Source organism: Aedes aegypti, chromosome 3 (genome assembly GCF_002204515.2).
Source record: "Aedes aegypti strain LVP_AGWG chromosome 3, AaegL5.0 Primary Assembly, whole genome shotgun sequence".
Classification (NCBI taxonomy): domain Eukaryota; kingdom Metazoa; phylum Arthropoda; class Insecta; order Diptera; family Culicidae; genus Aedes; species Aedes aegypti.
Window position 1 is genome coordinate 374,071,943 of NC_035109.1, and position 138,401 is coordinate 374,210,343.

Genomic DNA, 138,401 nt, shown 5'->3' on the forward strand with positions numbered 1-138,401 from the left:
CTTCTGGTCAAAGATGTTGCGTTGCCTACTTCCCAAACTCCAAAACCCTCGGTGTATTATGGAAGGTGTGAGTTTTTAAACTTATGCTGGAGACTTGGCCCCTGACCCCCTTGTACATCAATAAAATAAAAAAAAAAAAATAAATAAAAACTTGTTGCTACAATTTCGTAAAATAAAATTCGTCATATTATCAGTTATTAGTTATAGAAACACCAGGTAGAGTATTACTTTTGTATATTAAATCTATCCCATGTTTTAAGTCACGATTTCGAACCTTCATCAAGCATCAGTTTCAAGTAATTTTAATGAATCATGTTTAATGTATAAAAATATTTATGATAACAGCTTTAATCGTGACTCTTACTTGAATTGTAAGTCAAACGTATTGAAGCACGGATTTGAAACGAATTTTCTTTTGAAATTTGTGTTTTATAGCGAAATTTAGTTGTAAGTTACAATGTGTTGCAAGTCACCCCGCCGTTGCAAGTCACCCCGTTTGACGGTAGTTTTTTTTAGAATGTGTTAAAATTACATGATGTGTTGATCCAGAAAAACTCAATTCTGTACGAATCGTACTGAATTTTGTGTATCTTCGTTTAGATGTAAGTGTGTTCGTACATGGCACTGTTTTCACAGGCGGTAAAAAAAACTATAGGGTAAGTGTTCCCTTAGTTGTGGGTGTTCCTATAATTGCGGTAGTGCCGTTTTCACTGATTTTATTCCATTAGCCACAGAACCGACACTGCCAATCGACGCCAATTGGCTTGTTTATACACGGAATAGTTGAAAAGAGCGTCCAAATTGCTTGAAAACTGATGAAAAATCACTAAATTTGCTAAAACTGTTCTTGCTTGTACCAATAGTTGCGGTAAAGTGTTCCTATAGTGGAGGATCCCATAAGAAAACAACGGATACCACAACTATAGGAACACAAATTAAAAAAATACCGCAACTAAAGGAACAGCGTACCAATGGACCGATGCACGAGTTCACTATCTGACGTTTAAGCGGTGCTGTGTTATTTACGTGACCATGGCAACGAGTGAATTCGGCACCGCTCAAACGTCAAATTAGTGAACTCGTGCATCGGTCCATGGACCAATGCACGAGTTCACTCGTTGACGTTTTAGCGGTGCCGTGTTATTTATGTGACCATGGCAACAAGTGAATTCGGCACCGCTCAAACGTCAAATAAGTGAACTCGTGCATAGGTCCATGGACCGATGCACGAGTTCACTAATTTGACGTTCAAGCGGTGCCGAATTCACTCGTTGCCATGGTCACGTAAAAAACACGGCACCGCTGAAACGTCAAAGTATGAACTTGTGCATCGGTCCATAGTGGAGGTATTATTTTTCACTGACATGCCGTGGATTACTGCGATGAAGTCATTTTTCTCATTAAGTCAATGGTCGTTGCTTCCCGTTCCAACATCAACATGTGCATTAATTGCGCTTCTTGAATTAAGGTGGTTAAATGAAGTTCAATCGCGCTTAGTACCTCCACTATTGGTACATCTACCCTAAACCAAATTGATTTGAAAACAGTGCCATGTATGAAAATGTAATTGAGTCACTGTACCTCCTCGCTGCTGACGGAATGTCCGAATCTTTCGTATTTGGTTGTCGCTGTCCTTACAGCGACGCCGGAACGAATCGAACTCATCCAGCTGTTTGACACAGCGGGAACAAATGCGGGCGTCCAGCTCTTCCGATGGAACCATCTGCAATGAGTAAAAACTTATCATATCCTGCTTCCGCATCTGTCACACTTTCTTACAATGATTTCCGCCAGCAGACTGATCTTGTTGAGCAGCACCACATTGGATTCTTTTGCCTCGCGGGAGAACAGCGGGCGCAGTTCGTAGATGCTCGAGAGGCACAAGCGGCAGAAGTCCTCCGCCACGAAGCGCGACGACAGCTCGAAATCCATGTTGTTCAACTAATGTTCGAAGAAAATAAAGCAATTTATCACAGGCACGTTGTCGTCACGTTTCCAGAATCGTTTGAAAGTTTGGTTTCTTACTTGATTTTCCGAGAAAATTAGGGTGAACGACTTCTACACAGCAAACGGTGTCGCGTGTTTTGACTTTTGAAAAGAGCTTTGGTAGGGATGATCAAAATGACTGCGCGCTGGTTACAAGTCGACCAAACCAAAAGCGTAACGATTCTGAAGGACTAATGATCAAATAGTGAAACATATCAGCTGATTTAATAGAGGTAATAAACTATAGAGGAAGAATGTCGCTGGCGTCGCTGCAGGAACATCTTTTGCTGGCGGAGATAGGCGGGGCTATAAATGTCAACGCGAAAAAGTACGCAGTTTGACACTTATATATCCGACATGTTTCTGAGCGAGAACAAAGGGAACAGCAGCGACATTAGTCCTCTATAGTTTTCTATCTCTATTGCTGATTTCGATATCATTTGGGCCAAGGCGCACTAACAAATTTCAAGTTGGCCCAAGGACCCATTCACAAATTTCATAACACTGATGGGGGTGGGTGGCTATGGTAGATCTTACAGTAAAGGCAAATTCGAAAAATGTTCATTAAAATGCGTTACAAGGGGATCCGCGGCTACAAAGCAAGGGTTCATTCATAAATTTCATAACGCTAAAAATGGCCATTTTCGACACCCACCCACCCCCTCGTAACGCTTATTTGTATTACAAATTTTGTATGAGCCGTAACATCACAAGGACACCCACCCACCTCTTCAGCGTTATGAAATTTGTGAATGAGCCCAAAGCTATAGTTGGCGCGTTAACCGTGGCCAACTCCGGTCGTGTCGGGGTGTTTTTCATGCTACTGCGGCAGTGATTGAGGACACTCGTTCCGTACGGAACAGCCATGCTGAAGCTGTGTGGGTTCGATTCCCGGGCGGTTCAGGATCTTTTCGTAATGGACATTTTCTGAACTTTCTCAGGTAAATGGACTATGTATCGATAAACATAGGAACCCCTTATGAAAATTCGTCACAAGAAATCGGGTTGAAATTCATAAACTTGTCTTATGAAACCAGAACTTGAAAACAAAAAACGTTTACGCGGCAACCTGGAATCGAACTAGAAACCTTGCGATTGATAGGCCCGAGCGTACATCACGCGCCTATCGACGCCTTGATGTGGAGTGATGCTAAAACAATACACAAAGCGTTCGTATTGCAATAATCCTTCCACCTTTCATAAGGCAAAATGTAAGAAATTTGATAGTCCAGTTCGCTGCGTGTAGAGTATCATCGTGCCATTCAAAATTATTATTAAATCAAAAATATGTGTAGACACACATGGCAAAAATTTATGTAGTTTCACATATAACACCTATATGGAGAATGAACTTGTGAATATCAACAACCAAAACAAGTCAGACACGAGGCAACCATTTTGCAGAAACAACAAAACGCTAACTTTTCGCAGGTTTTTCGGTAAGTTTACTTAATTTTCGATTTAAAAAAAACTATTTGATCAACATTTTTAGTTTGCAGATGGAATATGGAACAATGAGAATGTGCGTCGAAAGCATATTTCAAGCTACATGTCGAGTTACATGTACTCCTTCAATCGATACCGTTCCTGGAGGAATCTAAAACACATGGAAGAAGAAAAGTTGAAAAACGTGCGGTAAGTTGGACAATTGCTAAACTGGTGTTCTAATAAGGCTATCCATGAGGACTTTCCGTGATAGGACTGACAGCTAAAAGTGTGCATACAACCGAAGCGAAGGGGTAAACAAAACATGCGAGTGTTATCAGAGCTTTACTTTTTCTTTTGTAATCGAACGATCACTCCAATCGCGAAACGTCAAAAACTCATGGTAAACAAAAAACCAGCTGATCGCAGCTGTCTCATGGATTGCCTTATTAACGGATCATTGAAGATAGTTTTTGCAAGTGCTCACCGCATCAAAACAAAGGCGCCACTGTATATGGGATTTAACATTGTGACAGCATTGCTGTTCTGTCAAACACACAAGGCTACGGTGGCGCTATCTATGCTTTCCATAGCGGCCGTTTTGGTTATTTTAATGATCCACTGATGATTAACTGATGATGAGAAAAGTTCCCGTTTCGAAATTTGGCACATTGCGCAATTTAGAAGAAATTCTGGTTGCAGCTTCCGGACTCGAAATTTTGAGACTTGTTCGAATTGTCGATTCTCGCGTTAATTATTGATTTAATTGAATACTGCAGTGAATGAATAATAAACTATGTTAAAATATATTTTTATCCCATAACAGAGCCCATGACAATATTATTTATATTATCAAATAATCTTTATTTGAACGGCATTCAAGATTTTTCAAATACATTGTACCGTGCACCCCCGCTAAGGGATGATATACAAATTATGTCACGCTAAATTTCAACTTTTTTGACCCTCCCCCCCCCCTTTGTCACGTTTTTTGTATGAGTTCTCCGAAAATTTTGTAAGGCTGTGCATGACCCCTAATTTGAACGGTACCTCATGCAAACCATCGGGGTTCATTTTTAATTTGAACATCTAGTCACCCTTGAAACGTGTTTCTGGTTACCTCCTTCACTGTTTTGTTTTGATTCTGCGTTCCATTCCACAGCGTTCCATCTCACTTCACTCCGTTCCATGAGCTAAATGACTTTTGAACCATTTTTAATCTGAACGCTGTGCAAATTAGCGGAGTACAGATTAAAAAGTGTTCAGATTAAATGTGGTCTGTTACCTCCATAAAATGATTTCAACAACGAATTTAATCTCGGATCAAAAGACACGTTTACTTTCCTTGACCATTTTTATTCTTCTACTTTCTTTTTCTTCTTTCTTACATTCCCCGTTTCTACTCCCGTGTTGCCAGTATTACATTTGTCAATATAACATTTCCCCCTTTCCGTCGATTAATTGTTCCCTGTGACTGCTAAATACACTTTCAATCACTCATCCATCGCGTAGTCCTCAAAACGAAGCGGACGCTTTACTTCTCTTCTTGGCCTTGCAAACGCACCGGATTGTACACCAGGATTTGCAGATGCTGGAGTGCTGGACGAAATTTGAATGTTCGATGAGGGTGTAATCCATTCCTCACCAGAAGTTTCTTGCAGTTGAGAACTTTCTGAGCCATCGTAGTTAACAAGTTTCTTCAGGTGCGAAGAGTTCCTTCTGTACTGCTTCCCCTCACTAGTCTCCACGATTACACTGTTACCCACTTTCTCACGCACTGTGGCTGGTTCTGGGTCAAACAACGGCGATAATTTATTTTGGGGCACCAAATTGCGCATCAGTACACGATCGTTGGGTTGTAATTCAGCACTTGCAGTTCGGTGGTTGATGTCATACGAGGTCTTCGCAGAGTGCTTGTGAATCCAGTCTCTATCCCTGATTTCAGAATCGTTAGCAGTTTCATTCCAAGTGAGCTGAGGTATCCAATCGCGAAACTTCCTCCCAAACAGAACTTCAGCAGGGGAGCGTCCCGTAGCCGGATGTTGAACCAATGAGTACACGTAGTTTGCCTCTTCAAGGTCACTTTTCCAATCAGACTTATTTATCTCAGCAATCCTCAGAATCTTCAGAATCGACCTATTCTGACGCTCAACATCACCGTTGGCCTGTGGCCAATAAGGAGTGGTGTGTTTAAGTTGGATACCAAGACGCTTACAAAAGTCTTCCATTTTTACACTCGAAAAATTCTTCGCATTATCAGAAACAAGGATCGCAGGAATTCCCAGTCTGAAGAAAATCATTCGCAGCTTCGCAATGATGTCATCAGAAGTAGTAGTTTGCATTATCTCCGTTACGCGATAGCGACTGTACAAGTCGATCACTACCAGTATGGAATCATTAGACGGCAGAGGTCCCAACATATCCATTGCCAAAGTATGCCATGGTTGGCTTGGCAACTCCCTTATTGACATCGGTTCTTTTCGCGTAGAGCCGCACACTAGCTGACAGTCCAAGCAAGATTTCACCATTCGTTCTGCATCGTTATCAATTTGTGGCCACCAGACTTTGCCACGGAGCCGCTGTTTTGTTCGTTCTATCCCTGGATGTCCGATGTGGGAGAGCTTCATTACACGGTCTCGAAGAGCAGCAGGAATCACGATTCGAGTACCTCGCATCACGATGTCATTAATACAGCTTAGCTCTTCTCTAAACGGCTCATATCTTTTCAGCGGTGCTCCCCATTGACCGGTATTCAGCGCTTCTTTGACTGATGAAAGCTCTACATCCTTCACTGTATTAGTGAGTATATCATCGATAGTTAAGGCAGTCGGTTTTGCCGTGTCCAAGATCGCCAGCAACATGGATTCTCCAATTTGATCGTATGTTGAACATTTGTGGAACTCTGGCAACCTAGACAGAGGATCAGCAATGTTTGCTTTTCCGGATACATGTACGATCGTATAGCGGTAGGACTGCAACCGCAAAGCCCACCGTTCGATGCGGTGACATGGCTTGCTCCTGCTTCCAAATATTACCTTCAGCGGTTCGTGGTCGGTAACCAATTTGAACTCCAATCCTCGCAAGTATGGTTCAAGCCTTTCCGTCGCCCAAACTAACGCCAGCGCCTCCCGTTCATTCTGAGCATTAGCCCTCTCGGCCGTAGAAAGACCTTTGCTGATATAGCAAATCACTCGCTTTTTCCCATCTCTTACCTGGAGCAGAACCGCCCCCAAGCCAACTGGACTGGCGTCGGCTATCAGAATGGTTTCATCGTGTGGGGAGTAGTAACCTAAGTTCCTAGGGTTCGAAACTTCGCGCTTAATGAGTTCAAATGCTTCAGCATGTCTCGATTCCCATTTAAACTTTAAATCCTTTTTCAAGAGTTCTCTAAGGGGAGCTGTCATGGTTGAGAGATTTGGTATAAACTTACCCAGGTAGTTGATTAAACCTAAGAAACTTCTCAGCTCCTCAACCGTTGCAGGATTTCTGAGTCGACGAATCGCATCGACTTTTTCATCGGAGGGGTTAATACCTTGATTAGTCAGCCGGTGGCCCATGAAAGTCACTTCATCCTTCCGAAATTCGCATTTGGCTCTATTCACAGTGATTCCGCATTCCTTTAGCCTATCCAAGACAGCCGCCAGCGCTGCGTCGTGTTCCTCCATGTCTTGCCCAAACACCAGGATGTCGTCGATGAACGGTTTCACATTTTTGATTCCAGCCAACACTCTCTCGATGACACTCTGGAACACTTCCGAGGCACAATTCATCCCGAAAGTCAGACGTTTGTAGCGATAGTAGCCGTCATGAGCTGCGAAAGTCGTTATTGGTCGAGATTCATCCGCCAATTCAACTTGATGGAATGCCTTGTTCAGATCGATTTTAGAAAATACTTTACAGTTGTGTAGATGTGGAATAATGTCGTCGAAAGTAGGCAGGGGATGATGTTGTGGTACTATCGCTTTATTGGCATCTCGCATGTCGACGCATAGACGAACTTCATTTCCAGCCTTCGGTCGCACAACCAACCTGGATATCCACGGCGAATCACGTGGTGCTCGTTCAATGATATCCTCTTTAAGTAGCTTTCTCAATTCGTCCTCGACCTTCGGTTGAAGAGGTATTGGAATCCGACATTGAGAATGTTGGACGGGCTTCACATCTGGATTGATTTGAATGGATACAGTGACTCCTCTAACCTTTCCAATTTTCTCATCACACGTAATGGTGCAGATCGACGTATCTATTTTTAGAATGCCGAGGTCCTTCGCTGCTTTCCGTCCCAGAAGATTCATTCCACTCTCCTTAACAACGAAAACTTTGTCGCGTACGCAGGATTTCTTGGTTTCGATTTTAGCCACGAACATTCCTTGGACCGACAGTCGATGATTTCCATACGCCAGCAAGGTTTTCGTGACGTTGTTAGTTTGATGCTCGATTTCAACTTTCTGTTGTTTCAGGAACGACCATGTTTCTTGGCTGATCACATTGACCCCGGCGCCGGAATCAATCATCCAGTCGAGCTTCACTCCTCCTACCTTACATGTAACGCGGTCGTCGTCAGCTGGGTTGATGGCAAATACATAGTTGACGCTTTCTTCATCGCTGCACGATTCTTCGGAACCTTCTTCGCTGTCGTTGTCGTCTTCGTCGGCTACCTGGTTCACTTTGCTTCGGTGGCGAGTTTTACTTTTTCGAGCGGCTTTCTTCTCCTTCAGTTTGGTTTTGCAGCATCTCTTAAAGTGGCCAACAAGATTGCACTTTTCGCACCTTCTTTCACGAGCGGGGCACTCGTCATCGTTGGCATAATGACCACTGTATCCACATCGAAAACATTCTCCTTTTGAACTGGCAATCCGGTTAATTTCTTCACACTTCACCAGGTTCTTCCGATGTTTGGCAATCGTCTCTAGAGACCTTCCAAGTTCCACAGTCTGGGCAAGGGTCATATTCGGCTTCGTTAATATTTTGGCCCTAAGTTCGTCGGAATTCCCTTTTTCAAAAAGCTGTTCCTTGATGTTTTCGTCCAACCAATCGGCATAATCACAAAGATTTCCCTGCTCGCGAAGTCGAAGCACAAATTTCTCAATGGATTCGTCTGGAGCTTGCTCGAGATTCCGAAAAATATGGCGCTCTCGGGGCAAGCATTTGAGCGGGAGGAAATAATCGTCCAGCAGCTTTAGGGACTCTGCATACACATCGGATCCTTCTGGGATGTTTACTTCAGCATCTCCTCTAAGGTTGAAAAATATGTCTTGGACATCGTTTCCAGCGTAGTACAGCAAATACGAACGCTTCCTTTCCGGCCGTGTCACGTTGTTTACGTCCAAAAATATTTCGAAGCACCGCTTCCACTTTTTCCAGCGATTCGAAACTGTTGACGTATCGCTGGGGTCAAATTTTGGCAAGTTGGAGCTTGCTGGGTTTTCCATTTTCTTCCGACGGATTAAACCGTTTCGCGCACTGTTCCCTTTGAGGGTGTTTGTTTACATAACCGCAAAAGTCCGAATTATCTTTTGATTTCACCGAATCGAATCTATTTTCGTATCCAAACATACACCGAATTTAATCATTTAACGTATCAAAACAGAACCACTAGTAACTGGCCATCCTCGTCGCCAAATGTTACCTCCATAAAATGATTTCAACAACGAATTTAATCTCGGATCAAAAGACACGTTTACTTTCCTTGACCATTTTTATTCTTCTACTTTCTTTTTCTTCTTTCTTACATTCCCCGTTTCTACTCCCGTGTTGCCAGTATTACATTTGTCAATATAACATGGTCAAACCAACGGGGGTACTCGGTATTTGTTAGCACCCATGAGTTTAAAGGCCACAAAATGAACACTTGGGGTTCATTCATTTATTTCATAACGCTAAAATTTGTTATTTTGGACACCCACCCACCCCTTCGTAAAGCTTTTTGTATGGATGTTATTCAATTTTTGTATGAGCCGTAACATCGTTAGGACACCCACCCACCCCCTCTAGCGTTATAAAATTTGTGAATGGGCCCTTGGCATGTGTACTACAAATAAGCATCATGTTCTTGGACACGTAATGCAATGAGTGTACCCGCATAGAGAATCACAGTTCGCCTTACATTCAAAACAATTAATCACTTTTATCTGTTAAGGTTAATGTACTCCGAACAGTTGATTTTATGTTGAACTGTATTCAGTCTAAGGCTTAAGACGTTTAAAAATGCCCGCATAATTATGAACCATACATCTACTGTTTCCCATTCAATCCACAACAATTAACAACAGTATTCGCATAATTCGGTGTAAAATTGAAAATAACAATAAACCAACAGTACCATAAACGGGTTTTACAGTTCGGGGAATGGTAATTGCACAAATTACAATGTGGGGAATAGGCGGTTAAGTTATGTAACCATTTAAAAAGGCCGATTTCGTAGAACAAAATTTTTTCATTACAATCTGCCAAACGGTTCACATACCTTCCATTTTTTGATCAATCTACTGTAATCCAAACAGGTAGAGAATGGTTGAACTTTATAATTTGAATCAAAACAAATACTGTATTATGTAATTATCGTTTAATTGTGAGGTATAGTATTTAACTCAAGAATTATCCCTGTTGTGATTATTCAATGAAAGATGAATGGATTTGATCTTTTATACATTTTTATTCATATTAGAGCAATCACACTGTAAAACAGATTGCTTTTCTTATTTCACCACTTTTTTCTGCTTTTTTCGCCGTTCCAAACTCGGGAGGTTCTTGCTCACACAATCCTGGGCCTTGGAAGCAAGATTTCTCAGCTAGAAGATTACGGGAAGATCGGGTTGGTTTCATTTCTAGGTCACTGCAACAACACATCCTGGAAACAACAAATTGGTGCCCGTTAGAACTTGGATCTAAGTTACACGGAATAAATTCTTTTTACCTGAGAGATCTAGATATGAAACGGGTCACTTGGGTACTAGCTCACAAGCCTTAAAACAGAGGGAAGAAGCTTGAATCCTTCTCAAATAAAGATCCGTCACTTGAAAATTTATTTCCGCACGAGTTATTTCCACTTCTAAACCAAACAAAACAAATGGCGAAACGATGAAAATATTGTAGGTACTTCGCTCACAAACACTAAAGCGAGCCACTGTTTGCCAAACTGTTGAAAATAGGTTGTATACGGTAAAATGTAAATGTGTTAGTGTTTTGCGATAATGACCGTTTCGCAGAATGTCAAGTAATAATTTTACCATTTCTTGGAGATTTGAAACTCCGTATAATTTTACAATATCTGGACAGTATCTTTTATTGTTACTGTTTGGCATGCATCACACAAACCATTTTTAAACGTCTTAAGCCTTAGACTGAATACAGTTCAACATAAAATCAACTGTTCGGAGTACATTAACCTTAACAGATAAAAGTGATTAATTGTTTTGAATGTAAGGCGAACTGTGATTCTCTATGCGGGTGGTTTGTGTGATGCATGCCAAACAGTAACAATAAAAGATACTGTCCAGATATTGTAAAATTATACGGAGTTTCAAATCTCCAAGAAATTGTAAAATTATTACTTGACATTCTGCGAAACGGTCATTATCGCAAAACACTAACACATTTACATTTTACCGTATACAACCTATTTTCAACAGTTTGGCAAACAGTGGCTCGCTTTAGTGTTTGTGAGCGAAGTACCTACAATATTTTCATCGTTTCGCCATTTGTTTTGTTTGGTTTAGAAGTGGAAATAACTCGTGCGGAAATAAATTTTCAAGTGACGGATCTTTATTTGAGAAGGATTCAAGCTTCTTCCCTCTGTTTTAAGGCTTGTGAGCTAGTACCCAAGTGACCCGTTTCATATCTAGATCTCTCAGGTAAAAAGAATTTATTCCGTGTAACTTAGATCCAAGTTCTAACGGGCACCAATTTGTTGTTTCCAGGATGTGTTGTTGCAGTGACCTAGAAATGAAACCAACCCGATCTTCCCGTAATCTTCTAGCTGAGAAATCTTGCTTCCAAGGCCCAGGATTGTGTGAGCAAGAACCTCCCGAGTTTGGAACGGCGAAAAAAGCAGAAAAAAGTGGTGAAATAAGAAAAGCAATCTGTTTTACAGTGTGATTGCTCTAATATGAATAAAAATGTATAAAAGATCAAATCCATTCATCTTTCATTGAATAATCACAACAGGGATAATTCTTGAGTTAAATACTTGTTGACCAGTGTAACTGTCGAATTTATTTAACCCATTTACTCTGTATTTACCCAAGCGACAATAAACGTGTATCTTTGTCAGTTCATTAAATCAAACCAAAACAAACGCACGCGTTTTTCATGTATGCTCTGCAAATTCCCATAGGTTATGGGCCGCAGTAAAACGAAAAGTTAATTGCGCGATAAAATAGTTGTTCCGATTAAGTTTTTCGCGAGTGTCGTGCCGGGAGAATGTCGACAGATTCGAATGCAGACAGTACAGGATCGGTTGCTGCTGGAGGACGCACAGCCGGCGGAGTGGCAGATGCGAGAATCGGCGCAGTTGGAGGAAGCATTTCGCTTCCGGCAGTGGATAAGTTGCGTGGCCGGGAGAATTATTCTACGTGGGCGTTCGCCACCAAGATGCTGATGATCCGGGAAGGCACTTGGGACGCAGTCACACGGCAGGAACAGGATCCGGAAGATGCACTTTCGCTGCGGGCATTGGCGACGATTTGCCTCAGCATAGAGCCGATAAATTACAGCCTGGTGCAGAATGCGAAAACGGCGAAGCAAGCGTGGAAGAATCTGCAGGATGCTTTCCGCGACGATGGAATGACACGACGAATAGGATTGCTCCGGAAATTGACAAGTATCCGATTGTCGGAGTGTTCGTCGGTGGAGGAATATGTGAACGAACTCATGTCGACCAGCCATAAGTTGACTGAAGTTGGTTTTGTGGTCGATGATACCTGGCTAGCGTGTCTGTTGTTGATGGGTTTGCCGGAGACCTACGAACCCATGATCATGGGTCTGGAAGCATCGGGAATTCGTATTACAGCGGACGCAGTGAAGGCTAAAATCCTCCAGGACGTGAAAATCAGTGGCGTTTCGATGGGAGACAGCAAACAAGAAGCGTTCTACAGCAAGAAGAAGACTGTCAACAGGAAGAAGACCGACAAATCGAAGATTCAGTGCTACAGGTGCAAGCAATTCGGTCATTTTGCTTCGGAGTGCCAGCAGAAAGGACCGAATGAACCGAAGGATAAGAAGGAGAAATCAGGCAAAAGGAATGCAGCGATGACCACTTTCGAGAAACCGAAGAAAAGCGAAATGGATTGGTTCTTCGATTCAGGAGCTACATCGCATATGTGCAGCAGTAAGGCGTTTTTGCAAGATGTGCAGGAAGCGTCACAGCATGTGAGTGTGGCCAACGATGCTGAACTATCTGTGGTTGCTACCGGGAATGCGGCGATGGAAGCAGACATTAATGGAGAGTCATGCGACTTGACGATTTCCGATGTTTTGTGCGTTCCGGAGATAGCAATCAACCTTCTTTCGGTCAGTAGGATATGCAGTAAGGGCTACAGCGTTCAGTTCACCAGGGATGCATGTGAGGTGCGGTCTGATAGTGGCGAGTTGGTGGCCGTTGGTCAGGAAACGAGCGGACTGTACAAGCTGTGTTTGACCAACAAGCAAGTCTCGTGCGCTGCTAAGTCAACTGGTGACATCATACTTTGGCATCGCAGGATGGGGCATCTGAACGAACAAAGTTTAATGAAGCTCCGAAACTTGGCAGATGGAGTTGATTTCGGTAATGCCAAGATTCCTACTTGCGTCACATGTCTGGAAGGGAAACATTTTCGACAGCCGTTCAACAACGAAGGAACACGAGCGACCGAGGTACTAGAGCTAGTCCACTCGGACCTGTGTGGCCCGATGGAGCAGGAGTCAATCGCCGGTAGCAGATACTTTCTGTCACTAATCGACGATGCCAGTCGCAAGTTGGTCGTGTACTTTCTGAAGTCGAAAACAGAGGTACTGGACTGCTTCAAGGAGTACAAAGCTCTGATGGAAAACCAGACCGGTAAGAGGATTAAAGCACTTCGCACTGATAACGGCACCGAGTATGTAAATAAGGAGATGAAACGGTTCTTGCGCAGCTGTGGTATTCGCCATGAAACGACGGTACCATATAACCCCGAGCAAAATGGGCTGGCGGAGCGCATGAACAGGACGGTCGTTGAGAGGGCTCGATGTTTACTTTTGGATGCAGGCCTAGACAAGCACTTCTGGGCAGAAGCTACAGCGATGGCGACATTTTTGATAAACCGATCACCGACCAAGGGTGTTCCGGTGACGCCAGAGGAGCGTTTCACGGGAAAGCGACCGGACTTGTCGGGACTGAAGGTTTTTGGAGCAAAAGTGATGTGCTACATTCCCAAGCAGCGTAGGCGGAAGTGGGACGCCAAGTCTGAGCCGGGCATCTTCGTTGGCTTTGCGTATCAGTCGAAAGGATATCGAGTGTACCTACCGAGGACAAAAACGGTTCAGATTGTTCGAGATGCAGTTTTTATCAGCGAAGAAGAGCAGTTTTCGGCAGAAGTTCCAGAGGATGTATTTCCGGAAAGCCGAACAACGATGAACCAGATGCTGATTAGTGACGAATCGAATGCAGGGGGAGTAGAACGACCAGCCAAAATTCTCGAAGACGGTCATGAAGCCTGCGGCGGAGCTGGAGAAGAACTGGAAGATGTTGCAGAAGCCGGGAGCAACGATGGCTACGGGCCGTTGTACATAAGCGCAACCGAATCTCTGGAATCATCGTCAGCAGAATCCGTCGCGCTCCCTTCACAACCAGTAGATCCTCTCGCGATCAGGCGCAGTGAACGGGAGCGCAATATACCAGGCAAGTACCAAAATTATGATATGACGTTCAGTGTTGTCCCTAAAAGATTATCCGTGTCTCAGGAACCGCCACCGGACAGCGACGTTGGTGAGCCGCAGTCTTTTCATGAAGCGATGAAATCCGGCGAAAAGCAGTTGTGGCAGCGTGCTATGGAGGAGGAGTTCCACGCATTACAAGCGAATTATACCTGGGAGTTGACGGACCTACCACCAGGACGGAAGGCCCTAAAGTGCAAATGGGTGCTGAAGAAGAAGATGAACTCGGATGGATCATTGGACCGGCACAAGGCCCGTCTCGTGATTAAAGGATTTTCTCAAGTAAAGGGCATTGACTATAACGAGACATACTCTCCAGTGGTCAGATATGCCAGTATCCGGTATCTGATGGCTATGGCAGCTCAGTTGGACTTGCAAGTTCATCAGATGGATGCAGTCACAGCTTTTTTGCAAGGGGACCTGTCAGGTGAGGAAATTTTCATGGAACAACCCGAAGGTTTCGTTCACAAGGATCCACGAAAGGTTTGTCGACTAAAAAATATTAGGCAATCGGGTTTTCTCTACCGGAATAAAACGTAACACCGCGATTAATGCAAAGAAAAGATAAACGTTTTATTTCACTCAAGTACAGTTGTGTAAAGAAAAAGTAAAACAACACATGGTTAATGTCAGGAGCGTATCAAGGGGGGTTGCCAGTGTGGTATTAAGGAGAGGGGTAGGAAATTGTATTCTAACACCCCCGCTCAATTTCCGGAAACTCGCATCCCCAGAGCCGTGCGATGTTGCAGGAACAGTTTCGCTGGTAACCCCTTAGTCATGATATCTGCCGGTTGCAGATTCGTTGGCACATATCGCATCACGATCAGCCCCCGCTGAATGAGATCTCGTACGAAGCAGAACTTGATGTCAATGTGCTTTAGCCGGCCACTATCTCTTTCTTCTTCCACCACACGTATGGCCGATTGATTGTCCTCATGGTACACTACTGGACCATCCGGTTTGATACCAAGATCTTCTAACAAACGCATTACCCAAGTACCATGACACACTGCCACACACAACGCAATTAGCTCTGCCTCGGTTGATGAGAGCGAAACGGTCGATTGCTTCCGTGTTAACCAGCTTGTTGTACATCCGTAGACTCGAAAAACATAGCCGGTCAACGATCGCCTGTCCGTGGTATCATTGCCCCAGTCAGCATCGGAGTATGCTTCAATCATCGGAGCATTGTCGTCGCCTTCGAATTGTAGTCCCAAATCCAAAGTACCACGAATGTATCGTAATACGCGTTTCAGATGCCGCCAATGTTCCTCTGTCGGGCAGCTCTGAAATTGGCTGTAAAAATTCACAGCCGCACTCAAGTCCGGTCGGGTTGTCAAAGTCACATAAACCAAACATCCCACTAACTCACGATATGGCTTATCTGTGCGCTTTGACTCTTCGCCACGCTGCAGGCGTAAACGGTTTTCGATTGGTGTTGATACGGGCTTGCAGTCACTCATGTTGAACCGCTGCAGTAGTCTCTCCAGGAATGCACGTTGACTGATCCGCAGAACTCTTTGCTCAACCTTTCTCTCAATCTTCATGCCCAGGAAACAGTTCACTTCGCCGATGTCCTTCATTTCAAATTCCTTCGATAAGCACTGTTTCACTACCTGGATTGCTTTCAGCTGATGTCCAACCAATAGCACGTCATCAACGTATATGATCAGGAACAGCTTATGTCCACCAGATTCTCGTATGTATAAGCACTTGTCACTCGAACTTCTCCTAAACCCCAACTTCTCAGCGAAAACATGAAACCTCTCGTTCCACGCCCTCGACGCCTGCTTGAGGCCGTACAACGATCTGTTCAGCCGACACACGAGCCCGTTCCCTGCATTGAATCCTTCTGGCTGGGTCATGAAAATTTCCTCCTTTATTGATCCGTTCAGGAACGCACTTTTAACATCCATTTGATGGATTACCATTCGCTCGTGATTCGCAACAGCCAGCACCGTGCGCAACGTATCTAGCTTCGCAGTCGGCGAATACGTTTCGGAATAGTCGAATCCATGTCGCTGGGTGAACCCTCTGGCCACCAGCCTCGCCTTGTAGTGATCTCCACGACCGTCGTCAGCACGCTTCACCTTAAAAATCCACTTGCAGGAAATGGGCACACGTCCCTCCGGAAGCTTCACCAAATCCCATGTATGATTCCGGCTCAAAGCGTCCATTTCTTCGCGAACCGCAACTTCCCACTTCGGCCAGTCTTTGCGTTTCCGCATTTCCGCTATGGAACACGGCAAATCCTCGACGAAGCTCGCCGCATTCAGGGCGAATCCAGTCATATCGAATTCGTAATCACCATGCCACGCTGGCGCTGAACGATTTCGCACTGGACGCGAATGTCCCACCGGCTCCGGTTCACCCTCTTCACGGATCGTGTCGTCAACGCAACTGTCAAACGAATCTTCCTCAGCCACGCCATTATGATCACTGCCTCCATCGTCGCTTTCCGTGTCACTTTCATCGCACTGTGTCGTGTCCGTACCAACTGGTACACGAACCACATCACCATCAGAACAACCGCCAGTGCGCTGACCGGGCGGCTTGGCTCCGACTACCTTCTCTTCGATGAAAATCACGTCTCGAGCCACAACGATGCGCTTCCTCTTTGGATCCCAGATCCTGTACCCGTTGGGGGAATAGCCCACGAACACTCCTTTCCACGACTTGGCATCAAGTTTCTGTCGATGTTCCTTCGGAATATGAACGTGCACATCAACTCCGAAAGCACGAAACTTCTCCACATTCGGTTTGCGTCCTTCCCAAATCTCGAACGGTGTCACTTTTGGATCGAGCGCCCGCGAAGGGCTACGGTTGGTCAAATAAGCTGCTGTCTGGATTGCTGCACCCCAAAATCTTCGGTCGGCCTCGGAATCCTCTAACATGGCACGCGCCATCTCGACCAGCGTTCGGTTTTTGCGCTCACTGACCCCGTTCTGTTCCGGCGTGTATGGAACCGTGCACTCGACCTGTATACCTTTCTGCTTACAGAAGTTCAAGAAAGCGCCGTTCTTAAATTCTCCACCGTTGTCGCATCGCAAACGAGAAATCTTGCTGCCAAACTTTGCAGACACCGCCGCAACATAGTTTCGGAACGCACCGAGAACTTGGTCCTTTGAGCTAATCAGAAACACAACTGTGAATCGACTCCAGTCGTCGATAAAAGTAACGAAATACTTCTCGCCGCCGACGCCCACCGGAGTAACGGGACCACATACATCAGAGTGGATAAGCTCCAATACTCTCCTTGACTGCCTACCCTCACCAGAAATGAACGGCCGCCGGGTCTGCTTCCCAGCAACACAAGACTCACAGATAATCTCTTCGCTACCCTTCCGAACATTTGCTTTTAGCCCAACCACCATCTCGTTTCGCACAAGCTGCTCCAATCCACTCGCACTCAGATGGCCAAAACGCCTGTGCCATGTTTCCAGTTCTTTTGGCACCCGGCCACACGAATAGAAGGACGAATCATTTGCGCAGTCACTTTTGGAAAAGTTCAGTTCATATAGTTTGCCCCGTCGTTCACCAACCGCAACTACCTCTGATCCGCGCAAAACTACCACTTTCCCATCCGCAAATGTCACTTGTAACCCTGCCATTTCCATTTTCCGCACCGAAAGCAGATTCACTCGAGCGTCAGGTATGTAAAGTACATTCTTAAGGCAAACTGGGATTGACTTACCATGAACGACGGAGAACAGTCTCACCTCACCTTGATGTTTCGCAACAATAGATTCGCCTTCTTTGGCCACAGCAATCGTCATTGGGTCCTGCATCGGAGTAAGCTGGTGGAACAGCGCACGATCGTTTGTCAAATGCTCCGACGATCCGGAGTCAACGACCCATGCCACCTGCTGCTTGTTTGGCAAAGATTGCCCACTCAAAAAGCACACACCACCCCCATCTTCTCCGAAATACGCACTGCTTTTCTTCGAATCTTTGTTCTTCTTCTTATTCTTCTCCGGACACTCACTTATTTTGTGGCCCTCTTGTTGGCATCCAAAACACTTCCACTTTTTCTTCTGCTGCTGCTTCCGCTGCCGTAGCTTTCCACTTGAACCAGCAAACGCTGCCGGCTCCGAGCTGGCCTTCACACCTCCACCTTGCTGCTTGATTTCCTCGTCAAGCAATCTGCACTTGACAAATTCCAGCGTCAAGGTATCCTCCGGCATGGTTTCCAAAGCTGTTACGACTGTCGCAAAAGACGACCCCAACGTCAAGAGGAGATGGCAAACCACATCGAGATCATCCAGCTGCGCACCGGTACTTTTGTATTCCCGGACAATCTTATCAAAGATCAGGAAATGCTCACTTAGGGATCCACCTTCGTGGCGCAACGTAAGCATCTTCCGTTTTAAATGCAGCCGGCTGGCCACACTCTTCCGCTCGAACACCCGTTGGAGAGCCAACCAAATTGCTTTCGGTGTCTGGTGATCTTGCACGTATTCCAGCTGGCTGTCGTGAATCCTGGAGATCAACAAAGATTTGCAGCGCCTCTCCTGCTTCTTCCGCTTTTCAGCCTCTTTTGCCTTCGCCCGCTGAGCAGCATCGTTGTCTTCCGGTTTGACTTCCAGCTCGTCCATCTCGGCCATTTCCCGCTCGATGCAGTCGATTAAATCGTGCTCTTCTAGCACCACCTGCATCCGGTACTTCCATGCCGGATAGTTGCTGCCGTCAAACAAAGGCACCCGCACAAAATCTTCTTTCTCCATCGTTTTCACAACAATTCACACCCGGATTTCACGTTCCGCGTAGCACTGGGCCTATAACCTATTAGGCAATCGGGTTTTCTCTACCGGAATAAAACGTAACACCGCGATTAATGCAAAGAAAAGATAAACGTTTTATTTCACTCAAGTACAGTTGTGTAAAGAAAAAGTAAAACAACACATGGTTAATGTCAGGAGCGTATCAAGGGGGGTTGCCAGTGTGGTATTAAGGAGAGGGGTAGGAAATTGTATTCTAACAAAAAAGGCGCTGTATGGCCTGAAACAAGCCAGCCGTGTGTGGAACGTGAAGTTAGACACAGAACTGAAGAGAATTGGCTTGAAGCGATCCAGTTATGATCCTTGTGTATATTACATGACGGACGGAAAGTGGATCATCATCATTGCAGTTTACGTCGACGATTTGTTATTGTTCTCAAACGATCCAGAGTGGCTTGATTCAGTGAAACGTCAACTGTCAGCGAAGTTCCGTATGAAGGATTTGGGCGAAGCCAGACAGGTGCTTGGAATGCGGATTACAAGGACAGGTGACACTATTGCGTTGGATCAGCAACGGTACATTGAGGAGTTACTTCGGAAGTTCAACATGGTGGACTGTAATCCGACGTCGACACCAGCTGAAGTGAATCAGCGGCTTGTGAAAGCGATGAGTCCGAAAACACAGCAGGATAAGGAGAGGATGCAGAACATCCCATACCGTGAGCTAGTAGGTGGACTGCAGTTTTTAGCTCAGTGCACTCGTCCCGACATTGCATATGCGGTGAATGCAGTCAGCAGCTTCTGTAGTAACCCAGGTGAGGCTCACTGGACAGCCGCAAAGCGCATTCTTCGGTACCTGCAGGGTACCAAATCGCTGGGATTGGTCTTTCGGAAGACGTCTAGTGCGGCATTTGAAGGATACAGCGATGCGGACTGGGGAAACGACCCAGATTCACGACGGTCAGTCACAGGATATCTGTTCCAGTTCGGAAGCGGATCAGTGTCGTGGAGCAGCAGAAAGCAGCCGACCGTTGCGCTCTCTACGATGGAGGCCGAGTATATGGCGATGTCAGCGGCTTCGCAGGAAGCGTTATGGTGGCGTGGCTTCCGTGCAGAGTTGCTCGGAAGGAAAGAACCGATCATCATCCACTGTGACAACCGCAGTGCATTATGCTTAGCGGAAAAGGAGATTGGCTATTCGCCGAGAAGTAAGCACATTGATGTGCGACATCACTTTGTCCGAGAACAGTTGGAGAACCGTACAATTCAGTTGAAGTACATCAGTTCAGGTGACCAGAAGGCAGACGCCCTAACTAAACCGGTCTCTGGACAGTTGAAGTCAGTTTTCGGAATCTCACAAATTCGCAGTTAAGGGGGAGTGTTGACCAGTGTAACTGTCGAATTTATTTAACCCATTTACTCTGTATTTACCCAAGCGACAATAAACGTGTATCTTTGTCAGTTCATTAAATCAAACCAAAACAAACGCACGCGTTTTTCATGTATGCTCTGCAAATTCCCATAATACTATACCTCACAATTAAACGATAATTACATAATACAGTATTTGTTTTGATTCAAATTATAAAGTTCAACCATTCTCTACCTGTTTGGATTACAGTAGATTGATCAAAAAATGGAAGGTATGTGAACCGTTTGGCAGATTGTAATGAAAAAATTTTGTTCTACGAAATCGGCCTTTTTAAATGGTTACATAACTTAACCGCCTATTCCCCACATTGTAATTTGTGCAATTACCATTCCCCGAACTGTAAAACCCGTTTATGGTACTGTTGGTTTATTGTTATTTTCAATTTTACACCGAATTATGCGAATACTGTTGTTAATTGTTGTGGATTGAATGGGAAACAGTAGATGTATGGTTCATAATTATGCGGGTAGTGAGAGCGTAATGCTAATGAGAAGATCTGCTGCAAATTGGGTCCTAAAATTTTTAATGAAATCTTGTTTTTATTTAACAACACGAAAGAACATGTTACTGCAACTACTTTAGCAATTTTTCCCGTTCAAATAACTGCTATATCATGTTTAAGCTTTAATTTAAAAATTGGGTCCATAAATGAACCTTGACACTTTTGTTCATATTTGACGTTCGCTTAGTCGACAAAAACACCACAGGGGTTTTAGTTTTAACACTAGGGTGGTTCCTAACTGACATTTCGGAAGGGACACGGAAAACAAAATATACCCAAATTTTGAGTTTAAGCCAAGGGGTGTGACAAAATCTAAAGAAACTTAAAAAAAAATATATTTTTCAGACAAACCAACGAAAAAAATTAAAAAATTGAGTAAACATATGTTTTTGGCATAAACTTAAGCGTTTGGCACTAGAATAGGGTCCTAAAGCTCTGTCCCAATTTTAGTGCCCAACGCTTAAGTTTAGGCCAAAAACACATGTTTACTCAATTTTCTAATGTTTTCCGTTGATTTAAGCCCAAAAAACATTTTTTTAGATTTTGTCACATCCTTTGGCTTAAACTCAAATTTTGGGTGTATTTTGTTTTCCGTGTCCCTTACGAAATGTCAGATAGGAACAATCCCAGTGGTCGAACTAAAACCCCTGTGGTGTTTTTGTCGACTAAGCGAACGTCAAACATGATCAAAAGTGTCAAGGTTCATTTATTAACCAAATTTTTAAATTAAAGTTTAAACACGATATAGGCATTATTTGAGCGGGAAAAATTGCTAAAGTAGTTACAGTAACATGCTTTTTCGTGTTATTAAATAAAAACAAGATTTCATTAAAAATTTTAGGACCCAATTGGGACAGGGCTTTAGGACCAAGGGGTGGATCACTTCTGATGCATCTGATAAATTTGAATTATTTCATGTATTCAAATGCATTTAAATGCACACTCAACAAATTCATGGCATGCTCCAATGTTTATTTGCTATCCTAGTCTGAACGTCAAACTCATTTTCCACAAGCTGAAGAAAAGTTGCTGCTCACCCAAAAAATCACTACATGTAATACTTCATGTCGTAAACGATTATGATAATCCTTCGATCTGATTGACAAAGGACTGACCCGCATAGGACCCGTAGTGAGGGAAACTACAAAAACCTCACACTTTACCGGCTGCGAAATGGACGCTTTTGACCAGCTGCTGGCAATCCTCGGTTTCAATGGAGCATCGGATATTAGCATTCTCACTCTCCTATGTGGAATAAATATAATCCTAATCCTCTATCCGTCAATGACCTTAGAGTTTAATATTCAGTACCGCTATCTCCCATCTTACAGACTAAGTTAAACTGCGCAGTGCCAGAGTACCCAGAAGCGAATTTTATAGTGAGAGTTGTGATTTTGAAGACAGGTCTGTTATTACGACCCATACACTATTTAACCCCTTTACCTACACTCGTGTCCCTTAATTTAAACGTTGCAGTGATTCAATGCTCCGATGAAGAAATATTCATTCTGCAAATGATACTTGAAGGAGGAGAATAACAAACTTAAGAGGTTATAGTTCCTTTCCTAATCCCAGGATCCTTGATCTACATTGAAGGAAATAATACAAGTCATTAGGACTAAGAAGCTATATTTGTTTTATTCTGTTATCCTTGATTAAGGAATATATGCGGATTTCTATTTGCCCCCAGTAAGCCAAAGACTTTAGGTTTATCGGGAAGGAAATGTACTCCAGCAGCCAATCATCATTTTCCCACTGTGCATCTAACATATCTTTGGATCGTTATTGAAGTCCTTAGAAAACCAGATGCCTTATGATTGAAAGGTCTACAAACAGCACTAATCAGGCTTCTTAATTTAATATATTTTCTTGCTTTAAAGCTACATCTTGATCTTGATCTGAAACAAATAAAATTTGTGATTAATTGAAGACAACGAGTGTAGAGTAAAACATTGAAACTTCCAAAACAAACAATGACGCGTTGCTATAGTACGATACAATTGTATGGTTCAGGGCTAAGTCGATGAATTTATCGAAAAAATGCATTTAATGCAAATCGATGTACATTAGATGTGCACCGAACAAGTGATCCACCCCTTGTTTAGGACCCTATTGCCGGTGCAATACCATGTTCACCCCTAATGTTTTTGCGTGTAGCGTTATTCTTATACACTCATAATCCGATCAAAACATCGATAGTTTAAATCATAATCATTTTTGTCATTCATCAAGTTCAAACCCAGTCTAGTTTTGAAAGTATACATGTTTGGCATAATAAGTAAAACTAAACAAGTTTAACGGGTGACAAATTTGACCAGTGTGTAACTCCAGCCCTTGCCCACCATCATTGTTTTTTTTCCACGCCGTCAGTTTTGTCGAGGTGATATTTTAATTGAATATTTGCTGCTGGAAACGCGTGTGTCTCGAGCAAGGAATTAAATTTGAAACGCCATTTATTCCTGGACGCTATGAAAAGGTAAGCCATTTTCAATAATTGTGGCCTTACAGGCATCGACATTGTAGAAGTTGTTTCTCATCGGAAAAACTCAGTGTATTCCTTCAATTTCTATCGTTTCTAAACACATCGGCAATGTTGATCAGGAAGGAAACGATCCGGAATAGATTTAGAGGCTGTTCCGAACAAGATTCCAACAAAATTGTGCCAAATACAGCGTAGCATTTTATATTCATTTTATTCATACCACCCAATATCCCGCAACTTCATCCTCAGGGGTTCGACTATCACGAGAACGTCATCAGTGGCATTTGACACAAAAGTGCATTTTCGTTTCGTTGTGTGCCTTTCATTCGTTACGTTCGCTCGCTGCATCCATCTTCATTTGTACTCCATTCTTCGTCGCGAGCAGCTCGTTTTGGGGCAGCACAGTCTGTGAAGCAATTTGTTAATTTATTTAAGTTTAATTTCGAAATCATTTCGTTTCAACGTGTGAAGCCGATTTACCATGGCGTACCAGCTGACGAAAATTGGATCCGCCCTGTCGGGGAACCTGACCAAAACCGGTAAGCTTGTTGTTCCCATAATGGGATTCGGAAGGTGATATCTCTTCTCGACGTCACCTCTAACTGGACTTTGGATCCGCTTGAATTAGTCACATAATTGTGTTGGATTTTAAGTAGGTTTTTCAGGTTGATAAAAACCTTGTGTCTTAGAGGATTTTGGCTCTGCGAATCAAATCCTAATCAGGGAAGCTTTCGTAATGGAAAATATTTATCAAAGTCATCTTTAGAGCGTCAGACATAACAGGGCAGCGATGGGTTCAAAGTCCAATCTCCGTTTGTCGTTTTGTTAGCTTGTTTTGAACAGACGTTCGTACTTTTTTACATGTACCGTGAAACGGGGCATCTTTGATATTGCGGGTAATTTTGATAGTGCGGGACATACCAAACGAAATACAGTCAAATCTTCATGAGTCGATATCTCAAAGGACCATCGACTCATGGAACAGAAATGCTTTCGTAAGCGTTTTGAAGGGACCATCATAGTAACCATGAAATTTTGAGTATGGTGCATGGGACATCGACATTTTTTTTTTCAAATATGAACAGGTCTAATGCAGCCCAGATAGCCGTAGCGGTAAACGCGCAGCTATTCAGCAAGACCAAGCTGAGGGTCGTGGGTTCGAATCCCACCGGTCGAGGATCTTTTCGGGTTGGAAATTTTCTCGACTTCCCAGGGCATAGAGTATCTTCGTACCTGCCACACGATATACGCATGCAAAAATGGTCATTGGCATAGTAACCCGGATAAAAACGTATCATTCAGTGAATGGAATAAACCATTAATGTACAATATAACGTATTGGATACAATACAGCGTATTGTAATTGAATGTCGAAGCAATATTATTCATGTTTGGATATACAATTCAAAAACAATATAATATGTTGTAACAGAACATTGTATTGTTTTTAATTGGTTTTATACCTTACAATTTTGGTCAAATTCCTATTTTCGCGTAAAACAACTGTTGCTTTTTTCTATGTAGCTTTGCTGAAAGAAATAAACAAAACAAGTTCAAAAAGCAAGAAATGTTGGGTGGAAAATATTCAAAAAGTCAAAATAAGTAGTTTTTTAGAAGTCACTTGACATTAGCTGACATGCAACCATGATACAGTTTGTTGAATTGTTTTTGTATTGTACAACAATACACGAATTGCTTATCAAGACAATACATGAACAATATATCATATTGTGTTTTCAAAATATTTGTATGAGAAAATATCTATATTTGTATTGTTACGATACTTAACCACCCATACATTATATTGCAAAAATCTCATATACCATACAGTGAACTGTTGAAAACAATATATTGTACTGTAATTGTATTGTCATTTCACAAAATACTGTATTGTATTTCCAATATATTGAATGGTACTGTTTCAATACGTTATATTGTTTTTGTATTGTATTTTTTATCCGGGAAGCTCTCAGTTAATAACTGTGGAAGTGCTCATAAGAACACTAAGCTGAGAAGCAGGCTCTGTCTCGGTAGGGACGTAACGCCAGAAAGAAGAAGGTCTAATGCACAAAAGTTATGCTTCGTTGTTGCGAGGTACTTCTAGATTTTTCTTCCGTATGGAATTTGATTGTGGACTCCAAGCAATAAATAAATATTATTCTACAATAAACCTTTCATTTGTTTGGCCAGAATGTATTTATTAACATATTCATACAATAATCACTATGAAATGGGTCATATTTGTAAAAATCGTGAACGCGAAAACTGATCATTTTTTTAAGGTTCAACAATAAACCACTTCTTTTTTTATTTTGTTCCCGCTCATCCTACTTCTTCTTCTTGACGGCGGACATCCCAACTGCAAAAGAGCCTCCTTCTCAGCTTAGCGTTCTGATACAAACTTCAGTCGTTAACTGAGAGCTTTCTTTGCCAATAAACATTTATTTTTGCCTTTGTATCTCCAAGAAAATATCATCGGATGACCGCCTCTCAACGAAAAAATATATCATGTACGACAATTTTTTGAATAGAAGATAATAAGAGTGTTTTGTCCAAAATATGACGGAGTTGATATTCTTATCGAAGCAAAAACAAAACTTGATCATGTTGGCTGGAGTGCAGAGAAAAATTAACTGTTATCTGTCTAGCTTGGGGAACGAAACTAGTAGTAGAACAGATACCCAGACTTGGTCTTATGCAAGTCTCTAAAAATTCTCTATCTTTCATGGAAGGTCTCTAAGGTCTTTGTGTTTTAATCAAAATGGTCTATAAAGTATCTTAATTACATATCTTGCTTGCAGTGAATTCTGATGCAAAATTATACAGGCTCCAGAAAGACTTCAGAGACGTTACGAGACTTTGCAACTAATTTTTCATAAATTTGCTCTCAATTTTCTTCATCGAAGAACTGCAGTTCTTCCAAACATCTCTCAAAAATCCCATGGAGTAAAAAAAAAATAATAAGGTTCCATACTAATTATGCAGTGTTAATTTTTCCAGAGAATCCTCCTATACATATTTTAGGGGAATTTCCTCAATGGTCCTGGGGATGGGATTCGATCCCAGGACCTCGACCAGGACCCTCATCAAGGGTGAGTTGAAACTTACTCAAGTTTCATCAGAGGTTACTTTAGAATTTGCTTTAGAAATATCTTACGATTTTTTTTAACATTTAATCAAATTTCTGAAAAATTTCCATGAAGAAATGCCTAGAAAAAATCTTGGAAGAATACATGGACAAAGCTTAAAAAACTTCCTCCAGAAATCATAAAGGAATAAGCTAAGTATGCTGTTTCGCTCAACAAAAGTAAAAATGTTTGCGAAGGAAATGGTCAAGAAATTTTCCATTTCTTGCACGCAGGCGATTACTTTTCTTTTCAGGAGCTTAGTCCCCATCACTGAAAGAATTCCTAAAGAAATCTTTGAGTAATTCTTGGAGATATCCTTGAAGAAACTTCTAGTTAAAATCCTTAAGAAATTATGAAAGACAATTTTTAAGAAATCCCTGGAGGTATATTTGGAGAACTTCTGATTGAATTTTTGAAGCAGTTCTAAATGAAAGTCTTGGAGGATGTCCTAGGCAAATCGATTGAAGAATTACCGGATAAAATCCTGGAGGAATAAGGGGCTTTCTTGAAAACATCTTAAAGAATCTTATTAAACCTTTGATAAAACTCCGTTAAACCCCAAAAGGCCTACACTACAAGAGGTTGTTAAGACTATATCTTAAACCCGTTTCTAAACTTCTTAGTTTTGTATCGTATGAATACATCTACTCTTGAAGTGAACTTTAAAACATACATAAGAGCTATTGTATAGTGCTATTGAGCTCAACTAGAAGTATTAAATCTTTTGCGATATCCTAGAACACGTAATAAAACCAATGTTAAGAGCTTATGATTGCACTAACATCAGCCAACAAGTTGTTTATGAATCATAACCTTTTTAATAATATTGAAACCATCATGATGTCTGCCGACTTTGACGTAGTGGTAAATTTCCTTACAATCGCGTGAAAGAAAATTTACTGATGGAATGACACAGAATTTTTCGATTTACAACAACGCGCCACACTAACGATATCATAATTGCCTATTTAATATTTTGTTCCATTCCATTTTTAGAATGATTTCATGTTAATCTTTATTATAAAATGGAATTTTCCACGCATCTTGTAATTATGAGCCCGAAACGGCGACAATGAAAATGGATTCCATCCAGTTAAATCTTGCTGGACTTATCTGGGATGGTTTAAGATCAATTGGTGATCATTCCGTACAATATAATCATTCATGGAAGCTTTTGATATTAAGAATCCTTCCCCAAAATCCTTCACTGGCTAAAATATACTTAAATCAGATTATTTGTTTTGCACTAAGACAAACAGGTTTTTTTGGGAGCATTGGTTTAAACTTAATGCACTGAGGAAAGCTGTCAAAAAGGTACACAAATCGGAAGATTTGATTTTGTGATTCTATTTAATAAACCAAATGCGTTCCGTTATGGTCTAATTATATTTTACTGGAATAAATTGTTATGATAAGGCCCGTGGTTGATCGGTTGTACTGATGCAGAAAACGGTAAGTTACAGGTGTCTGAAAATGAAAGCTTTTTTCGTGTAGCGCAGCTGTTGTGTGCAGCAACGTTGTCCCTCCAAGTCCAGAATGGGAAGTTCAGGCAAGCATGTGAAAAATATGCTACAAGTAGTCAGATAATTCTACGAGAGGAATATTTCCTGCACTGCATCCCAATAACATCAGACAATTGAGTTTTAAGAAGACTCTTACATGGCTTTGTGCAGTCTTAGGAGTTTTATCGACGGCTTTGTAAGACAAGTAAGATGAGTTTTTAAGTATAAGTTTTAATAGACACTACACAACTCCTTCAAAGTACAATTTATCTTCAACAAATTTGACCGGCAAATGAGTTTTAACGAAAGCACTTATAGGTATCTACAAAGCATTGAAAAGTGTTTTTACTGCAAAGACCTTTGAGCACTTTTCAATGCATTATTAAATCTGTTAGGATTTAATGCATCTAATAAAACCTCCATAAATAACATCCAAGATCAAAAAGCATTTAAATTGTTACTTGGGTTGTTTGTTTTGGAAAAGGTGTCTGAAGATCATATTTGCAAGTCACTCAGTCGCTACTAGCCCTACAATTACAAAATTTGAACGTTTTCGAATGAAATGCAAACAATTCATCCGGACAAAATTAACAAAGTAAATTACGCTTGTAACATTAACACGATTCAAGTGATTAGACATATTTTGAAGATCTTGTTTTTTTGTAGCTCAGATGATTACAATTTTATGAATACAATTTAGAAAGCAGCGGTGAAAGCTAATTTGATTGTAAAATATTGGTACAAACGTAATTCATTTTTTTCTTTCTTCGCACATTGAGCTATCTTAAGTATCCGAACGGCCCATAGATACAATTTTAAGTTTCTTCACTAAACGCGGGCTAAAAATTAGTAGTGCATGATCTGTTTTCGCACTAGTACGCAGTACCCAAGTAACCATGGAGCATTATATCATTGCTTATATAAAGCAGCTGCATCGCCGTAAGCCTACAATTGGGTCCTAAAATGTTCAATGAAATCTTGTTTCTATTTAATGACACGAAAGATAATGTTACTGCAACTACTTTAGCAATTTTTCCAGCTCAAATAACGGCTACATCATATTTAAACTTTAATTTAAAAATTGGGTCCATAAATGAACCTTGACACTTTTGATCATGTTTGACGTTCGTTTAGTCGACAAAAACACAACAGGGCTTTTAGTTTTAACATAGGCCAGAGGAAGTGGTTCACCTAGAGTGAATTTATAGTAGAGAAAAAGTAGATTTTCTATGACAATTGACAGGAAAATGAATGACAAGTTCATCCACTTCTCCTGGCCTATTGGGGTTGTTCCTATCTGACATTTCGGAAGGAAATTTGAGTTCAAGTCAAGAGGTGTGGCAAAATCTACAAAAACTTGGAAAAAAAAATGTTTGACTTATATATACGAAAAACATTTAAAAATTGAGTAAACATGTGTTTTTGGCCTAAACTTAAGCGTTTGGAACTAAAATTGGGACAGGCCTTTAGGACTCTATTGAAGTAGTTTAAGAGTGGAAAAAGGCCCTGATATAGTCGAACTAATGCAAGAATGTTTATAAAGCAACCAAGCTACCGAGTACCCCCGTTGGTTTGACCACATTAATCTGTACCCCGCTAATTTGCACATCGTTCAGATTAGAAATGGTTCAAACGTCATTTAGCTCATGAAACGGAGTGAAGTGAGATGGAACGCCGTAGAATGGAACGCAGAATCAAAACAAAACAGTGAAAGAGGTAACCAGAAACACGTTTCTAGGGTGACTAGATGTTCAAATTAAAAATGAACCCCGATGGTTTGCATGAGGTACCGTTCAAATTAGCGGGGGTGCACGGTATTCATAAAGTAATATTAGTTCATTGATACATTTGTAATGTAGCGTTAATGCTCTTTTGCTTGACAGCTCTTGTAATTTGTCGATTAAAAGCAATGTCGCATCATTATTGTTGATATGTAGTAGAATACGTGCAATGTTATAATGCTTTGTGTTACTTGGGAAATCTATAAACTTTAAGGATGAAGCATACTGATGCACTTGATAGTTCCGTTCACCTTATCGAATACAATTCAAGCTTTGATATTATTTCACCCTGAAAAAGCTTCAACATGTAGGGTAACAGTCGTATTTTGGACCCCCTAAAGAAGTGACACAGACAAATAGACGTAACACTTAGAACAAATTTCGATGAAAATCATAGTCGCGAGAACGTATACGCCCAATGCTAAAATTGGTGTGTTTGGCCGATGGGCCAACAGATGGCGGTAGTGTGTAAACGTCAAACACGAACAAAAATGACGCGAGCGCTGCGGGTGGTGGATTGGCCACCCACCGTATATTCGAATCGACCGTTAAAAAGGTGGTCGATGGACATCGATCAGAGTGTGACGTCTGTTTCTCTGTGGAAGTGATTTTAGTTTTGTGTCCTAATTAATTAATTGCACAGCGTAACAATGTCAAAATGTAGAGAAAAACTTCCTCTACGAGATAAAAATGCCCAAACGGTCATGTAGGGTCCAAAAAACGTCGAAAATAATTGAATTGTGAAGCACTGTTTTTCATTATTTTGGACACACCAATACATTTTGGACCCTCAAAGTATATATTTTGGACCCCCGGCATTTTTTTATCGTTTGGCGACAAAGTCCATGACACTGGATGTATAAGATGCTTGCCCATAGTCTAATCAATCGATCGACAATGGAAAACCGAAGAAATTCTACGCTTTTTGTCCTGAAATTTGAAAAAAGTTTTTGTTTATATTTGAACAATTTTTGACGGCTCTAATTTCTGTGTGTAACGTGTTGTAACGGTTGCATGGATGCACCGATTAAATTAAATTAATTTCAGATAAAATAAACACATTTTCTTTGTACAAACGATTGATACAAGTACGGAATAGTCCATGCAAATTGAGTTGGTCTTTCGATTTAAACTGGGAAATTTGCAGGAAAATGGCCAAGGGGGTACAAAATATATAGGGGTCCAAAATATATTGGTTACCCTATTTAAGAAAAATATGGAAACATGAAACACTATTGAATCAAAATTATTTTGACAAGATTTTTTTGTCTGTCTAGAATTAGAGTATTTCTTGAACGTTGAATTATTTTGTAAAACCTGAAAAAAAACCTGGAAATATCAGGGAATTTCTGTGTATGAGTAGACACCCTGCTTAATCCGTATAGGCCTGAGTGAAAGCAAATTCAGAGAATTCTTTACGGATTCAAATGGTTTTTTGTCAATTCACTGGCCCACATATCTAGTTTCAAGAATTGGCCAGAGGAACTTGGACATATTTCTGTGGCCGGAGTTATTCCGGTGGGTCACTGGGTCGAAGTCGGGTAAAAAAGGCTATTTTTTGGGACATGCCAAGTTACCATCATTTATTTGCAATGACAATCATTTTAATTTGCAAAAAATCATCAAGATCTGATATTCAACATTATAAATGAAGAGTTTTGCACTGTTTAAAATATACCGGATGTTGCCATTCGGACGTAATGCCCGGAAGAACCGGCTATAGATTTGATGGATACTAAACCGTTTCAATTCTCGAAAAGTAGAAAACAAACATAATTGTGCACTAAAATGCGTTATTTCCGCATTCCTCTGTCCACTTCTAGAAACTAGATATGTGTGCCAGTACACTGACAAAAAATCATTTGAATCCATTAAGAATTCGCTGAGTGGTGAGGGTTTTAGAATTTTTGCTTTCACTCAGGCCTGTACGGGTTAAACATTCCATTAGGTATGATTCAAGGAAAGAGATAATTGAGATATTTTTTTTATATGACTATAAGATTGTTTTCAATATGTCCTCAATAAGTTAGACCAGGGATTTCTCATAAAGACATTTTCGCAGAGAATTTTCCCAGCATTTCATGCATAAATTACTCCTGCCAGGGTGGCCACCGAACCGGGAAAAACGGGAAAAGCGGGAAAAAGACGGGAATTTGAATCCACCGGGAAAAAGACGGGAAAAAACGGGAATTCGAGAAGATCACCGGGAAAATCGTTTTGAACGAACATCTTCAAGCTGTAATCTACAAAATTACCTCCAAAAAAAAATTATAGAAAGTAGTTATGTTTAATGACATTCTCATAGCATCCACACTTTCGAAATAATTTCAAACATTAATTCTTTAATTTCTACTATGCTACATCATATTTCTTAAAACTGCTTCACTTTTTTCTAAGCAACGTTTCAAAATATGTTTTTGAATTTTTGTTTTCGCACTGTCAGTGCTAATATTTTTTGAACTTTTCTCTATTTTTTTACTTGACGTTTTGAATCAAAGTTTAATTACTTATTGCAGATTGGTTAGCACTCTTCTGTAATTTTTGGATACCACAACTAATCTTGAAAACAAGCCTTTATTTATAAAAGTTATTATGTCACTTGTTATCTAGTCGACAAAAGTTTTGAATAAGGGCGCATTTACGATTTTAATAATTATCAAGCTATTACAGCGCATATAAAATGTGTAGAATATCCATACAAAAAGGATTACGAGAGGGTGGATGGATGTCAAAAATGATAATTTTCGGTGTTATTAAAATTGCGTGTGAGCCCTATGTAAGTGCTTCTACATGTGCGGATTTGTTTCATCCATACCTTGAACTTATTTTCTTCAGAGAAGAAAATTCAAAGCTTTAAGAATTTAAATAATTTACATTACGTTAAAGAACTACTTGGGCATCTTGATGATTTACTTAGACACCTGAGGCTTATGTCGGCCATATTATCTGAAATTCAGCATTAAGATGCGCTTAAGGTGATTATATACCAAAGCCAAACCATGAAATTTCAAGAGCACGAGTCTATTTGGTTCTCAACAGAGCTCTGAGCTGAAATTTTGATCGTTAAATTTGGCTTAAAGGGCTGTTGGTAAATATGGTTCAAATAGCATTCAAATTAAACTCCTTTCGTGTCAAGAGTAGGATCTGTTTTATTAGCACGATTGACCATCTCTTTCCCATGATAGATAGCTCCAGGGCTTCATTGATTTTCGACGAACACGAGACAAATCGATTCAGATTAATACTATACCATGTCATAGTTTTCAGGATAAGATTCTATATAGATTAGAACAATCTAATAGTTAACTTATTGTTCCAATAGTGAAACTATTGATAAACAATCAAATTACTAGGAAAAAAATAAGTAAACATTTTTGAACCGTTTAAAAAAATATTGCAGTACTTTTCAAAGAAACGATATAGAAAAAGTCTATTAAAGTCGTTGGAAAGAATGGATTAAAAACCGGGAAAATTAAGTAAAATATACCGGGAAAACCGGGAAAAAAGCGGGAATTTCAAAATCTAAATGCGGTGGCCACCCTGTCCTGCAATCCTTCCAAACATTTCGCTAGTAATAGCATCCTAAAAACCTGCTCCAATTTCAGTATCAAACGCTTAAGGTTATAATGATGTCGAACAGTACCATTACCAAAGGCAGCGTCCATTTATTACGTAACGCTAAAATTGGAAATTTTTGACCCCCTCCCTCCCCCCTCCGTAACGCTTTTTGTATGGACATTTTTTAAATTTTTGTATTAGCCGTAACGCTTGAGTCTACTCTCCCCCTCCCCTAAGAGCGTTACGTAATTTGTGGATGCCGCCAAAGTTACTACAAAAATCGAAAAGCGATTCTCGATTATATAAAAATTATAGGTGCATCCAAAATGACACATTACGCAATTTTTTTCTTCTTTTAACTATTACTCAGATATTATTACTTGTTTTAGAAATATAGGTAATATAATAATATTTGAGACAGAATGCATTAATATTCAGATTTATTTAAAAAAAAAAAAACTATCAATGCTACCCCGTTCTACAGTAGCTTCATTATCAGTCATACCTCTCGTGATGAGTCCTACTAAAGGCTAGCCTTCCTTCTAGACTTGAGTTGGTTCCTGTAACCAACAATTGCCTCCGAAACACATCGAAAGTCAATCTCTCAGGTTAAAAATTTCAAATTCAGAACAGTTTTGAACATTATCAGCCGGTTGATTACGATCGTCACGTTTTCCTCCTGATAACAAATGTGATAACAGTGACTGTTGTTCTATTTTCAGCTCTGCGAAGCATCAGCACCACTGGAGCTGTGTACGAACCCAGGAAGCTCCCCGATAAGACCGGTAAGAATGTAGTGCTGGTGGACGGAGTTCGAACGCCATTCCTCATGTCCGGTACCGACTACTCAAAGCTGATGCCACACGAACTGGCTCGTCACTCTTTGCTGTAAGTTGTCATTGGATTTTGATTGTATAACGCTCCCAAGAAAGCCAATTCCCAGAATGCACCATACCCCAGAAAACTAGGGTTTTAATGCTAGTAATGCACCCCTTAGTACTTACTTACTTACTTATGGGTCCTGGGCACCCATTCTGGTGCATAGGGCCGACGTGAAAGATTTCCATCCTGGGCGATTACCAGCTATCGCCTTGACCTGCGGCCAGGTCAAATTGCCGTCGACTTCTTTTATTTCTTTGTTGAGGCTGCGCCGCCATGATCCTCTGGGTCTGCCTCTGCTGCGATGTCCTGCTGGATTCCATTCCAGCGCTTGTTTGCAGATTTCGTTTCCGCCCCGACGTAGAGTGTGGCCGACCCACCCCCACTTTCGTTGTCGAATTTCGGTTTGTATCGGTTTCTGGTGGCACCGACGATGGAGGTCAGCATTAGAAATCCAGTTGTGTGGCCACCATGCCCGAATTATATACCGCAGGCATCTGTTGATGAACACCTGCAGCCGTTGAGTGTTCTCCGCTGATACACACCACGTTTCACTGGCGTATAACAGCACAGATTTGACATTGGAATTGAATATTCGAATTTTGGTGCGTTGACTAATCTGACTGTTCTTCCAAATATTTCTTAAGCTCGCAAAAGCAGCCCTCGCCTTCTTGATCCGTGCACCTATGTCGATCTTGGTACCGCCGTCAGACGCCAGTTAGCTACCAACATATTGGATGTTTTCGACGTTCTCCACTGTTTGCCCGGCTACTGTGAAGCTGGAAGGGCCGGCCGTGTTTACATCCAACGATTTGGTCTTGTTGACATTGATGTTGAGACCTGCCGCTGGGGAGCGTTCGGCAAGATCGTCTAGCTTACTCTGCATATCAGAGCGCCGTTGAGCTAGTATAGCAATATCATCAGCCAAATCGAGATCATTTAAGTGCTCCATAGTAATAGGCTGCCACAGCAGCCCACGGTTTTGTTCACGGTCAATGGCGCCTATCAGGATCTCGTCAATTACGATGAGGAACAGTAGTGGTGATAGTATACATCCTTGCCTCACTCCAGCTACAACCCGGATGGGTTCAGACAAGACCCCGTTGTGCAATACTCTGCACGTAAAGGCCTCGTACTGCGCTTGGATGAGGCCGATGATTTTCTCAGGAACACCCTTGCGTCTCAGGGTACCCCACATATTTTCGTGATTGAGTCGGTCGAAAGCTTTTTCGTAGTCAATGAATACCATATACAGGGACTCTTGGAATTCATTGACTTGCTCCAAGATGATACGGAGCGTGACAATATGGTCCACACAGGATCGTCCGGCACGGAATCCCGCTTGCTGTCGACGGAGAGTCGCATCGATCTTCTCCTGGATCCGGTTTAGGATCACTTTGCATAGAACTTTGAGAACAATACATAGCAACATGATGCCCCGCCAATTATCGCATACAGTGAGGTCACCCTTTTTGGGTACCTTCACTAACACGCCTTGCATCCAGTCGGCCGGAAAACTCGCGGTGTCCCAGATATTGCGGAATAGTTGATGCAACAGTTGAGCGGATATTGCGGGGTCTGCTTTGAGCATCTCGGCTGATATGCGATCGACCCCAGGGGCTTTGTTGGATTTCATACTTTGGATGGCTGTTTCTATCTCATGCAGTGATGGAGCTTCGGTGTTAACGCGACTAATACGCCGAACCCTAGGCGGATCATGCTGAGGTGTTGGTGGCCGGGTTGACACTTGGAAAAGTTGTTCGAAGTGCTCAAACCAGCGTTTTAGCTGGTCAGTGGGGTCGGTTAACAGTTGTCCAGTCGTGTCTTTCACGGGCATCGTCGTATTCATCTTTGCCCCGCTAAGGCGTCGTGAGATATCGTAGAGAAGACGAATGTCGCCGGTTGCTGCGGCTTTCTCACCTTCGTCAGCAAGGGAGTCCGCCCACGCTCGTTTGTCCCGCCTACATGAGCGCTTAACTTCCCTTTCTAGAGCCGAGTATCGTTGACGGGAAAGTGCCTTGGCTCCTCTGGTTTTCGCCCGCTCTATCGCGGCTTTGGCTTCTCTCCGCTCCTCTATCTTCCTCCAGGTTTCATCGGTAATCCACTGTTTTCTCCGAGTGCGTAGCTCACCCAGATTATTTTCGCTGGTAGTGATGAAGGCATTCTTGATGGCGGTCCATTGCTCTTCTACGCTGCCACCTTCCGAAATATTAGCAGCACGAGTCTCCAGTTCTTCGATGAAGGACCTTTTCACTGTGGCATCTTCCAGTCGGCGTGTGTTAAATCGACGTCCGACTCTTTCCTCCTGTCGACGAATCCGCGCAATGCGCAGACGCACCTCGCCGATGAGGAGGTGATGGTCGGATGCGATGTCAGCGCTACGTTTATTCCGCACATCAAGAAGGCTCCGTTTCCACTTTCGGCTGATACAGATGTGGTCAATTTGATTTTCGGTATAGCCGTCACGGGAGACCCACGTGACCTTGTGAACCGGACGATGGGGGAAGAGCGATCCCCCGATCACCATGTCGTTATTGCCACAAAACTCTGCCAACAGTTCTCCGTTTTCGCTCATTTCTCCGAGACCATGGCGTCCCATGACAGGCTCATAGCTCGAGTTGTCGGATCCGATCTTCGCATTGAAGTCGCCCATGTAGATCTTGATATCACCCTTCGGAATCTTATCCACGACAGCATTGAGTTGACTGTAAAAGTTCTCTTTGTCCTGCAATTCGGCAGCATCGGTCGGCGCATAACATTGGACTATGGTAAGGTTTCGGACCCGTGTTCTAAATCTGGCGACGATTATTCTCTCATTTATAGGCTCCCACTTCATAAGCGCGGCGTAAGCTTGGGCGCTGAGCAAAAAGCCAACCCCACGGTGCCGAGGAGCGTGTTCACCTCGCAGGCCAGAATATAGCAGAATCTGTCCCGATGGTATTCTGTGTTCTCCAATGTTTGGCCAACGGACTTCGCTCAGTCCTAGGATCTCTAGCTTCATGCGACACGCCTCGTTGGCGAGTTGTGCCAGTTTACCCTGCTGGGCTAGGGTTAGTACGTTCCATGTTCCAATTCGTGTCCGTTGTTTCGCGCTAAAAGTCGTTGCCGTTAAATCAGTTCGTAATCTTTCTCTATCGGTTTCTTGAACATTTTTTGATGTTTCGGGGACAGTAGGTTGTTAGCCTAAGGTTCCCTATCCGCCGTGATGGGGCTGCCATCTTAGGTGTAGCTTCCGGGGAAGAGCATTTCTTATTCAGCCGCTGGATGCCAGACAGACGCTGTTTGAGCCGCACCTCCTTGGTGAACAGACGCTCGGTGGACGTACCTCCTCAATCTAGCTGAAGTCAGAAGGACTACAGGACCCAGGCTGCACTACCAGCTAAGCACGCAACTCTTAGCTGGCGGTCATTTGTCATCCGTCGACCCGTGGAAGCATGAGGTAGGAACTTGTGAGGACTCCGTCGACTCACCATTTTGCAGCCCACCACCCCTTAGTAGCTGAAATTAATTCTCGACGCTTTTCCGCAATGATATCTCAGACGGATATACGTTGTGTGCAGTCTAACAACAAGTTCAATATCTTTACTTCATAGTACGCCTATAGAACATACAAAATCATCCGATTTTTCCAGCAAAATATACATTTGGAAAACTGTTGTCCGAATGCCTATTATGGACCGGGGTACATTATAGGAATGTTTACAAATTTGACGTTTTCTATCATGGACCCTTCATTTGATTCACATGTAATACGAGACACTGCCGACGTGCCTCTAATGGACTGAAAAATGAGAATTGTTGGAGATTCTGCTTGGGGAATTCCGGCTACGAAAATTGTTGCCGTTCATCTGCCTGGTATGAGCCTCATAGATTCGTTAGCGCGAAGGGCCATTTCAAAAGTTAGAATTATGGTTGCTTCAGCAATTTGCGCATACAAACTTTTTGATATCTTAGACCAATCGGGTTAGTGATGTAAAATCGTCTCCTCAATAGATGTCTCAATACGAAGATGAATATTCATCATTCGCTTATGGAACTTCAAATAAGAACTTTTGGATATGTAGTGGGGCCCAGATAGCCGTAGCGGTAAACGCGCAGCTATTCAGCATGACCATGCTGAGGGTCGTGGGTTCGAATCCCGCTGGTCGAGGATCTTTCGTAAAGGAAATTTTCTCGATTCCCAGGGCATAAAGTATCTTCGTACCTGCCACACGATATACACATGCAAAAATGGTCAATCGGCAAAGAAAGCTCTCAGTTAATAACTGTGGAAGTGCTCATAAGAACACTAATCTGAGAAGCAGGCTTTGTCCCAGTTGGGACGTAACGCCAGAAAGAAGAAGAAGGATATGTAGCTTTCTAAGGAATGGTGTATTATAATGAATGATTTTTTGGCGCATGTTATAGAATCCCCAGATTATAATCACTTTGTACAATTGGTAATATTAATGTTCACCAATAGGAGCCTGTTGCGCAAAACCAAGCTCGACAAGGAACTGGTCGACTACATTGTCTACGGAACCGTCATTCAGGAGGTCAAAACGTCGAACATTGCCCGCGAAGCTGCCCTGGCTGCAGGATTCAGTGACAAAACTCCCGCTCACACTGTTACCATGGCATGCATCAGCTCCAACCAGGCCATCACCACCGGAATGGGTCTGATTGCCACCGGAACCTACGACGTAATTGTGGCCGGAGGCGTAGAATTCATGTCCGATGTGCCAATCCGTCACAGCCGAAAGATGCGTGCTCTGATGTTGAAAGCCAACAAGGCCAAAACCCCCCTTCAGCGTCTTCAGCTATTGTCGTCCATCCGACCGGACTTCTTCATTCCAGAACTGCCAGCAGTGGCAGAGTTCTCGTCCGGTGAAACCATGGGCCACTCAGCAGATCGCTTGGCCGCTTCATTCAACGCTTCCCGCCAAGAGCAAGACGATTACGCTCTCCGGTCGCACACCCTAGCCAAGGAAGCCCAGGAAAAAGGTTACTTCACCGATCTGGTCCCATTCAAGGTGTCCGGAGTAGACAAAACCGTTGAGAAGGACAACGGCATTCGCGTCTCGAGCAAGGAAGCTCTGGCCAAGCTACGTCCCGCTTTCGTGAAACCATACGGAACCGTCACGGCTGCCAACGCTTCCTTCCTAACGGACGGAGCTTCCGCGTGTTTAATCATGACCGAAGAAAAGGCAAAGGCCCTTGGACTGCGTCCAAAGGCTTATCTGCGAGATTTCCTGTACGTGTCGCAAGACCCGATCGACCAGCTGTTGTTGGGACCCGCCTACGGTATCCCAAAGCTGCTGAAGAAGGCCGGCCTTACGCTGAAGGACATCGACTCGTGGGAAATCCATGAAGCCTTCGCCGTAAGTAGCTACCATTTATTTCTTCCATTCTAACGCAACTCATCACGTTTTCGTTTTCCAACTAAATCATAGGGTCAAATTATTGCCAACCTGAAAGCCCTCGACTCGGACTACTTCTGCAAGAACTATCTCGGTCTCAGCGAGAAGGTCGGAACCCCAGATCTGAACAAGTGGAACAACTGGGGTGGATCGCTCTCGATTGGCCATCCGTTTGCGGCCACTGGCGTTCGGCTCTGCATGCACACTGCCAACCGGTTGGTGCGCGAAAATGGTCAGCTGGGTCTGGTGGCGGCTTGCGCTGCCGGAGGACAGGGCGTGGCCATGCTGCTCGAACGGCACCCGGATGCCAACGCCGAATAGTGGGTAAGAGTTGTGTTTTGATTTCCCGTTGGGGCTTGCATTTCGGTGTTGCAAGGGGATCGTCACTTGCAGGAGGATCCGTTAAAAAAAATGTTTTCAATAAGACTAGAAGATCGGACATCCCTTCCCTCTTCGACAATCCTGATGTTGTTTGTTTAGGTTTCACCCCAATGTCATAAGTAATATAGTTAAAGTCGAGTATCATGTTTATTTTTTACACGTTTTTGGTAGCATATTATATCTATACCTATATTTAATGAAATATTGTATTGTGTCATTCGATCCGAAAATTCTAGAAGGCTTAAGATATTGATTTTACCTCCCGGGATTAATGAGGACTGATAACTTTAGCAACACGATTGATCCAGCCCGCATCACCCGCCCCCGCAGGAGCAAGCAACGCGACCAAAGGATCAAACACTACTAACCAGAAAATAGTCATTATTTACTAAAATGTAGTCATTCTGTGACTACCCGTGTTTCTGCGTGCACATGCCTGAAAAAACAGGATGATTGAGTCGTCGTATGCCTAGCTTTGGTACAAAAACTAATGTACCCCACGATACGGGTTTCTTCGGTGGACATTCCTGGTTTATTCCAGTGACAGTAAAGGACCAGACTGGCCATCCATTCATTATTATGTGAGATGGATCACGTGCTCAGAAAATTAGGAAAATTGAGCCGTCACATGTCTAGTTTTGGAACTAAATCTAAAATGTCCCACAACAGAGATAACACCGGTGGTCATTCCTGGGATTTTTCGGTGGTAACAATTATCCAGAGTGAATGACCACAGTATTATAAATCATGAAAAACGAGCCATCGCATGCCTAGTTTCGGAACAACAACTTAAATATCACACAGTACGGGTATCTAAGGTGTAGGTAAGGTGGGTTATTTTGGTAGTAAAGAAGAAGCAAAGCGGTAATTTATCTATAATTGAACTAGAAAAGTCACAGGTGTTCAAAATCATGCTTAGTATATACCTAGTTTTGGTAAAAAACTGAAATGTCCCAATAATACGGATATGTCCATTGGCCATTCCTGTTTTACTTAGATGGTCCCGAAGAACCAGTGCACAATGGTCCGAATCGACAATCAAGCCGGAAAAATGGTTTCTCTATCATCATCGATTTTAGCCGTTCGATGTCTTCAGAGAAGTTATTCGTAATTGAGTTTTGCATCTTCTAAGAAAAAAATGAATAGGGCGGCCCCTATTTAAGTTTAAAATTACAAACTTGCGATGTTCAGCAAAAATGTGTACAATTTCTTCCTCTGCAATTCTTCTGAAGACCACATTCACGTAGAACTGAAAATAAAAAAAGACCAAAATAACTGATTTTTCGGGTTCACCCTATATTAAAATTTTCAAAATAAATTTACTTAGCTAAAATGAAGAGTTAGAAAAATTAAATATCCCACAATACGGGTATCTCCAGTGGTCATTCCTGGGTTATTTTGGTGATCCAGAAGAACCAAAGTGGCCATTCATCAATAATTGTACTAGCAAAGTCACAGGTATTGAAAATTATGAAAATTGAGCCGTCGAATGTCTAGTTTTGGTACAAAAACTGAAATGACTCACAATATGGCCATCTTCGGTGGCCATTCCAGGGTTATTTCGGTAGGCTAGAAGAACCAAAGTGGTCATTCATCAATAATTAAATTAGCAAAGTCACAGGTATTCAAAACCATGAAAATTGGGCCGTCGCATGCCTAGTTTTGGTACAAAAGCTGAAATGTCCCACAATACGGGTATCTCCGGTGGTCACTCCTGGGTTATTTCGTGGTAACAATGAGTCTGAGTGGTCATTCATCTAAAATTGAACTAAAATAGTCACATGTATCCAGAATCATAAAGAATGAGCCGTCGCATGTCTAGTTTTTGTACAAAAGACGGATTTCACGCCAACTCGACAAAGGGATTGGCAGCACCCCTTCAGAATTCAATGAAACTTTCTTGGTGTGAAGACTATGTGAAACTAAGATACTTTACATACTTTGTTTTTTCAAAATCGATCTAGACTAACATTTGGAAAGGGTCAAAGTTTTTTTTTTTTACTTTTTTTATAAACCCGTATAACTTGAAAACGGTAAGACCAGGTCCGTCCCACTCGGGCTCAGATTGAGTACCACTTCTAGTACTGCATTCAGTCCCTCGGTAGTGCAAAAGGTACCCAAGTTTGACATATCGCAGTACACTTTTCACGGCATTCTAGATTACCTTATTAGCCATAAAATTTTGGGCAACTTCAAAGGACATGGAGGTCTTTAATTTGTCTTTGGTAAGACCTACAAAAAGTGTTGTCGTGAAATTTCCTGACGTTTTAGAAAAAAATATTAAAAAAATAAAAACACATTTTCTACACTGAAAAAAAAATATTCAAAACTTTATAGTCGATTTAAAAAAAACGGCCATTTTGATCATCCTTAAGCAAAAAGTTTCGTAATTAAATTTACTAAAAGTCGTCCATACATTGCAAATTGGGCATATTTTAGAGACTAAAGTTTTTCTAACATCGAATTTTTTAAGTCCAAAATGATTTTTTTATTTAATTTTCATTTCGCTTTAAATAGTCTAGTCTGATCATATTTTCAAGTGATAAATGAGTTTTAATCACAAAATAGATTATATTTGTTTTATTGGGAGTAATTAAAAGAAATAAAACGAAATTATACAGTTTTTTGATTAAATTCAATTGATCTCGCACCATACCGCTTATGATAAAATCAACTCCTTCTAAAAATCCGATGTTTTTTTTGTGGCTGGAAAATATCACAATAATATTTAATTTCTTATTTGGTCAAAGCCGATCTTAACAGGTGTCTGAAAATATTATGCTTATGAAAAAAGTCGTGGTTTGTTTTTATTTTTATTATTGCTATATATCTTAAAACTTAGTATCTGCACATGAATATTTACATTATTTTTGGGCTTTACTGAATAAATTGAATATTTTTGGTTCATCCTCTGAATTTGTATACCGTTTGGCTGCAATTTGTGTATCACTAATAGGCATAAAACAATGATATTTTTGGGTACCAGGGACAGTTTTAACCTTATCAAACAATTCCACCAATTCCTCTGACATTTTAACATATTATTCATTAGATTTATAACAGAAATTTAATTTGGTGATACATGTATCAGTTTGTTTCACTGCCCAGTCGAATAGTTCTCGCGGAGTTGCGATTGTGTTTCCATAGTATTTTGCAAGACTTGCTCTTTTTGCCATTCGCTTGAGAGTGCCACCAATAGGGGCCTTTGCCGTGGGATGTGGCAAAAAGTGCCACTCTGCTTCCAATCCATGTATTTTCTTGAAATTACATAAGCTGGCATTTTTTTTTTTTTATTTTTATAATGAGCTGCAGCTCCATCTGACTTAAAAATAACTTTTGATTTGTTTAACAAAATTTATCAATTTTGAAATAAATAGCTGAACTGCTACTGTGTCATGGGTCTGATATTATAATAAAACTAACATTTTCCAATTTATTATCTTTTTATGGTAAATCTAGAATTGGTGTATCACTGCTTGGGAAGTATTCCAGTGATATCCTTGAGCAGCGTTATAATTTTCAGAAAAGTTGCTAATTACCAGTATTTAACCTTCGTCCTTGACGCTTTTTTGTCTTTTTTGTTTCGTAGAAAAGAAGACTGTTATTTGCAAATAAAATCATGAGTTATGAGCTTATCAACTTTTTTTAGGTAGATAACATATTCATTATTTCTTATTCATCTGGCGTTTAAGGCAGGTACGTTTAGTAAGTTTTTTTTCACAACACTTTTTCTAGAAGAGAATTTAATGGGATATGGATAAGGTTGTTACTTTTCAATGTTTGCAATACTGTTGTGATACCTTTCGAACCATAAAAATCCGTCGGATTGTTAGACGGAGTTGATTTCCTCATAGGCAGAGGCGAAGTCCATTGATTGCCTTCATTTATAAAACATAATCACTGTATAAATCCGTTTTTTAACTATTCTCAATAAAACATACAATTTATTTTCGGATTCAAACTCATTTATCACTTGAAAACACGATCATATTTGACAGTTTAAAACAAAAAAAAAATCAGTTTTGGACTTAAAAAATTCGAAGTTAGAAAAACTTTTTTCTCTAAAATGTGCCCAGTTTGCAATGTATGGACGACTTTTAGTAAATTTAATTACGAAACTTTTTGCTTAAGGACGATCAAAATCTGAAATGGCGGTTTTTATTAATTCGACTTTAAAGTTTTGAATATTTTTTTTTTCAGTGTAGAAAATGTGTTTTTATTTTTTTCAATATTTTTTTCTCAAACTTCAGGAAATTTCACGACATTCCCCCATACAACACTTGTTTGTAGGTCTTGCCGTTTTCGAGTTATACGGGTTTATAAAAAAAACTTAGGGACTTAAAAAATTCGATGTTAGAAAAACTTTTTTCTTTAAAATATGCCCAATTTGCAATGTATGGACGACTTTTAGTAAATTTAATTGCGAAACTTTTTGCTTAAGGATGATCAAAATCTGAAGTGGCCGTTTTTTTAAATCGACTTTAAAGTTTTGAATATATTTTTTTTTTTCAGTGTAGAAAATGTGTTTTTATTTTTTCAATATTTTTCTCTAAAACGTCAGGAAATTTCACGACAGTCCCCCATAAAACACTTTTTTGTAGGTCTTACCGTTTTTGAGTTATACGGGTTTATAAAAAAAAAAGTTTAAAAAAATTTTTGACCCTTTCCAAATGTTAGTCTAGATCGATTTTGAAAAAACAAAGTAGGGAGCCGGACCCTATTCTTGGCACTTTTGATTCACTTCGGCAGTGGGGTTTTTTGAAACTACAAAGCTCATATTTGGCCACAATATGCGTCAGATTGAAGTGCTTCTTATTGCAAAGTTTCAGACGATTCGACCGAGAAAAACCCGCCATGCCAAAGTGAATCATGGAAGTGCCCAAGTAGCTCTGCACCCTACGCAAAGTATCTTAGTTTCACATACTTTTGCCATCCAGAAAGTTTCATTGAATTCTGAAGGGGTGCTGCCAATCGCGTGTCGAGTTGGCGTGAAATCCGTCAAAAACCGAAATGTCCCACAATACGGCTATTTCCGGTGGCCATTCCTGGGTTATTTCGGTGGGCCAGAAGAACCAAAGTGGTCATTCATAAATAATTGAACTAGCAGAGTCACAGGGATGCAAAATCATGAAGATTGAGCCGTCGCATGCTTACTTTTGGTGCTAAAACTTTGTGGTCCCATATTACGGGTTTCCCGGTTGCCATTCCGGTGCTCCAAAAGGACCAGAATAACCATCCATTCATTCCTTTGGCAAAATATATCCAAACATAAAAAAATCGTAAAGAATTGGGCACAATTAATTTGGTTTTGTTGGGGTTCAAATCTGAGTAATTTCATCGAATGGTCCAGATTGGCCACCTCCCGGGACTCCAGGAACCGGTTCCGCATGGACCATACTGGACCGCATTTTTCAGGGAATGTGCGCCGGTATTTGTTTCCTAATTACAGAAAAAAAATTATGCCAAAGTAACCATCAACCGAATAGTGCCGATGTGAATTACATATATAGAACTGCGATGGAAACTTACTTGTCGGATGTTCCGGGTTTCCGGAACCGGGTATAAATAACTAAGTGATTTGAGAATCTCTATTCACAGTGCACGTGAATACCTGTTCAACAATATGAGGACGGTTCAGATTAATAATTAACAATTATTGTTTATTTACGAAACTACAGGTCGTCAAAGTAAGGGTCTCTAAAGGGACTTTTTTCGTATGTAGCAGGTTCCTGGTGGCCACAGTGACCAAATCCGGATCTCCGGGAGGGTTTCCTAAACTAGACATGTGTGCCCTTCATTTAAGCCCAACAGAACTAAATTCGGTCAACACATTGATTTTTGCGAGCTGTTTGAATTTTCGGGTCGAAAACGACCCTAAATCAAAATTTGTAACTTTTTATGGAAGCTTCCCTAGGGGTCTTCAAATTTTTTTTTCTACAAAAACAAAACTTCCCACAAAAAAAAAAGCCTGATTTGCTACTGAAAAGGAGTCGCTAAAGAAATTTCTCGCCGATTCCTTGCAGAAATTTTCTACAGCGGCTCCCATTTGAACTGACAGTTCTTTTCAATAGCGTACTGCGATCAGAAAAAAAAAACCCGCATTCTTGATCGATTCCTTGCAGAAATTTCCCATGCATCAAGATAGGCCGAGAAATTACTTGTCAGCAGCAATTTATAACTTTTTGTTACGGACTAAGGAAGGTTAAATTAATAAAAGTTTAAAATTGATGACATTTTGATTAAAGATTGAATTGGGAATAAAGTTTAAAAATTCACAAATCGCTTCTAAAATGTCTATCGATACAAAAACACTGTTTGCATTGTTTGGAATTCGACTGATAAAAAAGTTCTCGATGTCGACTGGTAATGTTTGCCCCTCAATATTTTTATGAAGTAGGAGCCTCTGACGACATACAATATCCCGACTTTCCAGACAATCTTTCCAAAATCATCCAGATATTTGAAAACATACAGCTTGGCATCCCTGCCTACAGGCGTCTTCAGCAGCTTAACAAAACGTATGACGAGTTGTATAACTTTCTTACCTGCCATACCATTTGTTGCTCTGCTGAATATTTCTTACTCTATTCAATCCTTTGCAAAAAAATCTCTAGTAGAAAATTCTTTCCTGATTTTATAGATATCTATATCAAAAGTATGATAATATGTTCAGCAAAAAAAAAAAAATGTTAAATTGTGTTATAATTTAAGTCCGATGTTTTATTAACAACATATATCAAGCCAAACTTTTCAATCCGACGTATCTGCAAAAATAAACAAATCGAGATTTGCTTTGCATGGGCTTGACAAACGCATAATCTACCTATTGTGTCTATAAAAGTATTCCTACATCCATTTTTTGATTTTTAGAAATAAATTAAAATTATGCCCTATGTGCACTTTACTCAGTGTTTTTAATTTGGCTACATACACCCTTCGTTTGCAAAGCGACTCAACTGTCAACATTTTTCATGCTAGCACATACACCGTACATATGCTCATAGTAAAGCGACCTATATGTAGAATCAAAACATAAAATTTCGAACACCAGATACGTCATACTGTTTCCAAATCACTAAACATGTTGGAAATCGAGAGAATTGGATTTCCACAGTTGAGCGAGCTGACGGGTCGGCAAACTGATGTGGAACATCATCAGTATTCGGTTTAAGACAATATTTCTCACCAAATTTCGCACAAGAACTGTTCTTCTCCTGCTTTTGTTATTTACGGCTCCGCTTATGGTTTATTCTTATCAACCCCCCGCGAAGTGACAGATAACGCAATTTTCACGTACTTACTTTCAACGTAAACAATGGGGCCATCCACCACTGCCGGCACAATTTTTCACTATGGCAAATCGGAATTTTGTTTCGTTGTTGACGGGTGCAAAACAACGAATGGAATGAAATGAAATAAGGGCGAGTCTGATATTTTCGTCTGCCAATGGAAATAAATTTAATAAAATCACCAAGTTTAAGCACCAAATGAACTTAAGAGCGTACCAATTCGTTCGGTGAAAAGATTAAATGACGTGTTAGTGCTTTGTTTTGTGGAAAAGTAATCTATAAGAAATTACTTACAGTACAGCCTAACTGATTTGTGGATCGCTTTTATGCCCTCAAAAGAAAGCGCTGGCCGTAACATAAAATAAAATAAAATATTGTGGGCCTCGTGGCCGTGCGGTTAGTGTCGTTAGGCATTTAAGCGCATCGTGTCATTGGGTGTGGGTTCGATTTCCGCTTCAGCCATTGAAACTTTTCGTCAGGAATGTTTCTCAACTGTGCCACTGGAGCATCTTTATCCATTGTCTAGTGTTAAGTTACATTCCGTACAACTAAATGGCTGAAGACGGTGTCCTTATCTTTTTATTTGAGATCGAATCAAGTCGAAAAGCGATTTTTTTTTTATATTTGCAGTTTTTTTCTATGCGGATTAGAACACTTTTTCTCATACTCACCACCAGAGGTCTAAGTTTCAATTAAATAAGCCTATGAACTGAAAATGAAAAATACGATGACGTCACGCTGCAACTTTCAGCGTGAAGAAAACCTTTACTGCGGGCGATGTATACAGAAAAATAAACGATTTCGTTGCACATTCATCCACGCATTGTTCATACGGTGAACATTCGTGTTGGCGTGGATGTCATTTTATGTAAACATATTTAGATCGGAAAAAATCAACAAGAAAAGGAGACCGTGGATAAGTCCATTGGATGAACTATCCAGCTTTTTAAAAGCGGCAATGGCCGCCAAAAGTTAGCTTACTTTCTGGTAGGGATCCAACATATTGACGTTTGGCTTTGGTCCGGTCAATTGACTTGTCCACCGGTGTGATACATTCACTCGGTTAAAGAATTTTGACACTTTAACGGGTCACGTAGATGCTTTCCACGTGTTTCGGTCAAGTGTCAAAATTCTTGGACTGAGTAAATTTAGTGCACCGGTGGATAAGTCCATATCAAGCGACCCAAGTCAAACGTCAGATGACTAGATCCCTTTTTGTAAAAGTGGGCTAATTTTTGGTGATATTAGCGTTCGTAAAAGCGGGATACTTCATCCAATAAGCTTATCTGATTGAAACTTAGACATCTGGTGGTGAGGATGAGAAAAAAAGTGTTCAAATCCGCAAAAGAAAATGTACTGCGAGTTGATATGATCTCAGATTGATTTCAAGCTTATAACTACAGTCAATTTCCCATAAATTAATGATTATCGTAAATATCTAAGGGATGATTCAAATATTACGTAACGAAGAAATTTGCCAATTTAAACCCCCTCCCTCCCTGAAGTAACAGGTTTTATATGGAAATTTTCAATTTATTGTATGGACCGAAACACTACAAAATATCCCTTACCTCCCATTGTTGTGTTACGTAATATTTGAACGATTCCTTACAAATTTGTCTTGGCTTGAATTGCCAAGGGGTCAAAAAATAATTTCGTAAACAAAGGAACGGTTACTCTAAGCAACTTACAGCATGCGGACCACATCACACCACTATTCCAAACTCGCTCGTGGGCCATACAAAATCTTCCCGATGACCATACAAATCCTTTTAGAGAATCGCTTTTTAGTGATCACTCGTTTATAATGATGTTACAAATGCCAAACAAAAAATGTAAAACTTTTTTTATGTCCATCAAGCATAATTCAAGTTTACGCCCTATTTTGAGCACACTCCATGATTTCATTGAGTTTGACAGTACCACGGACCAAATTTTTTCGGTACATTGACGTTGTACTGCAGCTGTCATGATGCTCCCGAGTTGATTCTTATCAATCCTAATAATAGCCATTGTTTGTTAGTTTCGCCAAGAAGCACCATTTCACTGGCATTCGGATTGGATACCAAGGGCTAATTAAAGTCATAAGCTTACAAGGCCATGGGCATTAATTACTTATTTATCTTCTCTTGGCTTAAAGGGATCACTCCACACCCTCATATCTGTGAAAGACGTCGTTGAGAATTAATTTATGTGCTTCATGATTTCGAAAAAAAAACTTACTTCCAGGCTGGATTTCTTCCTGTCGAATATTTGCTCGGTTGATTTGCTGAATTTTCTCTAAAATTGGACAGTGAATATTAAAATGGTGCCTTAACATTCGGATCATTCAGAGCTTACTGTATTCCTCTGGGTGCAACATTGGTTGGATGATGATCGGGTAGCATGCCAATCCAATCAGTCCCACGATGCTTCCAATAAACAGCGCGTAATTCTTTCCTCGCAGTCTAACCGGTGCCATTCTTGATGTGATTTATTATTTCACCTTCCTGTATTAAAAATAGACGAAAATATACTCAATTTCGTTGCAAAATTCAAAGGATTTCTTCACCTTGCACCGAAATATTGTGAAATGTTATGCAAATCGCGCCGAACACCCAGAGAGCAACACACATGACTTTGACAGTTCTCTTTGGAGTTTGGGCACATCATCGATGGGTGGGTGAAGGAATGAAAATGCATTTTTATGCAATCATCGCCCCTGAGACTGAGATCAGGGAGTCTCCCCGTCATGAATAAATCTTCTTTACCGACCGTTCGTGTAAACAGTCAGAAAAAGCATCCTATACTCGGTCAGACGGTCAGTGTCAGTGAAGCAAAGTTTTTCTCCTTGCTCCAAACAATCGAAAATTTCCTTGGAAAAATCTGCAATTTTCCCATGAAAAGTGAACCATGACCAACGTGACGGTGGTGTTCGAGTACGAAGAACCGGAATATTGTCGACTGTGCCTGGCGGAGCCCACCAAACACAATGAACTGACGACCATTGGACGAGCTTCTGGCAGCGAAGTCCACAAAGACATCATCCCAATCATACGGGAGCTTTTGATGATACAGGTTTTTATATTTCAGTTTCTTGCGTAGATTTACCAGGGTTAAAACGTGATTGAATTCCAGCTTGATCCGGAAAAGGACTCGGCTTCGTTCATCTGTTCGACATGTCTGGAGAGTCTGGTGGAATTTCACCAGTACAAATCCCGCTGCCAGACGAATAACGATGCCCTGCAGAAGAAAGCCACCGACCGGAAGAAAAAGCAGATCGAGCTGGCTAAGAGTGCCATCCAGAGCACGGATGTCCTGGACCAGGTCAGGGACGGCGACCCGATAAAGGTGATTATACGGATGAACGCCGAAGGGAAGGCTTCCGTAAGCTTACAGGTCCAGTCGAAGCAGCCAGTAGTTGAGATACCCAAAAGCGTTGAGGCGCCGTCCCCAGCGGTCACTCGGCCAATTGTTGCTGCATCTAAAGCAGTTTCAGCCCCCGCAAAACCGAAGAAGCTCCCCAAGCAGGAGTTCTACTTCTATAAGACGCTTAACTCCAATTGCGGGCTCATCTACGGCGGATTCCGGTACTGCGCATCGATTCCCCGCTGGAACGGAACGCACTGGATCTGTGAACAGCGCAGGAGCCACAACTGCAAGGCGTTGATCTACGTGGACGTGACGTACAGCGCATTCTATCTACATTCCGAACATGATCACGATCCACCGCTGGTGAGGCCGAACTTCAGCATCTACAAAGCGGCGGATGTGCTGAGCAAGGTGATCGAGAAGGAGAAGCAAATCCGAATAGCTCGGCAGGCCACAAAGGTAATTGAGCAACCGTTTCTATGTATGTAGGTTCAGAACAGGTATTAGGTCTCTTATTCGACTTTGGGTATCTATATTGAGTCTAGTCTTTAATTTTGATGGCTGGTCTCTCAAGTCTATTTTACCAAAATGGTTATTATTATTATCTTTATTAAAGAGACTTTCAGCTTAGATCGTGGCTGGTTCGTCCTGGAACCAAAATGGTCTATAAAGTCATTTTTTCCTTATTCTGCTTGCAGTTATTTCTGATGCAAAAACCTACAGGTTTCAAATAAACTTTTCAGAGACTATAATTCTTCTCAGATTCCTCGAGGAGAAGCTTCAAGCATAATTCTTTTAGAGATTCCTCTACTCTACCCATTCTTCCTGAAATTATTTCAGCGGTTTTTCTAAGGATGCTTAGAAGAATTTCTCTATAATTTGCTCCAGAAAATCGTTGAGTACTCATCAAAACACATCAAATACTATCTTAGGATTTCTGGCACTTTTTTCCACTGGCTAATCATTTGACATATTACTCCAGTTGTTACCCTAAGGGATCTTCCAATGATCAGGGCTGGTATCGGGTCACTTTAGTGATTTGATCACTAAAGCCATTTTGTCCACAAAAATTGTCACTACACACTTAAATTATTTTACGGATTCCTGTAAAATTTCAACAGCTTAACAGTTCGGTGAAATAAATTAACGGAGTACGGTAAATTTTTACAGTATTCGGTGAAAAATCACCGGAATCCGTAAAATTTCGATGGAATTATGGTGATTTATTTCACCGAACTGTTCAGCTGTTGAGATTACGGTGAAATTTATTGTAAGAGCTTAGTGTATAATATAGACCTGTGCTCCGAATTATTTTTAATCGGCAGCGGCGTCAGAGCATTTTTGCATCGGCGGCGGTGGCGTAATCGGCGCCACGCATTTTGCATGTTTCGGGGCGTATGTCGGCGTGGACAAAATCTATATAAATAAAAATGTTCAAAAAATATCTGAATAAACAATTTTTGAACAATAGGATTCTCAATTGAAATATATTTGAAACAATACGGCGATTTAATTGGCTGTCTTACATTTCTTGGATATTTTTGAGGATTCGTTGAGTATCCTTGTAAGATCCTCAAACATGCTTCTTAGGATTTTTGAAAAAAAATCTCTGGGATGATACACAAATTATGTCACGCTAAATTTCACGATTGTCACGATTTTTGTATTAATGCTCCGAACATTTTGTAAGGCTTGTCACCCTTGATTTGGCTCACCCCCCTTGGAGCGAGACATAATTTGTACATGACCAGCCTTCAGAAACTTCTGCTGCAAAACCCGAAAAACTCTTGATAATATAGGTGGTTTTTGTAGGAGCTCTTATGAAGATTTTATTTGTTAAATCAAGGAAGAACTCTGGGATAAATTTCTAGAGAAGATTATAAAGTTATTTTTTTGAGGAATATCTGAAGATTTTTTGTTGTTGTAGGAATTCTGGCATAATACTTGGAGGAATTTTTCGGTAATTCTTGGAAATTTTCTTCAACAGTTCATGTAAAAATCATAAAATAATCTGAAGAAGGTCCTACACAAATATTTTAATGAATTCTCACAGGAATCTGTAGTTTAATTTTTCAAGAAATGAAGAATGGAATAATCTTTAAAATAACTATTGTAGGAACTTCTAGATGATTCCTTTTGAGAATGTTCTGTGGCCCTTTTAAAGAAATGCAAGAAGAAATTGAAAAAGTTCTAACATGAATATATGAAGAAATCCTTTCAAACTTGTTGGAAAAACCATTGAAGAAATTCATGAAGGAATCCCTGAAGAAATCCCAGAACCCTTGGAAAACTCTCGTGAGCATTTCTGGAAATATTTCTAAAAGATTCGTGGGACTAACCCGACAGGCGTACCTAAGAGAAACTTTTCGTTGCATTGCAAAATAATATTTTGATCACTGAATCACTGGAGGAAGACATAGAACAATATCTTGAATTATTTCTGACGTAGTCCTTGAATAAATGCATTGAAATATATCAGGGTATAGTTTTAGAAGAATTGTTGGAGTAATTATTGAATGAATCTGCGGAGAAATTGGAGAAAGAATTACTGGAAGGATGTTTGAAAAAAAAGGAGTGTTTGAAGGATTCTTTAAAGATTTTTTGAGAAAAATATACAGAAGAGTTCTTTCAGTTAACAGTCTTCTAAGATCATCTTTCTACTCTGAGATTTAAACAAGCATGCTTTGAATAAATCTCAATTAGCAGGATCGTTTTGAATCCTGATTTTATCCGATCTCAGTAAGCGGGATTTGTTCTGGGATTCAATCCCAGGATGGAATCTTCATGTATGAGTTGTCATTCTTTTTCAACAGCAAGGTGTGTGAAAAATTTGTTTTGTCATCTTTTATATAACTAAAATTGTTTCATTTTAGGTTTTTTATGAAGAAAAATATCACCCATAGACTCCATACTCTCCAGCAATTCCGCTTTCATTGGGATAGGAACATAACATATAATCCATGATTATACCTTCTGATGGACGACCGATTTAGAAAAAAAGATTAAATGTTGCACCTTTAACTATTTGATCGAACTGTCCAGCAGCAATATTCGTGTTTCCAACAAGTGATTATAAGGAGTTTTGAATGGGAAAATTCCTATAAAAATGAAAATCGTTCTTGAGCGTTAGTACTTTATAAGAGAAATTGATTTGAACTCTCATCTCCCCATCGTGCTTCTTTTTGCTGAGAATGAATTTCAAATAGTTCATATGGATTTCCGAACAACCCTCCTCTATAAACTTTTATAAAGACGAAAAACGACCCCTCTATGGCTGTTTCTGAAACAAGACGAAAATTTTAGTTCAAAGTGCTTCATATACTTTAAAATAAGGCCGATGCGCTGAGAAGTATGTTGATGACATCAATATTTCATTTTATTCATTCATAATAATTTGATTAATTTATAAATTCTATAAATTCCGAGCACTGGTCTGATACTTTTTGCTTCAAGCATGCTCTTCACATTATAGAGGATTCCGCTCCACTACAAATCCGAATCTAAAGCTTTGGTTGAATTGTTATGAATTCACTGTAAAGAAAAAGTAACGTGAGTTTTTAGATTTTCTCAAATTTGAATACCGTTTTGATTCATATTACGGACACTTAAGGCCTCAGTGAAGTATAACCCAGCTTGGACCATACAAAATAAATAATTCTGTATGATTTTTTAGCGTTATCGAGCGTCGGAAGCCCTTAACTTTCGGATGGTGGGTAAAGAATACGCGTCCGCAACTTGAATAATTTTAAATAAATCAAAACGTGTGGCTTTTTCATGATTCTTATTCCGGACGCTCCCTCATATTTGCCTCATATTCCGGACGCTTTGATTCGAATTACAGACAGCTCATGATAATCATTAATGGAACAGTCAAATCATCAATTGAAATCATTCAACCACTTAAGAGACGTCTAAGGTAGTTGGGCATTATAAATTTGCAATGATATTTATGGAAAAAAACCTAATAAACCGAGCCCCGAAAATGAGAACTTTTGGACGGCGAAAATTGAAACATTTCGTGTGAAATGTTTCCCATACCAGGGTGTCGACTCAATTTTGAAAATAAAATTCCCTGACTTTCCCTGACCTTCCAGTCGTTTTCCAGAAAAATTCCAGGAAAATCAATTGGTTAATTTGAACCGAAATTAGTACAATTTGTTCAAGAAGATACATATCCGTTAATTTGCATGATGTTATAGATCGTATGAATAAACTGAACAAAAGCTATTACTTTACTGAAATATATTTGTCAGATAATATTTTTAGCGTTTATTCTAGTTGATATGTTAAAACTGAGTAATTGAACTAAGGTGTGCTAATACGATCATCCACAATGCTGTCTAAGTGTAAGAAATGTATCTTGAAATTTGGCTATTACTTTTTCCAGGTAAAATTCTAGCCATTGTCGAGTAACTTTTTTGGAGAATGGCTTCAAGAAATTCCTCTTGAAATTCCTAAACATATTTTTACAGATATTTCTTCAATACTTTTCCATGTCGATTTTCCTTAGAAGCTCCTTATCTCCATTGTTTTATAAAAATTGTTAGAGTATTTCTTTCAATCTTGAATTTCTCCAAGAATCGAATTTGGATTTTTTAGGATTATTTCAAGAACACGTCTAAAGATATTTTTCAGGAATCACATAGAGTTTTTCCCAAAATGCTTTCGAATTTTCAAGCTCACAGATCTAGAAAACCTGACAACCGTTGAAAATTTGATAGGTTGGTTGCATTCTGGAATGCTCAAGCGATCAAATTTTCAGTTCAGGGCGCTGTTTGCTTCTTTAGACTAGTGTAATTCGAGGTATGGCTTCGTATTATAATCATCTTGACGGAATGCATTCAGGGATTGAACGAGATACGCGTATTTCGACCTCAACTGTAAGGCCGTCTTCAGTGTCGTGTACTAGACTCGACTTCAGATTATTTCAAACAATCAGTGGCGATTCCCTAACCTCAAATCTACCTGTTCCACGATTAGAAATTCTTGGATTTCAGCAACAAATTTGCATGTAATGAGTAGAGATTTGTTGGAAAGGACAATTTCAATAATTATTTTTAGATTTATAATCTAAATTTGCCGAAATAGTCATTTTTAGAGTCGTAGAACAGGTAGAAAGTGAGGTTACGAGTCGCCACTGCAAACAATATTCCTAAAATTTCTGCTTTTCAATAATGTTCTGGAGAATTTCCTGGGTATATTCTAAGTAAAAAACTGGTCATATCTAGGAGACAGCTCCTGAAAAAAATCCTGAAGAAAGGTGGTATTATCTGAACAAACTATTTTCAGAAACAACTTGAAAAAAATAAACAAGAAGTATCCTGTCTATATCCTGATATCTGAAACATCCGTATTTTCGACAAAATTTTAGTTTTTTTATTTATTTTCTCGTGCTGCAATTTTACATCAAATATAATAAAAGTGAAACTGTCCAGAACATTAAACCGAAAAATTGTACCATCATCGGGACCACAAATTCAGAAAACCAAACAGTGTTAAGAGCTGAACAATTGATCGATTGACCACCACCAGCCAGTAACCATTTTTTTTTTCAAATAAATTATTGTTTGATTCATCAGATGTATGCTCTTGGAATTTCGAGATCATAGGCTTTTATTCATCATCACTTAAATACGAGAATCCTTATTGGTTTTTCTCTATACTTAGTTTCACCAGTTCTACTTAGATATTTTGAGCAAACTTGTAAGGATTGACATAATTTGATGGATTGGACTCCATTTTTTTTTAAGCGAATGCGCCAAACTAGGCATTGAGTTGATCTAGGAAACTTAACAACAAAATATTTTTAAAGCAATCCACAGCAATTTCGATGAAGTTGTTCGGAGAGTATTGTTGATGCTTTTTAATTCAGAAAAATTGAATTCTGAGGATAAATACAAACAGTAAAGTACAATTTACTCTATTATGCATAAGAGTATTTCCTCAATGGTTATTGCTAGTTTAAAAGATTGATTACCCTTTTTATTCCATATATCGTATTGCTGACTTAGCCTGAGCAATAACTTTCCAGACAATTTGATGTTGTAGTATTGATGTTTTTTCCCTGACCTCAAGTGAAATTCCCTGACTTTCCCTGACCTTCCAGGTCAAAAATTTAATTCCCTGACATTCCCTGACTTTCCAGGTTTTTCCAGGTAATCGACACCCTGCATACAAACGAGAGTGTCCGGAATTTGAAGCTGTCCGTAATATGAATCAAAACGGTACTATGGACATAAAGCACTTTATCAAACCCGAATCCACTTCGTTAAACATTTGCACACTAACAGCTGTAAATAAGGGAAAAATATTGGCATAAAACTATAAAGATCATTTGAAGAGAAAAACACTTGGTCCAACGGGTCAAGAGCATTTGTTGTATCCTGTCAAAGATAATTGTTCACTAATGTTCGATAAATTATCATGGTTAACTCGATTTATTTTTATAATACTCATCAATCAAGGATCGAATCCTAGAATTCAATCCTCCCATACAAAGTGCATGATTCAATGCATGCCTGGATTGGAATATAATGAGCGCATGCAATCGATCTTGTCCTGTGAGTTTTTAATCTCAGCAACTCTTGGAGAGAGATTTTTGAAGACTGTTCAGTTATCTTTATAAGAATTAATATGCAGATGTCCATATGTATTACTGTTGCATTTGATTCGTATGGTCAAATTTACATGGAGCAGAAAAGCGGGCGAGTGGGTGAATGGAGTAAGTGAAAATAATTTGTTTATTTTACTGGATGTGTGTATTAACGTTTTGAATTCATGCGTAAAGCTGTGAGGCCATTCAGACCATTACCATAAGTAAGAGATTCCTGACAGTTTCCAACATTTATTATATAATAGAGCGAAAGATTGTTGACCTGTCATTTATAACTTCGTAACAAGTTGGTGGCATGCAATCTTATTTTGAATTTTTTAGTAGAAAAAAGTAGCGGAAAATAATTTTCTGTACCACTTCTAAGTTGTCCTCTCTGACAGTTTCTAAATGAAATTAAAAAAAAAAGAAATAATTCGACGTAGACCTAAATATAACTAAATTAAAATACCGTAAATTTTCTAATCACGTGGGGCAAGATAAAAGTTTCGCATTAGAGATTGAATTTGTGTTTGCTTTTTAGGTTGCTATAGCAGCACATAAAATAATGCTGGAGGCAAAAAATCTGCTTCTATATGGTTTCTGAACATAAATTTTAATGGAGTTTTAATATCAGTGTAAATAAACAAGGTTCGCAATTATCATAGAACAACAGAACGTGCTGATAATTCAAGAAACATTCAACTCAAAGCGTTAAAAGCTATTAGAATTCGTTAGAACATTATATTTACAAAGTACACTGATATTAAAACTCCATTAAAATTTATGTTCAGAAACCATATAGAAGCAGATTTCTTGCCTCCAGCATTATTTTATGTGCTGCTTTTAAATTTTACGTGTGAACAATAAAATTGAAAGTTCATGCATTTATATACCACTAGCATTGCAATGGACGATAAAGGTTACATTAGTACAACCTATTTAAGCTGCCAATGTTTTTGAAGAGCATAAACTTGTATACCAACGGTCGAAAAAATGTATCGCCATCCTATTCCTTTGCTGATATTGTACAAGTTTTACAGGGTATTAACATGTTTATTACTATAATGAACACCGCATTTCAAGCAAATTTGGATTATATCTGGGATAGTACTAAGCATAAGTTGTAAGTATTAAAACATACGCAGTGGTTTCAAATTCTCCAGCAGCAAATTCTCTTGTTGGTATCACCCCGCAGCTGCTAACATCAGCACGATCAGATGATTTTCTATTCCATGGATTTTTACCTCGGATCTCACCGAATCCGTTACAAGATGTATTAACTTTCATTTTCTGTGTATGCGTATTTGATTTTTTATCATCATTTTTTACAAGAAGAGAAATCGGAAATATATTTGACTAATTCAATCAATGATCAAAGATAAAATATATTAGCGTGACCGTTTGAAATAAGTTGCACCTGCTTATTTTTAAATGCACCTCCCATTTGTTTTATGTGTGCGCTGCATTTAAAAATAAGCGTGACAAGACTTTTATTTTTATATGCGTGACTGATAAATTGCAAGTGTCAAGCTTGATTGCAAAAATCTATAGGTGCTGCACATAAATTCCAATTGGAGATTGAGCTCAGTGTATGTGATACTTAAAGAAGCTCCGCAATATTAAGTATCTCCGTGCGTCATGAAGTTTGAGAAAATTAAGCACAAATCAGCACAAAACCGATTTTTCAAGGTTCGTGCTGTGTTGGTCTAGAGCCCGATTTTATGTAACTTTATTTGAGAGAGTAAGGCAAACTTTTATCCGGATACTGTCTGAACTCAAAATCAAAGAGTCTTTAAATGGAGGCAAACTGTCTGGGTACTAAAGCTGAAAATTAGGCATACAAATTTCTCACGAATCGTTTACAATTCCTCAGAAAACATTGTGATGGAAATTCTGAAAAAAAATCGAAGGCGATTCAGGACTGCATTTTCTGGTCGAGAAAATCGAATAAAGTTTGACCTAAAAAAGAATGAATATTCAGAATAATATCGTAGAAGATAAGTAGATGAAAAGACCGAATTTAGTACTATACCATTTAATTCCACTAGAGTTTGTATCCTTTGACAGATACGCGTATTTCGGCCTCAACTGTAAAGCCGTCTTCAGTGTCGAGTCTAAAAATACCAACGAAGTAAAAAAACTTGTAAAAAATACCAACTATGAAATTTATTTTTTTTTAATTTAGGTGTTATGAAGCACTTTTTAAAAAATAAATTTTTAGTTGTGTAAAATGAACTATTCGTTAGTCATTTATGTATTTTGGAGAATATCTAGAACCTGAAATTGTTTTTGTTTAAATCTGGAAAAAAAAACTGGAAATCTCAGGAAATTTCATTTCTGTAAATGAGTAGACACCCTGTTAAAATGTCAGTGAGCGAAATAAGGAGCACGTGCGAGATATAAGTACTTTACGGTATATAGAATCACTTATAAGGAATCGAAGTCTTATTTTCTGATTTCTTTTTGGCTTCTTGGTTCCAGTTTGGTTGTTGTTTGGTCTCTTTTTTCAGGCAAGATGTATAAAGTTGCTACCATCCCTTTTTGCTCCTATCTAATAGCTAAATAAAATACGCGATTTTTCTTTCCAAATTCAGGAAAACAGCAAAAACGATGTCGATCCAACGGGGGCCCGAGCTCTGGACGAGGCTCTATCGTCCAGGGATATGCGAATCAAGGAAGAATCTGACTCCGATCTGGATAGTGATGAAGAGGATGACGAAATGGACTCCAACGATGGCTCATCTGTGTTGGCCGATTCCAAAACTGTGGATGTTGAAATGCTGCCAGTTGTAAAGGTTAAGGAAGAACCTCATACAGCTACAGCGCCTCCGGTACCGCCCGCGAAACGTATTAAAATAAACGCTGGAGATAACACCTACTTTATTAAGGAACTAACATAAGCTAGAGACGGTCATTCTGACCCAATCACATTACATAAAGCCCATGGTACTCTCTTATTATTAACATGTATTGTTTTATTGTTCTACACTGATACATTTATAGAGAAACACGCCCCTCTCCTCTTAACCATTATCCTTCGAACTGGCAACACACTCTCGAATTTGGTGCACCATCCACTGGACTCCGTCCTGCAGGCCCTCACCGGTCAGCGCATTACTCGAACTGATGTGCCACGGTTTGTCTTTGATCTTTTCCAGTCCCAGCCCGGCGGCAATCTTGACGCTACTCAGCGCATCCGTGCAGTCCATCTTGTTGGCAAAGAACAGAATCGGAACCCGTCGGTTGGCAATGTCCGGGTGCTGCAACAGCAGTTCCAGTTCGTCTTTCACAACCACTGCAAACAAGAATAAAATGGATCGGTGATCGTTTGTATTGTTATTTTGACGAAGAGAGGTTCCTCACCCAATCGCATCCGGTCGCTCGAGTCGATGACGAATACAATTCCCTGACAAGATTTGAATTGATGCTCCCAGAGGCTGCGATAGCGGGTCGCACCGGACATGTCGAACGCGGTGAAGAATACTCCCTGATCTATGGAGAAATGGTAGAACATTAGTACTGGTCTGGATACGCGAAATATGAATATTAAATTTGCATTTCGACGGATGTTAGAATTGAAAACGGTTGAAATGGTGAGCTCGTTTTATACTAGTCTTTTTTCTATTGGGATGTGCGATTTTGCGTTTCTCCTTGCCAATCTTGTAGTTTAAATTGTGATAAGAAATTGAGTTTATGTGTTCAGACACTAGGAATAATGTAATACAGCACTGGCAAGGAGAAAGTACACAAAGCCCGATTTTCATATAAAATGGTAAAGTTTGGAGACTGTATGGGTAGGAATGAGAATGTTTCACGAGAATTGGGTGAATATAGACTCTAGAAGATTTTGTAGATCATAAGGACCTGAATTCCAGGACGATTTGGATGACTTTCAACATCCAATATATTGTCAAAATATGTGGACACGTCTGTGAGGGCTTAAACGTAGACATCACTCGCTGAAAATAGTTTATGAACCTGTGTAGATAATGGACAAAACTTCAGAAAGTTCTGGACACCTTAACATTGTTCTAGATTAATCATATATTTCTAAATACCCTGGCGCATCGTAACTTATTACAATTAATTGTGTCCTGGTGATATATGGAAGCACCGTTGTGATGGAGTCCGTGGGCTCGGCAATTACACACGAAAGAGTCTTCCACACCACGAACTCAACTTTCCGACTTAGCAATCACTTCTATTCTTCCCGAGGAACCTTCGCTTAACTTGTTGTTTGCTTCCGATCCCAGACTTAAGTGAACAAGCTCCCATCGATCGATCTCCACTCTCCTTTTACAAGTCCCCATCTCCATCCTCCTCCCATTCCTCCCGTTGCTCCACTCCCTTTCTCTTTACAATCCTAAAGGTTTTAGTGTTGTTGTGTTTTTGAAACATTTCAAACCGAGGGGAGTACAATGATTTCTCTAACTGGGTTTTGAATTCAATTTTAGCCTATAGCAGTGGTTCTCAACTTAACTTAATATTGCTTTCTTTTATATATTTCTTTAATTACTAACAATATTTTTAGGTGAAACACTAACAATATAATAAGTTTTAGTTATTTAATATCATATGATAAGTTATTTTAACTAATAAGATAAGGGAATACTAATACAATTATTTATTGAAAACTCAAATTAAGTAGGCCTTTATTGTTGCCGATATCGTCGGTAACACTATAAAAATCAAGATTCCTGGCGTTAGCGTTAGGATTCTGGTAAATATTGTTGGAATGGTAGAAGAATCGTCGGTTGAGAAAGTAGAAGCATTAACCTAAGAATGCTAATGTCGCTACTGTTCGTGTTACCAACATCTAGTTTGCCACGCGTTGACAGCTTGAGTACCGGTCCTCAAAGTGTCAAATAAATTTTAAAATCATCCACTACAACATCGCATCTAACAAACAATGAAAAGATACAGTTTTAGATGATTATAAGGGTTTATTCATATATTTCATAACGCTAAAAATGGCCATTTTTGATACCCACCCACCCCCTCGTAACGCATTTTGTATGGAAATTTTTCAAATTTTGTATGAGCTGTAACATACCATGGACACCCACCCACCCCCTTCAGCGTTATGAAATTTGTGAATGGGCCCTAAACTAATTCAGTTTTGTGAGAACAGCGCCATTAGCGTTCTACTACTAATATTTCTATTGTTGAGAAGCATGCGTCGTCGTAGGTAAAAGTGTGGAAGATTCATTGAGAGAGGTATGATATTTGAATAAGTTATGTTGAATTGTAAATGTATACCTGGTTTGAATAAAGAGAGTTGAGGTATCAGTCAGTTAGCAGGGTGTCTACTCATTTACAGAAATGAAATTCCCTGAGTTTTCCAGGTTTAAAAATTAATTCTAGGTTAAAGAAATTCCTCAAAACATACGAATATTTAATTTAAGATGATTAAAAACTTTTTTTTATCAAATTAAAGGTACCTTCAAAAATAAATTTATCTAGGAAAAAATTTAAAAAAAGGTGATTTTTGTTGTTTACCACGAAAATCAAGAATGTTTATCCAATGATCTGGAAGGGCCTTTCTCATATCCTTTCTCTTAAAATGGGATTCATATGTACAGGGTGTCCGCGAAATATGATCTCGCATTGAAAACAATGAAAAAGTCAATGTCCAGTACCATTTATAATTCAACTATATGTTAACACAAAATACAACTTTTAAAACATTTCGAAATAACTGCCTGTAACTGAGTTAGGCAAATTTAAATTTTTCGGAGACGTTTTTCCTGAGGGCCGCTAGTCATACTGGAGATATGTTATCCCTAAAACCTAAAAGAGATGAATCCAAATGTCCTATTATTATTTGAAGTAACCTACTAGTGGCTTCAAGTTAGACTGGAAATAGAAAATTGTGCGGTTCAAATCCAGAGTTCTATGGACTTTTCTCTTATGCCATAAAGCTCGGAAAACAGCTCATTTTAAGACATCTCAATACATTTGGGTTCGTTTTGCAATTATTTGAAATCGGAAATGTGTCAAACTTACTTCTTAAGAATATAGGTAATAAGCCAATGTTTAAAACCATGCAAGAATATTGAATATATTATGCTTGATTGTATAGAGCCATGTCTTCAAAGTTTGTACGGATAATTTGCGGACACCCTGTATGGATTTCATTGACGTACCCACAATATTTTTCTGAAGAGCGTTTTGCATTTTTTCTCTGGGGAAATTAAGGCTGGTATTATGGTCGTATTAGAAATAATTACTTTAGACACTTCTAGTCAAAAAAAACGAGACCATACATATATTATGGATAATAAGAGATACTTATCAGGAAGCACGAGATGAGAGTTTGATTGCTACATTGAACAGACATTTTTCTATGTATAATTCTAAGGGCCTTTTTGGAATTTCTTATGACATTACCAGTATAACAGCTTGATTTACTATAGATTTCTTTCACGTATTACTCCGCAGATCTCTTCAGGAGTTTGTTTAGATTTTTTTCATGAACTTTCTAAATAATTATTCCAAAAAAATGTTATATACCTTCATTAATTCAATCTGGATTTTTATAAGGTAACCACATCAGGAATCATCCGTCCAAAAATTATTTCATTAATTTCTCTAGTGCTTCCTCCAGCATTTCCGTTTAGAGTATCTTCAAAAACTAATACAGTAATTCCTCCAATTTTCTTTTTGAATAATTTTCATTGAATTCTTTATATATTTTCTAGTCATTTTTAAAAATTTCAAGCAAAATTTTTAGATTGTTTTGGAAATAAAATCTGCATTGAATTTTGGAAGAAAATCATGGAATAATTTAGTGTGAGTTCTAAGTACGACTTCCTTGAATTCCTTCGAGGATCTCTGAAAGACCTCCTAAATGTTTGATAAAGTTCTTCCGAAAAAATATAAACAAATATTATCTCCAAATAATGTTCTACAAGATGTTTTGAAGAAAATTATTGAAGTGTTTGGACCGAATCACTGAACCTTGAATAAAGTTTTAAAAAATCTATGGAGATTGGGAGATTTTACAGAAAAAATATCAGAGAAATGTTTTAACCGGAATATGTTGATGATATGCTGGAGACATTCCAAGAGAAACTTCTGAAGGAACTTTATGAGGAATCCTAGAAACGAATTTATCGAAGAGTAATTTGAAAAGTTTATAATAGACATCATCGAATAACGCCTGAAGAATTTTTTGAGTAATTACTGAAAGAAATCGAAGATAAATATTAAAAAAAATCCTTATGAAAATGCCTGGAATAAATAAAAAAAAATCGGCTTAGAAATTATTGTAGGTTTTTGTGGTAAAGTGTAGAAACGAATAAACTTTTGTGGAATCGTTAGAGTGCTCTAAGATTTTTGGACCAAAACCTGAAGAAATTCCTCTAAGCATCCATTGAAAAATCGCAGGTAGCATCCCTGAAAAAAAATATGAAAGTATTCAAAAAGAAATTACTAGAAATCCTGAAGCATTCTGAATATATGAGATAAATATCATTAATAGCTTGTGGAATAATAGGTTTTGTAGGTTTCTCTGAAGCCTCTAGAATTTTGCACCAGATGTTTATTTACTTTGTATAATAGGCGAAAAAACAATTTTGAATTTTTTTAAGTTTTCAACTTAGCAACTGCTTATGAATGACACCCAACTGGAACTGTACTTGCCTTTGCCAATTTTGCAACCTTAAGTTCTGAATCCTTGTTTTAACATGTTTTATACTGATTAATTAAAAATCGTTAAAAAGACTGACATGTTCGGCGTTTTGATAGCGGCGCAGCCGACAAAATTTATGGTTGAGGAGATTTTTCGTCACAAAATCACATTTTCTACCATCTATTAATGTTTCACAATAATTTCCCTGAGTGTAGTCAAAATTCCCTGAGAATTCCAGGTTTTTCCAGGTTGAATAAAATTCCCTGAGAATTCCAGGTTTTCCAGGTTTTTCCAGGTAGTAGACACCCTGGTTAGCTGCCCAGTTGAAGGAGACATCTACTGTATTGTATTTCTTTATGATTTGCAATCGGATGTGGACGGGCTAGCCTCGCTAGGATCTGCGTGGTCTTAGCGGACTAGCCTTTCAACAGGTTATGAGCCCAGGAACGCGTTCTTACAGCATGTATCGTTCTGGAGGAGGATTGGCCGCATAAGCCGCGTGGCGCAGTACGGAATCCTCAGGCTGGATGGATTGGCCGCAACGAAGGACGGGATCTATCGAGAACGTAGGCGATACAGGACACTGGATGGCAGCTGGCTGGTCAAAGGAGCTCGTGGACAGGATTGAAGTCAGGAGGAGCTCGGATGGAGGACAGAGCATGTACGAAGTTCGGAACGAGGAGGAGTTTCGAAACAGGAGGAGACGATCGGGAGTCGAGGTTGCGACCCTAAGGAGGAGTGTTGGAATAGAGGTAGTGTCGCACCTCAGGTAGAAGAATCGTCGGTTGAGAAGCATGCGTCGTCGTAGGTAAAAGCACAGACAAACAGACGTAACACTTAGAACAAATCTCGATCAAAATCATAGTCACGAGGACATGTACGCCCAATACTAAAATCGGTTTGTTTGGCCGACAGGCCAACAGATGGCGGTAGTGTGTAAACGTCAAACGCGAACAAAAACGATGCGAGCGCTGCAGGTGGCGGATTGGCCACCTACCATATTTTTGAATCGACCGATAAAAAGGTGGTCGATGCACAATGATGAGATTGTGACGTCTGTTTATCTGTGGTAAAATTGTGGAAGATTCGTTGAGAGAGGTATGATATTTGAATAAGTTATGTTGAATTGTAAATGTATACCTGGTTTGAATAAAGAGAGTTGAGGTATCAGTCAGTTAGCTGCCCAGTTGAAGGAGACATCGACTGTATTGTATTTCTTTATGATTTGCAATCGGATGTGGATGGGCTAGCCTCGCTAGGATCTGCGTGGTCTTAGCGGACTAGCCTATCAACAAATATTTCGTAGACATTTCAAAAGGAAAATGTAAAACGTAAATGGTCGGACAAAAGTTTTGGAAAAGATTCTGGCAAAACTTAAAAAAGATATTTAAAACTACGTTTTCTGGTCCAAATATTTCAATAAATTTAGGCGAAAACCGGGACCAATATCTGCCAGACCTGTTGAATAAATTACTAGTGAACTTTCGGGGAACCAGAATCTGTACTACAGAAGGAATCTTAAACCTGCCTTCTGAAAGAACATCATCAAAACTTTTCTGAAAGATTTGCCAAAGATGGTTCGGAATTCCGGAAATTTCTCGCGATACGACTTTGGTCATTTTTTTCTATACACAAAAACCGTTTCAATAATAAATGCTTGAATATTGTTAGACAATAATAATTAATTGTGATATCAATGGCATTTCCTAACCCATCTGTCCATGAATTTCACATATGAGATTTCAATCGGTTACGAGTTTTACGATATGATTGTTTCAGAAATTCATTTTTTGGAACGTTCAGCTAAAATGTAGATATTTTAAGAACGCATTGAATCATTTTCTAATTACTTTTGCACAACATTCATCTATTTATTTTTGTCTCGAGCTCGTCAAAAATCAATTGTGTTCTATAATGAGTGTCTATTCAGAAGAAAGGGTTTATTTTACATACATTCTGCCACAAATTTTGCCTGAGCTAATATTTTTTGCTTGTTTTGAATTTTGGATTCGACCAAGACTGTTTCATCCATTTTCAAAGAAATCCGCAACAATGTTATGTTCTTTAAAAAAATATTCCCTCGCTTCATTCCACAAATTTGTTTAAAAAAATGCTTTAAGTAATTTGTTTTGTACCTCTACTCCAAAATCTTCAATGAATGTTGGCCAGCAAGCTATTCATAAACAGGAAATTCACTAAAAATTATACCACGAATAAACTACGAGATTTCTTCCGGTTGAAATCAGGAATCTATCTTCTATATAAATAAAAATGGAGTTGTGTTTGTATGTCACGAAATGGCTTCCGAACGGGTCAATCGATATGAATGATTATTTTTCCGTTTTGTTCGTCAAGTGTTCCGACTAGAGTGTCCATTTCCCGGCCATTTTTTGACGAGCGGACAGAGCCAACCAAACAGTGGATAACAGCGTAAGGAATTCGGTACAGAAAGAATTTGCACACGCGAGATTACTTTAGTAACTGTACTTTTATTGAAAGAAAAGGAAAAAACACGCACGAACTTGCTTCGTTGAAAGTTTGGTTTGGAATGAACTTTTCCTCTATGTTCCCGCGCTCAATATGAGGCGATGTGTCGGGTATGGCAACACCAGGGGCGAACCAAGGTGTGTGTATAGTGGAGAGGTGATCATCGAATACCGACACTCCTCCTCGATGAACAGCCTTTTCACATCTTCATCCGGAACCCTAGCATGTTGCAGAACTTCTGATGCTTCAATGGTCCCAGAGGCTTTGTTAGAAGATCTGCCAGCATATCAACCGTAGAACAGTACTCCAGGACAATCTCGTTCTTATCGCATAGCTCCCGAATGAACCGCTCCTTGGTATCTATGTGCTTAGAACGGCGGCTCGATCGTTCTGTTTTCACAAACGCCAAGCAGCCCTGGTTATCCTCTTTGATGACAGTCGGAGTATCCTGGGCTTCATCGAAGTCACTAAGTAGCTTCCTCATCCACAACGTCTCCAGGCATGTTTCGCTCAAAGCGACATACTCAGCTTCCATGCTTGATAGCGTAACTGCGTTTTGTCGGCGGCTTGCCCACGACACGACTCCTCCGCCGAACGATATGACGTATCCGGTTGTTGAACGTCTGCTCTCCATGTCGCCGGCCCAATCGGCATCCGAATAACCGGCTAGTGGTTGGTCGAGGTCTCCTCCAAGTCGTAGCTTATAGTTCTTCGTCCCCTTGAGGTATCTCAAGACCCTCTTTGCGGCCGACCAATCCGACTCACATGGTGCACTCACTTTTCGTCCCAAGATGGCAGTACAAGCAGCAATATCCGGCCGAGCGATCACGGCCAGGTATAACAATCCTCCAACTAGGCTGCGATATTTGGTCGTATCTTCGAACAGTCCATCTTCTTCTGTTTGCTTCGGGTAACCAATGTCCATCGGTGATTTCGCCGTCTTTGCTTCTTGCATTCCGTGCTTCCCGATCAGATTATCAATGTAGTTTGAAAGGCTGATTTGGTAGACACCTTCCTCTAGCTGAATTTCCATGCCCAAGAAATGACGGACTCCTCCTAGGCAGGTAATCTCGAACTCTTCGCTAAGGCTTTCACAAATCCGACGAATCTCCTCCTCGCTAGACGATCCAAGAAGGAAATCATCAACGTACACTAACAGGTACGTTTTGACTCCGTTATTGTTCCGTACGTATAAACAAGGATCCGCTTTCGATTGAACAAATCCTCGCTTCACCAAAGCTGCATTCAATCTCCTGTTCCAGCACCTTGCCGACTGGCGTAATCCATATATGCTTCGCTTGAGCCGACAGACCAGCTCCTCCTGACCTGCAGCTCTGTATCCTGGAGGCTGACGCATAAATACCTCTTCCTCCAATGATCCGTAAAGGTACGCCGTTTTGACGTCCAAATGTCGAACAACAAGCTTCCTTTTAGCGGCTATCACCAGAAACGTTCGGAACGTTGCATGGCTCACAACAGGAGCGAACACCTGATCGAAATCTTCGCCGAACGATTGGGTGTAGCCCTGCGCTACCACCCTAGCCTTGTGCTTCACAATCTTGTTGTTCTCATCACGTTTGACCTTAAAGACCCACCTCGAACCAACTACCTTCTTGTTTGGTGGTAATGGCACGAGCTCCCAGGTCCCATTCTTGGCGTGAGATGCCAATTCGTCCTCCATGGCACTACGCCACTCGTTTGTCTTCATCGCTTCTCGGAAGTCCTTTGGCTCCTCCGTTGCACAGGCTGCGAAATCCACAATGAAATCTTCATAGTGCTTCGGCATAACTCCTCTCGTCGACCGAATTCCCCGGCGCACTACGGGTGATTCGCCTTCTTCTGCATCTTCAAATTCTCCATTACTGCTCGCTCGATCTTCTTCCTTCTTCTCTATAAGCGGTAGCAGCTGGATGTCTTCTTCATCTTCACGTTGGTCGCGTCGATTCTTGCCATTGGATTTCTTCTTTTCACCTGAAGCTGGCGCCGCAATCGGCACCTCCACCGACGAACTCCCATTCTTCAACTCGATGAACCTTGCATCGCGACTGATGGTGATTTGGTCGGTTTCACGGTCCAAGAAACGGTATCCTTTGTGTTCCATTGAGTAGCCTACAAAGGTCAGCTTCCTCGCCTTGCTATCCATCTTGGTCCTTCACAGACGGCACGTGAACGTAAGCCTCGCTGCCAAAAACACGCAAGTGTCCCAAGTCTGGTTTACGCCCCCACCACAATTCATACGGCGTCTGCTTCACTGATCTGGATGGCAACCTATTTTGCAGATACGTAGCAGTACGTATTGCTTCTCCCCAAAAACGTTTCTCTAGTCCCGCATCGAGCAGCAGGCATGTGGCCATTTCGGAAAGACTCCTATTCTTCCGCTCAGCCACACCATTCTGCTGGGGGGAATACGGTGTGCTGAACTGTGGCTGTATCCCTTCCGCCTGATAAAACTTCCGCAACTCCTTGTTGTTAAACTCGCCACCGCCATCGGATCGAATAACGCGTGGCTTCCTCCCGAAATGGTTGTCTACCCATCGCACATATGCCTTAATAGACTCCCCCGCCTCCCACTTATTTTTCAGCAGGTACGTAACGGTAAATCTACTGAAATCATCAACTAGGTTCAGAACATACCTGTTTCCGCTGGGCGTAACGTTTGACATCGGTCCACAGAGATCCGTGTGGACGATATCGAGCACCTGAGTTGACTTCCGCTCAATCACTTCGGGGAAAGGGAATCGGGACGATTTTCCCTCCAAGCAGCACTCGCACACAATGCGCAAGCCACAATCAGTCACACTCATACCTGTTGCCAGCTGCTCCTTATTGATCCTCTCGATGGCCGCCCAATCACGGTGGCCGAGCCGCCGGTGCCATTGGTGCTGGCAATCCTCCCGGTGGCATCCAGCTGACGCAACCATTGACCGCTCCGCAAGACGCAAATTGTACAATCCACCACAACGATTTCCTGTTGCCACTACCGATCCGCCGGAATTCACAATCTGGCAACCTTTATCGTTAAACTTCACTTCAAGTTTCTTCTCAATCAGTTTCCCGACTGAAATTAAACTGGTCGAAAGTCCCGGCACAAATTTCACGCAACCGAATTCAATTTGCTTCACTTTTCCTTGTCCATCGATACCCAACAGAATACCGGTGCCTTCGCCGCGAATGGCTGTCTTCTTCCCGTCAGCCAACGTTATCAGTCCGCCGTCGAACTCACGCAACGACTTGAAGAAGGATCGGTCGTTTGTCATGTGGGCACTGGCTCCGCTGTCAATCACCCACGCACGCGAACTTTCGCGACTGACCTCGCTATCGGCACTGAAAGCGACACTACTACCTTCACTTTGCACCGCTTTCGCTTTTGCACCATCATTTCTTCTCGCACCCGATGGAGCACTTTCGTTGTCCTTACGCGACGACAAGAACTTGCGGCAATACCGTTTGATGTGTCCCGGTTTGTTGCAGAAATGACAAACGCGCGTATCATTTCTCGGCGTGTTGCCCACCGATTTCATCGCCTTTTCCACCTTCGAAGTGGAAGCATCCCGTTCCAGACGCCGGTGATATTCGTCCGATAATTTCGACTTCACCACGTCAAGAGATATGTCATTATCCGATCGACTGTCTAATGCCGTCACCAAACCGTCGAACGATGGAGGCAAACTACGAAGGAGCATACAAATTTGAGTGTCTTTATCGAGCTCCGTTCCCGCGGCACTTAATCGATCGAACAAATCATCAATTTCCAGAAGGTGCTTCTCAAGGTCACCATGTTCTGGAAGATTGGTTGAGCACAATTTCTTCAAAAGAGACACACGCACTGACCGCGACGTCTTCTGATGGTAGGCCTTGAGAGCGTTAAATGCATCCCGAGCGAATACACAGTTTTTCACGAGCGGTAGCTGGTTGTCCTCCAGCAATAACACTATCGTAGCTTTTGCTTTACGATCTGCACTTTCCCAACTATCGTCACGCTCATCTTCTCCAGGAATTTCTTCGGCAATAACATGCCACAAATCTTCGCGTGAAAGCAAACTTTCCAGGCGGATCTTCCACGTCTGCCAATTCGTTCCGCTCAGTTTCGGAATCGCAAACTTTAGATCACTCATTTTCACACGGCAAGTCCACAACACTGGAGAACGATTCCAAACGTTTTTACACTACTCGAACCACGAGTCTTTCGCGAGCACACAAACAGCGACGCGCACGGGCTGTTCCGGAATAATGCCTTCACCACTTTTTCTGTACCAATCCGGCTGGGGTCATAACCTGACGAGCGGACAGAGCCAACCAAACAGTGGATAACAGCGTAAGGAATTCGGTACAGAAAGAATTTGCACACGCGAGATTACTTTAGTAACTGTACTTTTATTGAAAGAAAAGGAAAAAACACGCACGAACTTGCTTCGTTGAAAGTTTGGTTTGGAATGAACTTTTCCTCTATGTTCCCGCGCTCAATATGAGGCGATGTGTCAGGTATGGCAACACCAGGGGCGAACCAAGGTGTGTGTATAGTGGAGAGGTGATCATCGAATACCGACATTTTTCTCGTCCTGGGATTCGGGATAAAAATCTATGCTTGTCCCGGGAAACCCCGGGATCCCGGGATTTATCGAATTTTCAATAAAACTAGCATTTCGGTTGAAATTGAAGTACATATTAACCAATACATTTTTTTTTCAATGAAATAAACAGATAATGAACTTTTTCAAAATAATATGGTTATTATAGCAAATCACATTTCAGATAAGACTTTCTTATTCTAATGAAGTAACCTAACAAAAATCAAAACTTTGCTTGACTAATTACGGGTTTGCTATGGATTTTTTCAACTCATGAATGGAACTATGATAAAAACTTAAGTCATAATTTTAAAGCGATTTACTTCAAACATTTGAAGTCATAAAAACTTTAGAACAAAAGAAACGATAATATCATTGAAGGTAGCTAAAAGTTAATTACTGAAAATATTGACTGAAGTTTACTACCGTGAATCGCAAGTATGATCCATGTGCATTTTGGTCAAAACTGAGTTTATATAAGTTTTCCTTATATTTTCTAATGATCTTTCAGCTGCACTAACGAGAAATCACTTTTTGTTCAGTATAATTATGAAAAAAAAAAACACCAAATCGTATTGTCCCATAATGAAAAGTAAACGCATGTCAGTCCCACTGTAGATTTTCGCATCGTGTGACACAAAAATGTATCATTATCATAGGCCTATTCACATGACGTCTCAAATCAGTCCCCCACCGATGTAAACAAATGCATAGACGGATCTGTCACATGAAAAGGCCTATTGAGATCGAAACATGTTCCAATCTCCTGGAAATTTTTTAATATTTGTATGGAAAATGACATTGAAAACTTCTCAGTCAATTTTCTCAATGTCTACTTTTACAGATGGTACTGACTTGCGATTTGCGGTAGTTTAGGTGTACTTTCCAATTTGTCATCTCAGCATAGGCTTATAAAAACGGCTAATGTTGAAAAGAAAAGCATTAAAACTTTGCAACTAGACAAATAAAAATATGTGTTTCTTACTTGATAAATTGATCTTTTCATGAAAATAATTACTCGATTATTCTTTTTTTTTCATTATGCTCTTCTACTTTATTGAATAAGGTTGATAGTGAGGAAAAATGTCATTGTTTTTCATTGAAATTTAGTGGTTTGCATAAAATTCTACGTACATTTCGGGAATCCCGGGATTCCCGGGATGTCAGAAATAAAATCCCGGGAAACGGGAAATCCCGAAATTTGTCAAATGCCGGGATTTTTTGTCCCGGGATGTCCCGGGATGGACACTCTAGTTCCGACGTGTTTGTATGTATAAAAATCCCAGGATATTCACCAGGAAAGTTGGAAAAACGAGCGTGAACGCTTGATGGCAAGACGAAGTTCGCCAGGCCCACTAGTATAAAATATAAGCCTATATCAAGCTAATATTCGTCCTGTGAAAAAAAAAGAGAAGTTCAAACGTACCCTGGACTGATAACTGTTAAGAAACATTTCCATTCACTGCTGTTCTCCACAGTCCAAATACATATTAGGGGCTGTCCATTAATTATGTAAGGGTTTATGGGGGGAGGGGGGGTTTGAGATTTCTTACGCGCCATACAATTTTTTTTTTAATTTTCATACAAAAAATCTTACCATGGGGAGAGGGAGGGTTGAAAAACCCCGAAAATTGTCTTACGTAATTAATGGATCGCCCCTTAGGTGTACATTTGTTAATATCCTCATAAAACATATTTTCATTTCTTATCTATTTTATGACTAATACTTCTGGTTGGGAAGTCACTTTTTGGTCACTAATTTGCTGTCTGACCGCTACCAGCCCTGAGATTGCAAAAAAGTCGTCTACGGCTTGCAAGGTTTAACTTTTACAGTACTGGGTACCGACATCGAAATTTCAAAATTCTGTTACTTTGCAATCGTTCGATATTGATTATATTTTTGAATTCGAGATTTCGAGTTTGATGCATGAATCAAAAATAACTCAAATGCCATTTTTCCTGAAAATTTCATCAAAATCGCTTAAGCGATAACGAAGTTACAGAATTTTGAAATTACGATGCCGGCACCCAGTATTGTAAGTTTAAGGTACTCCGGGCCAAATGAGAATCTGGGATAAGTGGGACCTTACGTCATAGCTCATTAAGGGTAAGTTTTTCGAAGGGGTGTTCTTCTAGAAAGTTGGGTGGGGTTTTCTCGGCCGAATGGTCCGAAACTTTGCAATAAGAATAAGATTCGGCTCCTTATACTCAGTGGAACCAGGAAAAAAAACTTGATAAATCCTTAAGGCTCAAGAATCCATCATTCAATCATCAGCAATCATCAAAAATGAAAAACCAGTTTTTTCGTTAAGATTCAAAGAAATCCTCATAAAAATCTATCATCGCAGTCCAAATAGCAAGTGTAATGCAATGATAGATTCTCTTGAACATTTCTTAAATTTTGAGCAAAAAAAACTGGTTTTGAAAATTTTGTAAATCGATGATGGTTATTTTCCTCTTAATGTAGTTTATAGGAGAATCTTTGCAACTCATGAATGCCCATTGAAAACATTTCGGGGAACGGGGAAAATAAATAAAATGTTTTATTCTCAGTGTGGGTTTTTATTATTTTTCGTGTTTTTGCTACACTCAAAATAATGCAAACGTCATTGCTACGTGAATACATACGTGTTTTTTTTCCATTGCACTTTCCACGTAGCTCTTACGTGAATCATAGGTAGCCCAGAATGAACGCATGAACTTTTGAACTTCGTCCATTCCACCAGCGCTACACGTAAGAGTTTCGTGGATTTTCCGGTAGCCTTTACGAAGCGTTTCAATAGGATCTAGATGGGTTTGCATTAAATTTAACTGTAATAAAGACCAACCTTATTTCTAAAAGGCTTTGGAAGAAAACTAATTCCCAATTGGAAAGTATAAACAAACTTAGAAGATTGTGATATTATTATATTCAATCTAAGAATTTTGAATCCTGTTTCACAATTTTTGTCATTTTACACTAGCCATCACGTGCTATAATTGATAGAGGTTATAAATCAGGTATAAAATATGAAGTAATGCAGGGATTCTTCGGTATTTAAAGCATATTTACCTTGAAATCAATCTTACACAGGGTTTTAAGGTAAGTAGCCCGTCATTCGTTTTGGCAACAATGATGACTTTTCAGCTTGCATTTCAAAGTGATAAAACTCAGTCTTGATAGATTATATTGACTTGAAAAAGTATCACTGTGGGGGCTAACATGCTTAGAGTTTGCTGATACTTTTTCAGCTGTGTCAGTGCAAAACCAACTGATTTTCTTTGATTCGAAATCGTGAGATGAATTAGCAACAATCATCAACGACGCGTACAAATTTCAATGACGGCCTACTTCGCCTTAAGCTCAGAAGTTAAGAAGTTCTTCAACAATCAAGCGGGCGCCATCTTATGATTTGAGCTCAACACCGAATGTACGTACAATATGCAGATGCAAAAATGGATTTCGGAACCTACGTGAATTTCACGTAAGTGCGATAGGTAACTTCAGTAACAATTACCGAGTCACTGTTTGTTGGTTATAAATGGCTTAGTGATCTTTATCTTAGTCAGGTGAAGTGGAGGTAAAATGAATTTGGAATGATCTACGTGATTTTTCACGCAGCAATGACGTTTGGATTACTTTGAGTGTATTTTTGTAGTTTCTCTTTACGATATTACATGAGATAGCATAATTAATTATAAGCCCTAAATCTGTTTGTTAATGGTTATAGATTTAAGATTTATCTTGAACGTTTTTCTTTTAAAATAATGTTTAGGGTAGATGTACCAATAGTGGAGGTACTAAGCACGATTGAACTTCATTTAACCGCCTAAATTCAAGAAGCGTAATCAATGTACATGTAGCGGGAAGTAATGACCATTGACCTGATAAGAAAAATGATTTCATCACAGTAACCCACGGCATGTCATTGAAAATAAAACAATACCTCCACTATTGGTACACTGTTCCTTTAGTTGCGGTATATTTTCAATTTTTGTTCCTATTGTTGCGGTATCCGTGGTTTTCTTATGGAATCCTCCACTATAGGAACACTTTACCGCAACTACTGGTACAAGTCAGAAAAGTTTTAGCAATTTTAGTGATATTTCATCAGTTTTAAAGCAATTTGAACGCTCTTTTCAACTATTCCGTGTATTAACAACCCAATACGTCAACTGGCAGAGCTGGTTCTGTGGTTTATGTAATAAAATCAGTAAAAATGGAATTACCGCAACTATAGGAACACTCACAACTAATGGATCACTTACCCTATGCCATTTTTTCTGTAACAGTGTTGCCTTAGAGAATAGAATATTTTAGTGATTTCCATGAATTACACAGCGTAACAAAAATGACATTTTTGCGTGTCTCAAGGGTCAAATTATGTGTATCTAGTAGATTTGGGGTTGCTGAATCTGGTGTCATTCTCAGAAATGTTCCAGCACGTCACAATTTTTAGCTACAGGTCGCCAAAGTTGTATAAAACTCTGGTTTTATTAATGTTTACATGAAATTTAAAGTACAATTTATCATACGTTTTTGTAATATCATCCACCAAACATGCAAAATAGAACTTGAACTTTCATTTCAGACATAATTTGATTGAAATTGCGCGATTAAATTTCGATTAAACCGATTTTTTCAACATGCTTGCAGTCTCCATACAAAATCCTTTGTTTCTTCTATATGGCAAAATACAACAATTCTCTAAACCATCAAAAAATAACTTTTCCGTATCGAAAGTAATACAAACTTTGATGATAAGTATTGTTATACACATAAAGTTGGAATTCTGTTGCAAATTTAGCCAATATATTACCTTACAAGCTGGCAAACTTGCATGCAAGTTGGTTGAAATAGTCATTTTTTGCATTTTCAATAGTCAATATCTCAAAAACTAGACGTGCTATGATATTTCTGAAAACGGCAATGGATTCAGCAATCCTTAATTAAGTGAATAGCGGTATTTTAATGCTGGAGACAAAAACGTGTTCCGCAGTGTTATCATTTCAATAAACCTTCAAAGAACATTTTATCAAATCAATGCGACAATTAATTCTTCAAATTTTTTTGAATACTAGTGGTCCCGGCAAACTTTGTCTTGCCATCAAGTAGGCTGTTGAAAAACGCTACGAAACGTTCTACAAAAAATGACAGTTCCGTTCACTCTGGTTTTTTTCGACTTGACCGGGGGCACGGTGTTCCCCTGACCGTTATTATCAGAAAAAAATCTCCATCAAATCTGTGCTCACCAGTCGTTTTCTATAACTAAGGTGCATGTCTGGACAAAATTTAAAAAAAATCGTAGCGCCCGTTTTGGAATTACGCCCTTTTGAAACTTACACATTCAACTAATTCAAAGGAAATCTGACATTTTCAAACGAGTTTTCATTAGCCGTGATTATCAGAATGAATATAACATTGAAATTTGAATAAAAGTTGGTTTGTATAGTTATTTGTAGCCTATGGGAGGAATGTTTAATGAGAAGATCAAAATAAATGGGGTAACGCCCTTTTGGAAGTGTAACCATTGAAAACACTAATTTTAAATAGATTACTTAAGCATTCTTATACCGTTGAGTATTTTCAAATGTTTTCAACGACACATTGGGGTCATGCACAAATTACGTCACGCTCAAAGGGGGGGGAGGGGGTCGAGCCAAGCGTGACAAGCCTTACAAAATTTTCGGAGGACCCATACAAAAAGTGTGACAAAGGAGGGGGGGGAGGGGGTCGAAAAAGTTGAAATTTAGCGTGACATAATTTGTGTACCATCCCATTGCACTTACATGCCGCAAAAGTCTTCCACAATCAACTAATTTTTCATAGGCTCAAGTGCTTCAAGGCATTACGGAGCTAATTTCATCATACAATCAAATTAGTGCTTGTAGCACAATATTCTGGCTAGTTTCTGTGAACCCATGTACTCACGATTCGGATTATTTATCATACAACTGAGTGCTACTTGTTGTATATCGAAGCGGAGTATCCGTCAAGGAATACTTAACGATTTGAGTTTTCGGTTATGGCTAGAAGTGTATGGAATAAAATTATATTAACGACGTAGAAAACAGCGAAATAAAATGGAAGAAAATAATATGCAAAGTTTCGATCATCAGTTATTATTTTGTTCTTAATTTTAAATATCCATCATTGTCAATTTGGAAAGCTTTGTTTAGCTCCCAAAGTATGATTTTTTTTTTCGTTTGTGAAGGGTCATAGTAGCTCTTTACTTGAATCTTTACTTTACAAGCACAGCTTGCAATCGAAGAATAAATAAAGTTTACATAGAAATCTTCAGTTTATGTGACATTCAAACCAGGTAGACCAGCAGGTAATCAAAAGAGCCACAGAATAATTTACGTTTTACCGGTGACCAAAACTGGAATTCATGAACAACTCTGTTTTCATCATTAACTTCGAATTCCATTACCCCGAATACCCGAAGACCGTGAGTTTCAGTTCCTAGAATGACATTACTTCGAATTCCATTATCACGGTACAATGTCATTCAAGATATAATTATATGTCAGTGCGCATCGTACCTTCGTGCTGTGCGTACACGAATTCTCTCTGCTCTTGGAAGTTTTCTTAAAAACTACCTAAAGCAATAAAACAGTACTTTTCAGTGCTACAAAAACAGTACTTTTCAGTGCTAAAATTAAAAACGGTACTTTTCAGTGCTACTAAAACAGTACTTTTCAGTACTATTTTTTCTACTATTGATCCCTTTACGATCCTTGTTTGGACCCGTGCCTTCGATTTTTCGTTGGACCCGTTGGCGAAAGCTAGCGGTGGTAATCCTTCTTGGACACCGTCTTGGGAAAAAACCTCTCGAAGGTCACGTCTTTCTCGTTTATTAACTAAACATGGTATCAACAACTAACAAAAGGAAGGGTGAATCTCTGAATTCACTACTTCCTTCCAAAAAAGTGGGTTTTAAAACTGTCACTACACGTGGCAAGAATGGAAGAAAGGACGTTTCCCCGGAATGCGAACTTTCTTCCAAGGGTGAAATGAATAATTGTATCGAAATGAGCAATCAGTTCGATGCTCTAGACAAATTTTCCGAACACCAAATCGAAGCAGCCTCTAGCCCAGGCTCTTTGATTCAAGTGAGGAAGCAAAGGGTGCCGCCTATCGTGGTCAGTTGTTCCGAATTTGTGGGATTTAGGCAGGAGATCTTGAACTCCATTAGGGGAATCAAGGTTTCCTTCCAAATCGCAAAGAAAGGAGACTGTCGCGTTTTGCCGGAAACTCTTAAAGATCGTGAGCTTCTTCTCAAACATCTTGAAGAGAAGAAGCACAAATTTTTTACTTATGACGACAAAACTGAACGTTTGTTCAAAGTTGTCTTGAAAGGTCTCTCAAGTGACTATAAATCACCTGAAGAGATCAAAAATGGAATAAATGATTTACTTGGATTTTCCCCAGTCCAAGTAATCATTATGAAAAAGAGAACCCAATCTGGCATTGCTCGGAAAGGGCTTTCTCAAGAATTTTATTTAGTTCACTTTAACAAAAAAGAACTAAATAATATTAAAGCTTTAGAAAAAGCAAAACTTTTGTTTGATGTCCGTGTGACATGGGAACATTTCCAGAAACCTGGAGGAAATTACCAGAACCCCACTCAGTGCCGTCGGTGCCAAAAGTGGGGTCATGGTACAAAAAATTGTCGCATGGATGCTAAATGCATGATTTGCGGAGGTTCTTCTCACGCCAAAGACGTCTGTCCAGTGAAGGAAGATACCACCAAATTCATATGTTGTAATTGCGGGGCTAACCATAAGTCCAATTTTTGGAATTGTCCTTCACGAAAAAAGGTCATTGAGGCTCGTGCCAGGCAGATGAAAGATAATATCCGTTACGATAACGGTCGTTTCCGGAATTTGCCTGGTAGAGTATCGAACAATGCTCATTTTTCAGTTAACGATCGCTTGATTAGGAATCATACCCATCAGGAAGATCATAATCATGCTCATTCACAAACTAATTTTATTCCGTCGGGTAGCCGCTCGAATCTTTCTATTTCGAATGTATCTACCCACGGTAAATCCTTTGCCGATATCGTAGCAGGAAATTCGAACTCCTCCCCTGTTCGATCCATGGGTACCCATTATACTTGTTTCAAATCAAATGGAAAAAACCCTACCGCCACAGGTAACTCCGCTTCTTCGTCTACCGGAAATTCCAATGGGAAATCACATGACATGTCTGCCTCTGATTTTAATTTTCTAACTGAACAATTGAATCTAATGATTGATGCAATGTTCAAAGCCACCACTATGACTGAAGCAGTCCAAGTAGGTGTAAAATTTACAAATCAAATTGTTATTGGATTACGTTTTTCTAATGGATCCAAATAATAATTTAAATATTTTAAATTGGAATGCTCGTTCTCTGAATGGTAAAGAGGACGAGCTGTTTAATTTTCTTACGGTTAATAACGTGCATATAGCAGTTATTACCGAAACGTATTTAAAACCTGGATCTAAACTCAAAAGAGATCCTAACTTTTTTGTTTATCGTAATGATCGACTTGATGGGGCATGTGGGGGAGTTGCAATCATCATTCATAGGCGTATAAAACATCAACTGTTTTCATCATTTGAAACTCAAGTTTTTGAAACTTTAGGTGTTTCTGTTGAAACACAGTTTGGTAAATATACTTTCATAGCTGCCTATTTGCCTTTTCAATGCTCTGGGCAGCAAGTTAATTTGCTCCAAACTGACTTGCGTAAATTGACTCGCAATAAGTCAAAATTTTTTGTCATTGGTGACTTTAATGCCAAACATCGGTCATGGAATAATTCTCAAAGTAATTCCAACGGCAGAATTTTATTTGATGAGTGCTCTTCAGGATATTTCTCAATTCAATACCTTGATAGCCCTACATGTTTTTCCTCTTCTAGAAATCCATCTACGATTGATTTGGTCTTAACCGACTCTAGTCATCTTTGTAGCCAAATGATTACTCATGCTGATTTTGATTCTGATCATGTCCCTGTTACATTTCAAATATCCCAAGAAGCGATTCTCAATCCTATCAGCTCCACTTTCAATTATTTACGAGCCGACTGGAATATATACAAAACGTATGTTGACTCCAATCTTGATGTTAACATTTCTTTAGAAACTAAACTTGATATTGACAATGCTCTTGAAACTTTAACAAATTCCATTGTTGAAGCCCGGAGCATTGCAATTCCAAAAAGTGAAGTAAAATTTGAATCCGTGATTATAGACGATGATCTTAAACTCTTGATCCGTCTTAAAAACGTGAGGAGAAGGCAATTTCAACGCACTCGCGATCCTGCTATGAAAATTATATGGCAGGATTTGCAGAAAGAAATCAAGAAACGTTTTGCTCAATTAAGAAACAAAAATTTTGAAAACAAAATTTCTCAATTGGACCCTGGCTCTAAGCCCTTTTGGAAATTATCGAAAATCTTGAAAAAACCTCAGAAGCCAATACCGGCATTGAAATTATTACTAACTAATTGCGAAAAAGCTCAAAAACTTGCTATGCAGTTTGAAAGTGCGCACAATTTTAATTTAGGACTTACTAGTCCAATTGAAAATGTAGTTACTCAGGAGTTCGAAAATATTCTCAATCAAGAGAACGTTTTCGAAAATGCCTGGGAGACTGATTTGGAAGAAGTGAGAACTATTATTAAAAAATTCAAAAACATGAAAGCTCCTGGCGATGATGGAATTTTCTACATCCTCATCAAGAAACTTCCAGAAAGTAGCTTATCATTTTTAGTTGATATATTTAACAAATGTTTTCAATTAGCATATTTTCCTGACAAATGGAAAAATGCTAAGGTTGTTCCAATTTTAAAACCAGACAAAAATCCTGCAGAAGCTTCTAGCTATCGTCCAATCAGTTTGCTTTCCTCCATCAGTAAACTTTTTGAAAAGGTTATTTTGAACAGAATGATGGCCCACATCAACGAAAATTCAATTTTTGCCAATGAACAGTTTGGATTCCGCCATGGACATTCGACCACTCATCAACTTTTACGTGTAACAAATTTGATCCGTTCCAACAAATCTGAAGGCTACTCTACTGGTCTTGCTCTTCTAGACATAGAAAAAGCATTCGACAGTGTTTGGCATGAAGGTTTGATTGTAAAATTAAAAAACTTTAATTTTCCAACATACATTGTTAGAATAATTCAAAGTTATCTGTCAAATCGTACACTTCAGGTTAATTATCGAAACTCCAGATCTGAAAGACTTCCTGTAAGAGCTGGTGTTCCTCAAGGCAGCATTTTGGGACCAATATTATACAATATTTTCACATCTGACTTACCTGAGTTACCTCAGGGATGTCAAAAATCTTTATTTGCGGATGACACAGGCCTCTCCGCCAAAGGACGAAGCCTGCGTGTCATCTGTAGTCGATTGCAAAAAAGTTTGAATATTTTTTCTTCATACTTGCAAAAATGGAAGATCTCCTAATGCTTCCAAAACTCAACTAATAATATTCCCACATAAACCAAAAGCTCTTTATTTGAAACCTTCAAGTAGACATGTTGTCACGATGAGAGGGGTTCCAATAAATTGGTCAGATGAAGTTAAGTATCTAGGGCTCATGCTAGATAAGAATTTAACTTTCAAAAATCACATTGAGGGCATTCAAGCCAAATGTAATAAATATGTAAAATATCTCTATCCCCTTATTAATAGAAAATCAAAACTTTGTCTTAAGAACAAGCTGTTGATATTCAAACAAATTTTCAGGCCAGCCATGTTGTATGCTGTACCAATATGGACTAGCTGTTGTAATACCAGGAAGAAAGCTCTGCAAAGAATTCAAAATAAAATTTTGAAAATGATTCTGAGGCTTCCTCCCTGGTATAGTACCAATGAGTTACATAGAATATCCAATGTTGAAACATTGGAACAAATGTCAAATACAATCATAAATAATTTCAGGCAAAAATCGTTACAATCTTCTATTGCCACGATTAATGCGTTATATGTTTAGGTTAAGTTAGGTTAAGTATATTAAAAACCTTTTTTTTTTCTCTTATCAGCAGGTGAACTCAACTCACCTGTAAAAAAACTGAACTGCTACGGCAAATGAAATGTAATATGTTGTTAACAAAATGTTAATTAAACCTTAAATTTGTTTTACCAAATTAGGATGAAATTGTTGTCAAATAACACAGAACACCTAGATATAAGAAATGAAAAAAAAAAAAAAAAATATATATATATATATATAATTATATGTTCGGAACAATAGCATTCAGCGTAATAGTGCCTACGCTCTGCAAGTGTTACATTTTAAACTCAATGAAACTAAATAATAACGCATGTTTCTTACTTTTCTTAAGCGCATTTCAAGTACTGAAGCTTTCCCTTCACGAGTTAGCTTGAGAATGGGTTGATTGATTTATACAATTATTTCACTATTGTATTTATCCAGGGCTCTTACGTGTTTGTGTAATCGAAAAGACCGGGAAACCAAAATGTAAAATTGTAGATTTGCCAAAAATCTAAATGTAGTAATGTATGTTACAAATGATCACAAAAGTATTGACAGTGGTCTAGAGTTCTATAGTTTGGCCAATTTGTGCATTTTTCAGCAATTGAAGTTTAAGTTCTGGGGCAGTATAAAGTTAGCCGGAACAGCCGAGGGGATATTATTTTTTATAATAATGACACAAAAATGGCTCCGTAATGCCTTACAGCACTTGAACCTTTGAAAAATCAATGAATTGTGAAAGACATGTAAGTGCAATGTATCATTGAAAACATTTGAATATGCTTAACGGCATCAGAATGCCTAAGTAATCTATTTATAATTAGTATTTTCAATGGCTATACCTCAAAAAGAACGTAACACCAAATTTCGTCTATTTTCTCATTCAAAACTCCACTAAGAGGGTCCAAATATCCAAACAAATCAACGTTGAACCAAATTTTGATGGTATATCTTTCCTGATAATCACGTCCAATGAAAACCCGTTAGAATATCTAAGATTTCCTTTGAATTAGGGGACTTACACATTCAAAAGGGCGTAACTCCAAAACGGGCCCAACGATTTTTTTTTTAAATTTTGTCTAGACATGCACCTTAGATATATAAAATGACTGGTGAGCACAATTTTGATGGAGATTTTTTAGTACAGACAAAAACGTCGAAACACTTAACGGACACTTTAGTGAATGAATTTTCAAAATCTGGCAGCCCGTTCACCACTCCATTTTTATTTATATAGACATGTTTTCCTAACGGATTCTTCGTCTTCTGGATGCATAAATATTAAAAGCGTAATCATCACCCACAAGCTTCGTATCAAATGTGTTACTGTACCTTGTCTTCATTGTGTTGTGTAAACGTTATGAATCTAATTTTCGTTAGCAAATAAAATCATATTTATTTGGTTTGTGCAGAACATGGCACAAGTGGGCTTAGAAGGGCAATATTTATTAATGTGTCAATTTTGTTCGAATCTACACGGAGAACTATTTTTACCTAATTTTTGAGTTTACTTTACCCAAAATTAAGTATATCGATTATAGTTTCAATTCAAAATCTCTCGGTTTTCTCTTTCTGCCACACGAATGTTGTCAAAAATAGAGAGAGCTGCATTTACCCAATGGGGGTACTTTAGCCCAATAAGCCAAATTTGGGTAAATGCAACTTTTCTTATGTTTGCGTCGAAAGAGTTCAATTTAGCGTTAAATCAACCCAAAATTGAGTATATTTTTCTAATGGAATTAAAGCCAAACTACCAAGTGGGGACCTTGGAAATTTAGCCAAAATTGAGTTATTGGGCTCAACTACGGAATTGCGTTGAAACAACCCAAAATTGAGTTAAATTCCGTCTCCGTGTAGTAAAATATGTTATATCAAATATACAATCTAAGTTTAATTTCAAATTCTAAGTGCAATATTTTCGCAGCGTTCTTGAAATTGTAACTAGTTTGAAACCAATTTGAAAGTTGTTCTTGTTGATTTTATCAATTAAGTATTTTCTCTTTGCAAAACTCAAGATTATGGGTAAAAAAAACCTGAGATTGCTGTAGAGAAAATTCTTATTCTGGAAAGTGTTACTCGATAAATGTAATGAAAAATTAAAAAAAAAAAAAAAATGACATGATAATAGTGCAAAACATTTTGGTTGGCGTGTATATGTTCAAAAACATGGTTTTGCAGCATATGAGAATAAAATAAAAGATTTGTTTCGGCCTTATATGAATCGAAAAAAATCAGCTGAAAACAGTCACTCGACCGAGTAATTAGCTAAAGAGAAAATCGATGAAGAGAAATCGATCACTGCGGTTACGCCCTTATGATAATGAACGTGAGATTTGATAGAATACATTGAGCAGCTCGCATCTTGCACATGGAGGATAAAAATCTCTGGTAAAACTTCGAGACAAATTCCCAGGGAGGACAAATGGTCGGGGTTCTGCTAAACCGCACCAAGTGCCATTTTTTCCCGAATTGAGTTTTTCACACCAAAGGACTTATATAATCATAACCTCTCTACCATAAAAATATCGAGTGATTTGAACAATCCCTTGTAATCTTAGATCATAAATATTGTTTGGAAGGACACGTAAAACTGTAATTTTGTTCAGCCAGAGTGAACCATAAACCAACGCACGTCATCAGAGGGAATTCATTTTTCAGATATAAAGCTATCATTTTCCAATTTCCTTCTATATTCTTACAATTTATCCATTCCAAGCAACTCATAGAAACAGAGGTCAGTTAAATTGTGCAGCAATTGATTTATTAAAATTGAATATTTGTTTCGGTGGCGTTGATCTATTTTCTTTGAAATTTAATCCAGCCACACCGCACTAAGTACTGTTTATCTGAAAATCACATTTAGACATGAAGTAAAGGCATTTACATACCATAAATACTTGCATTTGCTTGTTATGTAACATGTTTATCAATCCACACAGAAGCCGTAATGAAAAAACTAAATAATTCAATCTGTTACTGTGTGAACAACTCAGGTGGACTTGGTGCGCTTTAGTTGTTAAGAAAATGGCATTTTCGCCATCAAACCCCGTCAGACAAAGTGCACATTACTTGATTCAAGTTTATCACCAGTCCTTCAAGAAGTGAAGATGACCTAGTGGTAGCACACTAGATTAACACTCAGAAGGCACGAGTTCGACTCCCGATGAACCTTTTTTTCTGATGTTCGATCCGATGGTGATGGAAATTAAACAACTTTTAGATTCTGTAGTTATTTTTATATTGCAGTAAAACACCAGCAGGTCAATGTACATCTGAAATGATGGTCATTCCTGGTGAACACTTCACGCATTGAACTGTGAACTTGATCAGCGAAGGTACACCAAATGGAAGCAACTTGGTGCGCTTTGGCAGAGCGAATTCATGGTTTTCTTCGATCATTAGGATTTATGTATGAACACGTGAGAACCTCGATTCAATACATATGAATCCTTCCCATAAACACTTGTGACATGGATACCAACATGCACGGTGATGATAAGCATCATTTGTCTCCAATTTTACTTGTGTTGTTGAAAACTGTGAAACACATCCAACCATACCGAACCAAGAACCATATTTTTCAATTTTTGTTCAGCCAGAGTGAACTGAGTGCTTCATATTGTTTAATGAAATCCAATTACATCGTTAATTTTTGATGATTTACTAGTATATTTATTCTCGGTGTATTTATTCAACACTGTTAAGGTGAAACTCCTTTGAATCCACTAATAACTATATAAAAGTAGTGGTACACAAAAAATATTCTCCTATTTGTTGGTAATAGTGAAATTATAATTGATAAGACGTTGTTGCCAGTAATCGCTACTTCAATTTGAGTCTTTTCCCCTTCGACTAAATCAGATTGCTTGATGTCGTACGTAACCATCAACGTATCTGACAGCCCTGCAAGCGAGCAGCCGGCGTAAAATTAGAAAAATAAAAAAAGCGAAATGCTGTGATCAAGTGATTGTTTTTAGCACGGTTTGGTGAAATTTCAAGTTGTTTTCATCAGAAATCAACCAGTAATCGTTCTTTTATTAACAAGTAGTGAAAGTAAACGGTGTTGGGTGTTCTACGTTTAGCGAAAATGGTAAAGTTTGGCGAAAAGTGTTCTTCGTTCGCAGGCGGATAAGTGTAAACAATGTAGCAAAGTTAAACGACCGTGTTGAAAATTAGCACGGTTTTTGAAATTTCCACCAGCTACTAGTGTTAAAACTTCGGAAATCGTAAGGTAATAGTCTTCTGATGTCTCGTTAGCAATTTTGGAGTGAACTTAGTGTAGGTAAGTGAAATATTTTGAGAAAATAATGTGGACTTCCAGAAAAGTGTTTGTATATGTGAGGAAGCCATTTTCACTGCCATTTCAGGGATTCATTCCTATATGTCCTTAATCGCATGTGAGCGATAAAAAAAAATAAAATTATCGTCCGCGATAAACTAGTACAGGAAAATACTTTAAAGTAAAATATCTCGGAATAAAGATTTTGGCACTTGGTGCGGTTTAGCAGAGCCCTGACCAAATGTTCCTTGGAGGAATATTTCGAAAAACTTTTTCGACATACCGTTTTGTCTCAAATTCCGAACAGACTCATATTCCGAACACTCGCTTTTTGTATGGCGATTTGGTTGAAATGTTTCACTGAAATATGTCATCAAATTACTTGGAACTGGCAGTCAATTGAAATTCAATTTAAACATATTCCAATCTATTTTAGACCTCGGGAGTAGTGATGATTCTCTAGTTCGAGGCTAGTAAAACCAGCTCAGATAAATTTATTTGCGAAATTATTGATTTAAATACGTTTTATTCGTACTGTTCGGAATTTGAATCAAGGTGTTCGGAATATGAGACAGACTGAACACAGTGTTCGGCATTTGAATCAAAATGTTGTTCCATACTTTTGCATGAAAACAATATTAAACTTGTTAAAATAAACATTTATACCAACACACCCAACAGCTAACAATCAGACTTGACGAATGAATTGAAATTTTTACAGATATTATGTAATTTATGTCCATGAGATGCATTTGAAGACACGCTTGGCCTTAAGTGTTCGGAATATGAGTCAAAACGGTACGTCTAGCCTAGATTTTTGGTAGACCACAAAAATTTTCTAGAAAGTTTTTCTCAACAATTGTTCAATAAAGATAAATAGTAGAGCAAATTTCTGTCGTTGACGATTCTGTCTCTCCACCTCATTTTATTTTCTTTGAAACACGTAGGAATGTATTGAGAACTGCTGTTGCTCATTCCACCAGTAGACCAGTCTGATGAATTGCTTCGTCTCTCACATATAATTTTTAAACCGCTCACGCTGAGGAATCTGTTCTAAATCATCTACCCCTAAGTCCAGAAAACTGAACCCGATTTGTTTTTTTCGCAAATTTCAACAAGAGAGTAATTATTGCATCAGTGAGATATATTTCACCGCGCTCTCACCGTCAACAACCACCTTTAAGATTCTTCTTCCGGTGGTAGCTCTGATAACAAGTATGCGCTAATTTGATAATTTCTTTTTCTTCCGGTCGTCGTCTACTCTTGCGATTGTTCCCTTAATCTCAAGTGTCCCCAATCACACCTTTGTTTGCCGAAACTTTGAGACAAACAACCCGATAAGAGCTCGCTCTCCCGCATTATACAATCAGGTAGCACTGACCGGTCTTAAGTATTTAAGTTGAATTCGAGGGCTAATAAATAGGAAATTCCGATAGCCTCTCTGAGTCCTCACCCAGCTCTCCAGTAGTAACGAGCCCCTATTAGGAGCGTGATTTGACACAACCGCTGCGAGTTCAGTTCAAGTCTCTGATCTATAGCCACGCTGCACTGCGCGTGCCCACTCAACTCAAGTCCTATCACACAGTTTGAATTATAACCGCTCTCGACTAGCTCCAGCAGTTCAGTCGTTCCGCGACATTCCACTCGAAGTGTTGTGTTTTTAGTTTCGAAAGAGTTTGTAACCGTTGATCAAAGATGCGCATCGGAGCAACCATCCCCAACTTCAAGGCCGATACGACCAAGGGTCCTATCGACTTCTACGAGTGGCTCGGTGATTCGTGAGTGTCCTTTTTAGATCGAAGTTTTGTCCCTGGTGAAAAAGTGCTATAGAAATGTGGTGTTGATTCTTGCAGATGGTGTGTCCTGTTTTCGCATCCGGCCGATTTCACTCCGGTGTGCACCACCGAGCTGGGCCGTATTGCCGTCCACAAGGAGCACTTTGAGAAGCGTAACGTGAAAGTCCTGGCCCACTCGGTCGACGATCTGAAGTGCCATGTCGATTGGGTTAATGTGAGTGTTGTTCCTTTGAACGTTGTGAATCTTTACAGTAGTGATTTTGTTGAAGTGATGTTCATAGAAAAAAAAAATGTACCATCCTTAATTACATGTAGGATATCAAATCGTACTGCCCGGATATCATCGGCAACTTCCCGTATCCGATCGTTGCCGACCCGACTCGTGAGCTGGCGGTGAAGTTCGGAATGCTGGACGATAAGGACAAGGATGATCCGGAGCTGGCCCAAACTGTCAGGGCGTTGTTCATTATCAGGTAAGCAAGTGATTATTCGCTTCGCATTCGAATCGTTTTGTATATTGAATTCGTATTTCAGGAGCACAAATTTGGAGAACCAGGCAACCGTACACGTTGAAAATTTGATCGATTGGTAACTCGATGGTGGAATCCAATTGTTAAAATTCTGGTTCTCTAAGTTTGTACTTTTCTAAACTCGAGGTTTGATTTTAATTCCTCTCCATCTTGGAGCATCCTAATATTCATTTAAATTATTTTTTTTTATAAAATTTCTTCATGTATTGCCTTTTGAACTTGGTTTGAAATTTCATATATACTTACGCTTCAGTTCAAATTCGTCCAGTTTTTTTTCATATATCTTTAGTAATCCCCCAAGATATTCCTTTAAAAATTGATCCTGATAATTCCAAGCTTTGCCTAAGGCCCAGGGATTCACCTAGAAAATACTTCAAGGAATTTTGAGTAGTTTTAAAATATTATCTAATTAATAGCATTAGTTTAGAATTTTTTCCTAACATTCCTTCTCGGATTATTCTTGGAATTATCCCAGATATCACATAAAAGATCTTACAATGACTCCTGCAAGAATTTCTCCAGAAATTTCTCTGAGATTCCATCAGATTTTTCTAAGAATTTTATCTAGACAATATCACTCGAGTTATTTTAAAGATATCATGAAAAGTTCCTTAAGAATTCATGTACAGTGCCCGTTCGATTTTGGCAACATGCCCAAAATTTTCTTGTTGCCTAAATCGAACCGTGCGGTTGTTTTTATTACTACTTTTATCACCGTAACCTCTAATATCCAACCCCGCCTTCAGACGGGGTACACTAGGCCGTCCCTTATTTTTCGAAAATGCGAAATCTTTTAAGTTCGTCATTGTAAAGTGCTCGTTTTGGTAAGAAAAGAATCAGATAAAATTTTGAAGTCCGTACGTGGACGCTAAGTGGTCCCCCAACGGCTTTCAAGGTACCAGGTGTAGATGACCCCCGAGCGCAAATCGAGCTCGCTGCTCTAGTGCACGCTTCGTGAGTACGAAATGCCACTAGTTACACATTCTCCTGTGCGCGTTAATTGTCATTATAAAAGTTTATTTCCTTTCTTATTATGAATGTTATATCAACTAACTTTGGTCAATAGATTTTCAATGTTTAAAACACGTTATTAGATTGGCCAGTATCACATAGTTGGGTAAATGTTGACGATAAAGGAAAAAAAATGGTTATTTTTACCCGTTATTACTAGCCAAATCTAAAATAATATTTTGTACTATGTACATCTTTATAACAGTGCACGCTGACATAAAATTAACAACTACAAAGGAAATAAACTTCTTTGCTGACTGTCAACACGCGCACGGTAATTTGTTACTAGTGGCTTTTCGTACTCACGAAGCGTGAACTAGAGCAGCGTGCTCGATTTGCGCTCGGGGGCCGTACCATTTATATTTTTCTACGATCAACCTATCACAGAAGAAGAGTTTGATGGTATTCAAATAATTTCAAACCTGTTTTTCCTCTAATTACACGGAAAATAAAAATTTGACATTTTTAAAAATACCGTAAAACCTTGAATTTTTATTAGTGCTAAAAATCAATGACTAGAAGAGGCTTCAGGAAAAATTGAAAAAGGATAGGGATTTTCAAAAATAAAAAATATAAAAATCAAAAACCAAAATTCATAGATTTGCGAATAAAAATAAATCATTGCCCAAAAAGTGTTTAGAACGATTTTAGATAACTGAAAATTATATTTAAATCGAAAATAAAAATTTCGGTATTAGAGGGTTAATGAGGACCACGAATTAAAGTTTCCCATTTTGAATATGGTAAGCCTCAAAAAAGCCCACAGAAACATTGCGAAAAAACTTGATTCACAGAAAAAAAATAATAATGGATAAATTCTTGGAAGGAATTTCTGAAGTATTTCTAGAAGAATTTCCAGAGAAAATTCCTGATTTATTTTTTACAAAAACTCTTATTAAAATTTATGTAGAAGAATTTGCTTTTTCCAGAAATTAACGTTGTGACTTTCCTAGATTAATTCCTCCAAATATTGAAACAGGAATTCTTCCAGCTATACATTAAAAAAATAATTCAGAAATATTTTCAGGACTTCATCCAATGCTTCCTGTAGGTTTTATTGTTTACAATTGAAATTTATCAATGAATATCTCTAAGAACAGTACCAAAACCTAATCAATCCATAATCCAAAGGAACATTCTCAAGATATTACCTACTAAATTCCATAAATTTCTGCAAAGGATATTCTTAGAAAAACCTAGATAAATCCTTGGAGGACATTCTGAAAAAAATCCTGAAGTATTTTATAAGAAGTTCTTGAATGAAATACCTAATTATCCTGAAATAATCATGTGTGTATAAAGATTGTTTTTGCGAACACTTTGTAGAAGAACTTTTAGTTTTTTTTAGGAAAAAAGGGGAAAAACTCAATCACACCACACATATTCGGCTTTGGAAAGAAGCCTATGTGTCCCCCCGAAACTACCTCATGGTATTACCTCGGGAGACGGGGGCTTCTATTTTTAACGCCGCGTGAGCTTGAAGTACTCTCCTCTTCTGCTGATTCCTTCCTTAACCCAAAAAGCTCAGGGTTTAACTTAAACGTTCAAATACCCACAATTTGAAGACCCCTAGGTCAATTAATTTGTAACAAACTGATGCGGTTAGTTGATCTTACAATTCTTGGGTTAGACATCCCCCCTGACCCTCCCCTTCTTCTGGGTGTCGAAAGAAGCGTTGATACGATGTTTTTTAGTCGGATTCCAATTGTTTATCTTAGATATTAGATTAGATACAAAACGCTCATATATAATGCAGCTGCATTGCCGTAAGCCTACCATTAAAGTAGTTTAAAAGTGGAAAAGGGCCCTTTTACAGTTGCACTAATGCAAAAACGACGATAAAGCAATGAAGCAATTTATAAAGTAACATTAGTGCAGCAGTGCAATTTATAAAGTGATATTAGTGCATTGATACATTTGAAATGCAGAGTTAATGCTTTATTGCTTGATAACTCTTGAAAAATGTCGAATAAAAGCAATGTTACATCAATGTTGTTGATATGCAGTAGAATACGTGCAATGTTATAATGCTTGTGGTTACTTGGGTGGTTTTTGAACAATATGTTAGTTTTGTCTTTTGAGGACCTGGCCGTAATTGAACCGGTACCGGAACTCTTGGAACCGTAATTTGTCATTCCAATGAAAATATTTCATCGCATAGCTGTAAATTGATGTGTCGCATGATATGGTTTCTAAGATATCCAACATGGAACCATGGAACAACAATCCGGAACATCCGGAACCAGTTCAAATGTGACCATCAAAAGTATAGTGCTATTTGGTGTCCCATTGAACATATTTCATGACTTAGATGTGATTTGATGTGTTGCATGATATGGTTTCTAAGTAACATCTAACATGACATCATGAAACCACAATCCGGAACATCCGGAACCGATTTCAATGTGGCCATTGAAAGCATAAAATGTTATTTAGTGTTCCATATAATATATTTCATTGCGTAGAATTGAATTTATGTGTCGCATGATATGGCTTATAAGGAACATCAAACACGACCCCATGGAACCATAATCCAGAACTTCTGGTACCTGTTCCATTGTGGCCAGGTCCTCAAAAGGCAAAACTAACATTTTGTTTAAAAACCCACTCTAAATTGGGCATTTTGTTACAAGAATGTCTAAGATAAACAAGTGGAATCCGAAAATCCGAAGGGGTGGTTCAGGAGGATGTCCCACGTAAGAGTGTTAAGACCAACTAACCGCATCAACTTTAGAATTTATTTCCAGTTAATGTATCATTGAAGGTAGTTTTTGTCAGTGCTCACCGCATCAAAACAAAGGCGCCACTGTATATGAGATTTAACATTGTGACAGCATTGCTGTTCTGTGACACACACAAGGCTACGGTGGCGCTATCTATGCTTTCCATAGCGGCCGTTTTGGTTATTTTAATGATCCATTGGTCGAGCAATCTTCAAATTGTAGCCATTTTCAAATTTAAGGCACGTCCCGGGCTTTTGAGGGTTAAACTGACTCCCGCTCGCTCTCATTCGTCCTCTTGTCTCCCTCCGGCGACGGAAGTTGTCCACTAGTTTCTGTGGGGGAAAACGGCCGCACTGTGGGGCCCCGTCCACCGGTAGATATCGCAGGGGAAATTTAACGCTATGCGTAGTCTTCGTCTCCGGGTCCACCTCTACAACAGTTCCGATTTGGGGATGACGTCCGCACTGTAGATATCCTATACTTACTCGAAGCTCCTCTTCATAATTCGTCGGCTGACTTATCGGATGCCGAGGTCGGTCTGAAGTTTCCGGTTGGGGAATGACTTCCGGTTCATCGGCGCCCCGACGACCCAAGGCCACCGCTTTCATTTCTTCTTCTTTCCTCGTCAGGATGGCATTCAAGTGCCGAAGTCGGCCCGACGATTCCGGTTGGAGGATGACTTCCGGTTCGTTGGCGCTCCGACGACCCAAAGCCTAGCACTGATCTCTAGGCTTCATGTTGCTGCTCTACACTCTACTTTCGCTGTAGCGCCGATGTTATTTGTGCCACTGTCCTGTTTGTCAATTTTAGACCCCCTCCCTCCCCCACGTAACAGCTTTTGTATGGGAAATTTAAAAATTTTGTATGAAACGTAGCACTATTGAAGACCCCCTTCCTCCCCCTGTTGCGTTACGTAATATTTGATGAACTCTTATCCGCGTAATTGCACATCCGTTGGATGACATTGTCAACGTTTAACTTCGTCACCAAGAATGGCTTCCATCTCCTCTCGTTCTAGATCGAACCGCGGACATGCATATTAAAATTACATTCAGCTGAGTATCTTCCGTGTTAATACATTTGGGATAGGATGAGCTTGTGTGGCCGAACCTGTGCAAGTATTGTCTAAAACAATCATGTCCAGACAAAAACTGCGTCAAGTGAAAATTTACTTCACCATTCACCACTTATCCACATCGGCAGACTTCGGATAAGACGAAGTGTCCATTTGCCAGTCGCAGCTTGATCCCACTGCTGTTGCCATTTCCTGATGGTGTTAGCACGTGTTCTTTCTCGGACTCCTCTTATGTGGCGGTCCTTGTAGCATTCGCTATCTTTCTCGAGAAGGCTGATTGGTTTCATCCTTGCTATCGTGCGGTACGAACTTGAAACCCGCTAGCCATCAACCTATACGTACTGCTTAGACGAGATCGATTTCTTTCGGTCTTCAGTGCAGTCAACCATGCTGGACCTCCCTATCTGATGATCGATGTTGCCACGCTCGCTAGTAGCCGCTTCTTGCTGCTTTTAATCGACGAATCGTTTGCCATAATCCGGGATAACGCCGATAACGGCTTCGCCGCTTTTTCACAGACATAGTCGATATGTTCGTTGAAATTAAGCCGATCATCAATCATCAGTTGATGATGCAACCACCAACCGTGACTCTTGCTTGTTGCACTGCCTTACGGTTACTGATCATAACCATTTTAGTTTTGTGGTGGGCTATCGCCAGCTTCTTGTCCTGCACCCAATCTTCTACAGAATCGATCGTCGATCGTCTCGATGGCGAGTACCTCCACTTTCTCTCTTGATTTACCGGCTATCAATAGCACCACATCGTCTGTAAATCCAGCAATCTTTATGCCTCTAGGAAGATTCAATTTCAGGACACCATTGAACATAATATTCCAAAGAGTCGGGCGGAGAATAAACTCCACCGTAATTGGGCTACTTTTTACTCCTCGGCCTGTATCGTATATCAGAAACCGATTCTGAAAGTAGCTCCTTCAGAATCCAGCAAATGTACTCGAGTATTCCATGCTACTCAGCGATTGCTTTCTAGCTAGTGCAGTTAAAAGCGTTCTTCACATCTAGTGTGATCACAGTAATCCTTCCTTTCCCAAAGCATATTCGACAGCCCGTTCTCGCTCTCCGCATGTTTGGTAACCCAGTTCAGGATTACTCTCTCGAGCAGTTTGCTGGACGTATCCAGCAAGCATATGGACCTATACCCGGCTTTGGCAGCAGTACCAACTTATGTCGCTTCCAGGAGTCTGGGAAGCTGCCATCATCAATGCAGTTCAGCAGTGTGGTCCTGAACATATCGGAGTTCTCGTGGATCGCCGTTTTCAGAGCCAGATTTGGGATTCCGTTTTGTCCTGGGCCCTTCTTTGTATCCAAGGCTTTCGCAACACCGATCAACTCCTCATTTGTTATTCGAGATTCATCGTAGTCTCTATGCTGCACTAAGGAGTGGGATGCCAGGTTGTACACTCAAAAAAATCCACACGTCGTTGTTACGTGAAAACATACGTGGTTTTTTTCCATCGCACTTTTCACGTAACACTTACGTGGATCATAGGTAACACCGAATGAACGCATGAACAAGTGAACCTCATCAGTTCCATCGAAGTTCCACGTAACAGCTACATGATTTTTCACGTAGCTTTTACAAAGCTTTTCAATAGATCCTAGGGAAATTTTCATTTAAAGTTATCGGAATCAATTCATGGAAATCAATCCTGTTTTGCACATGCTTTTTTATATGTTTATTTTGAAAGAAGGACAAATAAATAAGGGATTAAACTATTATATTCCATTAATGGTTTCAAAACACTGAATGACCACCATCGCGATATCGATCGTCGGAACAGTCCATGAAACGCACGTTCCTTGCAAATTTATCCAGGGTCAGTTCCATTCAAAACAATCAACGTTCTGTAAATTGATGTAAAACAAGGTATAAAGTATAAATTAATTTGAGATTCTAAGGATTTTAACTAATATTTACCTTGGAATTGTTCTTAAAATTAGTTTGAAGTCCAGCAGCAGCAGCTTCTTGAGATAGTATCGGCCACCATTTTGACAACTGAGCTCAACAGAGAATGAACGCGATGACCAAATGAATTCAAATGCCTACGTGATTTTCACGTAAGTGCGATTGGTAGCCCCAGTAAGAATCACCGGGTCTCCATTTAGTGTTCATATATGCTCTGGTAATTATTACCTTAGTCAGGTGAATAGGAGGCAAAATGAATGCGGAATGATCTACGTGATTTTTCACGTAGCAATGACGTTTGGATTATTTTGAGTGTAGCTTCGTGTTGCAGGATGGTCGATTTGTCTAAAACTTCGCAATAGTACGAAGCTTATGGACCGATGCACCAGTTCACTAATTTGACGTTTGAGCGGTGCCGAATTCACTGGTTCTCATGGTCACATAAATCACACGGCACCGGCACGGAAACGTTAAATAGTGAACCCGTGCATTGGCCCATGGACCAATGCACGAGTTCACTGATTTGACGTTTGAGCGGTGTCGAATTCACTCGTTGCCATGGTCACGTAAATAACACGGCACCGCTCAAAAGTCAGATAGTGAACTCGTGCATCGGTCCATGGACCAATGCACGAGTTCATTATTTGAAATTTGAGCGGTGCCGTGTTATTTATGTGACCATAGGCCAGGAGAAGTGGATGAACTTGTCATTCATTTTTCTGTCAAATCTCATACAAAATCTACTTTTTCTTTGACATAAATTCACTCTGGGTGAACCACTTCCCCTGGCCTATGGAAACTAGTGAATTCGGCACCGTTCAAACATCAAATTAGTGAACACGTGCATTGGTTCATTGTGGCCAAATAGGGAGACTTACAGCTTCGGCACCATTCAACTATTATCGGCTACCAAATTTTAAATGCCAAACAGGGGAAAAGCACTAATTTTCGAGCTATAAGAAATCTGTGCCAATTTTCGGATTTTTATACAAAGTAGGAAAAAATCGTATGAATGGGTCGAAAATCATTGCTAGGTCGAAAATTAATGCTCTTTCCCTAGTATTTTTGTATCAAAACACACCAACGAAAACATTCAGATGATATGTTGTTCTGTCAGCTTCCCGCTGACGTGATTTTCGAGATTGAACAAACAATATCGCCAGAGATGTCATCAATTCAAATGAACACGCCTCAAAATGCGCCTGCTTTGGAGCTGCCGAACAGATGCGCCTGTAGTTCTTATGGGAAAGCTGACGAAGAGCAGTGTTGATAGACTCTCACTCAAATCTCAATCAATAAGCTCTCCCGAGGGAGCAACATCACTAGAGATTTGTATCGCAAATCTCACGCTTGAAATTTTATGCAAAATCACTCAATTAACTCAAACCGTAAAAAATGATTCAGTCACAAAACCCGTCAAAAACTCGTGAAACCCGAATGTTGTTGCTTACGTTAGAAAGGATTACTATAATTCTACCAGACTAACAAGAAATTTTTGCCGTGTAAACTGTGGAAATACGAGACAATGAGTCAAACAGGTGAACCAACTCATCCATGATTTTTTTTACTGCTGAGTTGCGTGATTGACAACTCACGCATGAAAAATCTCAAGCGCGAGTTATGAGAAATTGAGTTTTTCACAATACTGCCGAAGAGAATGAGGCTGCCGACAATAGTCACACTGACAAGAGATGTTCAAAGCGTTGTAGAAACGTATCCAAAAATCTTTTAACAAGTCTGTCGGTGTGCATCGATAGACGATTGACCAGTGCATAAATGTAAACATACAAACACGTAATTTGTCTGCTGATGTCCAAGAAAGCTACAAAAGAAGCGCGGCATCGGCTTAGACTGCCGAGAATACGTAAATTTCCCTATATGCTTTGATACTTAAAAAAAAAAATACGGCTGTCGAAGTAAATCAAAGTGCCAATAATAGGATCTGGATCCCTAGTGATTAACTTTTGTGGTTTCTGTGGATGTTACAGCTTCAATTCAATGCGATTAAATGAGTCGCAAACTATTTGATCTATTTGAATTGTAAAACGTAAATTGCGTATAATACTGGATGGCGAATACTTTTACTATGACGAATGCATGTGCATATACCCTACTGTGACGAGTTATTAATTGATTTAGATACCTAAAAATATATATTTAAAACACGTCCTGAAACAGACACAAACATTCTAAAAATGCCATTATTTTTCGTTATGTTGATACTTTCAAGCCCGGTAACGCGTCTCTGTAAATTCGCCTTTTTGTCGAACTGGGTTATGGCACTCTTCTAGAAGTACAATCCCTCAAAAGCTCATTTTATCTAGTACATAGTTCGAATATTGTTTAAGAAAACCACAAAGCTATATTCCACATTTTCACACGTATTTCTTAATCTAGTTACGCTTGGGAAATGCAATAAATGAATAGTAATTTTGGATAATTTCACTGAAATCTCCTCTTCTTGCGTTATATTTTCAATTGTAAACTTGTTCAATAATCCCTCCGAAAATGCTGCACTGTTGCAATTGTAAAAAAAAACTATTGGAAGGTTAACTTATCAGATAATGATGGAATGTTTTTAAAAAATATTTCCGAAGAAGCTTCTATAAGAGCTCAACTAGATAATTGTCTCCATTAGTTTCTTAGAAAAAAGCATCAAAAAGAATAATCGATTTCTTTGACCGAACGGTACTCATTGGGAGTTTTATATAGAAATAATTCAATCAACTAGGTATTTGACAGCGAAAACACTTTTGAACTACCAAGATCAATTTTTAGACATATCGTGTGATAGTGATAGCGTAGTTACGGTATACTTCGTAGATTGAATACTAGCAATCAGGCATTGCAGAATTCGCTCTCATTTGAGTATGAAGCACGATCAAAGCAAGCAAAGAAAAACATCCCATCTGTTGCGGTTCACGATCATCATTGTATCGCAATGTGTAACAAGTCTGATAAATGGAAGCAACGAGCGAGAGCCCCAAAGAGAGAGCGATGATAAAATCCATTTTTCTCGCTTGTTTACCGTTGGGGATAGGTGTTTTTCTTTACTGCCACGATAAACAATCCACGAACATCCAATAGCAATAGTGTCCCCAGGCTTGGAGCATGTTAAGAGGGGTTTTATCATGCACTACTATCCCCCAATCTGATCAAAGTTGTAGCAGTATACGATAAACAGTCTCTCACAATGTGCAGCATGTTATGATAGTTACAGAGAGCAACACGTGAGAGATTCTCTCAATTTTCTCAGGATTCAATCCCTGCTAGCAATATTAATGTTTTTTCTTTTGATAATCTCATCTAGAATGCCTTCAGGAACAAGGCTAGGGAATAAGCCTTGATTCAATCTTGAAGAAGAATACCAAAACCATGAATATTGTTATTCCCGGCCACACCTATCTTTACCGTAACTTGGGATTGGGGAAGGAAATCTCGCATACTCTGAGATAACGCCCTAAAAGCCATTGGTAGCCACGTGTGTAGCTCGTTGTTTCTGAGCAAAAGAAAGAATAGGCAGCCAAACCAACATCACGGGCAGGTAGATAGCGATCCTTTCTTCCCCATAGCTTTGTTAAATAGCATAAAAATCCATTCAAAAGCTCAGAAACAACGAGCTACACACATGGTTACCAATGGCTTTTAGGGCGCGATCAGAAGTTATGCGAGAAATGTTGATGTAGCACTTACTCAATAAGAGGCCTCCAACTCAGCGACACCCTCATAATTGCTTACGAAATTGAGGGTTTGGAGGGGTATTAGGTCATCAGGATTCGAAGCTAGCGATAGACCCAGATCAGTTGTTGTTTAATGGCTTTCAATATAATCTTTTGAATGCCGACGATCATTCAAAGTTGATATAAAAATTGTGGGATGTGGAGAAATCAAGTAAATCATTTTTTTTTAATTTCTTTATTAGTATCATTCCAAACATTACATTCATTATTTCTTATATCTAGGTGTTCTGTGTTATTAGACAACACTATCATCCTAATTTGGTAAAACAAATCTAAGATTTAATTAACATTTTGTTAACAACATATTACATTTCATTTGCCGTAGCAGTTCAGATTTTTACAGGTGAGTTGATTTCTTAACCTAACTTAACCTAAACATATAACGCATTAATCGTGGCAATAGAAGATTGTAACGATTTTTGCCTGAAATTATTGATTATTTTATTTGACATTTGTTCCAATGTTTCAACATTGGATATTCTATGTAACTCATTGGTACTATACCAGGGAGGAAGCCTCAGAATCATTTTCAAAATTTTATTTTGGATTCTCTGCAGAGCTTTCTTCCTGGTATTACAACAGCTAGTCCATATTGGTACAGCATACAACATGGCTGGCCTGAAAATTTGTTTGAATATCAAAAGCCTGTTCTTAAGACAAAGTTTTGATTTTCTAATAATAAGGGGATAGAGACATTTTACATATTTGTTACATTTGGCTTGAATGCCCTCAATGTGATTTTTGAAAGTTAAATTCTTATCTAGCATGAGCCCTAGATACTTAACTTCATCTGACCAATTTATTGGAACCCCTCTCATCGTGACAACATGTCTACTTGAAGGTTTCAAATAAAGAGCTTTTGGTTTATGTGGGAATATTATTAGTTGAGTTTTGGAAGCATTAGGAGAAATCTTCCATTTTTGCAAGTATGAAGAAAAAATATCCAAACTTTTTTGCAATCGACTACAGATGACACGCAGGCTTCGTCCTTTGGCGGAGAGGCCTGTGTCATCCGCAAACAAAGATTTTTGACATCCCTGAGGTAATTCAGGTAAGTCAGATGTGAAAATATTGTATAATATTGGTCCCAAAATGCTGCCTTGGGGAACACCAGCTCTTACAGGAAGTTTTTCAGATCTGGAGCTCTGATAATTAACCTGAAGTGTACGATTTGACAGATAACTTTGAATTATTCTAACAATGTATGTTGGAAAATTAAAGTTTTTCAATTTTACAATCAAACCTTCATGCCAAACACTGTCGAATGCTTTTTCTATGTCTAGAAGAGCAAGACCAGTAGAGTAGCCTTCAGATTTGTTGGAACGGATCAAATTTGTTACACGTAAAAGTTGATGAGTGGTCGAATGTCCATGTCGGAATCCGAACTGTTCATTGGCAAACAATGAATTTTCGTTGATGTGGGCCATCATTCTGTTCAAAATAACCTTTTCAAAAAGTTTACTGATGGAGGAAAGCAAACTGATTGGACGATAGCTAGAAGCTTCTGCAGGATTTTTGTCTGGTTTTAAAATTGGAACAACCTTAGCATTTTTCCATTTGTCAGAAAATATGCTAATTGAAAACATTTGTTATATATATCAACTAAAAATGATAAGCTACTTTCTGGAAGTTTTTTGATGAGGATGTAGAAAATTCCATCATCGCCAGGAGCTTTCATATTTTTGAATTTTTTAATAATAGTTCTCACTTCTTCCAAATCAGTCTCCCAGGCATTTTCGAAAACGTTCTCTTGATTGAGAATATTTTCGAACTCCTGAGTAACTTCATTTTCAATTGGACTAGTAAGTCCTAAATTAAAATTGTGCGCACTTTCAAACTGCATAGCAAGTTTTTGAGCTTTTTCGAAATTAGTTAGTAATAATTTGTTTTCCTCTTTCAATGCCGGTATTGGCTTCTGAGGTTTTTTCCAGATTTTAGATAATTTCCAAAAGGGCTTAGAGCCAGGGTCCAATTGAGAAATTTTATTTTCAAAATTTTTGTTTCTTAAATCTGCAAAACGTTTCTTGATTTCTTTCTGCAAATCCTGCCATATAATTTTCATAGCAGGATCACGAGTGCGTTGAAATTGCCTTCTCCTCACGTTTTTAAGACGGATCAAGAGTTTAAGATCATCGTCTATAATCACGGATTCAAATTTTACTTCACATTTTGGAATTGCAATGTTCCTGGCTTCAACAATGGAATTTGTTAAAGTTTCAAGAGCATTGTCAATGTCAATTTTAGTTTCTAAAGAAATGTTAACATCAAGATTAGAGTCAACATACGTTTCGTATATATATTCCAGTCGGCTCGTAAATAATTGAAAGTGGAGCAGATAGGATTGAGAATCGCTTCATGCGATATTTGAAATGTAACAGGGTCATGATCAGAATCAAAATCAGCATGAGTAACTAATTGGCTACAAAGATGACTAGAGTCGGTTAAGACCAAGTCAATCGTAGATGGATTTCTAGAAGAGGAAAAACATGTAGGGCTATCAGGGTATTGAATTGAGAAATATCCTGAAGAGCACTCATCAAATAAAATTCTGCCGTTGGAATTACTTTGAGAATTATTCCATGACCGATGTTTGGCATTAAAGTCACCAATGACAAAAAATTTTGACTTATTGCGAGTCAATTTTCGCAAGTCAGTTTGGAGCAAATTAACTTGCTGTCTAGAGCATTGAAAAGGCAAATAGGCAGCTATGAATGTATATTTACCAAACAGTGTTTCAACAGAAACACCTAAAGTTTCAAAAACTTTAGTTTCAAATGACGAAAACAGTTGATGTTTTATACGCCTATGAATGATGATTGCAACTCCCCCACATGCCCCATTAAGTCGATCGTTACGATAAACAAAAAAGTTAGGATCTCTTTTGAGTTTAGATCCAGGTTTTAAATAAGTTTCGGTAATAACTGGTATATGCACGTTATTCACCGTAAGAAAATTAAACAGCTCGTCCTCTTTACCATTCAGAGAACGAGCATTCCAATTTAAAATATTTAAATTATTATTTGGATCCATTAGAAAAACGTAATCCAATAACAATTTGATTTGTAAATTTTACACCTACTTGGACTGCTTCAGTCATAGTGGTGGCTTTGAACATTGCATCAATCATTAGATTCAATTGTTCAGTTAGAAAATTAAAATCAGAGGCAGACATATCATCTGATGATTTCCCATTGGAATTTTCGGTAGACGAAGAAGCGGGGTAGGAGTTACCTGTGGCGGTAGGGTTTTTTCCATTTGATTTGAAACAAGTAGAATGGGTACTCATGGAACGAATAGGGGAAGAGTTCAAATTACCTGCTACGATATCGGCAAAGGATTTACCGTGGGTAGATACATTCGAAATTGAAAGATTCGAATGGCTACCCGACGGATTAAAATTTGTTTGCGAATGAGCACGATTATGATCTTCCTGGTGGGTATGATTCCTAATCAAGCGATCGTTAACTGAAAAATGAGCATTGTTCGATACTCTACCAGGCAAATTCCGGAAACGACCGTTATCGTAACGGATATTATCCTTCATCTGCCTGGCACGAGCCTCAACGACTCTTTTGCGTGAAATGCATTCCCAAAAGTTAGCTTTGTGAGGGCCCTTACAATTGGCGCATTCAAATTTTCTGGTATCTTCTTTCACAGGACAGTCGTCCTTAGCGTGAGAAGAACCTCCGCAAATCATGCATTTAGCATCCATGCGACAATTTTTTGTACCATGACCCCACTTTTGGCACCGACGGCACTGAGTGGGGTTCTGGTAATTTCCACCAGGTTTCTGGAAATGTTCCCACGTCACACGGACATCGAACATAAGTTTAGCTTTTTCTAAAGCTTTAATATTATTTAGTTCTTTTTTGTTAAAGTGAACTAAATAATATTCTTGAGAAAGCCCTTTCCGAACAATGCCAGATTGGGTTCTCTTTTTCATAATGATTACTTGGACTGGGGAAAATCCAAGTAAATCATTTATTCCATTTTTGATCTCTTCAGGTGACTTATAGTCACTTGAGAGACCTTTCAAGACGACTTTGAACAAACGTTCAGTTTTGTCGTCATAAGTAAAAAATTTATGCTTCTTCTCTTCAAGATATCTGAGAAGAAGTTCGCGATCTTTGAGAGTTTCCGGCAAAACGCGACAGTCTCCTTTCTTTGCGATTTGGAAGGAAACCTTGATTCCCCTAATGGAGTTCAAGATCTCCTGCCTAAATCCCCCAAATTCGGAACAACTGACCACGATAGGCGGCACTCTTTGCTTCCTCACTTGAATCAAAGAGCCTGGGCTAGAGGCTGCTTCGATTTGGTGTTCGGAAAATTTGTCTAGAGCATCGAACTGATTGCTCATTTCGATACAATTATTCATTTCACCCTTGGAAGAAACTTCGCATTCCGGGGAAGCGTCCTTTCTTCCATTCTTGCCACGTGTAGTGACAGTTTTAAAACCCACTTTTTTGGAAGGAAGTAGTGAATTCAGAGATTCACCCTTCCTTTTGTTTGTTGTTGATACCATGTTTAGTTAATAAACGAGAAAGACGTGACCTTCGAGAGGTTTTTTCCCTAGACGGTGTCCAAGAAGGATTACCACCGCTAGCTTTCGCCAACGGGTCCAACGAAAAATCGAAGGCACGGGTCCAAACAAGGATCGTAAAGGGATCAATAGTAGAAAAAATAGTACTGAAAAGTACTGTTTAAGTAGCACTGAAAAGTACCGTTTTTAATTTTAGCACTGAAAAGTACTGTTTATGTAGCACTGAAAAGTACTGTTTTATTGCTTTAGGTAGTTTTTAAGAAAACTTCCAAGAGCAGAGAGAATTCGTGTACGCACAGCACGAAGGTACGATGCGCACTGACAAGTGAATCATTCATTCGACTAGTGTTCGTCCATGTACCCTCGAGAGTTAGTCCTATGCTGATACTGTTGGACACATTTACCAGCTTCAAATATTTCGAGAACCGTTTCCCAACCGGATGTCTAAAATTTGTTTTTTTTTTCAATAAGATCGGTCTCAGCTTGAAATTCTATCTGTTACTATTTAAAACCAAATGAGTTACTTTGAGCAACTACAATAAATTTATAGACATATGACCCATTCTGCCTCTCTAGGTCACAACAGTAATTTTTATGGTGTTGAACTTGGGTTAATGTTACGAGAATAGAAGCAATTGGAACTAAGCAATCATTCTTCCTGTACGATGTAATTTCTCCCAATCTAAACTATGACCATTTTCCCTCTTATCTTTCTAGCCCGGATCATCGCGTTCGGTTGACGATGCACTATCCCACATCAACTGGAAGGAATGTCGAGTAAGTACATATGTAAATTGCAGATACATCTGCCCCAAAAACCAAACTGAAGATTAAATTACTTCTGTCGCCCGCCTGTCGGGTCCAATCAGTAAATTAACATGTCCACATTTTTGTTCCAATCCATCAAACCAGTGAAATCCTGCGGGTCATCGATTCACTGCAGCTGACCGACCGTCTCAAAGTGATTGCCACGCCCGCCAACTGGACGGTAAGTCTACTACATAATGGGGCGATATATTCCCCCTTATCATCATTATGAACCGGGAATAAATTTGAAATTTTCTCGATTCCTTAGCCCGGCACCAAAGTAATGATCCTACCGAGTGTCTCCGAGGCGGACGCTGATAAGATGTTCTCCAACATTGAGCGCGTTTCGATGCCATCGGGTAATGTGTACGTGCGCACCACCACTGATTATGAGTAACGATCCACGATATGTGGGTACACCCTATAGATAGAGTCAAGTGCATCAAGCGCAAGTATGAGTTGAATTGCTGAAGCCAGACGCGTATTTCGTATGCATGATATTATATATTCATTTTACGACACAAACAGTTTTTGTTTTTCATTTCCATTCCTAATATTCTAATATATTATTCAGCACTTGTCTGTGAAAGAATCTTGTTGCATTCCCACCTATATCACATCCCGTCCCAAGCAAGGAATCCGATTTCATCTGGTTATGTCTCGTCAAGGCTGTGGGAGGCCATATTTAAACTTGTAGGCGAACAGGTTCGCCGGTTGATTGTTGACGAAGCTCTCACGTGGCAAAGCCGGTAGTTTAAGTTTCAATGAGGGGAACTGGTATTGTCCTTGATCGTTTGCTTGTACTTATCACTTGAATGGTAGTTTTGATAGAATGAAAGTTATCATTGTGGTTGATTCTTGTTGTTTTACAACTATATGGGAGAAGGGGTGGTAAAATGAACACCTTAAGGATATCATCTTGTTTCAGATAGAAAAAACGAGGAATTTGTGTAGTTCTATCGCACAAAATCAAAAATATAAAGGTGCGATAAAAATTCAGACTAAAATAACTAAATTATAAATGTTTATTTTACCTGCACTATGTAGGTAAAATTGAGGGGCCCAGATAGCCGTAGCGGTAAATGCGCAGCTATTCCGCAAGACCAAGCTGAGGGTCGTGGGTTTGTATCCCAACGGTCGAGGATCTTTTCTTGTTGGAAATTTTCTCGATTCCCAGGGCATAGAGTATCTTCGTACCTGCCACACGATATACAAATGCAAAAATGGTCAATTGGCAAAGAAAGCTCTCAGTCAATAACTGTGGAAGTGCTCATAAGAACACTAAGCTGAGAAAGCAGGCTTTGTCCCAGTAGGGACGTAACGTCAGAAAAAAGAAGATGTAGGTAAAATTAACAGCTGTTGGTGATAAAATAAACATCATTCAAAAAACGTGAGCAAAAAAATTTGTTTTAATTTTCATTACATTTCTGAAAGTATGATTGTAACTCAATCAAAAAGAAATCTAAAGGTATCAGATTTGACACCATATCATAACGATATTCACCTCACTGAAAAACCTCAAGAACTTTAAGTTAAAAGTTACGTCAGTTCTAATTTTCTAATTTGGTTTTCTCAAATCTATGTTTTCGATGATATTTTCACTTTAATTGACATCCGTATCAATCATAACACTCTGCATTATGTTCTAAATCGTCCGTGCGTCATAAAAATAATTGAAATTTGTGTTTTCTCAGTAAAAGGCAGGGTATTCATTTTACCACCCCTGGTTATTTCAAATTGTAAATTTGTGACCCCTACCACCCCATGTAACGCTTTTTGTGTGAACAATTTAAAAAATTGTATGGGTCGTACACTCGAGCCTACTCCCTCTCCCTCCGAGCGTTGCGTCATATGTGAACGGTCCTATATTGATAAAGGTACTTAGGGTATGGAGGGGAAAGGTGAGTTACCTAAGGGATATATCTCATCGTATACAAATCTAATAGACCTTTTTTTACTGCAATCTTTCACACACTAATAAGCTATGATAATAGGCGAATAAATAATCAAAGCAAGCCTCTTGAAAATATCCAAGTTTTATTCAAAAAATCCTAGCAAATTACATAATAATGTTTAGCTTCCAAAATGCTTCAGCAATTTATGTTATAGAATAATCTTTCAGAATAAAATAACACATTTCAAAAATATTACACCTATCAGTGATGCATTTAAACACGTTCAGTTCGCGTTCCAGTTCATTTGACTCGATTGATTTTGACTGATTTACGACAACAATGTATGTCAAAGTTATGTTTTTGATATGCATAATATCATAGGCTGTGTTTTTCCTACTCATGATAAATTACGACGATTAATACATTCACTAAGAACACTAAGCTCAGAAGCAGGCTTTGTCCCAGTGAGGACGTAATGCCAAGAAGAAGAAGAATACACTCATTTCCCAAGTAGAATCTCCAATCATAATTGCGAACTGACAGGGCCTTTCTTGAGCAACGGCAGGCTCTTGCTCAAAAGTTCATTGACTACTGCGTTCAAGTGGAAATTTGGTTCGAGTTCCGTTAACTTTTGGCTCTCATATGGCTTCAAAAAAAGAAAGAAATACAAAGTTACCTATCTTTCCTCTTTTCTAGTTGTATACGTCGATTGTGTGTAATGTACCCAGTAGCGTAGCTAGGGAGATGGGGTGGGTGCGATCCGCAGCGGGCCCCAAGTTCATAGGGGGCCCCGAATCGTGGTAAGAGTTTTATTTAAAATTATGAACTTGATTTCTAGAAAACTAACAGATAAAAAGTCAGTTTGAAAGTGTCCTTGATCGGCAATGTGAAGGTGTCCCATGATTAATGGTATTAGTGGTTAGAGTAGCATTAATACCTATTCAAAATTCATTCTAGATAAATCGGGACCCAAATAGCCGTAGCGGTAAAAGCGCAGCTTTTCAGCAAGACCAAGCTGAGGGTCGTGGGTTTGAATTCCACCGATCTAGGATCTTTTCGTGAAAGATTTTTTTTTTATTTTCCAGGGTCCTGAGAAAAAATGAGAAAATCTCCCACGTATCGCTCTCTGTAGCTATCATAATATTCAGCACATCATGCACGCAGCGAACTGGACTATCGAAATTCATACATTTTGCCTTATGAAAGGTGGAACGATTATTGCAATACAAACGCTTTGTGTATCGTTTCAGCATCACTGCTCACCAAGGCGTCGATAGGCGCGGGGTGTACGCACGAGCCTATCGATCGCAAGGTCCTTGGTTCGATTCCAGGTTGCCGCGAAAACTATTTTTGTTTTCAAATTTTGGTTTCATATGGCAAATTTATGAATTTCAACTCGATTTCTTGTGGCGAATTTTCATAAGGCGTTCCTATGTTTATCGATAGTCCATTTGCCTGAGTGTGAGAGACTATTCATCTAAACTGCTACAACTTTGATAAGATCGGGGGGATAGCAGTGCATGATAAAACCATCTAAACAAGCTCCAAACCTGGGGGACACTATTGCTTTCGGCAGTTCCGGGATTGTTTATCGTGCCAATAAAGGTGTGTGCATTTTACTCTGTAGCCAGAGTAAGGTGTAATCAATTGGCGAAAGCGGCTTGGAGGCCATTTTTAACTTGCTGGCCGTTTTGTTTACAAACATTACTGCCTTGCCTGGATGATGCTGAAACTGAAACTAGTGAATCAGTGCGGACGAAATTGTCAAAAAAGAAAGAAAGGAGTAGAGCACACAAGGAACAGGGGCGACCAGATTGGAATAATTCTTGACAACACTGTTTCTCCAACCAAACATGAGTCAATCTCTCGACTACCTGTCTCAGATGTTTGTAAACAAAACGGCCAGTCCTTCCTCACCTACCCTGTCTGGTTTTCTCCACAAAGTGAGCATAATAGGACACCTTAGAGAATTGAACGCGCCTTGGTGCCAATAAAGTAAAACGCCTACTCCCAACGGTAAACAAGCGAGAAAAAAATATTTAATCATCGTTCTCTCTTTGAGGCTCTCGTTCGCTGCTTGTTACAACTTGGGATACATTGCACGACCGTGGACCTTTACAGATGTGATGGTTTTCTTTGCTTGCTTTGATCGTGCTTCAAAATAAGATGAGAGCGAATTCTGCAATGCCTGCTCAGGATACATAGTATCTTCGTACCTGCCAAACAATATACACATGCAAAAATGGTCAATTGGCGAAGATGGCTCTTAGATAACAACTGGGGAAATGCACATAAGAACACTGTGGTACCCTGCGATATAAAATGTGACTCTATTGAATTGTTACGCTTGAAAGCTTGAGAAACCTTGTGATGGATTTATACACATCTTGATACTGATGTGGGTTATTAGTATAATAGGCCTTTTCATGTGACAGGTCCGTCTATGCATTTGTTTACATCGGTGGAGGACCGGTGCATACACGAGGCTGTCATTTTCATAGAAGAACTGTCAAAGAGCTTCCCGATCAGCTGTTTTGGAACGTCATGTGAATAGGCCTATATATGCTGGGTTGACAATTAGATTGTTGTTGTGGAGAGTCGGTTGGTGGAGAACCGGAAGACTAGTGAGTGGGCGATGGTGACCAGAATCCGAGGATTCATGGATTGTGGATGTGAGGACTGTAAATGTAAGCAGGAAGAGTAAGGATTCCACAAACACTAATTTGAGAAACAGTCCCTGTCGCCAGAAAAAAAGAAAAGAAGAACTCGGTTTAATTTAATAATTCAGACGGATCTACCTAAATGTGCGGGGACCATAATCGTATCTGAAACTGATTTGAAGGTATGTTACAAAACATATTTTTGAACAAGTCGATTTTCATTTAAATAATACTTAGTTAAAAAAAAAAATAAATCAGCTACCATCTTCGGAACATGGTTTGTTTAAGAGACTGACTTGGTCTATGTTTTAATGCAAGTCTTCATTTTAAACGGATGGTCTTGAAAGTCTCTATTTTAAGCAAAATGGTCTCTGAAGTCAAATTTTCCTTTATTCTGCTTGCAAGGAAATCTTGCTTCAAGAGATTCTAGAGATGATTACGTGATTTTTTCACAGGTTCTGCAGGACTTTTTTTCTGATTCCTCGAGGGAAAACTTCAGGAATTCTTCTAGTGAATCTAGTCTCCCAAATCTTCCAGCGGGGTTCGAAAGGATGGTTAGGGGAATTTCTTCGTAATCTGCTCCACGAAGATCTATAGGAGATCTTCCGAAGATTCCTACAGGAGTTCTTCTAAAAAAAAAAAAAACATTCTACAGTTCTTAAAAAAAAAATCATTTGGGGATTTTTCCAAGAAGATCTTGTAGATGTGTAGAGGTGTAGATTCTCGCTAGTTTCTCCAGTTTGCCTTTCAGAAGTTTTTATATGTATTATTTAAGGATTCATGCACATTTATCCTATGAATTGCACCAAAAACTATCTTCCAGGCATTATCCGAAGAAATATATTTAATAGTCTTCCAGGAATTCCTCTTAAAATTTGACCTGAGATTCCTCATGAAGCTCCTTCAGAAATTTATCTAAATATTTCTCCAACATTTCAAGCGAAATTAATCGTCTAGTTCTTCCAAACATTTTCTCGTGTTTATTTCTATGAAAACCTCAATGACCTCTTCAAAAGTTCATTTGAGGTTTCGCACCAGCTAATGCTAATAGTTATTATTCTAGCAATTCCAATCATCTAAGCAATTTATCTATGAAACCTTGGAAGCGTTCCTTAAGAGCCCACGAGTTATTTCAGTGAACATTGTGCAGGATTTCAAACTTAATCGTGGTTCATTTGATGTATCTTTGGGATTTCCTTATTAAATACCCAGGGCAGGCAATCGTCAGATTCGTCACAGTGCGATGACGAAATAAAAAAAGACATCGTCATCCAGTATAATAACTCTGGCAGTTCGTCGTCTCTTCATCGACGGAAGAATGCACGACTAACTTCAATTCAAAATCGTCAACGAGCAAATTTTTCTTCATCCCGTCTGCTACCCTTACTCACAAGAAGAAGGCGTTTACTGTATATTCGCTTGCTTCACACCAACCAACGAATGCCATCACATAATTGTTTGTATTGATTCCATCACATAATTGTTTCATGATTCCAAAATAGCTCTGTTGGGTAAGCGCGTGGTGTTGACAATTCAGAGATCGTTTGTTCGATTCCAGTCATGTTTTGTTAATTTGTTTTTGTTTTATTTTGTTCAAAAAAATGCTCTCAATCTGTCGAAGACACGATTCATATTTTTAGTCGGCTCAGTGCACCCGAACGAAGATTCGCCTGTAACGAAGGAATCGTATTTGTTCGTCATGACGCCGAGCCTCTGCGCCGCATCTCTGCGGCAAATCGTCATCCGATGCTGGTTGAGTGACGATGACGATGCTTCTTTTAGTTTCGTCGCCGACTTTTTCCATTTGACGGTGACGATTGCCTGCCTTGGAAATACCACCCGGATTTTTGAAAAATTTCACCAATCATTTCTAAAAAAATCCTTTTCTGGAGATATTTCTGGAAAATTACTTGGAAAATTCTTTGAAGACGTCTTTGGGGTTTTTATTTCTAGATTAATTCCTGAATGAATTCTCTTGTTAATAATTTTTAGGCAAATTCTAGAAAAACGTTTGATAAAATACTGTATCTTGAAGATGATGTTAACGGGAATCATGGTGGAGGTTTTTAGAAAACGATGATAAAATCATTGGATACATTCCTGGAGTACTTATGATTTTCTTGAAAAAATTCTGAGATAATATTTGAAAGAAATTATGACGGAGACTCTGAGGTAACTTGAAACTACGTTGAATTTTTAAGGTATTTAAAACGTAATCCTTTCCACTTCAATGGCAATTAACAGGATGTCCTATCAATAATTTTCAGTAAACTAATGAATTTCCGAACAAGAATTAAGAAAAAGCCCTTCTAGACTAATTGACAAACAACTATAACAACATATCAACATAAATTCCATCACTTTAATCATAATTCTACAAAAACTATTTGGTCATCGTTTATTTCAACAATCGATTTCACATTAGCACCTTTCAGTTAGACGGCGTTCACCTTAATTTTGAGGGCCTCTAAATGGAACTCCGCACCGGGCCCCAAAAACCCTAGCTACGCCACTGAATGTATCGCTTAAGAAACTTAGCGATTTTACATTACTAGTTTGTACATATAGGAAACGGAAGAAACAATAAAACAATATCCCTCAAGTTGCAACTCAGTTGTCGTTGGCGAGTAGTGCGTGGTCTACCTAATACATAATGCGCTCTCGCCTAGGCAATAAAAGCTTTGTGTTTGGATAGGCATCTAATTCTTCAGAAAGTGTTGCGTCTTACCAAAAGAGACCATGTGATTATTGAGTTGAAATCGAATTCAAAACTTTTGCGTTCATTGAGCCTCTCGTGGCGTAGGGGTAATGCACCCTATCTAGCGAACAGGGAGTCGTGAGTTCGATTCTCATCAAGAAGACGTGTAACTTTTTCGCAAATTTCATTTCATTTTGTCTATTTAATCTTATTCCAAAGTGTATGTAATGTTTAGTTTTTAGGTAGTTGTTAAAACTTCAACTCGGCTGGTTAGCCATAAACGATAAACCATAATTAAAAAAAGTATAAAAAATAAAGTTATTCATGTCACTAAGGTATAAAAATTGAGCTTTAAAATGACAGTGACCCCTGGCAAAACTTGCCCCCTCTTTTGCTATACTTTTGTGTGTGTTATTTTTTCGTAATTCTTCTTCTTCTTCTTTCTGGCATTACGTCCCAACTGGGACAGAGCCTGCTTCTCAGCTTAGTGTTCTTATGAGCACTTCCACAGTTATTAACTGAGAGCTATCTGTGCCAAATAACCATTTATGCATGTGTATATCGTGTGGCAGGTACGAAGATACTCTATGCCCTGGGAAGTCGAGAAAATTTCCTTTACGAAAAGATCCTCGACCGGTGGGATTCGAACCCACGACCCTCAGCTTGGTCTTGCTGAATAGCTGCGCGTTTACTGCTACGGCTATCTGGTCCCCTTTCGTAATTACTAAAAACAAAACTTTCAAATCAACACTTAAAAGCTGAGGTTTTCAAAGCTCTAACAGTTTTACAGTATTTACAAGTATCCGCTTGTCGCACTCCCTATAAAAATGTTATTAAATTTAGGTATGCGACTTTTCGAAAATAACGCGATTTGTGCTAAACTGGTTCAAAGAGCTGCCTAGAATGTTTTGCCATTTCAAAATTTATGATTAAATGAATCGCTCAAAATTCTAAATCTACAAATATTAAATGTATGAAAATCCGATTTCATTAGCATTGACATGACAGAATGGTGAATTAGTGTCCATACTTTTCTGGGACACCCTATATCAAAGATTCCAAAACATTTATTTTCTGGTCACTCTGCTGTGATCAAACAATGGTGAGATAACGATTTACGTTTGCATTGGAATACCCAATTATTACGCCGAGAGAGTAATCATAATATTACATCGTTTAAGGGTTTACAAACATTGGTGTTGTCCAAAACCTATCCTATAAAGTAATGTTATGATTACTCTCCTGATGTAATAAATACATCACTGCTAGCGTAAATCGTTATCGCACCATTGTCCATTATTTGACCGCAAACTGCATCAGTGTGATAAGACTCGTTTCAGAAAATCGTATTTAACTTTTGATTCAAGGAGGTTACATCTCTGGATCTCATCGACGGAAGTAAAGATTATATACATTCACGTGCAAATTTTGAGACCACCCGAAAAAACCAAACTGTGAAAGTTTTTTGATTCTTAATACCCGTTTTTCCTAGCTATTCTTTACAAAAGTGAGACTGTACGAGAGTTGCAATATACAGCTTTTTTGGGTCCAAGGCAGCGTCTATCAATGGCATAATTGATTCTGGGAAACTCTTCGGTCTTACAAAACAATAATAAGTTAAAAGTTTTTGTTCGAAAGTCATTGACGAGAATTCCTGGGGTATCAAGAACCATCGAAGATTTCCTGGAGAAACTCCGACAGATAACAATTAAGAAATCCGAATAAAACAGAGAAACAAAAAAGTAGATTTGAGTTCCTTGTACCTTTTAATTCCACCCTTAATGCTTATCTTAGACAGATATGCGTATTTCGACTACCACTTACAGTCCACTGGATACGAGTAACTGACACTGAAGAAGACTGTAAGTTGTAGTCAAAATACGCGTATCTGTCAAAGTTAAGCATTTAGGGCGGAATTAAAAGGTACAAGGTACTTCAATCTACTGTTTAGTTTATCTATTAGTCTATTGAGATTCTGCTCAGAGGAGTCGAATACATTGAAAAGATTTGGAATGAAATGCCTATAAGAGTCTTCAGATTTTTTCTTTGAGAAATCATTAGAAAATTGATAAAGGAGTGCCAGGACAAAACTTTGCATGAATTTGTGAAGAATTGAGCATTTCCTGCACAACACCCTGCATGAAATTTTTCAAGATTTTTGAAGAAAAATCCATGAAATAAATCTTGGAAATAAAAAAATGGAAAAATCTGGCTTTTCTGAACAAATCTATAAAAAATCAAACAATGTACGATGTACCTTCTAGAGTTATTCTAACAAACCTTTGAAAGAATTCCTCTATGTAATAGAAAAGTAGTTTAAGATGTTGCAATTCTTGTGCTCAAAGCATAGATGTAATCAACTGTTTCACACATACGTTTTTGATCATAAAAAACGATGGATTCATCAATTTATCCAACCTAACTCACCGAGAGCTACCCTATTTTTCGCGAGATGCTCGTTAAAACTGAACTTGGTTTTATTACAATTGAATGCTTATTGCACGGTTCAAGCACACAAAACCCAAACAATATATCGCGTGATTCATAAAATCATGTCACCTTGTCATTTATTTGGCGCTGGTGAAAATCGATAAACCTTGGGTATCACACACGAACGACGTACACTCAGATTGCATGGCGGTGATAAATGTCCTGGATGGCAATATACACAAATACACCTAAAAGCTGCCTCCTGTTAAACGCCCTAGGTCACGCTAATAAAATCAAACCCTGTATGACCTGTGGCCAAGCCCCACAGCATTAATTTGCATAATCTCGCAAGCACTTACTCTGAAATCGTTCCACGTTGAATCCCACTGTTGGCACAATAATGGATGCCCGTTCGTCCGGATTCTTGAAGTGATTAACGATGGTCGATTTTCCGCTGTTGTTCAATCCCACGACCAGGATGTTGATCTGCTCCTTTTTGATCTTCAGCATGTTGGCCAACTTATCGAACAGACCCATGGTTGTCGTGTACAGCCTCAACGGTTACAAGAACGGAAACGGTGTCAAGGCCACCACCGTTCGATAGGTGATTCACACTTCCACCGATCAACAAACGGAACAAATGCCGCGTCGAATCGCAAGGCGCCTTCGTCAGTGACTACTGGTGTCTGCTGGGTTGGTCATGGTCGTCGTCTTCGGATGGGCGCAATATCGATCACACACGTTTAACTGCGACGTCTGAGGTTCTTCGGTGCACACGTGTCCTTTAAACGGATTTCGGCAAGGCCACGACAGTACTTTTATTGCTACACGGTTCCTAATGGCAGCCAGTGAGTTTGTTATTTCCCAATCTGCGTTCGTTTGCATGCGCCTTACTACGATACAGGTGCCCTGTAACACAACTGTAAGTATATCCAGCCTATCGATCACCGGAAGCAGCAATACATTATACGTTGTTGCAACAAGGTCCGGCAACTCACAATGGTTCGAATCGACAATTCAGAAGGAAAACACTTTTTTTCTCTTCTGATGATAATGTCTAAGATTGCAACTTTTTATTAATAAAGTTAGATAGAATGGTGTTTATTTAGGATTTAATTATGATTCAAACATTTTTGTATGATAAATTAGTTACTACGTGTTTCAGCAATATTTTAGTAAACATTATTATGAACAACTTTGCTGTATATAATTTTGATCTATTGAATCTATTGAAAGTTTAAACTTAGGGTGAACTTTTTTCTTTTCAGGTTTACATGAAATTGACAAATTTTAAAATCTGATCAGAAAATCATATAAATAATTAATTTTTCGCAACAAATAGCTACCTAGGTGCTTGCATCAGTAATCGCCGTCATGTTTGTTCCACACGCAGCGAACTGGACTATCGAATTCCATACATTTTGCCTTATGAAAGGTGGAACGATTAGGGAAACGTATATAACTTGGACATGCATATAATTTGGACAGGCTGCTTGTTCTATGCTCATTTACAATGAGATGATAAGGAATTTATGTACGGAAAATCATGTATTGCATTATTAATTCACTATGCTACTTAATAATGATGGCCAATTTCATAACAATTACAAATTGGCTTCAAAAATATCAAAACTGTAAATTGTATCAAAAGAACACCTGTGAAACCTACGAAGGCAAGAGGATGTATGTTTCAAGAACATACTTTAAACGCAATAATAGCGCTCAGAATAAGCATTCATAAAAAGTTTAAAGGCGGCAATATGATAAAATATGTCTAAAATTGAAGCTAAGTTCATCTAAAATCTTAACATTAGTATATAAGGCATACATCAGGTGGTGTCCAAACTAGATTACGGTTTTTGTTCAGTTGATATAATTTGGCCATCTGATGAAACGCACTGAAATGTCGCATGCATGCATACTTGCAGGCGTATTTCGTGGATCTGATGATATTTGCTTCCATTAAATGAAATTGATTATCACTAATATACACATCCAATAAGCGAAAAAGTCACATGTAAACTCTTCAAACATTATGATATGATCGTCATTTTAAGAAACCATTGAATAGATAGTGAGATAACGCCCCTGTCCAAATTATATTCACATGAGGGTGTCCAAAATGTATATTTGATGTCCGAAATGTATAACAGACAGGCAATTAAAAAACGCTATTTTGGCACCTATTGCTACAGTTTGTAAGCTTTTTCTCTCCAGAAACTCAGAAAACAATGATACATTAAGCATATAAGTATCATAACATAATAAGATATTAGTATGTATCTAAGGCGATCGCCATTTCCAGACATATCCTTAGCCTGTCCAAAATACATAATTTACCATATTGCAATACGAACGCTTTATGTATCAAACTGAAGAAAAAAAACTGATTTTTTGAGTCTACTTTAAATGTAAACTTTTTTTTTGGCATATACGTCCCCACTGGGACAGAGCCTGCTTCTCAACTTAGTGTTCTTATGAGCACTTCCACAGTTATTAACTGAGAATTTTCTTTGCCAAAGTTGCCATTTTCGCGGTCGTTCTTATTTTCCACAATTTCTTTCCTTTCTGGAGAAATCTGCTGATTATTTTTTTGGCAAATGGCCGATTCTAAATAGAACCCTAAGACATCTTATGTCTAAAATTAACGAGAACACGAGTTCCACTTTTTTCCTGCTGGATTGTAGATTCGAACCATTGTGCATGAAGGAAAAGTTCGAACCCAATTGCGGAATCACACTTCTTTGCAAACTGAAGATTTGCGCAACGATTCAGATTGTTCAAGGGGACGGGAATGCATATTGCATAACTGAACTGCACCGACCACTGTATCTACTTCCTGATGAAAAAAGGCTACAAAATGGCATTAAACTTTAACACACGTTCGAGTTCGATACACTTAAGGTGATTATAGATCGAAGCCACACCTCAAATTTTCAAGAGCACAAGACTTGAGAACCAAACAGCGCTCCACGTTAAAAATCTATCCCATTGGTCACCACCAGGAAGCAAGCAAGTTGATTGGTTTTCAATGCGATCTGTTGTCAGATACTCTCGTCTTGTGCACTTGAAAATTCAAAGTTTGGCTTCGTTTTATAATCACCTTAAGATGGGGGTGGTGGCTATGTACACACAAAAGTTCACAAACAATTCCGACCAGGGAGTAAAATAAAGGGCCACCGCTCAGGTCGGGATCTCACTGACTACAGCTAACGTTTTGGCCAAGACTGCTGCTTCTAGTGAAGGAGGAATTCATCCTTGGACGGCCGCGGTTGGTCAGGATATTTGTTTGTCCTGGTTGCCCCTGGTAACGGGTGAACCGTGATGCACGATGGCACACTCGGCAGGGATGTGTGCAATGACATTGGAATCGAGTAGGGCCTCTATTCATATAGCTGTCCCAAATCAATGTCGAGTAAGATTAGTTCTCTAATATTGGTTTGCGATTGATATGAACGGTTTCACGAAACATGCCTCAACGAGTCTTTTAACGGTTTTTTGATCTTCCGTTGACTAACAATCCATTCATCTGATTTTTCCGTCGTATTTAGGGCCAGATAAGGATAAGAGGCTAACTTCTTCTTCTTCTTCTTCTTCTTGGCATTAACGTCCTCACTGGGACAGAGCCTGCTGCTCAGCTTAGTGTTCTTATGAGTACTTCCACAGTTATTAACTGAGAGCTTTCTTTGCCAAAGTTGCCATTTTCGCATTCGTATAGTGTGTGGCAGGTACGATGATACTCTATGCCCAGGGAAGTCAAGAAAATTTCCATTACGAAAAGATCCTGGACCGAACGGGAGTCGAACGCAGACACCTGCATCATGGCTTTGCTTTGTAGCCGCGGACTTTAACCACTCGGCTAAGGAAGGTTCCTAAGAAGCTTACTACATCATCTGAATTAAGCTAAATCGGTAAGATAACAACTGAGAAATTACAATGGCTACCGAAAACCCGGGGTGACATTGTTTAGCAGGGTAAAATTTATCGGAATGACTAATCTCGTAAAAAGTTCAAATCCACATTTATTGAACATTTTTTAAGCATGAATAATGCTTATTTATGCATAAGCTAATTAAAATTAAGGTTTTTGCAACAATTGCGTTTACTGATTGCGTAAATTTTCCAACTTTTCGAAATAATGATTTCTATTATTATGGACGACGCTACCGAAGATTCATGTCTCACATGGGTTCTGCAAACGATATCAGCAGGTAAAATGCGATTGTTACTAAAAATGGCAAAAATATTCCATTGTCAAAACTTTCATAAGTATGTTCAATTAGGCAACATTAACAAATTACTATTAAGAATGTAGAATTCCCATCGAAAATTGCCTACTTTTAGGCGTATTCAGTGGTTCAACGTGTTCGAAATTTCAAAATAACTCAAAAACTAATGACTTGTAAGAGTATAGCCTTCATATTCGGCGCCAGGATCCATAATATAATTAAGTAACGATATTCTCAATATTACCGAACGTTGTTTACATGAGTGATCAATGTTACCCTAATCACCTAATACATTTTTAAACAAACTTAAATCTTTTAGAAACCAAAATACAGTATAGTTTCTATAGGTACTCGGTACAGTTTCTTAGTTTCTGATAATCAACCTAACTGATCGATACACTATATAACTATTTTTTTTTGCAATTTCTCATCGTAATATCGTAATAATCGCTGTTTTTCATTACGCTAATCAGTTGCGTAATGAATATTATGCAACGCCTTTTCATTATGCAACTGTTTTAAGTTTTGTAATGAATCATTTCATCACAATTTTCAGAAACTGCAAAATTATTGTGAATACATCCCAATATGATTTCTGACACCATCAAATGGTCTTCTACCAAATTGCAAAAAGTGTTGTACGTAACTCGTTGCAGAACTCGGTTTTTACAGCACTCATCGTAATTATCCAACTCAGCTAGCCTCGTTGGATAAATTTACGACTCGTGCTGCAAAACTCATCATTCTGCAACTTGTTCCGTCAACTACTATTATTATATGAAAACTACTTTTTCCTGGGTTAGGTAGACCTCAAACACCAAATCTTCCAAAATTTAGTGCTTGTAACGCGGCAATTTTTACATCGCTGTACCGTCCAATCATGCTGCCCATGCGTGTTCATAGAGCAAACCCCTTTTCTTTTGTTTTCTTTCCCGAAACCAGCTTGAAATCAGTGGAATTAGAATAGACATAATACTCAGGTCAGCATCGGAAGTGCTGTAATCGACTCTGAAAGAGGGAAGTAGGACAATTTGACTCAAACGGATGCATGGACATTGAAGTATTTGAATCAAGCCGTAAATTCGGGTTAAATCGATTAACGTGTAGATTTGATTGCTGATAGATGTGACACCAAATTCAAAGTATTTCTCGGAACCTCAAAGATCGTAATCCAAGATAATATAGATCAGTTTTTGGATATTGCATCAGAATTTTATTCAGCATTTCATCCAAGTTTTATAGAGTAAATTGGGGCGAAAGTTCGAAAGGGGCTATAGTTTCTTTTTGAGATTTCTAGCTCAATTTGGATAACTTATGCCTATTTGTTATTTTAGACGTAAAAATTGTAATTTTCGGTCGAACTTTCATTGGATGGAACAATATAAAAATCTTGTTTAATTTTATATTCTAGGCTTATCATACAAATGCTTTAAGGTGTATTAGTTTTAGATTGCTTGGAAACCATTTTTGACCCATAGTGGTTCAAAAGTTTGAATCGGCAGGGCAAAAGTTCCAGTCATATATGATCTTGCGGAAAAAAAATAAATTGCCTAAAATCCACATATTGTCTATAATTTTAGCGAAATATGCCTGGTCGTGCGAAAATAATGCCATTAAAACTTTACTATTTTACTTAGTTTTACAAAAATCCGATATTTTTGGGTATATTACGATGATCCCTATTTGGTCACTTTTTTATGAAAATTTAGTGTGTGTTTATCAGTGTGTATTTATAAGAGGTAAAATGCCTCAAATAATATATCAAGCATATTCTACAAATACTAAGCTGATAATTAGGTCAGGTATTGTATTACCTATATAATACATGATGAATTTTCATATAAAAGTTGAATTTTTCAATAGTAGTTTGATTGCGTAGAAATAAAAATACAGTCCATTTGGTTTCAGTGTAGAGAAATACATTAACAGAATTTGCGTTACCTTTCATATCAAGACACCTTGTCAGATGAATCAGTAGTGAAAAAAATCTTGTACCGAGCAGACGCGTCCGACTTTAGTTCTTTCCGACCATCAAGTATCGCAAGTCCGAACCACGCGAAATTTCCCCCCGAACATAGTTCAATTTCAATACCTCCAGCAGACCTCAATAACTATCAAATACCAAAATGAAGTATTTTTAATTGTTTTAAACATTTTTTCCAATACCATTATAATACCAAAATGAGATATTAACAACTGAACAATACCTAATTATGGTATGATACCAAAATATTTATTTATTTAGTAGGTATTCTGTTCATCGGACTTTATAATCTACATAAACTTAGCTGGTTAAACTTTGTAAACTTAAATACAAACACACCACCAAACCAAACCAAACAGGGTTCTGTGAAATCGTTGTTCGAGCAGGGTTGTATTCCGCAGCATTCTGCTCGGGACACGGAAGTTGAGCATTCCACGCAGCTCTGGGGAATCAATTTCTCCATTGATGAGTTTGGCAATCATCAACGCTTGTTCATTTTCCGTCGACGTTGCAACGTGTCCAATCTTAACAATTGACACCTCTCCGGATATAGGCCTTTTCATGTGACAGGTCCGTCTATGCATTTGTTTACATCAGCGGAGGACCGGTGCATACACGAGGCTGTCAATTTCATAGAAGAACTGTCAAAGAGCTTCCCGATCAGCTGTTCTGGAATGTCATGTGAATAGGCCTATGATGGCAGGTTAAGGCGAAGTAGGCCGTCATTGAAATTTGTACGCGTCGTTAATGATTGTTGCTAATTCATCTCATGATTTCGAATCAAAGAAAATCAGTTGGTTTTGCACTGACACAGCTGAATAAGTATCAGCATATTTTATGCATGTTAGCGCGTACAGTGATACTTTTTCAAGTCAATATAAACTATCAAGACTGAGTTTTATCACATTGAAATGCAAGCTGAAAAGTCATCATTGTTGCCAAAACGAATGACGGGCTACTTAGCCTTAACTGGATCTCGCCACGGTAAATTCCGTAACGCCATGCGGACAAAACGTTTCTGCACTCGTTTGATTTTCAAACACCATGAGACCTGATGCGGGCACCATACCGTGACATGCTCTATTACCGTGAAGTTAAAAAAAAAATCAAGTTTCAATCGATCAGATAAAAATAACGTATGATTATTTTCAAGTCTTTTATGTTTTATATAGTAGACCGTTTTATATGCTTTGCATAAAAAATATGATTTGAACCATTTTAAAAATTTAAACCATAGTTACAGTTGATGTTGTTAAACATACCAGTGTTCCAAATACTGTGCATCTGACCCCGACTGCTGAGTCACATTTTGAAACATCTCTCAATTGAACGAACGAAGCGCATCAAAAATAAAACTTTTGTATCGAAGAACGTATTGAGGTTTGCATGATTGATTCGGGAAATAAAATATATATTTCACTTCGCCATTTTGTAATTATAACTGAAACACGGTATTTGGAACACATAAGCAACCGTGCCCTAATACCGTGTATTGGCACCAGGCGATTACATTCTAACATTATTTTTGGTTGTTTGTGTGTGCAACTTTAGTTTAAGTTTGTCATGGCTTTCTAAATTCTACTTAATGTGCTAACGTTTGTAACAATCATTTAGAAAAATAAATAATATAATATGCTAGAAATCCACATAATTCCCAAATACACGGTATTAGGCAACACACGGAATTAGAGCAGGTCACGGTACCGCCGGAGCATTCTAGAGAATCGGATGGACGGAGTTCCGCCGATATTGTAGTCAAATACAATAGGACGTTGCGTACGATGGAACGTGATTATGTAGCATTTTGCAACACTGATGACGAGCTTGTTTTTCGTACACCATAGCTATGCATTTGGATGTGAAGCTCAGCAAGTTCGTTGTGACGGATCTCTCTGGCATAAACTGGTCAAAGGAGATATAGTTGATGCGTTCCAACATTGCGCCGCTAACGATTATCTCAAACACCTTCGATGAAGCTGACAAACTGGTTAGGCTACGCTAGTTTACTACGTTTCGTCGATCATCATTCTTGAAGATGGGACACATAAATTATTGCTTCCATATGTCTGGAAACTTAGCTTGGTCAAACGATCGATTAAAAATGTCACTCAACGGTCTTGCCAAAACAGTGATGCAACGGCGAATGACAACTGCAAGCAATCCGTCAGGTCCAGGAGAAAAAGTATTCGCTACATTCTCCGCCTCTTGTTGCGAAGTGACATGGCTCGAAAAAAAACGCTTGCAAAGTGCCTCGCAAATAGCTCGCAAGACTCCAAAGAGGACGAAGCGGTCGCATTACCAAAAACTTCGTTTGATGGTATCGATGACGTTTTCCGTTTTGAATTAACAAAATTCCATAAACCTCGGGAATTGCTGTGTAGACTGGATTGCATTCTAAGCACATATGATTTGTATAGGATAGCATTTAGATGACGATATGCATTTACAGCGCGATGGAAGATATGAGCATTGGCATTGGTTCGCCGCCGTTGCAGTTTACGTTGACATGCGTTTCGTTCCCGTTTCAACTGGCGAAGCCGTGAAGAGCTCCATGCTGGAGTGAAGGATGGTCTTACACGGGGTACATTCGTTTCAAGCCACCGATTGATTTCGCCACAAAAACATTTCGCAATATCGTCAACTTCTTTCGATGCAAACAATGATGTCCAGTCAATATTGTTGAGATGATCAGACCAGGAAAATCTATCAATCGATAATTAAGTTGGCGAACCGCTATTCTATCACCAACCGTAGACGAAAGGGCTTCATCAACATACGTATGAAGAGAAATTGCAAGCGGTGGATGATGAGAATCCACCACCAACAGTAGCTTCACATTCAAACGGACAAAAAACAAGGTCAAGTGTACGACCGAGCAAATTGGTCTCGAGATTGCGTTGTCCTAAACAGTAGAAGCATAAACCTAAGAATGCTAATGTCGCTGCTGTTCGTGTTACCAACATCTAGTTTGCCAATAGAAATATTAGTAGTAGAACGCTAATGACGTGGTTGTCATTAAACTGATTTCATTTTTTATTACCTTAAATTATGGTTTTTCATTGTTTGTTCTGTACCATGATGTTGTTTTGGTTCTTAAATTAATCTGACACTTTGAGGCTCGGTACTCACGCAGTCAGTTCGTGGCAAACTAGATGTTGGTAACACGAACAGCAGCGACATTAGCATTCTTAGGTTAATGCTTCTACTAGTTTGCCACGAACTGACAGTGTGAGTACCGGGCCTCAAAGTGTCAGATTAATTTCAAAAACCAAAACAACAATATGGTATTGAACAAACAATGGAAATCCATAATTTAAGGTAGTAATAATTAAAATATGTTTTGCGACAACAACGCCATTAGCGTTCTACTACTAATATTTCTATTTCCTAAGCCAAGGAATTTCGTGCTGTCCAATAATGTATGGCTAGTCGGTGGCAACAGTGAACCACACAAATTATTCCCGTGTCATTTCTAACCCAGCGCATGCGTGGTTGATTGAAACCACGTCTTTTCACTTCGCGGGAAACCTCGTTGTCACATGTCACAAGTGTTCCAAAACAAACAAATTCTTCAACAACTTCAAACACATCCCCATCAAACACTACCTCAGCACCTGCACCACCATGCCTGACTATATCTCTACCTGCAACCATGTACTTCGTTTTGTAGAATTAATGGTCAGGCCTATCCTCGCTGTCTCCCTCTTCAGAGGCACGGAGGCCTCTTCCTCTTCTTGACCTGCGATCGATTCCAATTAGGTCTATATCGTCCGCAAAGCCAAGGAGCATGTGCGACCTTGTGATAATAGTGCCATTTCTCTGCACGCCAGATCTCTCAATAGCACCCTCGAGTGCAATGTTGAACAGTAAATTCGAAAGTGCGTCTCCCTGCTTCAATCCGTCTAACGTCACGAACGAGGTTGACACCTCGTCTGCGATCCGAACGCTTGATTTCGAACCATCCAGCGTAGCACATATCAGCCTAATTTGTTTCGCCGGAAAACCATGTTCAGACATTATCTGCCAAAGCACATTTCTTTTCACTGAGTCGAACGACGCCTTGAAATCAATAAACAGATGGTGAGTCTGCAAGTTATACTCCCGGAATTTGTCTAGGATCATTCGCAAGCTAAACATCTGGTCCGTTGTCGAACGGCCCTCACGAAAACCAGCTTGGTATTCGACGACGAAGCGTTCTCAGTGTGTTAAAACAGGATGCGCGACAGAATTTTGTACGCCGCACAGTAGGACGAAATCAAAAAAAGTGGGACATGTGTGTTTGCGCTGAAACTATTGGGTTTAGCGTTTCGACATGTTGTACAAAGTTTCATCATTTGTTGAGTACTTAATTTGGACACTGAAAAAAATTTCACTTAAAGTGATATACACTGAGAAAAAAATTAACTTTTTTGATTATTGTCAAAATTGAAAACTGTCTAAGGAAGTATTGTAGGCGACCTCATTTCATGAAAGTTTGCCGAAGACGGAAAAGATCTATCCCCTACACTGACGAAGTTAGGGGGTAAAAATAATGGGTACCTCCTTAAAACTCATATTTTCTCCATAACTTTTAAATTTGAATTTTTGCATTTTTACAATGTTCTACAATGTTTAAGGTGCTGTGAAAATACACATTTTTGCCAAAGACACTGAAGCGCTAGCTCTTCATTTTGAAGATTTACGAACGATTTTCTGATTATTTCACATCGAATTTAAGTGTGCATATCTTGTAAAGTTGCAAGTAGTAGCAGCTAATTTTAGCATCATGCTGTTTCTCAACCTATACCCTAATATATGTACGAATAATTGCGGGGTCAAGCGGGGCTCATTGCAGTTTGTTTAATTGAAAATTGTATTTCCTATAATTAAACATATATTTTTTGTAGTTTTTATTTATGTGGTATAGTTTTTAGGTATTGTATTCATTTTGCTATGGAATTTTTAATGTTTGCCCATTTTGAACGATGATAAAATGTTATGTTTTACAGTTTTTGTCAAAATTTGAACAGTTATATTTTTTAAAGTAATATTTCTCGAAAATTTATTCTAACAGACTCAAGTCAAAAAAGTATACAAACTTACTTTATCGATTCTACGTGTTTCGCAGACGAAATTCTACACGTTGCGCTCTGAACCAACTCGATTTTTCACCTTTAAAACGTTTAATTTCCGGATTTACAAAACGACGAAAGTAAGATTCTCAACTTTCGCAACCTAACCACTACTTTCGCCGCCCCGCTGTATGGAGAGACAAAGTGACTTAACAACGAATCAAAACAAAACACTACTTGAGCCGATTTTACACTGGTAGAAAAACGTCGAAAGTAACTGAATAAATCGGCTTATCATTTTGTAATATTTTTTTTTGTGGGAAATAACAGGAAGTCCCTAGTTTTTGAACGCGAGCTTAATGTATGCAAAATTTAAGCGATGTACACGGCGAAAAAAAAATTAAAAAGTTGATTAATTTTAAAACAGTTTTAAAAGACAGGTTGTGATTCTTCTGAATTAATTTTCTCAAAACCATATGAAAGTTACTTACGTCGATTTGAAAAAGTAATCGAGATTTATTTTTCCATTTATCTGACAACAACATTTTTATAAGTATATCAAAGCGCTTAATACCGCTATAATGTTAAAATCAACTGTTCAACTGATTTAAATGTATAATTTGATTGTATATACTACAATCTTAGTAATAAAAAAAATTGAATTTCACTCCTAAGAACATTAAAACATAGAAAGATACAAACTAGTTTTGATAGCTATCAATGACATCGCTTAGATATCTGTTATAGCGCTGTATATCTCTATATGTATTGCTTTCCTAGCTTTGCAAAATTACAAAAAGCGACAGACGGTATCTAGTATAGGGCCAAAATTGAGTATTTAAGGATTAATAAAACTGTGTTTAACTATTAATAAACCTGATACACTTGAAATAAAATCCAGTAATTTTCACGGAAACAACAACTGTCAACCGTGTGAAATTGAAACTTGAACAGTAAACATTATAAATGTGCCGTTCGTAAAACGGGCCAAGAGTTAAATATCATAACAAAACATAAAAAATAACAGATAGAATAAAAAACAATAATTAAAATTTAAAAAACATACATTTATTTATAGGAAATATAATTTTCAATTAAACAAACTGCAATGAGCCCCGCTTGACCCCGGAATCATTCGTACACATATTAAAAGGGTATAGGTTGAGGAACAGCATGATGCTAAAATTAGCTGCTACTACTTGCAACTTTACAAGATATGCACACTTAAATTTGATGTGAAAAAATCAGAAAATCGTTCGTAAATCTGCAAAATGAAGAGCTAGCGCTTCAGCGTCTTTGGCAAATATGTGTATTTTCACAGCACCTTAAACATTGTAGAACATTGTAAAAATGAAAAAAATCAAATTTAGAAGTTATGGAGAAAATATGAGTATTATGGGGGTACCCATCATTTTTACCCCCTAACTTCGTCAGTGTAGGAGATAGAACTTTTCCGTCTTCGGCAAACTTTCATGAAATGAGGTCGCCTACAATACTTCCTTAGACAGTTTTCAATTTTGACAATAATCAAAAAAGTTATTTTTTTTTTCTCAGTGTATATCACTTTAAGTGAAATTTTTGTCAGTGTCTAAATTAAGTACTCAACAAATGATGAAACTTTGTAGAACATGTCGAAACGCTAAACCCAATAGTTTCAGCGCAAACACACATGTCCCACTTTTTTGATTTCGTCCCACTGTGCGCCGAATTCAGCAGGGTAATTCCTCTGTAATTGGCACACTCCAGTCTGTGCCCTTTGGGATGGTACACAAATTATGTCACGCTAAATTTCAACTTTTTCGACCCCCCCCCCCTTTGTCACACTTTTTGTATGAGTCTTCCGAAAATTTTGTAAGGCTTGTCACGCTTGGTTCGACCCCCCCCCCTTGGAGCGTGACGTAATTTGTGCATGACCCCTTTCTTGTAGATAGGGCGGATGAGGCCATCCAATCAGCCGGCGGGCAATTCTTCGTCCTCCCATACCTTCAGAACAGGGTTGTTAACGTTAATCAACGGTTAACGCCGTTAACGTTAATTTCGATGTGGATCAACGTCAACGCCGTTGCGTTTATTTTTATTGCTGTTAGCGTCAACGTCAACGGGTTGCGTTGATTCAACGTCAACGCACACCGTTGGTTTTACCGTTGATCACAAATTTCGTTTGCAGCTGCTGTGAAAATTTTTTGTTACGTCCATAAACACATCGTTTCTATGAAACCTTCGTTACCAAGGAAAATCTGTTGAACATCAAAGTTCACATGTAGGAAAAATCTAATGCAATATCATTCAATTTCCGAAGTTAGCAAATGTTGTACAAATTACATCGTGATACGTATGATTTTGCACCTGTCCTGTGATTATCCTAAGGAAAAAAAATACGCTGCTTAAGCCAGGATCAAGTTGCTAGTAGTAATCACATCTTCTAGCGATCAAACGGATCCAAGCGACCTGGCATGATATTGCCCAGTCGCCTGGCTGGTCCATATCAATGGTCATTGCGTTGGAAGGGCTGGAAGTGAGCCGAATTTTCCACTCTTCATCAGAATAACTACATAACGCCAGCAAAGAACTGCTTCACCCGAGTCGGCTGCAAGCAGATCGGCTTGCATTTCAAGCAGGTTTTCAGATTACCAAACAAAGGGTGTTTGATCAGGCTCTATTAGATTGTTTCGATAATCCAAAGGCAAAACTAAAACTGCAGATATGTTCTTCGTAAGATGACTTTTTTGTTCTGTTCTTAAGGTGAAGATGAATCGAAGGCAAAATTCAAATTTTCAAAAGCATGGATCTGGAGAACCAAACACCGGTTTGAGCTGAAAACCTAATCGATTGGTCACCACCTGCTAGTAACCAATCGATTAAATTTTCAGCTTAAACGGATGTTTGGTTCTCCACATCCGTGCTCTTGAATATTTGAAGTTTGGCTTCGATTTATTTTCACCTTAATAAACCTTATTTCTTGTTAAAAAAAAACCTAGACTTGTTTTACTCCCGTTTTTTCAAATGTTGCTTTTAAAAATTGTCTCGAACAAGGCAATGTTGAAATCTGCGGAAATTTAGTATAACAATGTTCAGAACACTCGCGATCTTCGCCACGATAAACAGCACCAAGCTCGTGCTTTGAGTGGACTACGGACTGGGAGTATCGTAGACCGGCCTTGAGTTAACGTAAGAAATAACGAAGTCGTTGACGTTAAATTAACGCTACGCGTTAACGTTACCGTTAATCAACGACATAAACAAAATTAACGAAAAATTCGTTAATCGTTACAATTAACGTCAACGGAACGGCGTTAATCGTTGATTAACGTTAACAACCATGCTTCAGAAGTACTCGGGGGATCGACTGGTAAAGTTCACTTCCATGCTTGAGAAGCTCGACCGGGATCTCGTCCTTCCCAGCAGCCTTACAGTTCTTCAGCTCGCTGATAGCCTTTTTAACCTCTCCTATGGTCGGTGGGTCCACAGCTTGATCGTCATCATCTATGTTCATCCTGTTCCTCGCTACATTTCCATTTTCACCGTTCAACAATTGCTGAAAGTACCTAGCAGCCACCACCGTTTTATCGGTAAGCAAATTCCCTTCTCGATCATTACACATGGCGGGCACTGGGATGGTATTGTGCCGCGCACCGTTGACCGTTGCATAGAATCTCCGCATATCATTCCGGTTCATGCTTTCTTGAGCGTCAGCCACCACACTTTCTTCGTGCTGCCTTTTCTTTCTGCGGTGGATTCGCTTTTCTTCGGCTCTCGCTGCCCTATACCGCTCTCTGTTCTGTCGGGTACCGGCCACAAGCATACGGCTTATAGCGACATTCTTCATGTCTGTCAATCTCTGGCAGTCTTCATCGAACCAGTCGTTTCGTCTTCGTCGTTGACCAGTGCCAATCACTTCCCGCGCCGTCGACGTCTTCAGCAACGTTGATTCTTCCCAACTGCTCGTCTCGTTACTGACGGTACTGTGCAGCTACCTAATCAGTCGACAAGGGTTGTACATTGAAGCGCAGCGTTCTGTTTGTTGTGGAACTCGTGGCGCGCCCGAGTTTCAGCTACAACGAGATAATGATCCGAGTCGATATTAGGGCCTCGGAAGGTCCTGACATCCATGACATCTGAGAAATGTCGCCAATCAACCAGCACGTGGTCTATTTGGGAGCAGGCATCGCCACTCGGGTGTCGCCAGGTGTGTTTGCGGATGCCATTACCTGACCTGCGCCGATCCGGCTCTGAACATAGTACCCCATAAAGGACTATGTCAACCCTAGCATGGCCTCCCTGCTTGCATAGATAACCATGGGATTATAAAGGCGACTATTCCAGCGGAGATGGATAGCGGCTCTTAGGGGGACCCATAAGAGATGATCAACCAAAACAAACAACTAGCGGAATGTGAAGGAGAGGCTTCTGGACCTATCAGTAACCGGCTAAGGTTCCCGCCAAGGAAGGAGGCGACCAACTTTATTGAAAACAGTGTGGGCAAAAGCCTAGATACTGTGACGACGGCAGGCACTGGCCGCTCCAGTGCAACATGTGTGGTGACCGATGGCCCGGGACTAATCGAGGCCATGGATCGCAATAGGGAGTACCTCCCTAAAATGCAGGTAGCTGCTGAGCAACTTGATGTCATCATCGAATATGTTAAAAGCAAAACAAATATCAGCAAAGACTTGAAAACAAGTCTACTGAAATTGCGACAATCAGTCCTAGCTGCAAAGCAGGACTACGAGAAAGCCAAGGAACAACTGGGCAAGGTAGAAGGCCAAAAAGACACTAGGTCGTGTCAGACCGAAGTGTTTTCCTTCACAGGCAACGCGAATATATCTGATGATATTATTCGATACGCGATGCGGAAGAGGGAAGCTTCCGGTGATGAATACGTGGCGAAAAGACGTATGGTTGCTAAGGGAAAAGTGACCTACGCGGCCGTCCTCCAAAGCGGAAAAGCTGGCACGAGCCAAGCCCCGCGATCAAGAGGACATGGCAACAAAGGAGAGGCCAACACCAATCCTAAGGCCAAGAAAGCCAAGAAAAAGGAGCCACGGGTTAACCGGAACCAGGCAGTGCATCCACAGGAACCACGGGCGCAAGGCAACAGCAACCCGTGGATACGAGTTGGAAATAAGAAAAAACAGAGGAAACCGAAAACGGAGCCCAAGGAGAGCGCTAAACCGAAAACAGCGAAACGTAGGAATTTAGGCGAAGCCCTCGTTATCAAAACGGAGGAAGCAAAATACGCCGAGGTTCTGAAGGCGATGCGAAGCACAGAGAAGCTATCGCCATTGGGCGCAGACGTGCGAAGCATAAGGCGAACTAGGATTGGTGAAATGATCCTAGTCTTAAAGAAGGACGCCAAGGAAAAGGGTGCAGTCTATAAGCAACTGGCACAAGAAGTACTTGGTGACGAGGTTGATGTAAGATCCCTTACTGCTGAAGCGACTCTGCAGTGTAAAAATCTGGATGAGGTCACCGATGCAGCGGAGGTCTCGGCTGCCCTCAAAGAGCAGTGTGACATCGACGTAGCCAGTAAGGCCATCCACCTTAGAAAGGGCCCGCAGGGCACCCAGGTGGCGGCGATCAGGCTGCCGGTCGCAGAGGCCAACAAAGCGAAGAACTTGGGCATACTCAAGGTAGGCTGGTCGGTTTGCCGGCTGAGCATACAACAGCCTCCTGAAGTTTGCTTCAAGTGTTTCGGGAAGGGCCATAAGTCGTGGAATTGCAATGGTCCCGACAGAAGTAAGATGTGCAGAAAATGCGGCGCTGAAGGCCATAGGGCAAGCGATTGTAAGCAAATCGCTAAGTGCCTAATATGTGTCGACAGAGCAGACAACGGACACTTAACGGGCGGACCCAAATGTCCGGGCACAAGCGGAGTATCAAAGCAGCCAAAACGGAAGTAACACAGTTAAATTTAAACCACTGTGATGCAGCCCAGCAGCTGCTTTGGCAGTCAGTCTAGGAAACCAAGACTGACGTGGTGTTATTATCGGACCCATACCACATACCAGCCAACAACGGGAACTGGGTGGCGGATAGGTCTCAACAGCTAGCAGCTATAGGGACGACAGGACGATACCCAATCCAAGAAGTAGTCTCTAGCTCAAATGACGGTTTTGCGATAGCAAAAATCAACGGCGTGTTCTATTGCAGTTGTTACGCGCCCCCAAGGTGGTCGATTGAGGAATTTTCCCACATGGTTGACAGGATGATGGCCGAACTAGCTAATCGGCAGCCAGTAGTGATAGCTGGCGACTTTAATGCATGGGCAGTGGAGTGGGGTAGCCGCTGCACCAATCAAAGAGGCCAGCTATTGTTGGAATCCCTGGCCGCATTAAATGTAGAGCTGGCAAATGTGGGTACAGTGAGTACCTTCCGCAGAAATGGTGCAGAATCGATCATCGACGTGACGTTTTGTAGTCCTAACCTTTTAGGTACCATGAACTGGCGTGTTGATGACGGTTATACTCATAGCGATCATCAATCGATTCGCTACAGTATAATACCAGGCGGGCAGAAGGCAGCGCGATGTAACTCGACCCAAGCCCGAGGATGGAAAACAGCGCGCTTCAACGGCGAAGTATTCACTGAAGCCCTGAGGCGCGAACGAAACACTCTGGACCTAAACGGTGAAGAGCTAGTTGCTATGATATCACGAGCGTGTGATGCTTCCATGCCGAGAAAAGCTCCTCCTAGAGAGAACAGGCCGCCAGTGTATTGGTGGTGCGAATCAATTGCAAATCTTCGAGCAATCTGCCTTCGGGCTAGACGAAGAATGCAACGCGCACGCACAGAAGCACAAAGAGAGGAACGCGGTGCAGCATTCAGAGAGGCAAAGTTGGCTCTCAAAAAGGAAATCAAGAGTCGAAAACGGGCATGCTTTGAAAGTCTATGCGAGAGTGCCAATTCTAGTCCATGGGGTGACGCCTACAGAGTGGTAATGGCTAAGACCAAAGGAGCCATAGCGCCCCAAGAGAAATCGCCCGAGTTGCTGCGATCGATAATCGATGTACTCTTCCCGCACCATCCCATAAGCCCATGGCCCCCAGCGCCGTATGCGGCAGATGAAGGAGAAGAAGTGGCGAGAGTGACGAACGAAGAGCTGGCAGAAGTCGTGAAATCATTCGCGTCAAACAAGGCACCGGGACCCGATGGTATCCCGAATGTTGCCTTAAAAGCGGCAGTGAACACGGATCCGGACATGTTCAGAACCACGATGCAACGCTGCATTGATCAAGGAATCTTCCCGGATGTATGGAAGCGACAGAAATTGGTGCTACTACCAAAGGCGGGGAAACCACCAGGTGACCCGTCGGCGTATAGACCTATCTGTCTACTAGATACGACGGGCAAGTTATTGGAGAAGTTGATTCTCAACAGACTAGTACCGTATACGGAGAGTGCGGACGGCCTGTCCAACAACCAGTTTGGATTCAGAAAAGGTAAATCTACTCTGGACGCCATCCAGTCGGTCGTTCAAACAGCTGAGGTGGCAATCGAGCATAAAAGGAGCGGCATCCGTTACTGCGCGGTTGTCACTCTGGATGTGAAGAATGCGTTCAACAGCGCAAGCTGGGAAGCAATAGCACACGCGCTTCACCGCCTTAAGGTACCGGTGCAGTTGTGTAAGCTTCTAGAAAGCTATTTTGATGGTAGGATTCTACTGTATGACACAGAGGAGGGGCAGAAAAGCGTTCGAATTACCGCGGGAGTACCCCAAGGTTCAATCCTGGGCCCGCTGTTATGGAATGCGATGTACGATGACGTACTGAGGCTGCCCCTTCCGACGGGTGTTAAGATTGTTGGCTTCGCCGACGATATCACCCTAGTGGTCTATGGTGAATCGATGGAGGAAATAGAGTTGACAGCAGCGCACTCTATTTCCCTGGTTGAAGAATGGATGAAGTCTAGGAAACTAGGACTGGCCCGTCACAAGACTGAGGTGGTGGTGGTTAACAACCGCAAGTCCGAGCAACGGGCGCTTATCTCGGTAGGTGATTGCACCATAGAGTCCAAGCGATCCCTTAGGCATCTTGGGGTAATGATCGATGACAAGCTGAGCTTCGCTAGCCACGTTGAATATGCCTGTAAAAGGGCATCTACGGCTATATCGGCGCTTTCGAGGATGATGTCTAACAGCTCTGCTGTAATTGCCAGCAAACGCAAGCTGCTGGCAAGCGTGGCGCTATCCATACTAAGGTATGGAGGACCAATCTGGTCAAAAGCGCTTAGAACGAACAGAAACCTAAAGCGGTTGGAAAGCACGTACAGGATAATGTGCTTAAGAGTAGCAAGTGCATACCGGACGGTATCTAAAGAGGCCGTGTGCATCATAGCCGGGATGACGCCCATCAGGCTCATCATCAAGGAAGATGTTCAATGCTTCAACCAAAGGGGTACCAGAGGAGTCCGCGACACGTGTAAAGAGGAAACGCTCAGAAGCTGGCAGCAGGAATGGGATAACTCCACTAAGGGTAGATGGACCCATCGACTAATACCAAATGTGTCAGATTGGTATGGTAGAAGCCATGGGGAAGTGAACTTCCACCTGACGCAGTTTCTGTCAGGACATGGTTGCTATAGACAGTACCTGCATAGGTTCGGGCACTCAGAATCTCCTGCGTGCCCCAATTGTGCTGGTGTAGAGGAAACAGCGGAGCATGTCGTGTTCGATTGCCCCCGTTTCATTGTTGTGAGAGGTCGCATGCTCACTACATGCGGAGGGGACACGTCCCCCGACAATATTATAGAGAGAATGTGTGCGGATGCCGAGTGCTGGAATGCAGTAACTACGGCTGTCACTCACATTATGTTAGAATTGCAGCGTCTATGGCGCGCCGACCAAGAGTTGGCTGCAGAGGATTAGCCCTGCCGAGGCTGGTCCCTTGTAACATTGTTTAAGTCGGCTAGGAGAAGCAGTTTGCCTAGGCTACTTCTGCTACACGTGTTGTGCTATATGCACTGGTCCCTTCCCGAAGAAATACCGTAAGGTGGTTCCGGGGAGATGAGGGTCTGAGTCCAAGGGTCATGTCGATGCACTGTTCACCACTTGAGCAATTCTAAATGAATTGCTCATGCACAGTGCATAGGCTGGTTTTAGCGGGTCGTCGTTGGTGCGTCATCCCCGCATTCCCTGAGTTATCTTCTCAGGGGATCTGTTTGCAGATTTCCCCCTTGTAAAAAACAAAAAAAAAACAAAAAGGTGTGTTTGCGGATATTCTTTCGTGCGAAGTAGGTACTGCTAATTACCATCCTTCTAGAAGCAGCGAAGGTTACTAGTCGCAGGCCATTATCATTGGTAACGGAATGAAGGCTTTCCGTTCCAATGACGGGTCGGAAGAAATCTTCTTTTCCGATCTGCGCATTTGCGTCGCCGATGACTATCTTGACGTCTTGTTTTGGGCACTCTCCGTAGGCCTTATCTAGGATCTCATAGAACGCATCCTTCATGCCATCGGGCTTATCGTTCGTTAGCGCATATATGCTGATAAGGCTGTAGTTGAAGAACTTGCCCTTCATTCTCAACACGCAGATTCGGTCGCTTACCGGTTTCCAACGAATAATTCGCTTTATCTGCCTTTCAATCACTATGAAGCCAACTCCACGTTTTGCTCTGTCGCCACCGCTGTAGTAGATGTGGTACTTGAATGTAGTGTTGGCGATGGGGTCCACCGCTCGGAATTCGCGTTCTCCGGTTCTCAGCCAGCGTATTTCCTTGATAGCTGCTACGTTCACGTCGACATTCCGCAGTTCACGAGCCAGAAGCCCAACACGCGCAGGTTCATTCAAAGTTCTCACGTTCCAAGATCCAACTCTCCAATCGTTGTCCTTTACTCGTTGCCGGGTCGGTTGCCGTAAAATCAATCCGTTTGCTTTACTTGCCTAGTGTTGCCTTTCTTGGTTGGTGAAGAGTCTTGGATAGGGCACCTAACCAGGATTGCGCTACCTACATCGTGTTAGAGGGGCTGCCTCCTCGGTGCTGACACGATACAGCATTGTCCGTTTGTTCTTTACATGATGACCACGGTCATAGCTATCACAACCATCCACCTTTATCAGGGCTTTGGACCAGTAGCTCTTATTCACAATAGTTTCAAATTCTTTCAGACATGCTACTATGGTGAGCCATCATGCGCTAGCGGTGTTACTAAAATCGATATTTCTTTAAATTTTTGTTTAATTCTTTTTTTGCATGAGCGATTATTGGAACACACAAAAATACCTAGTGACCCAATAACCACTCACGAGGTCTTGTGTTTTCAATACCATGCCCACACAGTTACGGATCACTTTGGAGTTCAACATCGAAGTACTCGCACAAAACATTAACGTTGACGTAAAACATATGTTTGCCAAGTCATACTATTTGTCCTCTACCATTTGTAATGTTAAGCATAACATTCAACCGCTAAATAACAATTATTTTGAAAAATGTTAAGTTGGTACCACACAGCTAGAAGTCTGGTCTGAGCTAGAAGTGCCGTCAGCAATCATAAGCTGATGTTCAACAACTGAAATAGCCGACGTGCGAAACCGATAGCTGTGGCATGACCGATGAGCATTTCTCCATCTCTTGGTTTGCTTTTTATCTTCGTTATGCAGTTTTGCTATTGCTATCTGAATTGCAGAAAAATCTCCGTAATCGCCTTACGTTGCTCACGAGAATCGATACCGTAAAGCTCCAAATAGATCTTTTCGTGTTCGTCGTAGCATCTCTGCATGCTTTCCAGCTGTAAATTCAGGCAGTATAAACGTTGTTCACTTGAACTTCTAGCGTTTCTTCGATTTAAATAAGCTTCATCTTAAGTAAATCAAGCCGATCCTTTCGAGTTTCTGCTCCATTTTTTGTTTTTTCCACGTTTTTCTTGAGCTGCTTTTTGCTACATTTTCTGTAAGCTGACAATTCGATACCGGAATTGTTGGAGGAATATTTGACTTCCTCACACACTCGCACGGTAGCACCGAATGTTTCAGCCAAAGATGGATTACCAACTGGTGAGCTCGTTCCATGCTTGTGATGATACAAATTTGTATCGTGGCAAAGTTGCATTTATTTTATCGTTTAACAAACTATGGAAGGTTCGTCACTATAGATATCGACATAAGCCTTTATACTATTTTATAAAAATGTGATATACGTATATATTCTTTTATTTATTTGTCGCAGTTATTGAAAAAACCCTTTGAATAGTTCGACATTAAATATTTCGACGCACTAATAGATTTTAAAATTGAAGCTACTTAAATCGTATCACTAACCAAGGTCATCCTGGAATCCTGGTCATGTAGCTTTTGTACCCTCCCGCCAACAAAACTCTTTTCTTTGAAAACCATGCAGATGTAGTGGTGATCTCGGTCTCTAGTAGCAATGACGTTACACTAATATTCCTTCCCTTCCCCAATGACCGTGAGGACGGCGCTAAGCTTGGAGTTCTGGTAAATGTACATTGAAGATTGTATGCTACTCTGAAGCTGTATCTTTTGATTCCCTGTACAATTTTGATTATTACGGTCAATCATAGAGTAGTAACTGTACTGTCATCAATGCTTATGCTTATGCTTAATCTATATTATATATTATTATTATATATATTATAATAATGCTCATATTGCAGGATTGAGATTACTTGGACAGATAGCTTCAGAAGGTGAAGGCACATACTGAAAGATATAAGTCGATTAGAAACGTAATTGGTGCTGCTAAATTCAACAGTCTTTCATAGAAGAATACAAGGCTGGATGGCTAAAAAATTTGAATTATGGACAATCCTATTCTACGTCAAAAAATAAGATATACTAGCTTCTTCTTACCGGCGGTACGTAGAAACTGGAAAGGAGCCTGCTTCTCAGTTCGGTGTTCCTAACAGCATTTCTACAGTTACTAACTGAGAGCTTTCTTTACGAATTGACCATTTTTACATTAGTATATCGTGTGACAAGTACAAAGATACTATATGCCCTAAGAAGCCGAGAAAATTCCCAACCCAATTAATTGACAGACGGGAATCGAACCCACGGAAACCCATGCTAATAAGCTGTGCGTTTACGGCTGTTGACGCCCCTAG

The 138,401-nt window shown here is 39.7% G+C and overlaps 6 protein-coding genes and 4 long non-coding RNA genes across 25 annotated transcripts in view; 5 read left to right on the plus strand and 5 right to left on the minus strand.

The window, feature by feature from the left end:
- The window catches only part of LOC5574198, a 17,031-nt gene extending 14,759 nt beyond the window's left edge, over nt 1-2,272 (minus strand). Inside the window, exons 1-3 of one of the 2 annotated variants that reach the window (XM_021851908.1) lie at nt 2,026-2,272; nt 1,780-1,941; nt 1,582-1,723 (exon numbers count right to left, since the gene is read on the minus strand). In XM_021851908.1, coding sequence (XP_021707600.1) covers nt 1,582-1,723; nt 1,780-1,932 — 295 coding nt within the window. In that variant the 5' untranslated portion in view covers nt 1,933-1,941; nt 2,026-2,272. Of the gene's footprint in view, nt 1-1,581; nt 1,724-1,779 lie in introns of both variants that reach the window. The other variant, XM_001661205.2, reaches the window with a different exon arrangement.
- Nucleotides 2,273-3,208: 936 nt separating this feature from the next.
- On the plus strand, nt 3,209-3,593 carry LOC110678589. Its single transcript, XR_002501762.1, has 2 exons — nt 3,209-3,425; nt 3,479-3,593. It is a non-coding gene; the product is annotated as an uncharacterized LOC110678589 (long non-coding RNA).
- A 6,453-nt stretch (nt 3,594-10,046) lies between these two features.
- On the minus strand, nt 10,047-10,733 carry LOC110678590. The gene is made up of 2 exons (XR_002501763.1): nt 10,328-10,733; nt 10,047-10,261 (listed from the first exon to the last, which is right to left on the minus strand). It is a non-coding gene; the product is annotated as an uncharacterized LOC110678590 (long non-coding RNA).
- A 108-nt stretch (nt 10,734-10,841) lies between these two features.
- On the plus strand, nt 10,842-11,545 carry LOC110678591. The gene is made up of 2 exons (XR_002501764.1): nt 10,842-11,264; nt 11,331-11,545. It is a non-coding gene; the product is annotated as an uncharacterized LOC110678591 (long non-coding RNA).
- Nucleotides 11,546-23,784: 12,239 nt separating this feature from the next.
- LOC5574197 (trifunctional enzyme subunit beta, mitochondrial) lies at nt 23,785-40,268 on the plus strand. Its single transcript, XM_001661204.2, has 4 exons — nt 23,785-23,977; nt 34,130-34,295; nt 38,749-39,646; nt 39,719-40,268. The coding sequence occupies exons 1-4, from the start codon at nt 23,920-23,922 to the stop codon at nt 40,004-40,006; spliced, it is 1,410 nt and encodes a 469-aa protein (XP_001661254.1). The 5' UTR covers nt 23,785-23,919; the 3' UTR covers nt 40,007-40,268.
- Nucleotides 40,269-49,440: 9,172 nt separating this feature from the next.
- On the minus strand, nt 49,441-50,016 carry LOC5574196 (small integral membrane protein 20). Of its 2 annotated transcripts, none has more exons than XM_001661203.2 (4): nt 49,907-50,016; nt 49,696-49,844; nt 49,579-49,635; nt 49,441-49,517 (listed from the first exon to the last, which is right to left on the minus strand). In XM_001661203.2, exons 2-4 carry the CDS (start codon nt 49,814-49,816, stop codon nt 49,471-49,473), a joined length of 225 nt encoding a protein of 74 aa, XP_001661253.1. In that variant the 5' UTR covers nt 49,817-49,844; nt 49,907-50,016; the 3' UTR covers nt 49,441-49,470. The 2 variants fall into 2 exon arrangements, with proteins under 2 accessions (XP_001661253.1, XP_021707338.1); XM_021851646.1 differs by having other exon boundaries at nt 49,912-49,977.
- A 104-nt stretch (nt 50,017-50,120) lies between these two features.
- LOC5574195 lies at nt 50,121-60,262 on the plus strand. Its single transcript, XM_001661202.2, has 3 exons — nt 50,121-50,412; nt 50,473-51,165; nt 59,893-60,262. The coding sequence occupies exons 1-3, from the start codon at nt 50,248-50,250 to the stop codon at nt 60,196-60,198; spliced, it is 1,164 nt and encodes a 387-aa protein (XP_001661252.1). The 5' UTR covers nt 50,121-50,247; the 3' UTR covers nt 60,199-60,262.
- Nucleotides 53,561-57,690, minus strand: LOC110678593. The gene is made up of 3 exons (XR_002501767.1): nt 57,057-57,690; nt 56,951-56,996; nt 53,561-54,237 (listed from the first exon to the last, which is right to left on the minus strand). It is a non-coding gene; the product is annotated as an uncharacterized LOC110678593 (long non-coding RNA).
- LOC5574194 (ADP-ribosylation factor-like protein 6) lies at nt 60,248-118,270 on the minus strand. Of its 14 annotated transcripts, none has more exons than XM_021851636.1 (5): nt 118,179-118,270; nt 117,900-117,928; nt 115,435-115,984; nt 60,662-60,790; nt 60,249-60,593 (listed from the first exon to the last, which is right to left on the minus strand). In XM_021851636.1, exons 3-5 carry the CDS (start codon nt 115,610-115,612, stop codon nt 60,322-60,324), a joined length of 579 nt encoding a protein of 192 aa, XP_021707328.1. In that variant the 5' UTR covers nt 115,613-115,984; nt 117,900-117,928; nt 118,179-118,270; the 3' UTR covers nt 60,249-60,321. The 14 variants fall into 14 exon arrangements, with proteins under 14 accessions (XP_021707337.1, XP_021707336.1, XP_021707331.1 ...); XM_021851637.1 differs by having other exon boundaries at nt 115,435-115,995; XM_021851642.1 differs by having other exon boundaries at nt 117,900-117,946.
- Nucleotides 88,656-105,919, plus strand: LOC5574193 (peroxiredoxin-6). Its single transcript, XM_001661200.3, has 6 exons — nt 88,656-89,022; nt 89,098-89,254; nt 89,356-89,513; nt 105,303-105,362; nt 105,498-105,573; nt 105,661-105,919. Exons 1-6 carry the CDS (start codon nt 88,940-88,942, stop codon nt 105,787-105,789), a joined length of 663 nt encoding a protein of 220 aa, XP_001661250.1. The 5' UTR covers nt 88,656-88,939; the 3' UTR covers nt 105,790-105,919.
- Nucleotides 118,271-138,401: the final 20,131 nt, after the last annotated feature.

Bases quoted from the DNA above. Each gene is read 5' to 3' on its own strand.
- LOC5574196 (XM_001661203.2), bottom strand. From the start codon at position 49,816: ATGGCACCGGTTAGACTGCGAGGAAAGAATTACGCGCTGTTTATTGGA. The intron at 49,636-49,695 runs GTAAGCTCTGAA...GTCCAATTTTAG, and splicing joins GTTGCACCCAGAGGAATACA to AGAAAATTCAGCAAATCAAC. The intron at 49,518-49,578 runs GTAAGTTTTTTT...CGTCTTTCACAG, and splicing joins GGAAGAAATCCAGCCTGGAA to ATATGAGGGTGTGGAGTGAT.
- LOC5574195 (XM_001661202.2), top strand. From the start codon at position 50,248: ATGACCAACGTGACGGTGGTGTTCGAGTACGAAGAACCGGAATATTGT. The intron at 50,413-50,472 runs GTTTTTATATTT...ATTGAATTCCAG, and splicing joins GGGAGCTTTTGATGATACAG to CTTGATCCGGAAAAGGACTC. The intron at 51,166-59,892 runs GTAATTGAGCAA...TTCCAAATTCAG, and splicing joins TAGCTCGGCAGGCCACAAAG to GAAAACAGCAAAAACGATGT.
- LOC5574193 (XM_001661200.3), top strand. From the start codon at position 88,940: ATGCGCATCGGAGCAACCATCCCCAACTTCAAGGCCGATACGACCAAG. The intron at 89,023-89,097 runs GTGAGTGTCCTT...TGATTCTTGCAG, and splicing joins TACGAGTGGCTCGGTGATTC to ATGGTGTGTCCTGTTTTCGC. The intron at 89,514-105,302 runs GTAAGCAAGTGA...TTATCTTTCTAG, and splicing joins AGGGCGTTGTTCATTATCAG to CCCGGATCATCGCGTTCGGT.
- LOC5574194 (XM_021851645.1), bottom strand. From the start codon at position 115,612: ATGGGTCTGTTCGATAAGTTGGCCAACATGCTGAAGATCAAAAAGGAG. The intron at 60,791-115,434 runs GTAAGTGCTTGC...ATTTCTCCATAG, and splicing joins CAACGTGGAACGATTTCAGA to ATCAGGGAGTATTCTTCACC. The intron at 60,594-60,661 runs GTGAGGAACCTC...TCTTGTTTGCAG, and splicing joins GAGCGACCGGATGCGATTGG to TGGTTGTGAAAGACGAACTG.
- LOC5574197 (XM_001661204.2), top strand. From the start codon at position 23,920: ATGGCGTACCAGCTGACGAAAATTGGATCCGCCCTGTCGGGGAACCTG. The intron at 23,978-34,129 runs GTAAGCTTGTTG...TTCTATTTTCAG, and splicing joins GGGGAACCTGACCAAAACCG to CTCTGCGAAGCATCAGCACC. The intron at 39,647-39,718 runs GTAAGTAGCTAC...ACTAAATCATAG, and splicing joins AAATCCATGAAGCCTTCGCC to GGTCAAATTATTGCCAACCT.